A 144,179-nucleotide genomic window follows, 5' to 3' on the forward strand; every position below is an offset into this window, starting at 1 on the left:
AGATTGGGTGCAATTTAAAAATTTGAAAAAATAATTTTCGGAGTGTAGACACCATTTGGCATCTGAAGTTATTAAAATTATCCAGCTGGAGCGAATTTTTAAAGGCATGCCATATAATTTTTGACATTTCTTTTCATAGAAAAAAATTTTTTTTAATAGGAAAATTTAATTTTTTTAGACAAAATGGAGTTTGTAGATAATATAGTATTAACATTCTGAAACTAATAAAAAAATAATTTAATGGGATTAATAAATTTGCATAATGTTGATGCAGCTAAAGAGGTGTTCCAGCAAAACAATCAATTTAAAATATACGATTGAATAGAAATAGATTTGAAAGAAAAAAACCATAAATTCTTGCCGAATGAGGTGAATTTCCTAGGAGAATTTGGTGTTTGAGAAATTTGTTAAATTTTTGATAAAGAAATATTAAATTGAATTTAAATTTAGTTTTATTAACATCTGCTTTGATTTTAATTGAATTAGTTGCCGACAGTATTTGTGGTTTTTGTACTATATTTTCTGTAGCTTAAGCAATTAAAGTTTAAGCAGCTGGGAAATTTTCTATAAAAAAAATTTCAAGGTTTAAAAAATGTTCTTACGAAATTATCCAGTTAGAAAAAACTGAAAAAATAAAACAAGGGAAAAATTTGATTTTCCTTAGAGTTCGAATGCTTGGTATTCCGAAGATGCATAAAATACAGAATTAAGCAACATGTTTATTTTAAGTCCTTTACTAGGCCTCTTGGAAACTATTTTTTTGAAGTTCCTATCTTTTGCAGAACGAAAGTTATACTCAAAAAAAAACTTGAATAAGTAAAAATTTCATGAAAATTCGTTAAAATCCCTGAAAATCGGAAACCCTTGCGATTTGGCACCCAGTCCGGAACAAAAGTTTTACCCATTTTCGATTCTTTAACGAGTGGTATATGTTGTTGTATACCTTTCAGAATAACCCTGTATATGTACATATAGGAAAGTTAAAGTACTTTATGTTCCTTTATATTGAAATATGAAAGCAAACTGTTATACATATGTATAAGTGTAATCGTTTATCAGAGCTAAAAGAATTTTGTCTTTGCGAGATAAATAATCTCATACTAATGCAGTTGAGACAAAAATGTGTTGCTATAAAACAGATATCTTAACTTATTAGCACTTTAATGGAAATTTTACAGTTATAAAGCTTTTATTAAATCCATCTGCTACTTAACGATTGCACTTAACTATATTCAAAGGGTTACTGTAATTACAAAGAAAAATTGTAAAAATTATTTTAAAAATTTTAATAGAAGGCGGTTCGGTTTTAATTTTTTTTTGTTTGGGAATGTTAAAAGTTTTAAAATATTATACACAAATTGTATTTCTCTATATGAATGTGTGTACACAGTATGTAATGTTAAAAGGAAACTTCAAAATTATTCTGTCACCTGTAAAAATAATAACAACAAAAAATAAAAACACAAAAACAAAATCTGTAATATCTTAAAAGCCTCGTTTTAGAAAATGGCCGTAACATTTACATCATTATAAAATATCCAGATATTTTTATGCAGATAATAAATTTTTAGAAGGTTTGATTAGATGGTTCATTCATCTGACAAGTTATTGACAAGTAAAGTAAAAAATAAAGAAGATACCAGAAAAAAAGAGAAAATTATTCGATTCTTAAATAATAATTTTTCCAATAAAACAAAAAAAAAACAAGAAAACCAGCAAGATAAAAAGAAAGTACACGTTAATAGGGAAGATCTTAAAAAGACTGTGTTTTAGTGAGAAAAGAATTCTTAAGTATTTTCTTTAACATCTTTAGAAGTAAATTGAGTGTAAAAATAAAAACAAAAAGAAAAACGAAATAAGTAGGGAATTTATTTGAATTCTATTAAAAACAAGAAGAAGACACTCTGATTTTTTATTGCTTTTGGTTTAGAGTTTTGATCATTTCTTTTGATTATTTATCGTTTTCCTTGAACAAAGTATATTAGGCAGTAAAACTTATGAAAAGATTGAAAAAAAAGGAGAGAAATTGATTTCATTAAAAGAACAGTTTTCAAGTGATTCTTTATATATATGATAAAGGAATACATCAATTTTGTCCTTACAAAACAAGGAGAATTTTTCAAGAACGAGTTCTTTTCTGTTATACTTATAAACAGAAGCAACAGAATATAGTGAATCTTTTATGAAATATTATCTTAAAAGGATCAAAATGTACATAGGATAGTTAATCAATTGATTTAAGAAGTCAATTTATTCTAAATATTGGCAATTATTATGAAAAATTTCTTAAAAGTAATATTGTGATTAATTTGAAAATATATTGAAGATTTGAAGTTGATGAAACATTTTTCACAATATGTTATTTTTATAAGTACGATATAAGGTTTAAATTGATGATATTAATCATAAAGGATTTAACATATCTGTAAAGTAATGATAAAATTAAATCAATATAAATAATTAAGGTTAGGCAGAAAGTTTGTAAATTTATTTGTGACATAAGGGCAATATCTGAGCAGGTATATTCCATGTGAGTGGTGTATTGTCTTTTAAAAATTCATATAGAGACTTCCATGCCACTGTATTGTCTAATTATTTTTCATCACCTCTTAAAATTACTTATACATATTTTTTTACTGCATCCAGCGCCGGATCTACTATAAATGCATAGTACGCATTTGCAATAGGCGCTGAAAAATAGGGATGCCATTGAATACTTTAAAAAAAAACTAAACTTAAAAACTAAAAAATTGAAAAATAAAAATTTTTTTTTTTAATTTTTTAATTCTATGACTACTCTTACAACCAGCTTGTGCGTAGAGTTACAAGAAAATGGTTTCAAAAAAAGATCACTGAAAATTATTGTACTTACTAAGTTTTTTTATGATTTTTTATTTTCTGTTTCCTTTAGTGTGATAATTCTGCCATGAAAGAAACCTATCCGGGCCCATTAGATATGTATTCTTGTTCAGAATCTAATTCTAAGTCGATCTAGATATATCCGCTCGTCCATTTATTGATAAAGTACTGTTTGAGAACGCAAAAAGCTAGAGACTTCAAGTTTGACACTGATTTATTATACTCATATTGGAATTGAGGATTGGGTAAGATTTGCCCAGTGGAGTAGGAAAAATAGGTGGTTTAAAAAAAAGTCACCGAATGTGGTTATGCGGTAAACCATCAAAAACTTTTCTGAGATTTCTACAACTTAGAGGGTAACTGATAGATCAATAAAATTTTAATTGTAAATTGTACACTTATTTCAAAGCACTCTTTTCTAAAGAAATTTAGACGTACTGACTGTACTGTTACTTTTATAGTCTTGTAATGAGTGGAAAAGTTTTCAACTTTTGAGTTAATGTGTATATTTAACTTAAAATAGGCGGATATTTAATTTTGGCTCAAGGCTGAAATTAATTTTTTCTTTATTTTCTAAAATAAAAAATTTGTCATTTTTAATAACGCTATTTGTGCTACTCGCAAAAATTTATTTTATTTATAATTCCATAAATTTCAAGTTAGTCAATATTCAATAAGCATATAATTTTAAAAGAATCTTCAATAGAACAAAAGAAATTACACTTACATACACCTGTAATGGTACGCCCAATGACGGCCTGGTGATCTCGGGGCAGTGGTAGTAAAACGGTTCATTTGTGCTAATTGGGGAGCGGCTGACCTACTGCACCAGTCACGTCAACCAACCAACACTTACATATATGAAAATTTGAAGAATTTTGTTAAAAGCAGCACTTACACATTTGAATATATTTGACAATATGTTAAAAAAGTTCACCTCTTACCCAATGCGATTATTGTGATTTTTGAGCATTGGGAATCAATAATCAGTGTTTTTAACATTGTATTTTCAAAAGATTTTTTTGAATTTAAAAAAATTTTCATTTTAGTACCTTTTTTAAGACTTGAAATATTTTTTATGTCGTAAATGCTCTTATTTTTTAAGTATTTGCACTCAACTTTTATTATTGTAAAATCTTTTAATGATTGAAAATTACTCTTTTTCCATGACAAAGTAAATATAAAAGAAAATCTCGTGTTTTTTCTTGTTTTGTAGGTCAATAAGGTTTTTTTTTTAAAAAAGGAAAAATGGCAAAATGTTTACAATTTGGATTGTTTTAATGCTTTTCTTTACTTTTTATTTTTCTTTTTTGAATTCAAACACAAGTTTAAATTTTTATTAAGTTGAAAAACTTTAAAATCTATGAAAATTCATTAAAAAATTTTTTAATGCAATTAATCAACTGCACTTAAGCAAAAACTGCTTGTGGGAAATGAACTTAACTATTTAAATTCGCATTAAAATTACGCAAAACGAAATTATAGTAACAACAACTAAATATCTTTGAAAGCCATTAAAACAACTAAGTGTCACTGTATATAAGGATTTTAAATTAAAAGTGAGAAAATGATTGATGGTGAAATTTTTCTCTTAGAAATTAATGGTAATGGCATAATTAAAATGGAAATGTTACTGAAATTATTATTGATGAATTTAAAATCAAAATATTTTGAAAAAATTTTATTGAATAATTAGTTGTTACTTACCAATCTAAAAGGAGATTATTTTAAACTGAAAATTTATAAAACTTAAAGGTTTTCTTAAAATTATTAGAAGAGATATATGGAGTGAAGGATAGATACTAAGCGAATAAAACGGGAATTTACATTTTATGTTCATATCCAAGACTCGTGAATTTGGGGGAGAGATTTCTTGGGTATAATTTTTTTCAGCAGATTACGAAATTAGTATGTGAGAATGCCAAAAACCTTGATCAGTTTTCAGGCTTGTTAATTTGAATGAATGTGAGAAGAGAATCTGGGAGCATTTTAATAGATATCTTAACTTAGATTTCTTGAAGTCACAGCAACTTAATCTAATGTAATCGAAAAGAAGTATTTAGTTGTTTAATGAATAATAATTTATGTACTATGTATAACTCCAAAATGTGGCTTGACATCTGGATCTATTTTATAGTTTTTAATTTCATACAAAATTTAATAAACTAACTTAAATAAGTGATTAAGAGCAACAGTATTTTCCTTCTTCTTCTCGACTGACTAAAACAAACTTTTATCCATGCCTGTATGATATAAACGAAGAAAATTTGTACTATGAGTAAAGAGGAATTCATAATAATTGAGTTTCCCTACTAAATGTTGTGAAATCTTATTCGATTTTGTGTAAAAAAAATTATGAAATAATATTTTCAAATGTCATCAAATATCTTACTATTTATACAGTACCTACACAAATATGTGAAACGCACAAAACTTGTATAGCTTGTCTATAAAAACATTTATAAATATATTAATTCATTATAGATATTTTATATTTATGAGTATTATCGTGATTACCGAATCCAACGACATTTTCAGCGAATATAAATGTTTCGTAGGTACTACAAAATTTTAAAAGAACTAGCTACCAAAAATTTACAAAGAAAATTCTGTGTGAGAAGCGAATGCTTTACCAATTCATGCAAAATAATTTGACTATAATTTTGATGTCTTGAAATAGTAACATAGGGGATCTAGCGAAATAGCAACATTGGGGCTTTTTGTCATACTTTGCATATATACCTTTAAGGCTAAAAATATAGTTTAAATTTTACAAAATTTTATTATGAAAAATTTTGTTGTATTCAATTAGCAAAATTATAATTTAGGAAACGCTAATATGAAAAATTTTAGGGTACTTTTTATTTAATTTTGTATTTATAGAGTAATTGTACATAATAAAATAAATGAGCTAACGAAACGTGATTGATATGAGCTAAACAAAAAAAAATTTTTGAGATTTTTAAAATTAAGGAAAAATTAAATGATGGATGAAGCCAAAAGCATCTTTAACTGTAATGTTTTTAATATTTTAAGTATAAAAAAAAAATTTACAAATTTTTTTTGTATTACAAATTTTTTTTTGTGTTATTAAAAACCTATTTCTTTTTGTTTTATTTCGTTGTACATTTAAAATGCTCAAAGTTTACACATTTTTTCGCTTTAAAAAATTTCATTTTATTTATTTCCTTTTTTTTAATATCCTTATTTTTTCTTACTTCATAATAACTTGGTTCGAAGCAAATACAAGAAAACCAAAAAGAGTATGAAAAACAAAATATATATGTATAAATTTATTCCCTAAGGATATTACTAATACAGTATAGCTTTTGTGTTTTTTTGTTTTGTTGAATTTGTGTGTGAAAGTTATGACTTTACTCTTATTAAAGTGAACACTTCTATACATAATAAAATATTTTTGTTTTTCACACCCTACAAACACATATGTAAGTTAAGTAGGAAATAATTCATTTTTAGGAAATAGAATAAATAATTTACGTATGAACTCGGTCATTAAAAACGAAAAATAACTTATGTATGCTGGGAATACTTAGAAATTGTAAAATCATGTACAACCCTATTATAAATTCTTACAGCCCCACTATAATTTAGCTCCGACGTACACATTTTTAATCACCAAAAGCAGCATAATTTTCGGTGATGAAAAGTGATGGTTGTGAAAAATAGAAATTCATTTTCTTTCATAGAAGTTGCTGCGGTCGAGGAATTTATAAGTTTAGAGACAAACTTAAAACGATCGTTCTCTTTAAATTGCTTCTAATTTTTTATTTATTATAATATCATATTTACGAAATTATATAATAAAAAGTTTCGTAGAATAAAAGAGTTCTCTTTTGAGTCAAGAGTATTGCTTAGATTCTCTTTGCAGTAGTAGTACCTGTAGGGTATAAATCAGTTAAAAAATAATCCGACCGAAACGTTTTTTTCTCATTATTATTAAGAATTTATCCTGTTTTTCCGTTTTTCTTCTTCTTTTTATACCCGTACGAACGTATGTTCGAAGGGTATACTAAATTTGCCTTACCGTTTGTAACGCTAAGAAATAACGGTGTTAGATATAGACTCAAGTGTATGTTTTTGATCAGCGTCAAATTCTGAGTTGATTTAGCTTTGTCTGTCCGTCCGTCCGTCCGTCCGTCCGTCCGAACGATAACTCAAAAACTAATTGAGCTAAGTTCACCACATTTTCACAAATGATTTATTGTAGTAAGTGCCAGAACCCTATTTAAATTGGACATGATCGGGGTACCGGTTCGGGTAGCTGCCATACAACTTTAAAATTTATTTGGCTATATCTCAGAAACTATAAAAGTTATGGTATTGAAATTTCACACAAACGAATATATTAGTAGGGCCAATGTGTCTCATAAAAGTCGTTGAAATTACTTGGCTCCTTCTGGTACCTGCCATACAACTTCAAAAGTTATTTGGCTATATCTCAGAAACTATAAAAGCTGTGATATTGATATTTCACACAAGTGAATATATTAGTAGGGCCGATGTGTCTGGTAAAAGTTGTTGAAATTACTTGGCTCCTTCTGGTACCTGCTATACAACTTCAAAAGTTATTTGACTATATTTCAGAAACTATTAAAGCTATGGTATTGAAATTTCACACAAACGAATATATTAGTAGGGCCAATGTGTCTCATAAAAGTCGTTGAAATTACTTGGCTCCTTCTGGTACCTGCCATACAACTTCAAAAGTTATTTGACTATATCTCAGAAACTATAAAAGCTGTGATATTGAGATTTCACACAAGTGAGTATATTAGTAGGGCCGATGTGCTTGATAAAATTCGCTAAAATTTCTTGGCTCTTTCTGGTAGTTGTCATACAACATCAATAGTAGTTTGGCACAACCAGTATTTTGAATAACACATAGTACTGAAATTTTGCATAAATTAATATGGTAATACGGCAACTTAAAGTCATAGTCTGCCCCATAGTTAGTTATGGCACATTAGTTATTCGCACATAGGATAACAAATTCGTACGGGTATCACAGAGTTGACAAGGTCAACTCTATTTTTTTCTCGTTTTTTTATAGAATAAAATTTATTTTGTAGAATTATTTATGAATTTAGATGTAATGTACGCTATACATATATGCATACATACAAACATACACATACATATTTTAAGAATATGAATTCCATAATATAACTGAATAGAAAACTCTTTAAAATTTAATATGGAAATCTATTGTAATTAATAATATTTTGAAAGGAAAGCGTATAGAGATTGCTGTCCTTAGAGAAGGATGTGTTTTGTGTTTTTGTATTCAGTATTTTATTAAAAAAACATTATGTATTTATTACAATAATAATAAGACAGTCAGTTAAGATTTTTCTCTTTAATTTGAAATATATTTCCTTTTAAAAGTTCTGACAGAATACAGCTTAATATACTCGATATGTTTAGTGTATACGAAGCATAAATGCTATATAGAGTTTGTCTTATTGCTTTGTTTAATATTGTAGAATAAATTCAGATCATATCAATTGGGGTTTTGTAAAGTAGCACTTTTTCCTTGAGCAAATTATTTAAATTATTTTCATCAGAATACCAAAATATTGAAAATTATTGAAATAGGTTGAAAAATTAAAGAAGCATTGACATGAAGAATCAAGAATGAATGATCAAATTCGATGGCTAAGCAAGTGAGTTGAGATAAACAATTAATATACTTTTATTTTGATGGCGTGGAAGTTACCGTTTGCTTTTATAGAAATTCGGAAAGTGCCGGAAATTTTTTTGGCATGTGGATGAAAAAAAATTCTTCTAAAAAATAAATTATTTATATAAATGTCTAAAATTTGTTAGCTTACTTTAGACTCATTACTATTATTATCTGGAAGAAAAACGATATTAAAAGTTGAAAAAAAAATGGATATTAGATAATGGTATATTTTAACGGTTATTTGTCATTTCAATGTTCAACTATGTTGATCCGTGGTAAAAGTAATATGCCGATGTTACTTCTCTTCGTTACATCAAGGAATTTGCAAAATATTTGTTATTTCGGCACGATACTATTTGAAACGTACTATTTGACACGATCTAAAGAATGTAGATGTTTAGTAAAGAGACACACGGAATGAGGGAACGAACAGAGTGTGCAACTAATAAAAAGTTTGTTTTAAAATTTTTTGGGAAAAGGGAACAAATTAAATGAAGTGAAGGTGAAGTAAAGTTCAGAAGTGATGACGATAATATTTAGTAATTCCAATTCATATTTATTCACATGTACCTCATGTATACACAGCTCAAGCTACTTTTGTCCTTAGATATTTAAAATTAATATTTTTGAATATTTGATTATTTGTTTTAGATTTTTTAATGATTAATGGTTCTCTTATATCGAATTTATGTTGGAGATTTTAAATGAATTGAATTATGTAGGTATATATGAAATTTCACTGTATATGCCCATATTTCTCATTCATATTAGATTGTACATTATGACATTTAGAGATCACATGACTTATGTAATATTTTAAAAAAGTAAATGACTATACAACCGTCAAACGTGAAATTAAAAAGTGAAATTCCAAAAATACAGTAGTTATTCTGCATAAATCACTTTGTTGGATTCAAATTTTCAAAGTTTAATTTTTAAACTGTGGAAACTGCGCATTTCCGATCCTTATATTGAAGCTCATTTAATATATTTTCAATGGTAAGTGTTAACCTTTAACATTTCTTTATTTTGCATATTTCACTTGAATTTAATTCCAGTTAAAAAAAAGAATTCATTTCAAGGACAACAACTTGTGTTTTCATTTATTTAAAAATTTTTGAAATAAAATATTAAGTATATGTATGTATATAAAAATATTTTGTGCATAAAAATAAAAAGCTCATTTACGATAGTAATCAGAAGAAAATATAATGTAGGTAATGAATGATACACAATGATTTAGAATTTACTGGTATATTAGATTACAAATTCTGTGCCCTTCATCACATTAATCTACGAAGAACAAAAAAAAAGAAAGAAGATGAAAAATAATTGGATTTAAAATTAACTGCCAACAGCAATTGGGCATTCTGCTTCGTTTCAATTTCTTTTCAAAATAAAAACAAAATTGTTTTTCAATTGAAATTCAATTTAATTCTATCTTGTTTTTTTTTTTTTTAATTTCCTTTTGTACATTTTAAAGATATCATCGTCAGATTTCATAAAATAATTTTATTATATTTATAAAATAAATTCTTCTAAATTTAATATTATTTATTTGTATTTCTTTTAAATTATATTATAAATAATATTATTGTATATTTTTGTAACACCTTGTAATAACATATAATTGGGAGTTTTTTCGATGATATTGTAATGTAGAATTTCAATAATTTCGGGTCAAACCAATTGTTTTTAATGTAGCAGTTTTCCATTCAGCAAGTGAGAAAGCTGCTTTTAAAAACAATCTATGTACATACTAATTTATTGAAATTACTTTTATTTATATTCGAATATATTTCAAAGATTGCATACGTTTAGGATGTAGGAAATTGAAAGAAATGTTAACATAACACTCGGATTTAAGGGTTAATTGCGTGAGTTAAGAAAAATAATTATATTTTTTAGTGGCATGGAATTTACCGTTAGATTTCTGCATTTACAAAAATTTGGAAAAGCTTGCAGTTTCGGAAATATAATAAGGTATCAAAAATTCATATTTGGGAGAGGGTGGAGGTAGAAGAAAAACTTCTTGTAGCGAAATGAATTATTTAATCGTTTTTGAAATTTAATAAAATTTTAGACTTCTACATCCTGGGGTCTAGAAGAAACATTATATCAAATTTCGAAAAAACGAATGCTGAATAACGGTAAATTTTAACAGCTATTTTGTTTTCTAAAAGTTAAAATATGGTGCAACGCGGTAAAAACCAGCCGTTACTGTAATAAGACACTTACGTAATAAGACTGAGTGAAGGTAATAAGACACTTTTTTTCAAAATTTTTTTTCAAAATTCAAAAAAAGACTTATCGTGAATATTAGAACAAGATTTATGGAAAGGCAAATAGTATTCTAAGTATTAAAAATCATACTATAACACTTAAATTACCATGTCGGAAGTTTAAATTAGTTGAAATTTCAGTTTTGAGAAACATTTAAAATTTTTTACTTTTTTGTTTACAATTTCTAAAGTAAAGGACGTACAGTAATCAAATTTTCTTCAATTCTGATGGGACACTTTACCGAAATATTGTATTCATAAACAATATTTTGCTGATATTAATACCACGGTTCTTACGATATTCTTTATTGTTACCCAAACACGTTTGGTAATAATAAATTACAATTTCCAATTATTGTCATTGTTACCATATAAGTTTGTAAAATTTACCAATAACATTTTTCAATTTTACTATAGTATATTGGCAATTATTACCATTTTTTTTGTCATTCTTACCAATTTTAATTGTAGTAGTTCAAGTTTAAATTTTAAGACTTTTATTAAAATATTTCATAAAAAAATTCTCGTTCTTACCAAATTTAGTTGTTAGCACAAAAGTACTCGTACCATGAAAAATAACAGTTTATACTCAATTTTTGATAATTGTTACATATTTTTTTTTGTGTATAATATTGATATCTAGGATAACATGGAAAAAACATCCTATTGTAGGAGCTGTAAAAGCAATTATGAATCGGTTTAGCTCATAAATTATAGTGCAGGTTCACTCTTCGAAGTTATATACAGAACATTTTTGAATAGATTTGTAATGATACTTTTATTCTAATTAAATGTTTCTGTTCAATTTCTGATTTATAGATACGGATACTTAAAGAGATCTTAGCAATCTGAATTACAAACCAATGATGCTGCATTTTTTATGAGTTCGTTAAAACTGATTTTAATGATTTCCTTTTTTTTTCGTTATTATTACTCAATTTATTATTATTATTTTTGTACTTTTTTTTCAAATTTCCTTATAAATTGAAAATCTAATTTAAAGTAATTTCTTCTTGATTTTCTCTAATATGAAAATAAAACAAATACCGAAATTAAAGGAGAAAACTCAAAAATATCAGGATACAAAATAAAAACAGAAAATCGTGAATAAATGAAGCCTAAACAAATTTTCTTTTACTCTTCATATACACATAAATTTCATCTGCCATTTCATTTTTTCATGATACTCAAGAACTAATTCAATTTCAAAAGAATCTCTCAGATTCATTTTGAATCCATATACAACATCAATATATTTTGTGTACACTTAAATACACATAGACATAAAATACCTATACAAACTTACATATTTTTTATCCCTACTTGTTTATTTTCAGGTTGATTTTTTTTTTTTTGCATGAATTTCATATAATGTTCATTTAAAGGCAAATCATTTTACCCAAATTATGTTTACAAACAAAACACGATAATCTAAAGAATGGAAAAAAAAATAAGTTATTTATTTAATAGTTGCAAACAATTCTCACTTTTCATATAATAATATAGCACTTTGATGCTTAAAGCCAACAAGAGAATAAAAAACAAACAACGAAAAAAGGAACAAATATTTTGAAAATTCCAATTTTACCCAAATAATTTCATGAAAATCTTTTCCTGAAAACACAAAGATATTATCCAAATGATGCCAAAATTTGGTTTAAAAGCAAAAAATCTGCTATGATGCGTCAACATTTACGTGTATTTTAAGGATATTTTATTTATAAATAAAAATGTGTTTCTGATATGGGATATATTTTTGAGAAGAGATATATTCTCCGAGTTTGAGAAGCGGAAATGGTATGTGGTTGACATTTTGTAAATAGAGGTTTTTAAATCAACTTCGTGAATGAAAAATTCAAAAAAAAATGAGAATATTTTTTTTGCATTTCAAATTCAAATTCAAAATTTTTATGTGGAAAACAAGACCCAAATAACATTTAAATAATAATGAATATATATGTTGCAGAACTCAATCCCCTTCTTTTATTCATGTGACTTTTAATAGCTTTTATAGTTTAACAACAGAAGTCGGGCAAGTTGTGTTTACGAATTTATGAATCTAATATTTACGAATATTCCTCTAAAAAATCTAAAGGAGTTCTTATTGGGTGAAATATACAGTTTTGCTACATTTTCCTACCTTTTTCTTCTCTTAAGTGAGAACTCCTTCTCTTAAATTTAGAAATATTATAGGGTCTGTTGAGCACATTGCAAAATAACACCTATGCTGGCATACTTAAAGATTCAGAACATTTGGAAATATGAGTAAATAAAATAGAAAATTCAAAAGATAAATTAAAAATTCTTCTCTTTATGGCGGAATTGGAATACGAAAGAAGTAACTCATTTAAAAATTATTTGTAATTGCCTTAAAAAACACAAATCTAGCACGTGAATTTTGGTATCTTTGTTTATTTAAGCTTTGCTGACTAACTTAATCATTTTAATACAAAAAAAAAAATTAAATATCAAGTCAAATTATTAATTATACATACATAGAAATCAGAAACGGAAGTTAGGTGTGATAATCGAAAAATTAAAATTTTTATGCAATTCGAAAATCTCATCTTATCATAAATTGTGTATTCAAGTATTGTTTTTTTTTATTTTCAATATGTAAAAGGAATAATACCTATATCCTTTATTTTATTGATGTATAATATTCTTCAGAATACTAAGGTATTATAGATTTTGTGAAAATTACTGTAGGAATTCGCAAGGATTCATTAAAAAAATGGAAAGTGAAGGTGATCTCATTTAGAATAAAAAATGTTGTTGGAGTATTTTTTTATATTCTTAATATAAGATTAAAATAATTCACAGCATTGCCGAATTCTAGTTTAATTAGATTATGATTATAAATTAATTCGAAAATTATGTATAAATAATTATTTCGGATAGGAGAAAGTTTGGCATACTTGACTTGGACTTCGACTTTTTATATAGATTGTAGGTGTAATGAGGCGTTTGTCTGAATTTTCAATATTTACATTAAATGCACAAAAAAATTTTATTGCAATTATGTCTTAACAACAAGTTTGTGATGAAGTTTTCTGTGTTTTATTAGTAATGACGAAGGTATTGAGTCAATGCAGAAGAATAATAATGATTTATTTTGAAATTAATTAATCTTTTTTATGAACCTTGCACACCTTATTTACAATGCATACTTAAATATACGAAGTAAATCGTTTAACTCTTAAATACTTGAGAAATAAAATGGGTCATATCAAATTATAAAATTATTCAGATAGTTTTTATTTTTACTAATTAAATAACCTTGAACCGAATGATCCTTTCATATGCATATGCGAAACGATTTGTCCATTCTAATATATGTTATACGTTTTGTTGATATATAGTTTTTATTAAAAAAATTTAATAAAAGTTGTTTGATGCATAAAAATATCCTTTTTTCCGGATAATTTTTTTTTTAATTTTTGCTATTTGTATAATAAATTTTATACACAATTGTTCCAATTGTTGCTTATACATAAATTATTGCTTTTATAAGATGAAAAAGGTCAAAAAAACACCAAAAAAAAAAAAAAAACTTGACTACCCTTTTGACATTTTCATTCTTTATTTTTGTTGCAAAAATTTGACTTTGTACACTGGTAAAAAAGTTGCTATACATAAATATTGGAAAAGTGTTCCCAACATTAAATGTAGTTGATTCCCGCCGCTCGTATTGTAATCAAAAAAATTTTATTGTAAGAAAAACGTGAGAGTATTCTCGTTTAACAATAATTTTTTTAGTGCAGTAGGAAGGACTTGATTTTACAAACAGTTCTCTAAAAAGTCCTCAAATTAGGTTCTGCTCAGGAGATAATAATTTTTTTGGTTTTTTGATATTAATTGTAAATATTAACAAAAATCTAAAACAGTGAAAAATAGTCATATAAAAAATTTTTTTTAATTGTCCATAATTTATTTTTTTACATTTATAAATTTTTTCATATTATAAAGAAGTGAAGAAATATTTTTCGTATTAAGAGGTGAAACCGAAACCTTGGGACTCTATTCCTTTATTAGTCTCAACTATCAGCTGTGCTGCCAATTATTGTGTGTATATGAAAGTTGTGCCAATAATTGTATATTTTAAATTATTATTAAAATTAACACAACATTAAAATTAGTACAAAAAAAAATTTGAAAATGGTGTAATCTCACTACAACAGTAGGAGTAACATCGGAAGTTTGTGTGATGTATCTATAAATTTGGTGATTATACACCTTTTGCAGTAATATTATAATGCAAAAATAGGGGACAAAAATATGAGAAGAAAAGTTGCCTAACTCTCAGTCTCAAAATTTTTGCTACAATATGTGGGTTAATTTTTCCCACAATATGTGGGTTAGAAAAAATTGAATTTTGGTTTTAGGCAAAAAAAAAGAAATAACGAAATGTAGGAAAAATTTGACTTTAAATATGGGACCTAATTTTATATACATTTCTAACAAAAAACCAAAAATTTTGAGAGCCTCTCATACATTTTATACTATAGCGTTTTTTTAAAGCTGCCAAAATAACGAATTTACTCATAAGCCATTGTTATTAGTTAGAAAATAGTGTTATTACATATAATGTTTTTCACAGTGTATGTATGTGCGTATATAAATTTGTGACAAAATTTCAATGGATTAGAACCATTCACAACTTTTTTTTGTAAAAGAAAGCGGTACAAATAATTCATATGAATTTTCTCTTTTTATTAAAAATAGTTTTAAAATATTTTTAACTGAAAATTTATATGCATACTTTTTGTTATTGAAATGGAAGAAATAAACAAAAAATACGAAATTAAGGACAAAGAGGAAAGAAGGATCAAAGTTTTAAAATGAAATTGAACCAAAAGGACACTAAAGATAAAAAAAAGTTGGTTTTCTATTCTATGTAGAAAACACAAATTTATTATTACTTCCGAAATGAATAAAGTTGATAAATTTCAATTTTTATGATATTTTTTAACATTTAATAAAACTTCTTTTTTTTTTTTAATATTTTTAAATTTTCCCAATAGTTATTTCTCTTAATTTCAATTATTATAATGGAAATAAATAAAAATAAATGTGCCATACAAGTTACAAGTTTGAAAAGTGAATAATTTGAGTAAGAATTCAATAAAAATTTTTTTAATTTGAATTCTAAGTATTGTGGTTCATTTATATTATAAACTTATTATTCATATAGGAATAAAATTAACAAATTCATTGAATTAAATTGGTAAAATTCATTAAATTAAAATTCATTGAATCTCATTGAAAGACTTTGTTACTTATTTACTTGTAACTTATTTACTTGTTACTTATTTACTTATTCAAATACAATGTGCCCTTTGTACAGAATGTATGTACTTAGGCAAAGTATATGAAATTATCAGGGGAAATCGTCACATTACATTTGAATTGAAACCTTAGTACTCCACCAACTAGTCGCATAAATCAGCAGATTAAAAAATTGAACGATTAACCTCACAAATTTATCTACTTAAAGTTAAAATCAATATGCTTCTGAGTTACCATAGCACTATAGCAAAATTTTAGTGAAACGAAATTGAGAAAATTTCATATATACTTCTTAAAATGTCGTCATAGTTCTTTTTTCAACATAAGTGTAATAATGTAGAGCTTTTTCTTTCAAATTCACAAATATTTTTATTACCATACGTTCCATTTATTTATATTTTATAATTCATATACGTCGTCTGCATAATATGTGATCCTATTTTACGTTCTTATTCCTTTCAAATAAGAAAAAATATTTCTTTTTTTTTCCTCATGAACGCCATAACATGATTTCTTTTTGATTTAAATTACGGTTATTTGGTTATAATGGTTTTCTCTGATAATTTTTTTTTTCTTGCCACGACGTACTAGCACATTCAACTGAAAATAATTATTTGATATTATTATGAAAATTGTTAAACGCATACAGATGAGTGCACTTGTGCTATATATTATAAAAAAAATTTGATATGAACAGCACATGACCGATCCACTTTGAATATTTCCACAGTTCCACACAAACACTTACAACTAAATTTGATGGACTATTATTTAAATTACTTTTGAAGAAAATGAAAAATTGGCTATTAACAGAAAATTATTTGTTCCTGCATTCTAGTTATGAAAAGTTTGTTCCATCACTTTTCCAACTAAGTAAGTTAAGATTCATAAAATTTTAAGATAATCTTTGTTATCAAGTTTATCAATCAATCAATTACGAATCTTAGTTATTGTGTTATATAAGACTTTATAAAACATACGCTCTTTGAAAATTTCTGTAGATTCTTAAATAAAAATAGTGCCTAAATATTGGATCAATCACATGTTACAAGGTGATTTTAAATAAGAGTACTTTTCATTGGAATTTGTTTAACCGAAATTAAGATATGAGGGTGTACTAGCAAACAAAATACAAAGACTGAAGCCATAAAATTTTCCTCAAAATAATTTTCTCTATTCTGAATAAAAGTAGAAAACTCGATATGTAGTGTGACCACAATATATTAGTTTTATTGCTTACAATAAGAAGTAAAGAAAATTGTGAGAAGATTTGATATAAGATTTCGAAATTTATTTTTTTTTTATATTCACTTAAATACTGAACTTGAAAGGGATAAAAGAGAAAAGAAATTTAATATCGAGCAAAATAATTTTTTTTTGCATATATCTCGGGGCAACTCTATACATTTGATATAGCAGTATTCATGTAACAGTTCATTGAAATCTAAATGAAAAGAAATAAGAAGAAGAACTGAAATAAGCTGTCAGTCATTATGATTCAAGTTTTTGTCTGTATGCATTTTCTAAATTGGATTTTCAATACTATAGTGTCGAATTTAGAGGAAGAAACAAATAGCATTTTAAAATAGTGAGTTTAATCTTAATCTCTAAGTGATATTTTTTTTGGAGCTCTATATGAATACAAAAATTAATACATTAAAGAAATTTTTCGCTTTGATATCAAATGCTGCAGAAAATTTTAAGTAGATTATACTCTAGTTGATTTGTATAAAAATATCGCAATGTCCCATTTCATTTGTATTTTATAAAGTTAAGAAAAAAACGGATAATAGGATCTGAATTCATTTTGAATCAGGACCATTACGTGAATTGATTTAGTTGTATGCTTTTAGTTTCCCCATCGTACTTTTAACATTAGATAGATTAAAAATTTTTACTACACTTTTTTACTTAGTTTTGTTAAAAAATTTTTTGGTTGTAAAAATTTTGGCATTTATATTTCATTACACATACATCTGAATCTATAATTGAATATCAAATAATTTTTGGATGCAGCTCTCGCAAAATATTCAAAATTACAACAGTTTCCTCTTTTTTGTCACTTTCAAGGGTATTCAATATGAATTAAAAACTCTTTAATTTTTTTTTTTGAAAATTTTTAATATTCGAGGATACATTTTGTATGTTTTGGAAAATTTTTGTATTGAATTCAGCACCTTTTAGAAATATTTGTTATTTTCGTGTGGTAGGTATACATACTCGTATATTGTGTATTATATATATATATCTGGTAGAACAGTGTTCTGCTATGTATTTGGATTGTTAATAAAAGTATCCTTTTTACAGACTGCATTGCATACAATAAAGGAGGTTATGTGATGGCAAAACAGATGTTGCATATCGAGATTTCGGTGGGAACGCACTTCTCCGTAGTAGGTAAGCGTAAATCACGAATTGATCAACTTTTGGGCTTTGGGAAGCGGAATTTTTTGAGGTTCAATTTAACATTTTTGGGCATAAAAAAAACTCTTGAATAAAGAATCAATGACCTGTAAAACAATTGACCTGTATATTTTAAGAAAGATCAAGACCCTGAACATAGCATCAGAACTAAATTATGGGGTTTCTTGTAAAACTAATATTTGAGTTCTGGTTGTTACGAGGCAAATTTACATTTTTCTAGGTACGTTAAATAAACTTGCTGGTGTACTTAAAATGTGAAAGAAGTGTTTAAAAGGCATGTTCATAATCTTGTGCAATATTTTCGCTAAACTAGACAATACACATTGCAGTCGGTTATGACACATTGCAAATGTTGATCACATCAGATTTTTTTTATATTCTATTTTGCTTACACATATTTGATTTTTTTTTCTATTTTGTAGTTGTGAAGATATTTATAAAAAAATAATAAATCATCGATTCTTTGAAAGTAATATTTTAAGTTCATAAGGTGAATGAAAAATCGAGAATACATTTTCAAATTGCAAAACACATATATTTGCGATATTTAATACTTTTTCTGGATTATGACGTTCTGATTATTGCTGATGAAGTAAAAACTATTTAAATTTTTTTTTTTTTAGTTTTCTGAGCTTTTAATAGAAGTACAACTGGGTTAATTTTATATTTTATACATTATTGCAAGTTCCCATGTAGAAAATGATATAAAAAACAACTCAATTTTTGTGGGTATTAGTAGTATAGTATTTTGTGGGTATAAAACAGAGAGCAATTTCTTCTATAGTTTTGAAAGCAAAGAAAACCAATGTCTTCTGTTGCTGCTTCTTGTGTGTAAGACAACCCCGTTTTAGAGATAAAAAAAACAATCATACGTACAAAAAAAAAATTTTTCAAATCATTCTTTAAATTATATGAAATTTAATTTGTAGGAGAACTTTTAAAAGTTTAAAGTGAAAAAAGGAATAAGAATAGAAATTTCATTTAAAAATTCTCACTTTTGTCTCTTATCACATGTGTGTGTATATTGAAAATGATCAGCAATAAAAAATATAAAAGCAAATGAAAGTTAGAGTCGCCCAATATCCTTACGACATATTAATAGATTTATTCGTATTTATGGAATTCTTAAATTGAAAAAATTAATTTAAGTTTTTTGCTTGTAATATGGTGACGGAATTACAAAAATATTTTTTGTTTTTAAGCACTTTTATATTTAATAAGCACAGTGATTTTAAAAAATGTTTTAAAGCATATTATGAGCAGAATAATACCTAAAAATCTAAGGTGTACAAGGTGACAAATCAAGAAAAAAAAAATTCATTTTAATTGAGCTATATAGTAAGTTAGATTTATAGTAACAAAATATTATTGTAGACAATATAAATGTTTAATGAGTAAGTTTTCTAAGAGCCTACGAAATCTACCGGCTGAAGTATGTACTAATTAATTAATGTTGATATCTCGTTTAATTTATCTTTAGAATGTTATAATAGAATATAATCATTCTTTGATATGAGTTTATTAAAGTTCCAATATTTTTATTAGAAAACGCACATTTACGCATATTTTAAGTATCTTTTTTGTTTTTAATGTCAAGTGGGCAGACATAATCAATTAAAGCTCTACCTAAAACATATTTTTTATTTCATAAATTTTTCAATATTAAAATTTGAATTATTGCTGATTAAATGTTTTTTTGCCCACTTATCAAAAGGATGGTTTTTCAGTGTAATACTATAGTTAAAAGTCCTCACAATCAATAAAATATTTCCCAATATGTGCGCATATCAACTTACCTAAGAAAATAGATTTTTCATTTAATTTTGTACTGTACAATCTTCTGGGAAATTTATTTTAAAATTGTTTATCAGTAAAAGACAATTTACTTTACATGCACATTATAATATTTTATGAAGAAGATTAATCTGTATATTCCATTTGTTTGAATATTATGTATATATGCAATTCAAGTACATCTTTTATACATGGGTATAAGTCCAATGATATAGGGAATTATATGACAAAATTAACGAGTATATAAACTGAAAATTTCTAAGAAATGTTATCATTTTCGGCGCTTTGAACTTTTAAAGGATCAAAAAAATATTTTTAGTAGGCAGCAGTAAAATTTTTCATAAAAACATATTGTGTTTTTGATGTTAAATTTAAGTAAAATAACCTTGATCTGGTGTATTTGAGATATTACAAAAATATTCAAGTTTTGTTTCCAAGTTCTTTTCGATTTTGAAGAGTTTTGGCTGCACACACCGCTAGCTTAAAACTAATTTTCAAATTATTTTAAGGTAAAATAAAGTTCATTTAGTTACGCGTGTAGAATAAAAAGCATATAACATATGTATATGTATATGTAGGGACGTCAAAGAAAATGCGTAATATTGCTTCATCATAAGATAATTTGTATCTGTTATACATATAATATATTATTAAAGGACCTAAAACTTTTCCAGTTATATGCAATCCAAATTTGATTCAATATTCATGAAGATTTATTTGAATTTGGTTGTTTCTTTCGTATCTTGTAATGATTTCATAAAATGTATGTGTGCAAGTAAATTATCATTATACGAAAAACGAAGAAAAAACAAAAACAACAAAATTTTATAAAATTTTCTTTTATCATTGAAAATTTTCTTATTTAATAGAATTTAAAGTTAAAAGAGAATTCAAATTTTTAACATAAAAAGAAGAAAAATTTAAAACCGCTTGGGTAATTTAATGCTTGTACCCACAAAGCTAAGAAATAAATAAAAATTATAATGTCTTATCGCATATTACAATTAAAAATTAAAAAAAAAAAAGAAAAACACAAAAATTTGTACTTACATCAAAAGGCAATTTAAGGTTTCCACAAATTTAAAAAAATTTTTTTTACATACACGCATATGTGCGGGTTTCTGTGATTCTTGTAATATTTTTTAATTAAATATTTTATAAAAAATAATATTCATTATTTTTTATATTTTATAATTTCTTGTCTCTTTCTCTTTATTTACCGGAATTCAGTCATGAGCTTTTACTTGCCACTTATTATAAACTATAATAAATAAAGGAATAAAAAAAATGTATTCTTTCAGGGATTTTTCAAATCCTTTACTATTAGAAAACCGCCTGCAAGTATGTTCGTTTATGTATACATATTAACGTATGTGGATTACATTTTCTGCAAGGTTATCCTCAAAGATCTGTGAAAGTATTCTTAAGTCAAAAATCACAAAAGTGGCGTATGGATCAAAGTAGCACTAAGGCTAAGTATGTTCTAAAGGTTTCTTTTTAATCTGTTTTGTTAGATATTTTAAATTATCTAAAATGTACTTATTTTAATTCTAAACAAAATCTGGGAAGAAAAACAAATAACTCAAGCGATGCTCTGATCTACTTTTTGTTGCCAACGACTTTAATCCTAGAAAATTGTTAAATTTATTACAATAAAAAAGTTTCATACTAAAAATGACACCGATTACATCTCCAATTTAAAAATTGGTTTTAATACTTCTTGAAATTTTGCAATTTAATACAAGCTGAGTTTATGCGTAAATATGCCTAAATATGTAAAATTAGCCTTCGAAAATGCCCAGTTTCCATGGTTTATCCCAAAAGTCAACCAATCCGTGTCATAGTCAAAGTAAACTCACATATAGAATGTCATTAAAATCGGTTCAGCCGATCTTGAAATACACGCGAACACACACAGACCGACAGGCCAACAAACCGACCACTCTCTAAAAGTAGTTAATTTTCGCTTCTTTACTACGGAAAAGTACGCTCCCGCCGAAAACTCGACATCCGAAATTTCGTTCCATCACATGACCTTCCTTATTGTATGCAATGCAGTCGGTAAAAAGCTAATAAACGATAATTGAATTTGATAACATAAAAATATGAATTTTTCGATAAAATTTCATTTTTTGATAATTAGAAAATTATATTTTAATAATCATCATCATCGTCAGGCTTTTTCAATACAAGAACTTTTTGTGTATATTAGGTACGTTACGTTAATGTGCTGCGCAAGGGTACATAAAGTAACATAGTAATCTATAGCAGAAAATACTGTATATCAGTGAACAACAGTATTTTACAGGACTCCCACTATTTTTAATAAAAATTATTTTTTAATAATTTCCCAAAAATAAAAATTCTTAAATTTGTGCATTCAATGGGATTTACTTTGATGTAAATCTTTTGTGGTTCACAGTCATTTTCATTTTTACCAAGTTCTTACTTTGTAAACCGAATGTTTGTAATTATGTATTAATTATTGAAATTATGTAATTATGTTTGAAAAAAATTAAAAAAAAAATGTCTTAATTAAAAGTTGCAGTGAAAACAAGGCTGTTTAATTTAATAAAAAAGTAATTGAAATGTCAATAAATTTATTGGAATGGCCAGAAGGATTTGTGGTCTCTATATGACGCAAAATTTTTTATTTTTTCTCCATTTTTGGCTACTAATCAAATTCTCTATATTTAAAAATTGATGTTTTGTTAAGAAATTTTAGAGAAATGTTTTATTAGCAATGTAAACTTATTTTTGGTAAATTAATAATAATGAATTCAAATTAAATTTTAATTTTTCATAAAGAATTTATACTAAGAGTTTTGAATTACTTATATTACTGCAAATATTTTGAAATAGGAAAATTTTGCAGAAATTTTTGAATAAATAAAAATTTAGTTTTGTTATTGTGCATGTTTTCTTTATAATTCTAAACAATTTACGTACATATATGTACATTTAATATCCTTGAATTGTATTCTTATACATATGTATTTCGAATATATTTGTTTTTTTGAAAATATAAGCTCCTTCTGTAATCTCTTGAGATGATAATATAATGTTTATCATTATTATTCACTTGATATATTCAAAGACCTTGATCTTGAATTTTTTGTTATTCTATTTTGTTATGTATGTGTTTAAAGATTATTTTTGGAAAAGAAAAGTATAAAGCTACTAGGAATTTTTAATTTTTTAATTTTTATGTTTTTCGAAATTGGTTAAGATTAGCATAAAAGCGTAGATTATCATGTTAAACATTTTATCAATATTAATTTCGAAATTAAATTTAATTTTATTTGAAATTTAAAAAAACTGTAAGGTGTAAGGTCTTTCGATTTCTATTCTAAGAGACGATTTATGCAAAAAATATTTTATGGGTCTTCATAGGTTGAAATATTTTATGATATGTTAATAGTAATTGTCATCGAAAATTTAATGTTAAATTGTCATCGAAAATTTTCCATCGATCGTTCGCTAGTTAGAGAAAAAATTCTATTTCTTCTAATTTTTCTTGGACGAAACCTACGAAAATACTTAAGGATTTATATAAACAAAACTAATAACTGATTAATTACATCATATTTCAATTTTACTAATTATTTATCGAGTATAAAATTATTGATTTAAATTAAATTCATTGGTGTAATTTCACATCAATTTATAAATTTATAATCAGAAGAATATCAAAATGGTTAATACCATAAATTCATAAAAATGAAGATAAAAGATGAAAATATTTTCTTTTAGAAATTAAAGAATTTTATTTGTGAAGAGTGAATTACAATGTTATAAGATATTATTGAAAAATATTTCACAAGGCTGCGGATAGAACATTAAATATCAAGTATAATGGATGATGATGTGATTTCTGTATGCTTTATGTCTTTGTTTAACACAATTTTATCTTAAATATTTTGATAATTTTAAGAAGAAATGGATAGAAGTTGTTTATTGCTTATAAATTCACAGATTGTCATTAAATTAAAAGCGAATCGCACTTGAATTTTTGCTTTCAAAAGTCCGATGTTGTTTTGTTTTTGACTTATTACTAAAAGAGTGTAAAATAAGAATTATTGTACCCGTATGTACATGTCATAATTTATAGCTATTGTTTTATTTTTGAATTAGAATTTGAAAAATTATTTTAATATTATGAATTGTGTATTCTAAATCTATACTTTAAAGAGGAATTTTTTTACAATATTTTCAGAATTTCGGAATACTATTATACTCTAGATTCTAGAATATATGTATATTATATAGGAATCATCCAATTTAAAGTATAAAGTGAAAACATATTAAAACTCGATTCGAAATTGAGTTTTTATAACAATTACTAGAATATTAATTTAGTTCCTTGCTAAATTGTAATCTATGAGATTTACGAATAAATAAATAAATTGAAAGTTTGTTCAATTTATAACTGAAAGTAAACCATACTTTATAAAAATTTTATTAAATAATGAAAGAAAAACAAAATTATGAATGAAATTTTGTTGAATTCTTTCTGATAAGAAGTGAAAACATTTTGTACTTAATCAAAGTGGGAGATAATTAGAATAAATTATTTATATGCAAATTATTTTAATAAAAAACGCATATATGGTATAAAATAATTAAATATGCAAATAAAATATGTATATACGCGAATAACACAGGAATAAATTAGATGCCAGAAGCGAAAGAGTTTAAGATGCAAAACAAAATTCAAATTAATTTACATTAAAAACGAGTGAATTTCGAGCCATTCTTAACATACTTTACACATATGCAGCTTATAAAAAAGTATTTTAAATTTATCGATTATCTTGAAATCTACGAAAACACATTTTTTAAGTAAACACATTTTTATCGCAGGTGTGATATATGTGAATTATAGCATTAATATTTTGTGTACAAATTCATAAATGTTAATTATATAACAAAAAAATTCTTATTGTACGAAATAAAATATTTTTGATACGCATTAACAATGTATGTATATTTACATATATATTTATACATAAACGAAATTTATAATACATTCCATATATTAAAAGGATAATGAAAATAAAGAAAAATTAAATAAATAAACTAATGTAGTTATAGTATAAGAGTTAATTAAATTGCCTTTCCTTTCAATTATTTTATTAATTAATATCCAATCAAATTAGTATAAATTATATATGAGCACATAGTGACACATGTAAAAACTTTGTAACTACCAGCAAAGTATTTTTAAGATAAATTAACGCGAAACAAATCTCTTGAAGAAATGGAATTAAACATGAAGCAAACATCGATTGTTTCATTACTATGAAATGAATTGAAGTTTATCAACCACAAACGTTATAGATAATCGGTAAATGCAAGTAGACCGACTTGCATAACAAACTTGAATGAGCAATTAGCATTACCAACATGCATAAACAACAATTTACAGGTTATTACTACTCGTATATATAGCAATCAGTATGACTAGAATACATAACCAATTGGCCTGACCAACATGCTTGATCAGCTTACATGACCAACTTGTATGATCAACATGCATTAACAACTTGCATGAGCTATCGGCAAGACTAGCATGCATGACCAAATTGTACGATTATAACTTGCATTCATGTTTGTGATGAACACCTTGCATGAGATATTGGCATGACCAACATGCATAACTTGTACTAACATTTCAGTATACACGATAAATTTGCACGAGTAATTGGCCTGACTAATATGTTAATTAATTTGCATGACTGATTAATTTGCATGATTGACTAATACGTATGCATTTCCAACTAACCAATTCGTATGAGTATTATTCAACAGTATTAATCAACATGAACGACCAAGGTGTATGATCCGGCACTTTTTTATTCAGCTTTTACCAGTTTGATCGAATTAGTAGTGCTGGAGCAATGGGTATGATCAAAGGGCATGTATTAGTTTATGAATAATACATTTATTTAGAAGAAATACAACATGCGTTTTCCTGAATCTTTTTTTGGGTATTCGGGTCTAAAAGAGCTACTAGAATAAAGCAGTAGATTTCGCCAAGACCATTCCCCGTATGATAACATTATGTCAAGCTGAAATTTTAGTACAACAGGGTTTAAAAGCAAAAATTATTTCACTAAAATTTCCGAATCCGAAAGTTTTCCAATTTTTTTTTTAGAAACTATCCGGAAATTTCTTTAAACAATTTCTCAAATTTTCAAGTTGAACGTATTGAAGTTTCATATGAGAGTGCATAATAACAGACAGAAAGATATCCATTTCTTTTTAAAAACATGTAGAGAAAGATAGAAGAAGATAGGTAGATAAAATTTTATTCTTATGTGATTAATAAGAGATTAATTTTTAAAAATCTATTAATATGCTTATCCTGAAACTATGCAATATAACCACCGTAATTTTCTTATTAATTACATACTTTTTATTTTGATAATTTAATTTTGAATTCTCATACTCAACTAATAATATTTTGGTCTGTTGATTATATTTTATTTTAAAAATTTCTAATATTTAATAATAATTGTCTGGTTTTTTATTATAAAAATAGAATTATTCTGTTATTGATTTATTAGATTTTATGTGAAAAATTTAACCGCAGGTTTATTTTTAAATTGTTAAAGAATCATAAATTTTTTCAAAATTTTTATGAATATTTTAATTCGTTTTGGTTTTAATTTATATTAGTGTATCCTTTTGCTATGACGTAGGTATATAATAAAAATACCTAATACATTAAAATATATTTAATTGCGTACATAATAATTTTATCCTCGTTAAAAAAATAAAAAAATGTCCTTTTATAAATAAATTAAAAATTTATTTATTTTTTTTTCATTATAGGTTTATCGGTTTGAGAATTATAAATACCATAAAAAAAGGACCAAGGTATAAGTCTATTAAGTATTAAATGTACAAAAAACAAAAAAAAATTTTGTTAATACTTAAAGAAAAAGGGACATATCACGCAGTTAATAAAATTGTGAAAACAAATTCTTTAAACTTAATTTATTAATAGACGAAAAAAAAACAATAAAAATTAAATACAAAATAAATAATAAAAAAGTAGAAAGTGATAGAAAGAGAAAGAAATAGTTCATGTTTTCTTTCAGTAACAAATGACTCTTAAAATATACTGCTATTTTTGTTAAAGCAAATAGTCCTGTTGAATTTAAAGTATATATATGTATGATTGTACGAGTATATAGATAGGTTATATACTTAAAATTTAATTTTTTTAATGGCGTATTTTACAAAATTAAGTTTTTTGTTTGTTGGTGTTGCTTTATTTTTCAAGCAAGTTAATTAAATTCTGATTGTGTTCTTTTTTTAAACTATATACAAATTTTATAAAATCAAAATCAGCTGGTGTGCTTCGTATAACATAAGATAAATTGTAAAATACATACTATATGCAAATCTTTTCGGATAATGATACCAGAGGTGAGTGAAATTTAAAATAATTTTTGTATATTATAATAATATTGTAATACAGTTATTTTTGTTTAGTGAGTATATGGTAAAAATTGAGGGAATTCGGAAACCTGCTGTTCAGTAAATAACACTAAAGTTATTTGTTATTTGTACTAATGCTGTAGGCGTTTGAACTTTAATTATCTGTAGTCAGTCCATCAAGTTTGCAATAATATTACATTTATGATAATGTGAAAATCGAACGCTATTCAAGATTTAAAATTATTACAAATATATTGTGAAGCTAGACTGCTAATGCTATAATTTTCTATTAGACAATTAAGAATTATAAATGTTAGGTGGTAAAAATCAAACACTTATAAAATATCGAATTAGTCCTTGAGTCGAAAATGTATTGATGTTGAATTTTTTATACAATGAAAAAATTCTCTAATTACAATTATTTAATAGAAATAATTAAAGAATTGTAAGAGCAGTGGTTTAGTTGAATTGTAAATGGCAGTGGAAACATAAAATTTTCGATAGCTTTTAAGATAAAATTGTGATTTGGAGAGTTGTTGTGTTCGATACTGAGTTAGATTTAGTTGAATTTGTGTTTAGATATGTAATTTACGAAATGTTGATTATACGTCATAGACATTATAAACTTTTCAATATATTTTGCTTAAAATTTATAACATAAAGCTAATTTTATACAAAAAACTTTTATGACAAGAATTGTAATACTATATTTTAATTATATTTCAAATTGAAGCAAGAAATAAAGCTAACATGAATTTTTTACTGTAATTAAATTTCCAATTTCCTTATTTCTTGCTGTGTATTAGAAAGTATTATATTCTTAAATGGTATATACATATTGTATAACAATTAACAACATATTGTGTTTCTATATATACAAATTTAAATAATTACAAAAATTTTTTGATATTTAATAAGAGCTTTTAAGTAAATTCTTTAATAATTTACAATAGAAGAAAAAGAAAATTTAATGAATGTTTTATTTTTCCAAAAAAGATTAATGGCTACAAAATATTTTGGTATAAGATTTCTTATAGAGATTTTTATTGGTTTTTCTTTCTGGAAGATATTCTTTAGTTTTACTTTACTAAAAATCATCATGTTTCCTTTGTTTTTTGTAAAGGGTTATATTTGTAATTATTTATAAAATTTATATTGTTTATTAAATATAGGTTTGGCTATTTAGTTTTAAAATTTCATAGAATATAATATTTGCTTTACTTATTAATTGGTGTAGTTTTCAGAACTTTATGTGATACTGAATTCAATTTGAGTTTATACTCGTACATATATTATGTCTGTTCCGTCATGTATATTGTATATACTGAATATTTTACCTACAAATTTCACTATAGTTTAGAAATAATATCGTTATGTGTGTGCCAAAATAATGAATGTGCTCTTTTTTTAAGTTGTGAGTTCAGGATACCAAATTATTTATTATTAAAAAAATTTTAAAAATTGTTAGTTTAGAACGTGTGAAATAATGGTTTTGTAGTAGAAAAAGTCTTTTATGGTTAATATTCTTTAAGAAAAAGAGAATATTTTGGTATTCTCAACTCAAATTTACCTGACCATTGATGCAGTGGTTATGGCACCGGCCCTTTAAACGAAGGGTCTCGGGTTCAAACCCCGGTCAGGTCACTATGAAAATTATATTCAATATTATATAACTTAATATGCAAATACTAATAAAATATTATACAAGTAATTTTCAAATGTTCATAATATTCGATACTAAAGACTAAGAAAAATAAACAGTAAATATTAATAAACTGAAATATTTAATATAAATAAAAACTACGGTAGACTAGTCACCTACCTAGCTAACTCTCTATGACTATAGAAACTAGAGCATCATAGATATCATGCACTAGCCCTATACTCCTCCTAGGAGTGAAGAAGGAAAAAAAAAAAAAAAAAAAACTCAAATTTACAAATAAGCACATTCATTGGCTTAACACACAAGTGACGATATGGCACTTTCTGAAATTGAAAATTATTGTATTGCTTACATTGATTGCAATGATAGTTTCCTTTATGACACCACTCAAAAATTTGAATATAATTCGGACTTAAAATCCTCAACCTCGTATGGAAGATATTATTTATATTAAATTTTTAAATTAAATTTTCCATTTGTGTCATATGAGATATAAAACTTTTAAAATTAACAGATTAAGTTTGTTATTTTTAGCACTTTTCCAAAAAATTTTTTGAAAAAAGTGCTTATTAGTTTCACTCTGTCCGTCCGTCCGTCCGTCCGTCCGTCCGTCCGTCCGTCCGTCCGTGGACACTTTTTTTGTTTACAAAACTTCTACACCCTTGAAGATAGAAAGCTGAAATTTTATATGTACATAGATCTTTACTAGAAACTTACTTCCGTAGAACAAAATTTTTACCTATCTCCCCCCCTCTAGAAGTTATACCCCCCCAAAACCTTAAAAATGGCCTTTTTTAACTATTTGTTGCAATGAAACCATAAGCATTTTTGAAATTTTGCAAAAGCAGAAAGGCAGCGGCTTGCTTCCCTAACGCGGTATACTACAGTTAAACTTTAGAAAAACAAAATGGCCGCTCAAATTTACCGTTATCTAAAGTCCTTTTTTTCCAAATTTTTGATGTCGTTTTTCTTCTAGATCCCAGCCTGTAGAAGCTTGAAATTTTAGAGACTTTTAGATATTAACAAATAGTTCATTTTGTTGGAAGAAAATTTTTTTCCATCTCCACCCCCTCTCAAGTTATCGCCCCTTGAAATTTGTAAAATTTGAATTTTTGACACCTTATATTTCCGAAATCGCACGTTTTTTCAAATTTCTATAAACGCAAAAATTTAACGGTAAATTCCATGACATTAAAAAATATAACTATTTTCCTTAACTCATACAATTAATCCTTAAAATCAAGCATTATGTTAACCCCTTTTTATATTAATTTTTGCTTTATTTCAAAGACTGCATAAATCGTTCATCCTAAAAATATGCAATCCTAGAAAGAGTTTTGTATATGAATGAAAATAATTTTAATAGTGTGATAGGTATACATAGACTGTATTTAAAAGCAGAATTTTCACTTGTTGAAGGGAAAAGTGCTACAATACAAACCATTGGTTTGACCCAACTTTATTTTTTCTTAAAAACTCTACGCATATACTTGAAAATTACGTAGAATCTATATTGTTCTTACAGATTTAAATTTCGTCTATTGACCAATACTTATGCATAACAATATTTTTATCAAGATTTTTAGGACAAAGAGCACACAGCCCTTTTTTTTTTTAAAATTTCAGGATAAGAGGCTGTGTACTCAATACATACCCGTTGACTAAATAAGTGATACGGTATTTATATACAATTCAAACTTATGAGTTATATTGTGTAATTATCAAGGATAATATTATACAATATAGCTCCTTTTTTGTTAACAATATTGCTCAATATTTAGGGGAAGCTATGACATTTTCACAATACTCATAGCTTCCTCCAAAATTTATCTGTCCGAACTTCTAACAGTTTTTACATACAATTAAAGTAATTAATAAAATATTACTACTTTAAATTTTATAATATTTTTGTTTTGAGGTTAAATAAGAAAAGAATAAAATTTTAGATTTTTTTTTTGTAAATTAAAAACCTGAAGAACATTCGAGCAAACCGTTCTGATCTAAATTAAATTCCAACATTTTGTATTTTTTTTTATTTTTGTTTTTTGTTGTCGTTCATTTCCTTTTTGAAAACTTGAATAGAATATAAAGGTGATGAAGAGTTTAATTCCTTTAAGGAATACAAAAGTAAATTCTCAGAATTCTACAAAATTAAATTCTTATAGAATTTTCAATGTCCTTAAATGGAAGAAAAAAGTTTTTTATTAGAGGAAAATTTGAAATTTAAAATTTAGTTTTTTGTTATTCTTTTTATAGCGAGTGTTTTTTTTTTGTTTACATTATTTTTATTTTTCCGTTGATAAATGTTGGCAGCTAGGACTTTAAGGAAGTTGTGCAAAATGAGATATCCTTTAAAAATGATTAAATGATAATATTTTTTTATCATAAAAATTTTAGAAAATAAATTCTTTGACCATTTGGGACTGTTTATTTCTTATTTAATAAGAAGATTTCAAAGAAAACAGTGTTTAAAATTTCTTAACAGATGTTTTTGAAATAAATTTTTATTTTTTTTTAATTCCATAATTAAACACAGATTTTAAATATATTTTGTTTTTTGAACAATGAAACCTAATGTAGAGTGATAATAATTTTGAAAATTTTTTTATTGTTTTTATTCTCAACGAAGTGTGCAAATTAAATCAACCAATTTTCTGCCAGTGTTATGAGAATATCTTAAAGTTGATATTGATCTAGAGATTTTGTTGAAAAAATGTGAATATGAATACAATAAAAATTGTGTTGTCTTGGCGCCCGATTTGGTTTTAATGAACCGTCAAAATATTTAAATTAAAATTTCAAAAGCTTTCATCTTTATTAGTTTCCATTTTATTTGAACAACTATTTTAATTGACTTTTAATTAAAAATATTTAAAAAATATGAAATTTAATAACTTTAACAATTCATTAATAAAATTCAAATAGTAATAATAACAATTAGTATTGTGTTTGTACTTATCAAATTTGTAATTATTTAACTGAATAAGGCCAGAAAACTTTTATTTTTATAAATTGATAAAAGGAAAAATCTATCAGCATATAAGCAACGTTATTGAATATTTTCAGGTATAAGTTCTTTATATGCTAAAACCTTTTAAGGTCTGATTCGTTAAAACCCCTGGAACTCGGAAACCCTTGGAGATATGGCACCCAGTCTGGAACAAAAGTGTTATCTATTTTTGATCTTCTAACCAATGGTATATGTTGTTGTATAGCTTTCTGAATTACCCTGTATATGGCCCGTAATAGAAGCTCTGTTTTTTTGAAAAGCTATAATTGGCTCGTCGTATTGTTGGTTGAAAGTTAATATATAAAATTTCATGAAACACTCTTTAAAGATGATCAAAAAAGCAAAATCTGCGTGTCAAAGTAGATATCTCTCCAAAAATATTTGATTTGTTATTTTCTATTATGAAGTAGTCGCATTTCTGTTGAAAACCCAATTAAATTTGGTGCTATTACATAACCTTTCTTACCTCAAACGATGGGTAATGCGATAGAATACGATCTTAATGCGACCGATCGTATAAAATTATATACACTGATCAAATTTTGGTGTAAGTCAGGTTTCTACAACTTGATTTTTATATTACGGACCGAGTTTGAGATTTAGTTAAACCTTTAGTTAAACAACAACACAAACTAACAAACTTTTAAAAAACAACTATCATTCAAAGAAAAGGAACTTCTCATAAGACTAAAATTTAAATTTTTGGTAGTACATTAGGTAGAAGATTACTAGTTTAAGTAATTAAAATTCGTAATGAGATTTAAAGATCGTTTGTGAATCGTGTACAAATCTTTCATAAAACTAATAACAATAGCTTAATAAGGATTATTCAGAGAGTATGTACAAAAATTATAAGCAAAATAAAAATTTGTTTAATGAATTCGAAGTAAAAAAGAGAAGCATAGAAGGTGGCGTGGCTTTAGTCGTCAAATAAAAGAGCATTAAAGGTGTTCTGATAAAAGAAGTAGTAATCAATATTAAGAATACAAGTGTTTCGACTTTTGAGCTTTAAATAATATTCATACTGAAACGTATTTTATCATAATTAGATTGCTACTTTAAGTTTACTCGAGCATGAGATGCCAAAGTAATTTTATTGTAAAGACACTTGAAATTTTTTAACTAATATTTTATTGCGCGAAATTGTTGAAAAAATCGATTCCAAAAGTTTCCATTTTATTATTATTTAAGAAAAATTCATAAAATATTCTAACACTTTAATCTAAAAATATTGAAAGTTTTAATAAGGATCACTTGAATAATCTTAAATAGGGGGGAAAAAAATCTCAATGTTATAAAATGAATTTTATAATTCAAATTCAAAATAAAGTTTACAGAAAAAATAATGAAAGTAAATATGTACGAAGCAAAGAAAGCAAATTATTCAGATTTCTATAAATTCATGCTATTTCATTAATTCATTTTATAGCCAAGTGAAGCCTAAATAATGAATGGAATTTGATTTAAAAGTAAATTAAAAGTTGTCCCACATTTTGTTTTATGTAAAAATAGAGAAAGATTTTTTACTACGTTTTTATTTTTCTATAAAGAAAGCGAACAATAATTATTGGGTTGTTCTATGAAATCTTAGAGTGCAAAGATAACTACGTAAGATTAGAAAATAGAATTTTAATGAACAATTTATTAATGGCAGAAGTGTAAATACGTTGTCAAGGTTGTTTAATTTTATTTATATTAAATTCTATTAAATTACGATTTGAGTAAACCATTTGTTACGGCCCAGCTTCATATGCTTGTGATTTAATGAAGTCTAAAGAAAGAACCGCGGAAGACCCGATTTTGATATAATAATCTTGTTGTCATTAATTTAAAATAAAATTTATAATACCATTCATATTAATTTTTGTAAAAACATAAAAAAATTACAAATGTAAATAATATTTACGTTAATATAAAATGACTGCCATTTTTAATCTTCTTCTTAATTTCATTCTAATGATTTTTCTTTCGAAAATTTAAATGAAAAATTCTCAAAAATTGAAATGTTGAAATCTGAAGGAAAACAAATAAGCAAATCAGTAATTTTTTTTTTAAATTTTCTAGATTCCAGTTGATTTCCTCAACAGAAAATACAAAAGAAGAGAAAAATTCAAATAAAGGTATTGTGAGTACTTGAATATTTTGTTATTTTTCTTGTAAAATTTTAAATTTTTTTGTATTAAATAAAACGAAATTAGCGTGTAATAAAGAACATGGCATGTTCTATTAAGTTTCTCAATGTGACACTTATGGTATAGGGAGCAGAAAATTAAATCGAGTCCTTTTAAATTAAAATATCCGTCAAAACGGTTGATTGAACTAAAAACTTTTATAGGCATAGAAATGAGAAAAATTTCTTTTTTTTTTTTTTTAAATAAATTTGAAAAAAAAAGTTTGAATTATTATTGAAATGAATATTTACAATAAGGGTTTTAGTAAGCAAAAATATTAATTTGAATTCAAAAGTAGAAATTTATTTCTCCACGTAAAATTGCCCACGCTATAAACGATTCTCAATACGTTTCAGATGGTCGTTAAGCAATTGATTTTTCAAAAGAAAATAATCAAAAAGCATTTAATAGCAGAATTTGCTTGGTACTGCTGATCACATAGATTAAATCCAACTTTTGCATTTTAGAATGCAAAAAGCTTAATATTATCGACTGCAATCGGCTGGCGCATATGACAACATTGCGACGAATACTATCTTTAAAGATAAAATTAATACCATTTAAAGAAGTACCTCCTGGTGATGTACCGTTTTCTAATAAACAACAATAAACAGCATATTTATTTTTGGGCAGTATGTATAATATTTTTAACCAAAAAGCAGCTGAAAACAATTTTTGGGTAGAACAACGCATAGAAGGTGGGATTCTCGGCTGTTCTTAGAAAAATTTGATGCTGTGGCTGATTTAATTTTATTTTATTTTTCCAATTAATATTCTACAATAAAAATAAAGCAAGTAAATAATTCTCTTGAAATTCTTATAGTAAATGATTAAAATTTCATGGTCATAACAAGTTTAAGGATTGTTTAAATAAGTAAACTAGGAATTAATTTTAGCAAGGGAAATTAAAATATTATGGGCCCATTCCAAGTGCACAATATATTTGAATTTTATTTTAATAAATTATAATATATATGTATATATTTTTATGTGTGTCAAAATAAATTAATTGTCCATGTATGGTATGTTCATAAGGGGTTTTTTTTGGAAAATTTAATTAAATTTATTTAATTAGTTCTTTAATTTAAAAACCAATTTATTTAATTAAACCAAATAAAACTTTTATAAATTATTTACACTATTAATTTTAGAAAAAAAGTTTTTGTTGTACTTATGTGTGTAGAAGAGCTTAATAAAAATTATATTGTTCTAAAACCTAGATAAGAGAAATATTGTTATTTTTTGTAGAATAGTTACGCAAGTATTGTGGGAAATTATTTATGTGAAGGAAATTAACTAATATTTATAACTCTGATGATTCTACATAATATTGTTTAAATACATAACGTTCAAAAATGTGAAGCTATTTACAATTAAGTAAAATGCGAATATATTTCTATAAAGATATTTCAATCGGAGATCGGAATACTTCGGAATATAATATTAAACGTTGTTTTTGGAAATTTTGGTACTTTGGTATACCGCTGAATCTACATAAAGTAGATATATAATCTAAGTAAACTGCAATGAAATAATCTACCATAAAACTGGAATTCACTGTTTAGAAAAATCCTGTTAAAATTTCTAAAAGTCTTTAAAACCTAACGGCTCGAAGGTCATAACAAATTGTAAGGCTTTCTGTTACTGAAAAAGTTAAAAATTTTTGGTTCCCGTTTAGAAGAAAATACTGTTCTATATTTACTGCATACCGATTTCATGATATGTGATAAATTTTAGTAGGTCAAAGAATAAATGCATTAGACAGCTACTCGTGATAACAGCCTTAAAGTCCAGAAATAAAAAGCGCCTTTCAATTAAAACTTTTGAGAAATTAATACCAATGTTTGATTTAAATTTGTAAAAATTAAATTCTATTATCTATGGTTGTTTAACTATGTTATATTAGTAACAGTTTAAGTAAGAGTTTCCGAAAACTCAGCGGAATGAAATCGAATTTCTGGTTTGTATATTCCATGTGATTTTTAAAGGTTCAAATTTGGTAATTGTCAAAAATAAAACTTTAAACAAAAACTCCTATTACTAAAAGTTTCATCATAAAATAAAATTAAAATTAAAATCAGAAAAAATAGAATTGACCGTGACAACTCTCTGATACCCGTACGAATTGTTATTCTATGTGCGAATAAAAACGTCATAGCTGACTATGGGACAGACTATGGGACTTTAAGCTGCCATATTGCCGTATTAATTTATGCAAAATTTCAGTACTGTGTTTTCCACAGTACTGTGTGTGCCCAACTACTATTGAAGTTGTATGGCAGCTACCAGAAAGAGCAAGAAATATTAACGAATTTTATTAAGCACATCGCCCCTACTAATAAATTTTCTTGTGTGAAATTTCAATATTACAGCTTTTGTAGTGATATAATCAAATAAATTTTAAAGTTGCATGGCAGCTACCCGAACCAGTACTCCGATTATATCAAATTTAAATAGGGTTCTGGCACTTACTATAAAACATCATTTATGAAAATTTGATGAACTTAGTTCAATTAGTTTTTGAGCTATTGTTGGGGCGGACGGACGGACGGACAGACTATGTCTAGGTCTAAATGAACTCAGAATTCGACGCTGATCAAAAACATACACGTAAGACTATGTCTCAGAGCATTATTTCTTAGCGTTACAAACGGTAAGGCAAATTTAGTATACCCTTCGCACATACGTTGGTACGGGTATAATGAGAATTTAAGAATTTTAATATTAACGTTGGAATTTGTTAGTCTAGTAATTCGGTGTACATATGTTTAATATTTATTCACGTATAAATGATATATATACATAAAATATATGTACGTATACGCACATGTAGGTATTGTTATGCTTACATACAAATTTAAAATAAAGTTTTAATAAAAACTATTGTTCTATTCAAGTTTGTCAAAACTTAGTACATATTTGGAAAAAGGACAAATAAAAATTGTTTACACACACGTTTACAAAATCTAGCAAGGATGTTTATACATTTGTTTAAAAAGTATGCTTAATATCCTCGTATTTTTACAACAATTTCTAATTTAATTTTAAAATATCCTAAATTTTTATGTTTTCTTATTTGTAAAAGAGATGAGGTCTTGTGATTTAATAATATTTTAGAATTTAAATTTACAAATTTTTGTTGAGGGATGAAAAAAAATTCTTTTTTTTTTGCATATTTGGATCAACATTTATATTTATACGAATAAGTTGCATCTTGAGAATAATACCGCAACATCTCTAAATTTATACTTTCGAGTAAATTAAACTTTGAGTTTAAAGTTATTTTGAATTATTGTGGTTTAAATATCAATTTCTTTTCATAAAATTGGTATAAATCGAAATATTGCTGCAACTTATTTTAAAAAACCTTGTAATTTTTCAATATTTCTCGGTATTTAATTAAAGTATTTTTTGAGTTAGGGTGATATTGCAAAATATCGCGGTAAAGAATTTAATTTTAAGTTAAATATTTAATTTTCTGAATTCAGTTCCCAAAAGAAGAATTCAGAAAATTTTATAATAAGCGCGGTCATTTTTGATATAGAATTACGTGATTTGGTGCAAAATATAGAGAAAAATCTTGCGCTTTTAACTACATGCCTATTTAAAAAATTAACACTTTTGAGATGTTTCCGTTACTCTTGCATATTTTAATACTTTATATGTGACTATGTACCGAAGGTTCTAGTGACTTTTTATTTAAATTTTTTTACATCTATTCAATAAAAGTACGTTCATGTTAACACACATGTGCTTATAATTTATTATATAATATCATACCTTCTAATACAGTGTTTAAATTTTCATATTTAAATATTTAGGCCGGCATTATTAAAAATTCCAAAAACTAAAAATAAGTTTCCGAAACAACATTTAAACAATTCTTTTTATGTAATAAATTACTTGATTTTATTAAATACTTTAAATATTTAAATAAAAAAAATTTAGAAAATTTTTTGGAAACTATAAATTTAATTAAGTCATATTGCGTTTATTATATAATTAAATTATTTGCTATATGCTTAGTGTTACTGAAAGGATTACAGGATTAAATATTAAGAAAATAAACCGCATGTACCACACTTATGTGACTAAAATATGTGCATAAAGTTTTGGCTTTAATTTTAATAAATAACTTTTCTTTATTGCTCACAATATATTAAAGCATTGCGGTGGCAAATTATCATAACATTACGTTATTATTTGCTATTGCTTATTTGAACATAATTTTAAAAATAAAGCCATTTAAACCCACAGTATGTGATGCAGTAAAATAATTGAAATAAATAAGCATAAAAATTGGAAATTTGGATAAAATTGGTGTTGAGGTGGAAGAACTTTTTTTTTGCTTACTGAATACAGTAGTACAAACTGTTTATGATTTCGAAGCAATATACAAGTTTTAAATTAATGAAAATTAAAGGGAAAATAATAAATTCGGATCAAACGAAATGGTTTGTAAATTTGTACTTTTCTCTTGAACAATGGACAATTATTTACTAGCTATAATTTACTAGTTTATTAGTTTTTAATAAAAAACAATAAATTAATATTCTTTATTAAACTATTTAAATTATTTTCATTAATATACCAAAAATTTTCATTAATATATAAAATCGTTGCATACATCTAGGATGAGAAAAAAAAAATTAAAGTAGCGTTTAGATAATAGTCGAGTTTTTAAGGTGATGTAAGTGATTTAGAACAATAATACGTAATTATATTTTGTGATGTTATGGAATTTGTTGTTAGATTTTTGATCTTATAGAAATTTGAGAAAGCTAGTGAAATAGAAATTTGAGAATAAAGGTGGAAAAAAATTTTCTTTTAATGAAATAAATTTTTTATAATATAAAAACTGTTGGTTCCAACGTCCATAACATTTTTTGTTTTTATTAAACTTTTTCTAAATTTTGAGTTTGGAAATAATAGATCTAACTCAATTTACGGCAAGGAACGAGCAAATTAATTATAGAATTTTTGTTTACTTTGTTTTTGACAAAACACGGAACGGATAGTGCTTTTGCCTCTCAGCTTCTCATTTAATCATTTCTTTGTGTATAAGCCATTTACGGTAAATAAGAGAATTTTTTATAAATAAGAGAAAGTGCATATAGCACATCTTTATTGTAAAATGAAAATGGAACCATATCTTACTTATTTAATTGTTAAAGGTTAAGTTTGCTAAAATATCTGTTTTACTAGTTAATAAGAATTGATTTTAACAATTTTTGTTTAGTATTTTAATATTATCTATTACAAATATGTAAATATATATTTGTAATAGATAATATACAGTGGTGTGCAGTTATTTATAAGGGTTTACAGTGAAATTAAGAGTTTTACTTTGTCAAATGTAATTAAAGCAAATTGTGAATAAAATGTTATAAATATAAATCTCATTAACCATTTGATTATTTTACAAATTTCATTGTTTTTGCTTTGCAGAATTCTTATTTTAATACTAACAGAATGAACACAATTTCTTATCATTCGAATTTTGTTATAAATTTTGACATTCAAAAGTTATCGGAAAATATTTTTTTCAGTTTTTACATTTTATTTTTTGAAAATGGTTATTGTATGTCACTGATATACATAAATACAATTAATATTAAACAAGTAGAGATAAAAAATGAAAAGATAAAAAATAAGGTATACACGACATATTTAGTGTAGATAATGAATTTTCGCAAAAAAATCTTGTAAAGAAATTAATTATTTTTTACGAATAAATTGAAATTGGGATAGATAAGTAGATTGCATATAAACAATATTTTATCAACTGTTATTTTCAATACTATACAGATAAATATATATAGCATTTTGGTAAAATGTATTATACATATGGTAATAATATTATATGTGTTAGACTATTTAGAAAACAATTCATTAATGCTATGAATAATAGCTGTAATTTTAGATGAAGTTTAACGAATACTTAATTTGATTATCGACTTTTCTTAGATTTTATTCAGAGTAAATTTTATGTGTTTTTTATAATTTTATAACAGTTTTGTAAAAACTGCATCGAATTTGTTTTTCAAGGTGCAAATTCTCACAATTCTTCTCATTTAAAATTAAGAAACATTCATTGCATTGAGCTGGAAATGCTTCCTATAGTTCTGAATTCAAAGACTAGAAAATTTATTAGTTAAACAATTGACCAAAAGAAGTTATACATTAGTCATTATAGCTAATAAAAACCCAATTCATGCGAGACTTAATTTAGATGAAAACATTCAAGTGAATAAGGTATGATTATAAGATTTTTATAAAATTTTTTATATTGGTCCAATATTAAAAATTACCTTATGATTGCATTTTTATAGAAATTTTAATAAATCGTTTGAATTAAAATTAAAGCTAAAATAAAAAGTTTAGAAAAGATGCCTTGACAATTTTTAAAAAAAGCTCGTTCTATGAGTGAATTGTACCTTGTGAATTGTACTTTTATTACGAGATGCCGTATTTTGGTAAATGGCTCTATCCATTTGCAAGTCTGTTTGTTTATTTGTGTATTTTTATTTCGCCTTAACCAATTTTAATAAAGTCTACATTAAAATTATCTGAGTAAGATATTATGTATATCGACCATATTTGTAGTATATGTATGGTAGAGATCAGCTAACAGTTTTTTTTATAGTTAACGCTTTGTCTGGCAATATAAAGAATCTGGAAACTTTTCCGAAAATCAAGTGTAAGCAACTTTATCAAAAGGTTTATTTGTAATTTAATATACCAAATCTGGATGTACTGCGAAATGAAGAAAGTGAGCTACCGCTAAGAGTAATACTCAATAAAAAAAATAAAAATTGAATTTAATTGAGATATTATTCGGAAAATACTTAAAAATGCCGTAAATTTTAAAATGGGTGTGTTATTATATTTCCATTTTTATACCCGTACGAACGTATGTTCGACGGGTATACTAAAATTGCCTTACCGTTTGTAACGTTGAGAAGTAGAGAAATCAAAATTTAAAAACTGTTTTAATAATATATGCAATATGGCTTGTTACAAAAAGTGAATATATAAAAAATCCGCCAATAATTTTAATAGGAAAAGTAATTTATATCATTATATAATATTTTTAAAAGTTCTCTAGTTAATAAAAAAAATAACGACTAAGGAAATGAGATTTTACGAAAGTTCATTTAATAAGGACATTCTTTTTTAAGAACGAACACAATGGAATAATTAGATCAAAAATAATATGAAAAATAATATGAGAATTTAATATGTAAAATTTAATTGCGTATCCTTGAAATAATATACGAAATAAATCCTTGAAATAATCTTAGAGAGCCAATTATTGCGAATGATAAATATTCAAAAACAATTTTCGATTTTTATTCTAAAATATTTAATTAAGAAATTTTTTATACGTGACAGTATGAAGCAAAAATATACAAAATTGAACTTCAGAAGTACTACAAATCTTAAAACAGTTTAATCATTTTTTTTTTTTAATTCAATTTTTTATAAAAATTTTTTATTGAATTAAATATTAGTTTGACAGAAACTGATAATGACAATATCATTATAACAGAAGTCCATGACAATATCATTATATTATTTGGTAAAAGATGTTGTGATGAAAAGAAGAAATTTTATTAGAGAGGCTATGATATATAGCAGGCTTTATCTTGGCTACTTGTTTTATTTATTTTATGGCCATTTGATTATTTGTTGAAAGTATGAAATAATTAAAATTTTTTAAAATTTCCTTTTAGTTGTAAATTTAAAAAAAATATTTGCATATTTAAAATCAAAAACTGTACAAAAAATCAATAATATACATAGGTGGTAAATATATCAGTGGCCTCAAACACAAACCGCCTAATTCGAGTTAAGACAAAAACGAGATATGTTTACCAGCGAATTCTTCGTTTTCTTCCTCACAAAATTTGGTGGTTCTACAACTATTGTAGCCGGAGTTATTGTCGAATTCACACAATATGACCTAACTCGAAATGGTAACTATATGCTCTTGCACTAATCGCCTAAATCGCGATTAGAATAAATTAAAAACAGAAAACATCTTTTTTATGTTTTTGACAAACCACTTATTTCGAGATAGGCTATTGTTGCAAATCAAAATTAGTAACATTTTTTTTTATATATATGAATTTTTATAACTGCTTATATCGAGTTAAGCTTTATATTTTTTCCCTTTAAAATATAACTTAAGTCACCTAAAACCATATTTTCAGTTTTGCAACAACAGCTTAAGTCGACTTAAATTTGACGAAAATGCAAAAGTAATTCTTCACAAATCGCCTAAGTCGAGATATGCTGAGCAAAGTGCTTTTTATAAATTTGGTATAACCGCCTATCTCACCTTTTCCATAATTTTGAGACTACAATTAGTTGTTTACTTCAGATTACGAGTTAATCCCTTCCCTTTTTAATTGTCTTTCGTTAAAAAAAAAATTGGTTCAAAAAACTTCAAAACTTTTTCAAAATTTATTTTAAAGCTTTAAACTCATTTATCTCGAAATCACAAAAACAGACTTAAGTCTTTTGCGCTTGAAGCCACTGATATAACACAATGAGCACAAAACTAACTAGCTATTATGATAACTAGCTAGCTATAATCTTATTCTACTCTCTCGCATTGTTAACTAACGATCTATTAACCAACGTGGATAAAATAATGTTCAGCAAAACAAAAATAGGATATGGGAACAAATTTTTTTAATAATTTTCTCGGAAAATTATAATTTTGTGTCCCATTTGTTTTCATTTTTTTTTTTTGAGATAATCATTATCTTTATTATATTCCAATTAAACTAATTCCACATACGTACAATTATTTTATGTCATTTTTATCTATATTAATAAATAATATTTTATTATGAAATAATATAAATATACATAGTATATAAAGTATCACCTAACACCATATAAATATTCTCGCAGATATTAAAGTAAAGATCATAGAAAATCAACCGGGAATCACCACTAAGAAACAATTACATACATTCCATAAATCCTATCTAAATTTGAATAAAGTCTACATAATTTATTTAGCTTTCATTTCCATAATCCAAGTGATTTGCTATTGAAATCATTAATCAAACAACAATTTGTATATTAAACATTACGTACATACATTTTTAAGTACATAAAAATACATATACCGGTATAACACGAACGTAGAATAAACATTAAGGGAAAATTTATTTGAATAACATTAGAGTACCTACGTAAAATTAATGTGAAAAGAAATGCTTTTTTGTGATATGGAAGCGAAAAGAAAAACAAAGTTAAAAGAAAAATAACCGTAACGGTCAGGATATAGTCGACCACATTTTTTATTTTCTAAATTACATGTAGAAATTCCAATTTTTTTATATAAGTAATGGAGGATACTTTAGCAAGATTGTGAAAAAGAATGTAAATCGACTACTAAAAAATAAATTTTGACTTTACGAAAATATCAGGAATTTTGCAGCACTTTGCTTCCCATTTTCGAAAAACTTGTGAATTGTTTTAACTAGCTCTTCCTTTGCCTTAAATTTTTTTTAATTTTGGAGAATACCAGTATCTTAATTGCTATTTTAATAGTTATAAAAAACATAATGTCGGCCAGCATCACAAAAATCAGTTCAATTTACTTAACTCAACATGATCTAAAAAAAATTGTCACTTCGTTGCATTAACCACGTATGTATATAGATTTTCATTATACTTTAATTGACTTAACCGAAATTGAAATACAGGAGCACGCAAACAAACCGATACATTATGCTTGAAATAGTTTATTGACTCTTTTTATATTATCAAAGAGAAATTTTATTTCCTTTAAACTCTCGAAATGTGAATTTTGTTACGATCACAGTACCCTTCTTGTTCCTTACTGTGAAGTCAATACAAATGAAACAGTAAATTTGCTGTCATCAAACACATATATTCCCAAGACAAGTTGTGTGTATATAGTTATAATTTAAAATATTTGCATATAGTTATTTTAAACTTCCTTTGGGGGTATTTTTGGATAAAAGAGCTTCTTTGCAAAAATTATTTCAAAAGGTAGAATGTTTTAATTGATTTTAATTAAATTTTTATGTCGCTGTTGGAAATAATTTTTATGTCGTTGCTGAAAAAAAAATACTTGCTTAATTTTTAACCAAATAGCCATCGAAATTTTAAATTAAAAATTCTTAAAGTGGTTTGTTATTCCAAGGGCATAACGAGAAAAATTAAAGGAAAAAGAATATTTTAATGAAAGTGAAATGTGAGCGGACAAATTTTTAATATTATTTATTTTTTAACTTTTTTGTAATTTTTTAAATTACCATAGAAAAATTTGGTAAAGTGATTATCTTGAATCCAGTTTAAGTCCTTGATAAATCAAAAATATATAAAAATAAAGGAATTATAAAATTAAATCGGATTTATAATGGAAGAAACTTTAAAAACACTAATCTGATTTTATATTGTCGTTGCGTTATGGAGTGTTTCAGTCGTCTTAGTGGCCAAAAATGCTTCGATATCTCAGATTTCACAATCCTTTTGCAAGGGTCCGACCTATTATAGCATTACTTACAAATACATATACTATAATAAAACGCGTAGTACTTTTTGAAATTGGAATGAAGATTGGTTAAAACTTTTCTTGGATGAAATTAAAATGCTTATTATTTACAATAATTTGTTATTCAGTAACAATTATTAGTTTAAATTATTTCGGGGTAAAATTCCTTTTATACATTCTGAAAATAGTAAAACGTGAAAAATTACGCTTCAATTATAGTTTTTGGAACATTTATAAAATTCTTCCATAGTAATGTGTAAGGTATTTAAATTTACAAAATCATTTTTCTTTGAAGTTAGAATTTCCACTACTTTTAATTACCCGATTAACAAAAACATTATTTTAAATTGTTTTCAAAATTTATTATAATTTTACTTGTAAAATAATTTTCCACAAACTGTTATTGTTGACATACACGTACATCTTTATATGCGAATAAATTGAAAATCATGTTGAAACCTCGTAAGCTGTTATTTATTTACTTTTAATCACTTTATTTCACTTTGTCTGTCCGTTTGTTTGTTGACGAAACTTGTACACCCTTTAAAATAGAAAGTTATGCAAATTAAATGGATCTTTACTAGAAACTTATATCTGTTCCAAATTATCTATTTCACCGCCTGTAAAAAATATAGATGCAATTTTTTGGTCGCAAACGCAAATAGGAGGGCCAGCACAGCTCCACATTGAAATGGCGTTCAAAATTAACCAATCTTTTTTTTTTAAATTATTGATATTGCTTTTTTTTTACACGATAAGTTGGGAATCTGAAATTTACATCATTTTTATTTTGATAGTAGAAAATATTTTCCACCTTCCCTCGATTCTAGGCGCCTTATTCGAAATAACAAGCTTTCTGAATTTTCATAATAGTATAAAAGTTAGCCATAACAGTACCGCTACGCTATCAAAAAATATAATTAGTTATCTTAACTCACTTACTTAATCGTCGAATTCGGCCATTACGCTAGCTGCTCACTCAATCCTGAAAGTGTGCAACAACTTAATATATTTTAATCTATGAATTAAAATAATTTAAATAGTGTCCTATATTGTTTTTTAATACCAGTATTTTAACTCGTTTAAGGGAAAAGTACTTCTTTACAAATCACTGGTTCGAATTAATTTTATTTTATAATTCTAGGTGTCGGAAAATAATTTATATGTAAATTTAACTTATCAATTTATATTTGTATGTACATATATAGTTTGATAACACTATTCGTTTTACTAAATATCTATTTATATGTTATTCTATATTTAGGGATTTAATTATTCATAACAAAAAATAAATGAATTATACGATAAAATAGTGTTTATATCGTAATTTTAATGTATGTATGCATACTTAGATTATAAACACTGAACAGGTATTTGTTCAGTGTTCAAGCGAATGTTATGTAAAAGTTAAAAATGATTAAAAGTATTTTATGTGTTTACTCTTCACAATAATGAACATTACGAGTATTATTAATCACGTGACAGAATTAACTTTTTTGTTCTATCGACATGAAAATATAATTTCTTTTGAATGTCAATTAATTATATTCAAAATTGCTAACTAAATTTTCATTTCTGTGAACATTATTTTAATTGAGCTACTACAACACAATATTCATACAACTATTCAATTTATAAATTGTGTTTATTTAGTGATTTAAATTGTCGAAAATTATCGAATGCGTGAATTAGAAATTTCTTGAAATGCAATTAAAAATTGAGAGGGATGAAAATCAATACAAATTATAAAAAACACGAGCAAGTTAATTTAAGTTGCTTAAATTATTTATGTAATCTAATATTAAATTAGAAATATAGGACATGGTTGCGTTACTAACTGGTAACATAAGGTTGTTCTCTACAAGTAATAATAATTGCAAATTAGTTATTGTAAAAAATGTCGCAGTGTTGTCATGTTACAAATAATATAAAAGGTTTCTGTCCCGTCACACTAACTTGTACTGATGGTCTCTCTCATTTATTCTCAGTTCTAGATAGAATCATTTTTACTTTATTTAAATTAAAAACCACGTTTCAAATTTCATTTTCATTTTTATATTAATCTTAAAATATTAAAAGCAAAATTTGGTTTGTTTCGGTAGCAAGTTTTTAAGAATTTCAAAGAAAAAGCATTTAATAATTTTCGAGCAAGAAAAAAAAATGGGGGTGTGAAATGTCAACAAGAGATTTACAGAAGACTTTGAATTCTAAATTGATTGCGGCGATGTACGTAAGGAGAAATTTTAAGATTTTTGATGTTACTTTAAAAGTCATCAAATTTTATGAGTTTCCAAAAAAAATATTAAAAAAACAAATGAATTTTATTTTGTAATGTTCTTCTAATCTATTGTTGAGTTGAGAGTTTACAATTTTATACACACATACAAATATACCATTATTATAGCATTATACGATTAATATAGAACAGTAGTATAGATGCCTTATGTTTCGTACAAAAATTGCTAATATCCGTATAAAGAAAGCCGCATAATCATATAATTAAAACTTTTCCTTTATTTTGGCAGGGTTTAGAGAAATCAGCATCAAAGTTAATTTGCTAAAAAAATAGAATGGAAAAACAAACAAAGTTTTTTTTTTAATAGCAAAATTTATACAATTTTTTTTTTCAAAATTTTGTTTTTATTTTCTTTGTGGCACTAAAAAGAACATTCACTGCTGCTGGTGTTGGCAAATATTTTAATTTAAAGTCTATGAAATTCGTTTTAAGCTCAAACTTTTAGAAAATAAGGAAGGATAAAAATATTATATATGTATAAAATATAGATACATACATTTATGTATGTATGTATATGTGTATATAGAAGTGATGAACTTTTCAAAAATAATTATTTTAATGTTTATCTTGATAGGTTTTTCTTTTAAATTTTCTTTATTTTTAAAATAACAGTGAAAAAAAAGGGAAAATTAAAATAAGATGTTGTTGTTATGAAAATTTCTCAAAGTTAAAATCAATTTCTTTACACACAATATGATCTGAATTACAGAGATAACGTTTGTCATTTCAGTTATGCGTACATTAGAAATTCATTTTCAATTATTTTCATTACATTTCTGTTAGGTTATTACTTATTATACAACACATCAATTTCCTTCTACTCTTTGAAATTTAGTAAGACACATGAATAACTGTAGGAAATTTTAATAACAAGACACGTAAACGAATTTAATTATAAAGAAAGTAAAAAAACTGTTCAAAATGAAATTTTCTTTGTATATGTAAAGAATGATGTGTATTGAATGATGTGAGTGGCCGCAATATGTGTATTTTCTGAGTAATATTAAAAAAACTTCCTTTTTTTTTTACTATAATTTGAAGAAGAGGTTGCATAAGATAGTAAAGATGTCAAAACCTTTGATTACTTATTTCAAATTCTTCAAGTAGTTTTATTCAGAAACAGAATACAAATATTAAAATTCATGAAATTATTTAAATTTTTTCCTAAGATATTATCAAACCGTGATGATTGCCGCTATTGAAATACCGGTTCCTGAATCTTGATATTGTCTTATCAATTACAATCGAAGTATTAAATTTCAAGAAAGGATCAGGGCTTTTTGGATCATATCATAGATACACTTTAAATTTAATCAATGCGTTATATGACAAAAATTTACTTTTGCAAATTGACACTGAGAAAAATTTTATCTAAATTAAATATTTTTTTTAAACAGAACAGGCACAAAGTATTTTTGAAATCACGACAACCAGACTTTATAGCTAATTTTTACATAAATGTATTTCCTACCCCTTTATTTTCATTTTGAATGTAGCTATTTAAAAACAATTTTAGAAATATAATGTTTTCAAATAATTTATACTGTTGTGCTGTTTATGAAATTAAATTATCCAGTTGACAATAATTTTGTTACAACAAATTGTAACCAAATTCAAAATATTTTTCAAAGAATTGAGATATATTTATAGTCACATTACAAATATATTATTTCTCATTTGGTAATGCTTTTATTTGAATACCGATAAACTTGTGTCAATCAAAATATTTTTTGTTCAGCTACATTTTATTTTGAAAAACAAAAGAGGGCTATTGCCAAAAGAGCTATTATTATATCATTATTACAACATTCACATATCATAATTGGATTATCAACGAAATTGTTATAAATTATATCTCTTTTAGTTTTATTTTATCCATACGAGTATAATTGAAATAATATTAGCGCGTTTTACTTTAAGAAGTATTGGAATATGCTTATTTTATGTAAAATTAATTTGTAATCTAAAAATAAAAATTAATTCTACTTTGAGAAGAAATATTGCAAGTTATCAAATGTTTTATTCACAAAGCAGAAATATGATGCATATTTTTTGCAGTGTAGATATAATTTATAGTTAAAATCCTGTTCAGCCGAAAATGAGATACACGAGTGCTCAAAGTAATAGACAGATTGACTTACAGACAAAGACAAACTGGCTAACCTCTAAAAAGGATTCATTTATGCTTTCTTAGCGTGGAAAAATGAATTTTAAAAAGGTAAAAGATATACTGTTTTGGTTCATTAACTGCTTGTTTCTTTGATAAATTAAGAAAATTAATTTTCTTTACCTACATATTCATCAATATTATTATGATAGGTAGATGTTGGGATGTTAAATGTTTTTAAAAGTATTTTTTTTATTAATATTCACTTGTTCCTAGAAGGTAAAATATTTAAATTTCAGATTAAAATTGTTTACAAAATTGTACCTCACCTCATAAAAGCATATCTTAATTATTCTTAATTTTTAAAGTGAACTATGGCAAATTAAAAAGTGAAGATATTTTTGTTAAATTTCTTAAATTTCTGTTTATATACATACGCAAATTTTGTGAAAGGTAATTTCTTTTTTGGCAAACTCGTCAGTATGAGGGAATGATACACAATATATAATATTGTATTGTATGATACAAGACAAAAGATGAATCTATACTCTCTTCTTGAAATGAAAAATATCCTGATGGCTTTGGCAGTGCAATATATTTTTATACCCTGCACTTCGTGAAGGGTATATTAACTTTGGTATGGAGTTTGTAACTACTTGAAGGAGTCATCTGCGGTATGGACATATATATATATTCTTGCTCAGCGTAAAATTCTGCGTTGATTTAGACATGTCCTTCCGTCAGTTCGTGCGTCCGTCCGTCCGTCGGTTCGTCCGTCCGTCCGTCCGTCCGATCGCACGATAACTCAAAAACGAATACTGCAATCGACACCAAACTTTCACAAGTTGTTTCTTTTGTGCCAAGGACGAACCCTATTGTTATTGGACCAATTCGGACAACGGGTTCGGGGAGCTGCCATACAACTCAAAGAGTTTATTTTAATTATTTCAAAAACTAATAAAGGTACAAATACAAAATTTTGTATACATGTGTCCAATTATATTCTACATATGCTCTAAAAATTTTAATGAGATAGCTGCACCGGTTCGGGTGGCTGCCATACAACTCCAAAAGCAAATTTTTTATATTCGGCAAAATAATAAAGTCAGATTCATGAAACTTGGCAGTCGTGTGTCCAATTATAGGTCAAAGATATTTCTGAAGTTTTGGTGGAATTGCTTGACAGGTTCGAGCAGCTCCCATACAAGTCCAAAAGCTTATTTTAAATATTTGGAAAAATAATAAAGTCAGATTCATGAAACTTGGCAGTTTTGTGTCCAATTATAGGTCAAAGATATTTCTGAAGTTTTAGTGGAATTGCTTGACAGGTTCGAGTGGCTCCCATACAAGTCCAAAAGCTTATTTTAAATATTTGGAAAAGTAATAAAGTTAGATTCTTGAAACTTGGCAGTTGTGTGTTCAATTATAGATCAGATATATTAGCGAAGTTTTAGTGGAATTGCTTGGGAGGTTCGGGTACCTGCCATATAATTCCAAAAGCTAATTTTAAATATTTGGAAAAATAATAAAGTCAAATTCATGAAACTTGGCAGTTGTGTGTCCAATTATAGATCAGATATATTTGCGAAGTTTTAGTGGAATTGCTTGACAGGTTCGAGTGGCTCCCATACAAGTCCAAAAGCTTATTTTAAATATTTGGAAAAGTAATAAAGTTAGATTCATGAAACTTGGCAGTTGTGTGTCCAATTATAGATCAGATATATTAGCGAAGCTTTAGTGGAATTGCTTGGCAGGTTCGGGGGACCTGCCATACAACTCCAAAAACTAATTTTAAATATTTGGAAAAATAATAAAGTCAGATTCACGAAACTTGTGTGTTCAGTTATAGATCAGACATATCTGGAAGTTTCTATAGAATGGTTTCACAGGTTTAAGTAATTGCTATACAACAATGAAAGGTGCAGGGTATAATTCAATCGGTTCATACCGACTGAAACGTTTTTACTTGTTTATACATAATATAGATACATGATATGTACTTGTATTTTTTTGTTTGGTTATTTATTGAATTTCGCATAGTCTGCTATTGAAATCATAAATAATGACAATTTAATTTTGAAAATGTCGTTCCATTAAGAAAAAAACATTTTATTTTGTGTACATGTAAGGTTACACAATATATTATTTTATTTCTATGAATGTGTATCAGATAAAATTTTTTATATTTATACTTTACTTTATAATTTTTTATATTATTCTTACATGATTCTTATAACTGATATTGTTAATAATCATAAATTCAATGAATCAAAAATGGAAAATATATGAGAGAAACGAGAAAATTTATTCATTTTTTAAAGGACGAAAGATGAAAGCACACTCGGGTGTACGTTATATTAATAAAATCATAAAAATTGATATTAACTTTTAACAGAATCTTTTAAAAAATTTCTGGTACTTTATAGTAAGGACATGAATAAAATAAAAATTTTCATAACGTTGCTTGTGCAATTCTGTTTTTTTTTCTTCTATGTGTTCTTCGATAAAACTGTTCATTTATATGCATACAATTTATGTGTCCAGATTTTTGTTTATATTAATTTTTATTCGGCATATACATATACAAAAATCATTTGTCTTATAAAAACGACTAGGAACGTAGTCATTTCGTACCATATACGAACTGAACATATTTATATTTATGCAATATATTGACACCTAAGTGTCAAAATATAAGAATAAAAAAACATAGAAGTTCATTGGAGCGATGTGTTTCTTTGCCTTGAGTATCGCATACACTAAGGTATATTATTTTATGATAAATTTGACATGTTGAATTTTCCTTGAAACACATTTCTCCGTGATAAACTCCAAAATAAACTATGTTTATAGTAATATGCTTTTGTCTGATTATCTGGCAGTCTGGTGTTTCTGTCTATGCACTTGTGCATCTTTATTTCAGCTGTAACAATTTGATTGATTGACGAGATGATAGATTGATCAAGTTTTAAACTATATTAAATCATACCTTAATGACTGGATCTTTACTACTGGTCTATCATATAGATTTCAAATAAAATAATTGATAGGTTTTTGTCTAGTAATATGACACGGCAGCAAGATTTAGGAAAACTCAGCATCCAACAAATGGATTACTAGGTCATCCAGATTTTTAATTATGTTTAAGAAAATAATTAATAAGATTTGTAGAAATTTAATAGCTCCGTTTCATAATATTGTAAGAAACATGAGGCGCCTTTCATTACGAGCCAAATTAGCATTTGTTTTTTTTTTTTGGAATTTTAGGTAGTTAACTCCTACTTGGAACTACATTTACATTACATAGATATATGGGTTCATTATATAATATAAGCTTACTTAAAATTTGAAATAATTGTTTAAAAAGGATTTTCACAATCTTGGCCAACACCTTCGTCAAACTAATAAGAATAAAATAATAAAAGCTTCCCTTAATGTTATTCAGAATGTATGTGTACTGTATTGCGGTCGGTTATACGCTGACCACATCATATTTTTTTTTATTTGTGTAAAAAGTACATAATATGAATAAAAAATTTATTACATTTTCAATATGGACATATCAATTTCATTTAATTTAACTCATATTATTTGTGATACTTTTGACACCCGCAGATTTTATCAAATTCAAATAAATATTATTTAAATGAAATGTTACAAAATACAAAAAAATATGCTCAAATATTTTTTTATTAATTTAGACCCATCAAAGTGAAATTATATTCAATGACAGATAGAAATTTGGATTGAAGAAATTTTTTGGTTAGATTGGAAATATACTGATACATGTATATATAAGGTACGTTTAATATATGCAATAATGAAATCACGCTTTAAGTTGTTAAGACAAAACTATTTCACTAAGGATTGCATATATTTAGGATGAGCGTTTTATGCAGTCTTTAAAATAAAGCAAACATAAATTTAAAGAGGTGGTGACATGCTCAATTTTAAGGGTTAATTGTAGAGTTAAGGAATAATACTTATATTTTTTAATGGCATGGAATTTACCATTAGCTTTCTGAATTTATAAAAATTTTAAAGAGCTTAAGGTTTCCCAAATATTAGATGCCAAAAATTGAAATTTTACAAATTTCAGGAGGCGATAACTTGCAAGGGGGTAGGAAAAAATTTTCTTCTAACAAAATTAACTATTTATTTGTGTCTAAAAGCTATTAAAATTTACAACTTGTAGTCTAGACTTTTACAACTTGTGGTCTAAAAGAAAAACGACATCAAAAATTTGGAGGAAACGCAAAATGCTTAATTATGATTGCACAAAATCCCATGATGGTTTGGTAGGAAAACCATAAAATGAATGATATGAGAAATAAAAAATAGAATAGAATAAAGGAAAAAATGTCGTATGTTTTACTGATTAAGATTGTTGTTACAATAAATATTAATTAAAAAATTCCAATATCTGCAACCAAAAAATCAAAAATTCCATTGAATTTTTTCTTCTAACACAACTGCTTTAAATTTATTGTTACAAGCTGTATTTAAATAGTAAGAATTTAAGAATTTTGCAAAAAATATTAAGATAATTAGAAAATTTAACATTTCGTTTTGTTTTAAATCGAACGAGTTCATGTACTGTTCGGCCTTTACAGTACGTGTGTAAGTGTGTATAATATGTAGATATTATGTAACAGTTTAAGTTTCTTTTTTGCCAAAATATTATTTTTGTTTTGAGGATAAAATTATTCGTTTGCCATTTATGGCTTGGGATAACGTATAAATTTAAGGGCAGGGTAAGTAGTAAGCATCAATTTGTTGTTACTAATTTATTTTCAATAATTTTCCAAACTTTTGAATAATAAATTGAGCATAGAGAAGGATAACACCATCAGACAACCGGAGAGCTTCGATTCAAATAGGCAATAAAGACCTTTCGGTCGTTAAATTTATATGGCTCAATATATTGTTTTAAGATATTATAGCAGAGTTGATTTAATCGTAGTGCATTGTTAATTTCATTTTACGTCTAAAATTAGAAGTAAGGTTAAATTAGAAAACACAAAGAGTAATAATTTATCTTCAATTTTCCTTTAATTTAAAATTCTGAGAAAAATTTTATAAAATTGCTAACATTTTTTGCTAAACTGATAATTTTTTGGCAATTACGAAAATATTAAACAAGAGATGCAGAAAAAAAAAGTAACAATTTTAATCCTTGTATTTTTTAATTTTAATTTTTAATCTCTTTTGAAGTAAAACTTATTTTTTTTTTAATATTTTTAAAACCAAATAACCCAATTTTAATAAATGGCGTTCTAGAATCTAGATATATTACAAAAATTATTGTATGTACTTATTATGAATAAGAAGCTGAGAAAAGTTAATTTTTTTTTTAAATCTTTCATTTCTGAAAACCTAAGAATTAAGAATGAGAAAATTATACTAATTGAAAAAATTCAAAAGAAAGAACATTTCATTTTATATTTTATAAATTAATATTAAGAATTTTAAAATTTTAATATTTTAAGAAGTTACAGAAAAAAACGAGAAAAAAATAGAGTTGACCTTGTCAACTCTGTGATACCCGTACGAATTTGTTATGCTATGTGCGTATAACTAACTATGGGGCAGACTATGACTTTAAGTTGCCGTATTACCATATTAATTTATGCAAAATTGCAGTAATATGTGTTTTTCAAAATACTGGTTGTGCCAAACTACTATTAAAGTTGTATGGCAGCTACCAGAAAGAGCCATGAAATTTTAGCGAATTTCATTAAGCACATCGGCCCTACTAATATATTCACTTGTGTGAAATCTCAATATCACAGCTTTTATAGTTTCTGAGATATAGCCATATAACTTTTGAAGTTGTATGGCAGGTACCAGAAGGAGCCAAGTAATTTCAACGACTTTTATTAGACACATTGGCCCTACTAATATATTCGTTTGTGTGAAATTTCAATACCATAGCTTTAGTAGTTTCTGAAATATAGTCAAATAACTTTTGATGTTGTATGGCAGGTACCAGAAGGAGCCAAGTAATTTCAACGACTTTTATGAGACACATTGGCCCTACTAATATATTCGTTTGTGTGAAATTTCAATACCACAACTTATATAGTTTCTGAGATATAGCCAAATAAATTTTGAAGTTGTATGGCAGCTACCCGAACCGGTACCCCGATCACGTCCAATTTAAATAGGGTTCTGGCACTTACTACAATAAATCATTTGTGAAAATTTGGTGAACTTAGCTCAATTAGTTTTTGAGTTATCGTTCGGACGGACGGACGGACGGACGGACAGACAAAGCTAAATCAAGTCAGAATTTGACGCTGATCAAAAACATACACTTGAGTCTATATCTAACACCGTTATTTCTTAGCGTTACAAACGGTATGGCAAATTTAGTATACCCTTCGAACATACGTTCGTACGGGTATAAAGAAGTTTATTAAAAACTAAGCTTTAGTTTTCAAAGATTAGTGCTTATATTTTTTCACTATTGCTCGGAGATTACACATGCATTAGTTTTTAGTTTTTATAGAATGTAATCTGAGTGAAAAAAAGTATTATGTATTTTGTAGATTATGCACTTTTATTGCGTGCAAGTTACGTGTAATATGAAATTCTGCAAAACAATAAAAAGTGTATAAAATATCAAATGCACAAACTTATTCAAGGAAGACATTAAATGCCATACTTTTTCATTATGATGAAGAAAGTTAACCCTTTGCTGTGCCGTAAGACATGAAATATTATTTTTCCGGATTTTTTTGATTTGCACAAAAATTGACGAGGGTTGAATTTCAATTAAATTTGGCATATTTTATAAACTGAAATTGGATTTTTGTATTCTATTTATTTTATGTGTCAGTCATAGTTATGATATAATTTTAATATACTTATGAATTGATTTTCACAATATTCTGATTTTATTGTACACGTAAATAGTTTTAGAATAAGAAACAAAAACCAAATTTTTTGTACTCATTTATTCAATTTGAATATTACACTTTATTAATCAAACAAAAACAAGGTTAAAAAGTAGTTAACCAAAACTCATCGTTTCAAGAGAAATACCAAAGAGAAAGAGAAATACAAATAATGAGAGTAATTTTACGGAAAAATTTTCAAACTTGTTTTTTTAATTTTTCTTTTTCATTGTCCTATTCTTTCTTCCTAAATAAACAAATATCAATATTGTTATACTTAATGACGTCTATACTATTTTATAAATTTTATTACAATTTCAGCAACATTTTTATTAATCTAGTCACAATTTTTCCATTTGGTGATTACATATTAATTCTTTCAAAGTAAAATTGCCATGGGAATAAAGAACAAGAACAAGAAACAAGTCATTGTATTATAAAAACAACAAACTAAAAACTGTCCTACAAAAATTTTTCAATTTTTTTTTTAAAAACAGGGACATTAAAAATTTTTTTCAGTAAATTTACTTTATTAATGTACGAAAATTCTGTTTTCCATTTATCTTAAAGAGAAATTGTCTAAAAAAGGCGGAAAAGAAATAAAAGAAATAAGTTCGAGTCTCAAATAAAAGGTTTATAAAAGAGCACATTTCAGTTTGTGGTACTTTCTATTATAATTCAAAAAAAAAAATCTGATGTGATCAGCACATAACCGACCGCAATGTATCTAGATTAGTAAAAGTATTACCAAAGATTACGAAAATGCGTTTTAAACAATTTTTTACAATTCTAAGAATACTAATAAGCTTTTAATTAACATACCTAGAAAAAATTGAATTTGGCTCTTAGTAGAGTTTTATTTTATGCCGTCCGAATTATACGAAAAGCTCGTCAGTAATTTCTGGTAACAACCAGAACTTAAATATTTAATTTCAAGAAATTCCATCAATTCGTTTCATAGATATGGTAAAAAATGTAAAATCGGCCACCAGTCAGTTTCCAAGCACACACAGACAAAAATAGTTTATTTACACTTCCCTACCATGGATAAGTGCGTTCCAACACAGTGCGATCGGTAATAACTTACATCAGTTTTTTTGTAATGATTTTATTGTTCACATTGAAATTTTATAATAATTATAAAATTGAAAGAATGTGTCTTTACTTCGTTCACGTTACTTAAGATAAGTTTTACAGCTTCGAAAAAATTTAAATTTTAGCTCAGCTTTTAACATGTGGCTACATACATACATAGACTGCATTAATTTTCTTTCAATTTAGATCATTGTGTTATAATAACACGGAAACAGCCTTATGCAATAGCATTAGTGGCTGTAAAAAAAGTGTTAAATTGACATCTCCAAAAATTTACATTTTTAAAAATTATTTTAAATCCAAATTTTAACTTCATTGTGAAAACAGTCATAACAATTTGGATTCGAGTATTTTTTTTTATAAAAATGTTCTAAATAAGTTTAAAAAAAATTGTTTCCTAAGTATTTGATATTTATTTCAAGGATAATGAGAAAATCATAAAATTTTTGGTAATGTTTTATCTTAAGTTTTATATTCAAGCACCTACATATCACCTACATAGTATATCACTTTAATTTTTTTGTTTTGTATAACAACAAGATTTAATAAATTTGTTTTTAAAGGCATGAAACAAATTGTAAAACATTTGCATCTAAATTTGTGACTTCATCTCTACTTAATGATTTAAAGATTAAATTGTGAAATAAAAAAATTCCCTCTGGGTTTTTAAAAATTATTATCTAATTAAAATAATAATTTCAAAGTTGATGATAACAAAAAAAGGTTTGCCTCAAGTATTAATAATGCCAAGAGTTCAACTCTGTATTTTTAGTGCAAGAAAATCCAAAACTTGTAAAAGTTTACAATCAATTTTACTTTTGAAAATTTAAAAAAAAAAAATTTTGAGCCGGTTCTACAATAAAGAATGTATATTAGAAATTTAGAAAATAATAGGAAATCATTTAAAACAAGTTGAATTCTGCAATTCGAAAAGACAATTTTGAAAATTTTGTCTTTGTTGGATAAAGGTGCCAGACGAAACCGATTGTTTAACATATCTTTAAAGAAAATTTGTATAGAGTTTTATAAGATCTCTTCAAAAATTTTTGTTTTGAATAGGTTTGTATATTTATTTAATAACTCTTTCTATATGTCCTTTAGAATCTTTTTAATATCCTAGGGCTTTCAAGATTATATTTACAAAAGTGTTCCTGAACACAATATATATATTATTCTTTAATACTTTGAAGAAGACATGGTACGTGCTTATTATTATTAATTTTGTCATCTTTTTTAGGTATTTCTTCGAATCTTCGAAAAAAATTCTGTGACAAAATTTGCGGAACACTTCATTATCATTTCAGACTGCCGGTACTTGATTGTGACCAAAAAGTGATTGTGTTCTTTGATTATGATCCAAAAGTTATGAAATGTTCGTCTAGAATTATCTGATTGAATGTTTCGTTAATTTCGTTTCGTTAATTATTACGCCTTTATGGTAATTGAATAGAGTCATGTTTTCCCGACTTGATTCAACTGATAGATTAATAAATTTTAATTAATCAGATTTATGTTTTTTAAATTTTTTGAATTATTTTTTAAATCATGAATTTGTGTTGCACAAAACAAACTACCTTAATATTTAATACTTAAAAAACAGATGGAAAAATTAAATAACTCTCACACTGTTGACAAAGATTTTTTTTAGAAAATCTTCTTTGAAAGCTGCACGAAAACAATTTTTAGAATAGGATGACGTTTGCTTTGATCCAAAATAACATTTTTTATTTTTCTTTCATTTAGCAATTCTTTTGAAATATCCCTTAAATTTTAAGCACAAGTGAGCAAAATGGACAGAGTTGAAACTTATGAAAAAGCGTAAGAAAAAATTTTCCTTCTTGTTAAATTTTCGTGAGAGTTTCTTTTTTCATGGTAATTTTTTAGGATTTCTTGTGAAAATGTTAATATATTTTTCGTGTTTTTAACTAACGATAAATGAATAATTCATCCCGAAAATTTCATAAAATTCATGTTTTAAATATTTTGTGTTGAAACAAATGAGGTATAAAACTAGCATTACAAAATTTAATGGTGGTATTATTTTCAGTTACTTGTGTTTGCGTATGAGACTTCAAGGTATACTTATAACTTTAAATAAATTAATACGTTTAATTTGCAAAGTTGTAAAATTTTTCAATTTTTCTCTACGAAAAAGTTATTTTCTCATAATTATATTAACAATGTTGGAAAGAATAGCAGGTTTTGTGCATAAATATTTTTACTTATACATAAAATAGTTATTTACAACAATTAATGTAAAGTATACAGAATAGTGGGACTCTTATTACGAGCTATAAAATAACAACTCATACCAACAGATTTTAGATTGGTGTTATAAGCTTATCACTCAGTCTATATCGTAAAGCTAACAAATAAACGGCTGAGGTATAATTTTATATAATACATTGTTGACCAGCATCAAATTCTGAGTCGATTTAAATTTCCTCTCCAATAAATCTAAAATACTAAGTTAACCACATTTTTATAAATTTATTTAAGAAAATCAAGAAAATTTGGTGATATCTCAAGAATGATGCACTTTACAGAAACTAAGGACATAATTCAAAATAAGAGAAGTATTTCGAGTCTCTATGAACTCTTTGTCATTTTCAATTTAATTTTTGTAAAACACTCGTAAGTGTATCACACAGTTGACATGATCAACGATATTTTTTCTCGTTTCGTTTTATTTTAAGATTACCTACTTTGCATAAAAATTTATTTTAGTGAACTTTTACTCAGAAATATTTTTGAACTCTTGAGCATCAGGTGTTTGAATATTTAATAAAAAATTTTTATAAATCTTGTACAAATGCTATTTCTTTAGACACCATCTGTACATATTTATGTTATGTTGTAAATTTATATAAAGTTATGTAAGGATTTCTGTATTTATATTTAAATACATATATAAAGTATATACGCATACTATTTTACTTTTAATACTTAAAATTTTTTTATCCTATTGTAAATAATGAAAAAAATCGTTGGTAGCATAGCGTTAAATGAATAAATGAAATAAAACATGTAAAAACTAATGTGACATGAATTACATTTTATGGTTTTCATGTTGCTTTTACTTACCAACACCAATTTTCTATTGTGAAAAATAAAACCAATATGGTTATCCTTGAGAATGAAAGCGCTTTAAATTTCTTTAATGTTCCAGAATAATGTGGAATGTGTTTCTTTTCTAGATTATTTGCAGAGCAGTGGAAAATTTTTTTTATAAAAAAATCTTATACCTACATTTATGTATATATATATACATAAATTCTAAAAAATATTTTGGCAAAGAATATTTTTAAACACTTTAAAAAGTTGTTTGTTTGTGTCTTGTCTTATTAATCATGAAAATATGATCAAATTTGGCCGTTGATTGTAAATAATTTTAAAAGGAAATGAATGATTATTTATTTTTGGCTTTTGGCTTTAAATTTTTGATATTTGTTTTCCCATAAGTTGAAATGAAAACGATGTATGTAAGTAATAAGCAAGAAAAGTTCTGTTCTAGGCGGCTCCTTAATATGCTTTTAATGATACTATTTACCACCTTTTTTTCTGCTTCGTTGGGCACAAGAATAATATGCAAAAAATTAATCACATTTTTGAATTCCAGATTTTTCCATTCGGTCAGTATAACCATATTTTCCTAGACAACATTTTCGTCTTTAAATAAATTTTATGTACGTACCTTCTAAATCACTAAAATTATTTCTGCTCATTTAATGTGGAATTATATTAGAAATTTATTAAAAACTTCAATGAAACAACCGGATTTAAATTTTAAATGTTTGAAACTTTTAAACATTTGTAATGCTAGTAACAAGTTTTTGATTCATAAAAATTCTAATATTTATTTGTTAATGGTTTATTTTATTTATTATATTTGCAAAAACAAAAAAATTATAATTCACATATGTGCGACATTTTGTAACAAAATAAAGTTCTTGGAATTTTTTTTTAATAAGAAATAAAATTGAAATTTAATGTTTCTTTTTCTTTTTAAAATGTCGTCTTCAATTTCTCATCCTCATGCATATGCAGTTTGATGACATAGATCATAAAATATTATGTGTGCAGATATTACTTTACTGCTATTTTCATATTTTTATTTAAAAAAATTGAAATTTATGAAACACAAAAAATCATAATAGAGAAAAATTTCACGAAATTGGGGTTTAAATATAGAATAGTCTACTGCTTAATATATTATATGTATAAGTTTTTAAATTTTTAAAAATGTCGCGATATGAAGCGAAAACTTTGCTATATTCATATTCATAAACAGGGGCAGCGAATCAAATGAGTGTTCATAAACATTCCCAAAAAATAAATTAAAATTACCATAGTCGAATAGTGCAGTTGAATCAGCTGAACTGCTTTCGTTTTGTTTTCCATTTTTAATATGTTTGTCTGATCCGATTGAAAATGAATAAATTACGAGTAAAATAGCCGCATTTTTAGAAATTTTTTAAAAATTATTTAGTTTTAAAATTTCTGGCACACGAAAATGATGGAATGCTAGAAAACAAAAAGTATGATTATGGAATACAAAATTTTTATAAATAAACACAGTAACTGTGGATTTCAAATTGCTGTAGTTGTTATACAACTCTTACAGGATTCCATTTATGAAATTGTTTATTATTATTGTTAGTGCATATTGAAATTTCCATTAAGTTAAATTATTAGTGTAATAAGCACATTCTTATTAATTTCGCAACTATGATGTTGTATTAGTAAAATTCATAATATAATTAGTGGAATAGGCACAATCCTATAAATATATATGTTCTTGTTATTGTGTGTTTCAATAGTAGATTGTATGTAACAATCAATGTAAACAAAACGAATACTTAGTAATCATGTGAATTACAGTATAAAGCAATGTAGAGAACATTTCGTCGGCAATTTCTTCATGCCTCTGTAGCTCAGTTGGTAGAGCGTCCGCCTAGAAAGCGGTAGGTCACTGGTTCGAGTCCAGTTGGAGGAGAAAAATTTTTTAATGAATTTTTCTGCCTTTAACTCGTTCCTTTGATTACGTCATCCATTTGTTCTGCAGTTGCATGAAGAAATTTCCATTAAGTTAAAGTAAATATAAATTTTTTCGATTAAAAACAAAATTTTTATAAGATTTCCATAATTTGTTCCTAGAATTTAAGGAATAACATACATGATCGTTTTATAACTTAAAGTTTTATAATAAAATAATGTACTTGTCTAATAATGATGCTACATCAACTTTATTTAATAAAAAAGAAAGATAATCCTAAAGAAGACTGTCGATTAAAATAAATTTTTCACATAATCATTTTTTTAATAAATATTTTTTTAAAACTGTTTTACACAAAAGAATTGTTTTTATTATTAAAGTTGATTTTATCTTCTTTTTTCTCATTACAATCTTCACCTCTTACATCTATTTCATAAAAAATATATACTTATACATAAGAGGTATAAAGACGGAACATTCACATGATGTATATTAAGTATTTAGTTTCGAAGGAAAGTTTTTTTTTTAAAAAAAATAAAGTAAAGATTTATGGTCCGGAAAATTTTGAAATTTATTAAGGATTCTTTATTAAATTTAAAAATAAAATTCTCTGGTATTGGTAGAAATATAAAACTTACCATATACGCATATATGCATTCATATTATCATGATTTATACGTGAGCAAACAAACGCAAATATACTAAGAGTATAGGTGAAAATTAAATTAGTTTGTTTAACAATTTTACGTAATTGAGTAAAAATTAAAGTTATAAAATGGTTAGAGTAATTAAGTTTGGGCAAATCAATTCAAAATTAATGAAAAATTTGACGGTTTTGTTTTATTGGAGAAGATGAAAAGTTTTTTTTTGGTTAAAGTGGTTCACACTTTGGTCAAATTTTACCAATTTGTAATACACCATAAATAATGCCACATATGTTTTTATAATACAGATGCTATTTAACATTGGTTTGTTTAAAAAACTAGAAATTCACCATACTACCCCTAATATATAAATATGGTAAAAATTGCCATACATTTATACATATTGTGCACAAATATTTTGCCGAAAATTTCTTCAACATATTTAACTCTCATTAAAACACACCTTTTGATGCCAAGTAATAAAAATTTATTAATTAAGTGTTTTAAAATTCCCAATATGATGGAAGTATATAATACATATATGTAATAGGTATATTATGATAACTGACCTTGATGATAATGAAATTGAAGAATTTATTTAGTCTTCTGCAAATACATGCATAAAACCTTACAAATAATATTATGTAAGACTTTGTGCTATACGTATTTTTTACACATCAATATGTAAGGCTTTAACTTTTGTTTATAAATACAATTATGAAAGTGTATGTTATGTGCTACACGAAGATTGTCTAGTTTTAGTTTAAAGAAAGAAGGAATCAATAATATATTTATTTTAGAATAGCAGAATAATAATATATTGTATAACATTAAGTTTAAAAATGCTACACAATGTTAATTTATGGGTGTATTTAAAAAATATATACAGCTATAAACTCCAATAGATAGTAGATATATAAAAGCACACTTGTATATAATAAAAAAAGGATATTTTAATACTTTAATTTAAGCTAAATTAATTTCAATTCCAAGAAAATAAAATTAAAAAATAAAAATGAAATTTTTTTGCTTTAGTGCGAGTTGTGAGTATATAATATAATATTAGCCATATATTTTGTAATTTGACCACCTAATTAAAAGTTAAAATATAGCAATACATTTACTATCCAAAAATGTTAATAAATTTTCCTATAGTATGTGTGTGTAAATAATTAATCGCTATAGATATAGAAAAGAGAAAATCCAAAACAGAAAATAATAAAGTTGGGTCAAACCAATGGTTTGTATTGTAGCACTTTTCCCTTCAACAAGTGAAAATTCTGCTTTTAAATACAGTCTATGTATACCTACCACACTATTAAAATTATTTTCATTCATATACGAAACTATTTCTAGGATTGCATATATTTAGGATGATGCATTCATGCAGTCTTTCAAATAAAGCAAAAATTAATATAAAGTGGGATTAACATAATGCTCGATTTTAAGGGTTAATTGTGTGAGTTAAGAAAAATAATTATTTTTTGAATGTCATGGAATTTACCTTTAGTTTTTTTCTAAAATATAAGGTGTCAAAAATTCGAATTTACAAATTTGAAGAGGCGATAACTTGAGAGGGGGTGGAGATGGAAAAAAATTTTCTTCTAACGAAATAAACTATTTGTTAGTGTCTAAAAGCTATTAAAATTTCAGGCTCCAACAACCTGGGGTCTAGAAGAAAAACAACATTAAAAATTAAAAAAAAAACGGATTTTAGGTAATGGTAAATTTTAACGGCCATTTTGTTTTTTTAAAGTTCAAGTATAGCATTCCGCTATAGAAGAAACAAGCCGCTGCCTTTCTGCGTTTGCAAAATTTGAAAAATGCTTATGGTTTCATTGCAACAAATAGTTAAAAAAGGCCATTTTTAGTGTTTTGGGGGGATATAACTTCTAGAGGAGGAGATAGGTAAAAATTTTGTTCTACGGAAATAAGTTTCTAATAAAGATCTATGTAAATATTAAATTTCAGCTTTCTATCTTCAAGGGTGTAGAAGTTTTGTAAACAAAAAAAGTGCCCACGGACGGACGGACGGACTGACAGACGGACGGGCGGACGGACGGACAGAAAGAAACTAATAAGCACTTTTTTTCAAAATTTTTTTGGAAAAGTGCTAAAAAGGACACTATAAAAACAAAAATTATTTGAATCTTTTTGAACAAGGCACTTATAATTATTTATTCATTTTATAATTTTATTATTCCTATGACCTTCAATTTAGTTAATTATTAATTAATATAATATGAAATTGTGTATAAAATGTATATAGCAAAATATTTATTTCGAGGTTTATATCTGTTACACATAAATAAAAATATTGTATATTACAAATACATAGCTTTTAATCTAGATAATTATGATGTATACATACACTCGCATTTGAATTAATTAAATAGCTAAATATAGATTTAATTACGGTTAAATATAACTAATCCTGTAGGTTGAAATTGCATTAAGACATACAAAAATTTTTGGAATTTATTCAATATAAAAAGAGCTTATAATATAAATAAAGTTTGGTCAAACCAATAGTGTGTAAAGATGCACTTTCCCCTTCAATAAGTAAAAATACTGCTTTGAAAAGCAATTTAGCAATGTACTCATTATTAGAATTATTACCATTCACACACGAAAAAATTTGAAAAATTGCATATAACTAGGATGAGGCAGAAGAAAAAATTGAAAGAAACATTAATATAATGGTTAAAGAAGAAGGTTAAGCAAGTGGGTTAAGAAAAATAATTGTAAATTTTGATGGGTTATATTTCCGAAGTTTGCAGTTAGAAATATTCCGAAGAAATATAAGGTGCCAAAAATTTAGAAATTTCAAGGGACGATAACTTGATTTGGTATAAATTTCAGGCTTCTAATTATCTTCTTATTAATTGTTTAGAAGAAGACTGGTATTCAAAAATTTGAGAAAAAAAAACTGATTTTGGAATACGGTTAATTTTAACCGGCATTTTATTTTTTTAAAGCTCGACAAAGTAGAATTTTGAGGAGCCTTAACAATTAAAAGGGGAGAGGAATAGGTAAAAATTTTCTTCTACAGAAATAAGTTTCTCGTAAAGATCTATTTTACATACAAAAATTTCGCCTTCAAACTTAACGGCTTAGTGAACGGACGAAGGGACGGTTAGTTTCAAGTTAATATAATCTAAATTGAACAAATTTAATAGTTTTACAAATAAAGTTTTTGATGTATTTAGTATCATTCTTTTAAGAAGCCTCGTTTCGAGCAATTAAGAATTTCGAAATTACAAAAAATTTATGATTTCGAACGCATTGTAATGAAATATTGGCAGAATTCCAAAGTTTGACAAAATTCCGTTACAGAATTATAAAAAATCAGTTTTTTATGCGATTTTGTTCTATTTGCCAGTCTGTCCGATTGTACTTATTTGTGCAATGTGCTAATTTTCGAATAAATCAAATGACGTCAGGAAAATTTTTTTTGAAGCTTGGTTTATTGGAAGAGCAAATCAGAAAGAGTATTTAGGGGATTTTAAACCAATAAAAACTTCCTCTTCAAGTTATTTAATATGCTGTTATACTGTTATATATAAAAATTTATTCGTATATAAATATCAAATTCAAATTATTACGGTTAGAGGTCTAAAATTGTTCTAAATTTGTTTTACTTAGCAAAACATATTCATATTGCAAAATCTACTTTTTATATTTCTTTGTTTTACAATGAAAAAACAAGTCCAATAATATATCAATTTCATAATACTTATATATACTATATATGAGAGTTTTTGTAAAAATTTAATTTTTTTAATTGCAAAAATATGCTACAAATGTCCTTTGTCCTAAAAACATGATTTTATTCTTCTATTACATTATTTTCTCAAAATGAAATTAATTGAAAAACTTTTATTTAGAATTTTTAGGGCTTGTTCTTAAATTTATTTAATAATATATTGTACATTGTATACCATGTGTACACCATATAATATCAAATAATTCATAAAATTATAATATTTTGTATATATAAAAAATTCATAAAAGATATTCAATTTTTATAAATAATTAAAAAAGTTAATTAGTAATAATTAAAATTTTAAAAACTAAGATTTAAAAAAAGGAAATGATCCCAAAATAATCTACAAGTAAAATTGAGTTCAATCAATAAATCTTTATATAGCTTTCGACTTACTTTTAGACATGGAAATGAGTGTATTGCTTGGCAGGGTCTATAAAAAATTCATAAATATTTTGAGTATTAAATTGTAAAAATTAAAGTAAAATTAAATTATCAGAAGGCTAGTCTATAATATTGCATATGTAGAATATGCTTCGCTCCATTAAGTTTTCTTGCTAAATTCTATGAATATATGAATAATATTCATTTATGAATTATTTTAAATGAGTAACCTTAAGGCAAATAAGTAACTTAAAGTCAATTATTCCAATAATTGTGTTATCATTTCTGAAAAAATGTTTTTCATACGTTGTGATTTCTTCTTTATATATGTATGTATATTTAGATTATTCTTAATATGTGTATACCAGTTATATTGTGTTTAAAAAACAAACCAGCATAAATAATGTGTCATGAAAATATTTCAAATAATTTATTAAAAATTATAAACCCCAAAGATTATCTAAAAATATTTGAATAATCAATATGTCAACACGCAAAATTTTTTGCAAACTAATAGTTTTTATATAACAGTTTTTTTATATATGGTCATCATTACCAGGACTGGCTCTATAATATATAATGCCCTCCTGAAAGTAGATTTTTAATGATGCGTTTATAGAAATTTTAATAAAAGAATTGTTGCTAGCACTCTTCTAAAAAATATTTTGAAAAAAGTGCTTACTAGTTTCCCTCTGTCCGTTCGTCCATCCGACCAAACTTTTGTCCATCCGTCCGCCTGTTCGTGAATTAGATCTTCACTAATAAACTTATTTGCATATTACAATAGTTCTATAATAAGTAGACAAATAGACAATAGTTATAGCCCTTCAAAGACCTTAAAACGTATCTACTTTTGGCTCCATTAAACGCAAATCAATATATCTTTTGATCAATATTTAATATAAATATTGTACCGCCCTGAAAATAATTTTGCCGGGGTTCACAAATATAACTTTGCAAGCAGATATTATAATTGCCAGGATTTTCAACAACAATCATTTCAAAAATGTTCAGAAAGTATTATTGTTGTAATTCGAATAACATATAAGTATACCTACGAAATGTTTTATATATACATATTATTAAACTAATTTCCGTAAATCACTTTTTAAGTTATTTCCATTATTTATTAATGATCTCCATTTTTACGCTATTTTCTTTTTGCATGTAATTTATTATAAATAACATTCGTTAGATTATTGATTAAATATGTGGGGCGTTGATTTAGATTATATAAATAATAATTTTCTATTTCTTTTTCTTTTTTGTTATAAAAATACAATATTATACTTTCCGTCTTTTCAATGTTTATTTTTTTGTATATGAATATTTTATTTTTTTAAATATAAAACTAACATAGCTACTCACAATTCGTTCGTATATTTCTTTTTATTTTAATAACAACAAAGCCTTAAAGAGTATAAAAACGTTCAAGAAGTTATTTAAGATTTTAAATGGAATTTGTATTTCGAAGGACCATATTTACACCCTGCACCTTCGTGAAACGTATATTAACTTATTATTAAGTATAGGGTTTATAACTACTTGAAGGAGTCGCCTGCGGTATGAACATGCAAAATTTTACGTTGATTGAGACATGTTTTACAAGTTGCTTCTGTTTTGCCGAGGACTAACCATGCTGTAATTGGACTAATACGGACAACGAATTCAGGTTGGTACGATACAACTAAAAGAGATTTTATTAAATATTCTGTGAAAATATATTCTGACTCATACAACTCTAAAAGCTAATTTTAAATATTCGGAAAAATAGTGAAATTAGATTTTCGAAAGTGGACAGTCTTTTGTTTAATAATTATTGGTCAGACCTATTCGTGCCATACAACTATGAAATATTTTAAATATTTCAAAAACAAATTTTTATATTGTTAAGGTTCAGGGTATAATTCAATCAGTTTAGATCGACTGAAACTTTTTTACTTGTTTTTTCAAAATTTTTTTGGAAAATACTCATTATCTTAAGAAAAATTTAATTAGGACGCAGATTATTAGTTGGTAGTGTGCTGTTTAATTTGATAATATTGAAATCAGAAAATTTTTTATTAAATAGCAATTATAATTATACAGAAGCATAAAAATTAATAAAAAAAATTCATATGCTAAGATTAATTCTGGAAGAGCTTTAATAGTTTCATGTACAAACAAATCGTTGGCTCTTTGATAGAACTTCGATAATTACAGAAGCTTTAACGGAATTATTTCGATAATTTATTATAAAAGACGCAGGCTATGACGGCAAATTTTAAATGTGATTTCGGGGAAAATGCGTTCTTACATGGAAGAAAAGCATAAATAAACTATTATTAGCGATTTTGTGAAAAATTTATGTTTTATAAAAAAGTTCGCTATCACTTTCTGCAAAGCGACTAGAGATATGCAAAAAATCACACAAATTCAATAGCTCAGTTTATAAATTTATCACGAAATTTTTGAAAATTTAATAATTTTTATTAAATTTTTTACATTTCACTTTATATTGGTGACATTATTTCAAATTTTTTATACTTGATATAGTTACATTTTTATTTGGTTCACATTTTGAAAATAGGGGACATGATTAGGTCGTTAAAAAGTAATATGACCCATATATATGATTTCTTTAAAATTCAAGATTTGAACTTGCAGTGTTAAAGCAACGAAGTACTGCAATTTCTGGGAATATCAGAGTTCGGAAACTAGACTTTTACTAGTTTCTTAAATTTAATATTTGTTTTCTGTTTGTTATCTGAATTAACTGACGAGCTTTTTAACGAATTCGGTTGGTATAAAATAAAGCTCTTATAAGAAACAAATTTGAATTTTTCCAGATTTTTTAATTAAAAGCTTACTCACGTTCTTAATATTTGGAAAAGGTGTTTGAAGGCCATTTTCAAAATCAATAATGCAACGCTATCACTACACTAGACAATAAAATTTGCTCTTGGTTTGGTAATGTACTGATCTCATCTCAGATTTTTGAATTGATATTTTAAACTTATGTAACAAGAATGAGTTTTGGCATATATGAGGTTAAAATATAAAAATATAAATATCATTATTAAACATTCTCACACTAGAAAATATCCTGCTTCATAAATAATTGGTTTGATCCGAATTAATTTACTCGTAACTATACAAAAATTTTCTGTACATCTCTTCAACAAAGACATGTGGAAAACATTTAAAAAAATTTAAGATATATCCATGGAGATTTGGAATTTGTACCTATGACCTACAATAAAATATTTTTAAAAATAATTTAAAAAAATATATAATAATTTTTATTATATTTTGAATATCGCTTTTACTACATATCCAGTAAAGGTATACAAATTTTATTAGAGATTCACCTTGATCTTGTATAATATTTCTATAAAATATTTAGTGAAATTTTAGTAAAATGTGTTTAATATTTATTACGTAATATTATATATTATAAAAGGTTCTTTATTAGAAATTTAGATTTATGAAACGTGTAAGTATGACGAAGGAAAATATTATATAATTTGTTGCTCAAATTACTAACATTCTATAAATTATTTAAAATTAATAATATGTACATGATTTACTTGAGAATCATGTGTGGGTTAACAATTTTATTACTATATAATCATAAATATATTTCATATATAGCTTTAGTTTTATCAATAATATTACGCTGACCTTGTGTTTTATGATTTATATTATACTTTAAGGTTGATATAGGGAACGCATAATTAATATAAAATGGTTGAAGAAATTTTCATCATAAACACATTACACCTTATCATTAAAAATATATTTAATTATGAAATTATGATATGAAAAATAATAAAAATTTGCTATTATTGAAATTTTAAAGAAATTCTAGCTTTATTAGTTTGTAAAGTAATTAAAAATTTTTAGCACCCACATAAAGATTTATGACTTGAATTCCCTTTTGTTAAGAAATTTCAGATTTAGTTTTTAAAATTTTGATTTTCATTTTGGTTTTTAAGAGAATAAGACCTTTGAATTTTTTGAAATTCAACCTAATTTAGATAAATAAATTACTTTGATTTTAACTAATACGTGTTTTAGAATCAAAAGAACCTATACGTCTTGTGTATGTTTTATATATCGCATGTGTTATAATAAATATAATTGTATGTATTATAACAAAGTAATTTAGGAACACATTATTATAATCAAATATACTAAATGTGTTTTATTTTAATAAATTATGATACAAAATTCTTTATACATATCGTCGGCTGAGTGCTTACATATTATGTAAATATATGAATGTATACATTTTGATGAAATTTTCTACAGAATATTACAAAATTTTTTTTATTTTTCATGTAATTACCATAACACATTAACAACATCAGTAATGTGCTAAGAAATTTTCCATTCTTCTGCTTGGGTGTGCTATTATTAAATACATTTTCACAATTATTATTATGCTTATATTATACATACTTCCAAAGGCACTAAAGTGGCTTCTAATTATACTGTGCTGGAGACATCAATTTTAATTGGGCGTCTATTGACATATAAATGCTTTTTATATGTATATACAATATAGCTACATGCCTACATTCATGTTATGTTCTATGTAAGTATTATGATTTAAATTATGTATTATGTAACTATAATAATAGCTATTTCTTTATATACAAACAATAATAATTGTTTATTCTGTAAATTACATTAAATTTCCGTAATTCATAAAATTCTCCTTTTGTTTTTTTCCTTAGAAAAATACATACATACATATGTTTATTAATGCATATAACAATTTCTTTTGTTGAAGGTAAACTTAAGGATATTATAATTTTTTTATTTTTTTTTATGGTTTATATTATATACATATTATGTAAATCCAGATGTTAAGGTTATTAACTTAAATCCTTTTGTTAAGATTTTTCATTATTTTATATTTATGTGCTCATTTTACATTTTGATATCCTTTTTATGGTAAAATATAATGTTTTAAAAAATTGTGATTTCGGGTTATTCGGATGAGAAACTAAAGTATAATATTATAATAATAATAGAAAATTATAACTATTTAATTTACATAAACACATATTAGTGATAATATTAATGGGTTGTATATGATTAAATTAATATTATAAAAATATATGTATGCATATTTATATTAATTCCATATATTGTCACATACGTTAAATTGAGATCAATAATTGAAAAAGTTTTCACAAAATTAAAGAGAAATAATAATTCATATAGGGAAGTAAAATTTTCATAGTGCACTGGAAATTTGTGAAATCTCTTTTGATTTATTAAAGTTTTTGCTAAATTTGTAAGATGTTCTAATAATACTGGAGTGAATTCCAAAATTTCTAATAACATGAAAAACAAAAAATTTAGTTGATGTCAAGTTTCGTTTTAAAAAAAACAACTTAAGAAAGTTAGAGCCTCATATTTTATTAAACAATTGCTAGTATTCCAAGTTTTTCTTCTTCTTCACCTTTAAGCGAAGTACAGGGCTGTTTCATGACATTTTGATAAAAGTCAGTTTCGTTAAAGATCAGATAATTTATGAACATAAATCACATTTTTAGATGGTTTCCAAATTATTGCAACGAAACCTTAATTAATTTAAGCTTATCACGAAACAGTTTACTCAAACATTACAACGACAAAGATTAGGTACTGAAATTAAACTTATTTAAACATTTTTTTATATTTTTGATATCTTTTCTCTTCTAGATGATAATTTATAAGCGTCTGAAATTTTAACAGTTTGTAAAAATTTATTAAATTGTTTGATTGTAACAAAATTTCTATTCAACTCCCTTCTAAGCATTAGATTTTCATAGTTTATAAAATCCTGGTTTCTCATTTCTTTCGAAAACACAAAGAAATTACTATAAAGCAAAAATCAATGATTAATATTTTTTCAACAAAAAAAAAAAATTTTTTCTAAATTACCTTTTGTAAAGAAATAATTGTCAAATTTGACAATCATGTTGGTGCATCTTTTACAAAATTTTTGTTCTCATCCCAAACGTATGCAATAATCACGATATTTTTTTTGGTATATAAATAAGAATAATTTTTAGTAGGCGATTTCTTATCAATAGAATTATTTTAACTTATCAGTACACCTCGTACCTTCATAAAGGGTATAGATTTGTTGTTTATTTTGTAACAAGTTTGTTTGTAAAAAATCAAAGTCGATATAAAGACTTATAAGCCATATAACACATAAGTAATACACCTATGCTAATGCAATATGAATGTGCAACGGTGAATGACCTTTATATTACAGAATGCTAAATGGCATAGTGCATTTTCTGTTAGAAGTAAGCTAAATTATAATTAACGAATACATGCATGTAAATTAAAAAACAAAAAAACATTTTTTTTTTTAATTTATGAATCAGCATTAGGATCCCGAATGTTTATGTGTATGTGTAGAGAAAAAAAGTTTATTAATCTGATTATTTTGTCTGACTCTAATTTAAATATTATAAAAACAAACTATATAATTAATCCCATAAAATATTTTAGTTTCTATAGAATTTTTTTATTTCGTTATGTAATTTATTCATTTATGACAGATTATTATATCTACAATATTTTGTTATATAAGATAAGCTTAAATTATATCTTTATTATAAATTTATCTCAAAATTCACACAATATTATTTGAATAATTTACTGTATTATATACCTACATATAATATATAATAAATTATATTTGTATTTTAGACTATAACCTCATATACAACTTTAATGTGTACATTAGACATGTTTGAATTCATATAATATATTTTTTACACTAATACCCTCTGTCAGTTTTGATGAGAAAATCAATGTAAAAGATTTTCTTTTTTTTTTGTTCTTATATATTATGTAGATTAAAGCGATAATAAAAATATTTTTGTGTAGATGCGTGTATGTTCATTTATTTATTCTGATATAGCATTCATTTACACTCTGTTTGCCGTTTTATCGCCTAAAAAAAATATTCTAATATCTTCTAATCGATTGATTTTTTTTTATGTTAGTGTTTTTACACCAAAAAAATTCTATTTTTACTTATTTAGAAAGTAGCAAAATCGATTAAATTCCATTTTTAGTCAAATATATTTTTGACCCTCTCAATATTTTAACGTACGTATTGTACACATATTTTACTTATTTAATAAATACTAGAGAAAATAAGAACATTAATCGAACCAGTGCTATTATAACTCTCTCTATAAGCATATCTAAAAATAAATTTACATATTGGGGATTTGTGAATCGTTTGAACAAACGATGAATATGAGATAATCGCTTTCAGGTGGTTTTCAATCTTAGACCAGATTTTTGGGCATTGTATAAAAATTCATTGTTCCACATGGTGTATATTTGTATAGAAAATTAAAAACGTACTATTCTCTTTGGAAAAAATCTTTAAAATAACTTGCGGTTAAAATTCGTATTGTGTATATTTCAAATTATGGTTACAAGTGCTTTGGATTTTTGGGTTTTTTTCTTTATTCTTTTGATGAATCAATTCAATATTTATTTGATGTGTTTCATTTTAGGGAAAAAAATATATGCCTGTAAGGTATTTTAGATTTGAAAAAACAAAAAATTGCAATTTTTTTGCTGGATGTAATTGAATTTTATGGAATTCGCTATATGTAGTTCGTAGAGCATTTTAAAAAACGAAAAAGATAAATTTCATTTTATATGATTTTTAAATTTTAAACGAAAATATATGGTACCTATAAATTATATCTGAAATAATATTGAAATATAGTACATGTTTAGGTTAACATTTATTTTTGGACACATTTCCGAAAAATTTTAAAAAATACAATGCTTAATAAGTTCATTCTAGTTGTTCGTATTTTTACAAATCATCTATATTGTTCAATATAGGAAAAAATACATGAATATATTGTTATGAAAATGTTATTTCTCTAGAACAAAATTTTTACGTATTTGCACTTCTCTCAAAATTCTCCAACTTTGTTATTTTTCCAGCAGCAATTTATAACCAACAGCAATTTATAAATTTTGTAACGGCGGTAATTTACTTTTTCTTCTACATAACAACTCGGGATAACGTACAATTTTAACATTTTATGAAAAATGCGATTTTATTTTATGGAAATTTTTTTTTATCCCTGGTCCACTGTTTTTATGCGACTTATTACATTTCGAAAATTGAATTTAAATCTAAATTTTTAGTTCCGTTTTTCTTCGACGCTGTACAAACTTTGAATTTTTATAAAATATAAAATATTACAGAAAATATAATTAAATTCAATGTCTATGCTAATGTAAATTTTTTGAAAATTATTACTCTAAGTTTTCCACTAAATTTATACAAAATTTTACGATAGTACAAAAATTACCTTAAAAAAAAATCTTTTCATTCGGAAACAAAATTACCTGTGATTAAATGTCTAAGCGTTGAATTATTTTCAACAAGACTCTATCCCAGTATTTGTTGTTTAACATAAGTCTGTTGTCTTTAACAAGAAATTTTAAAACGTATACTCAGATTTACTCATATTCCATTACAAAATGGCGTGCTCTTGCCACTCTTTTCACAATCAGTTCTTAGAAGTTGGTTTAATTTCTGATTTAGACAGGGTGATTCAGAAACTTAATTTAATAAGATCGAAAATGGGTAAAACTTTCCTAGTTCCAGGGATTTTAACGAATTTACTTATTCACGAAATATTTACTTATTCAACGTCTCTGGATTATAACTTCCATTCTAAATAAGATAGGAATTTCTCTGGATTCAAAAACAGTTACTGAAAGGTCTAGTGAAGGGCTTAAAATACACATGCTGCTTGATGGTGTATTTTAGTATCTTCAGAATACTAAGCATTCGAACTTTAGGGAAAATCAAATTCTTCCCTTGTTTTTTTTTTCAGTTTTTTCTAACTAGATAATTTCATAAGAAATATTTTAAAACCTTGAAAACTTTTTTATAGAATTTAAGCCGTCAAGCATTAAAAATTTTTTATGGTACATAAGATATAGCACAAAAACCGCAAATATTGTTAGCTTTAAATTCAATTAAAAACAAACCAGGTGTTGATAAAACTAAAATTAAATTCAATTCAATACCTTTTCCTTTATCAAAAAATTTGGAAAAATACGAATTCGTTATTCAAAAATTTTAAAAATTTCTCAAAACGAACACCAAATTCTCCTATGAAATTCACCTAGTTTGGCCAAAAGTCATGTTTTTTTTCTTTCAAATCTTCTTCTATTCAATCTATATTTCAAATTAGTTGCATCAAATGTATGCCAATTTAGTTTTTGTAGAAATTTGTTTAAAATTAATTAATTCCTTTAAATTATTTATTAATTATTTATTAACTTCATAATTTTAATACCATAACATTTACATTCTCCATTTTGTTCAAAAAAATTAAATTTTCCTATTAAAAAAATTTTTTTTCTATTAGAACAAACGTCAAAATTTACATGGCATGTCTTTAAAAATTCGCTCCAGCTGGATAATTTTAATAACTTCAAATGCCAAATGGTGCCTAGATTCTGAAAATAATTTTTTCAAATTTTTAAATTGCACCCATTGTGAGAAAAATGCATTTAAAAGATTCAAACCATATAGGTACCATTTCTTATAAAAATTGGGAAAAATAAAAAACCTATTAATTTTCTTTACCAAGAAAAGTTTCGAAAAAAAATTTTTGATTACTAGATTTTTTTTTTTTTGTTTTCGTAGTACAAAATTCTAGTTTTTTTTTTTTTTAAATTTAAAATTTTTTAAATTCAATTTTTTTTTTTCAATTAAAAAGTTTGTATAAAATTTCGTTTAAATTTTGTTATAATTGAAAATGTTTGTTTGAAATTCCTATCTTTTTCAGAATGGAAGTTATAATGAAAAAAACCTGGATAAGTAAAAATTTCGTGAAAATTCGTTAAAATCCTTGGAACTCGAAAACCCTTGAGATTTGGCACCCAGCCTGGAACAAAAGTTTTACCCATTTTCGATCTTCTAACCGATGGTATATGTTGTTGTATAACAGAATCACTCTGTATAAATAAAACAAATGCTACCTTTCAAAAGACCTGTTAAATACATAAGTTCTGATAAATTTTATAAAATGACCATGAAAATCCAAAAAGGAGTACAAGAGACAGTATATTATCCAAAGAATATAATAGTTCATATTATTACAACAGCTGATACCCTTTTTTATATTGTCCTGATATACAGAATAACTTAGACACGTTACTTACTTTCGCATAAAATATGTAAAAATATTGTACTTATTATATTAATTCTTAAAATTGTTTGAGGTAATAATTACATACTCTAACTTGACGAATTATTCATTAATTACTATGCTTGTAACAATTTCAACTTTAAATATAATGTCAGACCAAAATTAACGGTTAGTCGTTTTCTACTGGTTTTATCGATTAAATGTGGCGGGTGTTTTTAGTGGGTTAGAGTCTCACACTACTGCTGTTTCGTCTAGCAGTATCTATGGAGATTTTAATCCTCCGCACAGCAAAAAGAATTACATATATATTTACAAATATAAATTCAAAGACTTAGTTACAAATAATAACGTAGGATATTTATTGAATTATAACTTTAGGCTATAAGTTGTTGTTGAAATGAATTAGTTAAATTAATAAAGCAAAATTGAGTAAGATATATAATAAGGCGGAGGTGGAGGATGTAGAGCATGTCCTATGTGTGCCTGTCCGTTTCTGATGTGGAAGAGAAGACGTGTCTTTGGGGCTTATTTTTACGATAACCTGGGAGACCTTTCCGAGATGTCTCTTGCGCGGCTTTTGGGCTTCGCCAGGAAGGTTGTCTGGTTCAGATAGGGGGGTCTTGTGTGTCGAACTGTATGGGGGTTGTTGGGTGTTTTCTGGGGGTTGCCGATGGGCCTTTTTCTGTTGGCCTAGTGCATGGGATTTGCGCGGGTGTACGGGTAGAGGCCCCCCCCCTCTTACTTCTACTACTACTACTAAATTAACAAAAAAAAGTATAAATCCCAGGATTACCTCTCTCTTATAACAATCACTATAATATTTAAAATGACATTCATGATTTTATTTTACATGACGTTCATGTTTGCCTTAGATTAGATAATATTATCATAAAATAAAATAAAAAGCTAATCTGCTCATCAGAAATAACCTTCTATTTAATACTAAATGTGGAAATTCAGCTGAAGAAATTTACTTAAATTTGCAATTTATTTCCTTAATTTTCTTAGAAAATTCTTTAATCAAATCATATACTTAATTTAGATTCGCAAAATCAAAAAATTTTTTCTTTGTTATTTCGCAGTTAAATAACTTTTTATTAATTCTTAAATCTGAACTATTGTTGATATGAACAAGCCTTCCTTTTATAATTGAACCTGTTGATTAATAAAGTAGTACTCTTAATTTTTCAAGAAACATTCAACGTTCAAATGGGTGAGATTTTATATGATTGAATAAGAGTAGTTTCTTCTTTTTGAAGAAACATGTGAGGAATATTATTAAATTGCTGAACCTTTTGTAACGCTAAGAAATAATGATTTGAGGTGTAGTGTATGTTTTTGATCTGCGTCGAACTCTGAATCGTATTTAATCATATTTGTTCGTCTGCCCGTCCCAACGATAACTCAAAAACTAATTTTCATAAATAATTTATTGAAATTTCAATTTAAATGTCGGAACTATATTTAAATTAAACGTCATCGAGGAAGTGGTTGCTTCAGAATTTTAGAAATTATTGAAAATATTATAATTATCGAAATCTCGCACAAACAAAATATACTATTAGGGCTGTTATGTGTGATAAAAGTCGTTGAAAATTGTTGATTCCTTGAAGTAACTAAAGCATTCAACTTCAATAATTGTTTGGTCATATCTTAGAAATTATTGAAATTACAGTATTCAATTTATGCATAATTTGCTATTATTACCAAAATAAAATGTATAAATGCCAAATTTATTATAGTAGCTCAGGTGTTGTAAACAAGCCGACATTATAATAAAATAAAAATTATTTTAACGGAATGAAATGAAAAATAACAATTTTAATAGTATAGGAATAATTCATTTAAAATTAGCTCATTACAGAATAGCATATTTTTTTAACCTAATAAAATACCATAATAAATAAATAAAATTACAATTTTTATTTGTTTTCTGTGCCTTAATATTTCCATATTTAATTATTATGTGCCAAATCATTTTGATATTAAATAGAAATTTTGTCATTGCTATTATGGTTTTCAATAAATTGTGTATGTGGTTTTCATATTCATTAGTAATAATTTGTACCATGACAAATGAAAACCATTAGAGTTCTTGTGTTAACTTTGAAAATACTCTTTAGTTGAATCGTTTTCAATGAGTGTTCATTTTCATGCGTAATATGTATTTAAATAAAAATTACTAGAAAATTTTGGTTGTTTAAGAAAAACACATTTAAGAAATAGTCGTTATTTATACTAGCATAAGTATGGAACTTATGCAAATTAAAAGTTTCCTTATTCAACACAAAAAAATAGGTAAGTCCAAATTATTAAATTTTAAATATAAGTACAATGGATTAGTGCAAAATTCCTCCTGTAAAATTTATAAAAAATCTAAAAATTATAGCCCCACAAAGTCCTAAAAATACCTTTTTTTTAGTAATTATTGTAGCAAAACCAAAAACATTTTTTAAATTCTACAAAAGCAAAAAAGTACTGACTGGCTTCTTCGGCCGCAGTATACCATATTTGAACTTTAAACAAGTAAAAACGTTTCAGTCGGTATAAACCGATTGAATTATACCCTGCACCTTTCGTTATTGTGTAGCAATTACTCGAACCTGTGAATACTCGAACTTCACGGATATGTCTGACCTATAATTGGACATCCGACTGCCAAGTTTCATGAATCTGACTTTATAATTTTTCCAAATATTTAAAATTAGCTTTTGGAGTTGTATGGCAAGTACCTGAACCTGTCAAACAATTCCATCAAAACTTCACAAATATATCTGATCTATAATCAGACACACAACTGCCAAGTTTCATGAATCTGACTTTATTATTTTTCCAAAAATTTAGAATAAGCTTTTAGACTTGTATGGGACCTACTCGAACCTGTATAGCAATTTCACCAAAACTTCAGAAATATATCTGACCTATAACTCGACATATAACTGTTAAGTTTCATGAATCTGACTTTATTATTTTTCCAAATATTTAAAATAAGCTTTTGGAGTTGTTTAGCAAGTCCCCTAACCTGTCAAGCAACTCCACTAAAACTTCACAAATATATCTGATCTATAATCGGACACACAACTATGCCAAGTTTCATGGATCTGACTTAATTATTTTTCCAAATATTAAGAATAAGCTTTAAGACTTGTATGGGAGCTACTCGAACCTGTCAAGCAATCCTATTAAAATTTTAGAAATATGTCTGACTTATAATTGGACACATGACTGCCAAGTCTCATGAATCTGACTTTATTATTTTTCCAAATTTTTAAAATAAGCTTTTAGACTTGTATGGGAGCTACTCGAACCTGTCAAGCAATTCAACTAAAACTTCAGAAATATATCTGAACTATAACTCGACACACAACTGCCAAGTTTCATGAATCTGACTTTATTATTTTTCCAAATATTTAAAATTAGCTTCTGGAGTTGTATGGCAGGTACCCGAACCTGTAAAGCAATTACCCTAAAACTTCATAAATATATCTGATCTATAATCGGACATCCAACTGCCAAGTTTCATGAATCTGACTTTATTATTTTTCCAAATATTTAAAATTAGCTTCTGGAGTTGTATGGCAGGTACCCGAACCTGTAAAGCAATTCCTCTAAAACTTCAGAAGTATATTTGACCTACAATTGGACATATGACTGCCAAGTTTCATGAATCTGACTTTATTATTTTGCCGAATATAAAAAATTTGCTGTTGGAGTTGTATGGCAGCCACCCGAACCGGTGCAGCTATCCCATTATAAATTTTAGAGCATATGTAGAATATAATTGGACACATGTATACAAAATTTTATATTTGTACCTTTATTAGTTTTTGAAATAATTAAAATAAACTCTTTGAGTTGTATGGCAGCTACCCGAACCCGTTGTCCGAATTAGTCCAATAACAATAGGGCTCGTCCCAGGCACAAAAGAAAAAACTTGTGAAAGTTTGGTGTCGATTGCATTATTCGTTTTTGAGTTATCGTGCGATCGGACGGACGGACGGACGGACGGACGGACAGACAGACGGACATGTTTAAATCAACGCAGAATTTTACGCTGAGCAAGAATATATATATATGTCCATACCGCAGATGACTCCTTCAAGTAGTTACAAACTCCATACCAAAGTTAATATACCCTTCACGAAGTGCAGGGTATAAAAACAAAATGGCCGTTGAAATTTACAGTTATACAAAATCCGTTTTTTACAAATTTTTGATATTGTTTTTCTTCTAGATATCAGTTTTTAAAAGTCTGAAATTTAAAATTTTAGACTCCCACTTGTCAAGAAAAATTTAAATATTTGGCAAATTATATTTCCGAAACTGCAAACTTTTCCAAATTTCTACAATTGCAGAAAGTTAACAGTGAATGCCATGCCATTAAAAAATATAATTATTTTTCTTAGCTCGGGCAATTACGCCCTAAATTCGAGTATTATGTTTAAGCCTCTTTAAGTTTTCTTTTTGTTTTATAGTATTTCAAGATTGCATGAATTGCTCATCCTAAATGTATGGAACCTGTGAAAACTATTCGTATACTAATGCACGGTTTGTTTTCAAAAACAGTATTTTCACTTGTCGAAGGGAAAAGAGCTACAGTACAAACCATGGGTTTGATCCAACTTTATCTTATTTAATGTTAAATTTTTAATGTAATGTAAAATGAATAAATTTCTAGTTCACAGCAAAGTATAACAATTACGAATGAATTTGAAAAAAAATATCATTTAAATTCTAATTTTGATATTACAAGATTTACATTATATTTAATCTCCATTTTAAAATTAATAAATTTTTGTGATATTTTTTGATTCGCTATAAATATTTTTACATTCCTGGAATTTGTAAATTTGTAAATTTTAAATTGTATAAGCAACGAATATAGCACAGTTATGGCTCTTTCTTCTTAAAATATCTGCAATACACATATGTACCTGATTTTATCGTTTTCCTCTGTTAAACATTTGCGGTAAAATATTGTTGTACATGTACATGTACTTCAAGCGAATAACAGATGCATAAATGTATTTGTTTACAAATCCCTATAAGACATTTTTAATTTCAATTAATCTTATCTCATCAATATTGTTAAACTATGTTGCAAAACCTTTCTAATATAATTTTTAAATAATAAAGTTTCTAGAGTAAGTATTTTTTAATTTTATTTTGTAGAATATTGTTAAACTATTAAAAAACTGGAAACTTCTACTAAAACTTCTTTTTCATAATACGACGGTGTTAATTGAAATGTGGTTCTTAATTGACGCTGAGGTTGCAATATTATAAAACAAAACATTCTAGTTATGTTGTTAACCTAACAACATTTTATTTTTAATGAATTTTTTTAAGTAAACGTAAAAAAGTGTGTATCTCTTATTTAAAGAACAACTAACAATCACCAATCATTCGAATTTCATAAAGGTTTAAATTTAACAATCACTGATTTTTTTAAAGGATTGCATATTATTTTATGCTTTTTTATGGCTTTATTTCAGTAACTGTTGATTTTACAATAATATTCTTAATAAGACTCTTACACAATACAAACTAAATGAAAAAAATTCATTACTAAATAGGTTTACTGGGATATTTACATAAAATATTTGAATTTTGCTTAAATGTGTACAAAATGTAGTAATACATACTTATATTTGCAAAAACAATAAAAATATTTGTGTTGCGTTGTTTCCTATGTTTTGAAAAATATAACAGGATAAAAATAAAGAAACAAGGGAACACGATAACTAAATCAAAAAGGATAAACAATGATAATAAAACCACAAAACAAAAGAAAAGGTAAACATTGTTTTCGTTTTTCTATTCTTATGGAAATTTTCAAATAAGCGTACATATAAAATATATTTTTTTTGTGGGAAACGTGCTCCTTATATTGCAACAATAACAGAACAGATTTTCCTAATATTTTAAACGAACTCGAATCACATACAATGTATGTAAGAATCTAAGAAAAAAATTGTAAGGAAATCATTTTGAAAAAGAATTAAGGATTTTTTTTTTTGTTTTCTTTGATATTTTTCTTTTCTATTAAAATATCCTTAAAGCACATACACAAATAAACAAAAAAAATACATTATTAATATTAAGAATTTATTTATATTGTAATAAAAATCATTATGATTTTGTTTACGCTGGTAATGCGAAATGTAATGTATAGAAAATTTTATATTATTTTTTAACAGAATACAAATTTTAAGTGGCCCTGAAGTCAATTGTAAAGAAGAAATGCAAATCATTTCAATGAAATTAACTAATAATTCATTCGTATCATAAATTTTCATACAATATGATACGTGTGAAATATAAAACGTGTAAAAATTGTCTTAAACCGGGTGGTAGTAAAGAGAATTATTGTTATTCATTTCTAAGCTGTTTTTAAAAGAATAATCATTGGAATGCATTTACAAAGAGAAACAATTAAATAATCCTTTGAATATATCCTTTGCGACATTTATTTCATTCTTATTATATAGTATATATACCTAATTGTGCTATAATACAAGTATGACTTATAAAAGGAGAGCAAAATAAAACAACTTGCTTTCACAACACTTAAAATTTTACCGCTTATAATAATTATAGTTCATAGTTATTATATTACAAATACACACCTGCATAGGACATATTTTATTTACTATGGTGTTACCACATTAGTATTAAAATCTTACAGCTTAATATAAGAATTGAATGGTTCATAACCTTGCTCAGTTTATGTAACCGTTTAGAATTCTTGAAACTGGTAGTTTTGCGTTATTACGTGGCGGCACTATTTGATACAAAATCAAACATAATGAGAAAATTTTGATTGAGAAACATTAATTATTTCATATAAATGAAATATGAAGAAACAGCCCTAGTAGAAAATCACGAATACTTGATTAGAATATAAATATTTATTTTAACAAGATTCAACGGTACTTTGTATACTTGGTCTTGTTCTTCATAACAAAGTTCTTGTTTAGATAGTTTTTCTAAAACAATTTGCCGAATATTTTTCAAACGTCAGCTTGTATGTTATATAGACGATGTAATTAATAATAGCTTAAGCAAAATCAATAATCTGTAATCAACTAATTATAATTGGGTGAAAAATCAAATTTATACAATTCTGTATAACAGTCACACAATCATAATGCAAAACAATGCTATATGAATAAATAGTGTTCCAAATCCTTAATTGACATTAATAATAATTTCAACAATATTAAATAAAAGTGTCTTAATAACTAACCTTAATATTATTTTCTGAATAAACATTGAAAAATTAGATATTTCTTGCCAGTTGAAATAGACATTAAAGCACATGTAATTATGTGTATAGACTTCATTTACTAATTACAGAAAAAAATTAATCGAACAATAATCCTGTATTAATTCTTTTAAATACACATATTATATAATATATTTTTCCATTTTCCATTTCAGGAAATCATTATGAATACAAGCTCTGGAATTCATTTAGACTCAAAAATAAATATAATTAGAAATAGTCAAATAAATGTTATCAATGGTACTGATTTGGATCGTTACATAATAAATAATAATATTAATATATATAAGAATAATAATATAATTAGTGGTGGCGATAATAGTATAATTGGTGGCAATGGTGATGGTATTGTCAATGGTAGTGATAGTAATGTTAAAAATTTGACCTATAGCTACATAATGTCAATTATTGAGCAATATTCGACAAATCGTAGCATAACAGGTCCATGGTATAACATATTAATATTAATGTATTGTATATTAATAATATTTGGAGCTATGGGTAATATATTAGTTGTGATAGCTGTCGTTAGAAAACCAGTAATGCGAACAGCCAGAAATTTATTTATATTAAATTTAGCTATATCTGGTGAGTTTTATATTTATTATTTTTTATTTTTAATTAAAAATATATTAAATATGTAAAATAATTAAATTTTTAAATTAATTTTATAATTAAAATTCACAGATTTATTGTTATGTTTAGTGACGATGCCTCTAACATTAGTTGAAATTTTAACAAAATACTGGCCTTTAGGTAACTTTACATTTGTATGTAAAATTATGGGAACATTACAAGCTGTTAGTATATTCGTTTCAACAATTTCAATAACAGCAATCGCTCTAGATAGATATCAAGTAAGTATATTAACAAAATTATTAGAATTAGAAATTGTTATATTCAATATATACATATACGTTTATATACATATATATACCTTAGGGTTACAGAACATATAAAGGTAATTTAAAATTTTAAAAGATAAAGTTGATCATGTCAACTCTTTGATACATTTGTAAAAGTAATATGGAATTAAGATTCGTAAAATATTTATATTTTTTTTAAAATTGTTCTTCTGTTAATTTTGGGTAATTGTAATGGTTTTTCAAATGCGAAATAATTTTCGAATTGTATTGGCATCGAATCGAAATTGGCAACTACTCTAACAATTTTAGAACAAAATTTTTTCGGAATAGTAGCTGTGACACAAAGTGCGTTTTCTCTATTTTTGTTTTGGTTTTAAAGAGATGAGCAATTTTTGGAGTTGTTAATTCCTCTTTTGAAAAATTTTACAGTTTGCTCTTTACATGAGTAAATTATTTTTTGATTTGTATAGGAGCTACTTGAACCACTGCTTCTATCGAATCCGAAAAAAATATTAAATAAACCCAATTATTATTTTGTGAATGTTGGTCAATTTTTGTTACTTTGAGTTACTGCTTTGGGGAACAGGCAGACGAATAGACGCGTCCAATTCTCAGTGTTACAAACGAAATAGTAAAATTTATAAGGTTCTGCGAAAACTCGAAAATAACATTATTATGTCGTTTTATGAAAATTCTCTTAGTTTTTATTCAAGCATAGCAATTGTAAATTTTGAAAATTTAAATATATTAATGATATTTACTTACTTTTATTATGATAACAGTTTTTTTTTTAATTTTTTCGCTAAGAAGATTTATTTAAAAATTTAATAATGCTTGCATTTAAATTAAATTTTTAATTGAAATTTTGCAAATCAGGTGTAATAAGAGACACAAATGAGTAAAATTTTTTTTAGATATAATTAAAAAGTTTAATAGGCATATAGTGTATTTACTATAAATGGTTTATAATGTTAGAAGACGCTCTTTGCTTAAAATTAATACATAATTAAAATTTGAAATTTTGCAGTTTATTATTATTTATAACTTCGCCTAAAAGCCTGCAATATATATGAATAATATTTAGATATTGTTATAGCTTAGCTATGTACTATAATATGTTTTTTATTATATTTAAGTGGTACGCTAGTGCCATGTCAAAAAATCTTAAAAGAAAATCACTAAGATTGAAATTATGAGTCATAACAAAAATATGAGGCAATTTAAGCATACCTGAAAAATGAAAAATTCGTAATAATTTTATTAATTCCATCAACAAATTGTAAACTAATTTTACTAATTAATTTTTGAATTAATTCTATCTAAAACCAGAATAAACAGAAATTGGTACAATGAATGTTTCTTATAAAATATATTTAATATAATTATTTGGCAGGAACGAAAATTTATGTATAACAACTACTTCATATATCAGTTACGATGATTTCATCAAATTTATTTCATTATATTCATTAATTACTTTATAAATACCTACATATTAATAAATTCAATTAATCTTCAATAAAAAAATTATTTTGATATCCTATGCTTAATTGAAATTTCCAATTTCCTCTTGTAAAGTACTTGTTTTCCAAAATTAATAACATCGATGATATAATAATCTTCAAGGAGGTTTTAATAATTATAAAAATATTTTTAATTTATTTTGCTTAGGCATAATTAAAAATTCATTGATATTATTATAATTATGTCTGTAATGTGCTTGTAAAATTAATAAATTTGCTTTATTCCTGATTAATTATTGAATTTTTCTTAATGGAATTTTTTTTTATAAATTCACGGTAATTTCAAATAATGTTTAATATCAAATTTCAAAACGGACGAGATTATCATAGTCATAATTAATCAATTTGTGTGATACTTTTATATACGGAATTAACCAATCAGAAAATAGAGGTTATTGATAATAGATTGAATGATACTAGTGTGCTATTCAAAATCCAATTTTTTTTTAATAATTAAATATTAAATGAGAATCTTCTGTTTTACATAAGAATATTTTAATTTTTCAAAATTTTAATAAAATTTGTAAATTAAAGCTTTTGAATTTTTTAAGTGTGGAGTGGTACTCGAATTATCCATTCCATTTGAACTAAACTTGTTGAATGATTTTCAATTAGAAATTTTCAATTACAAAATAGAATAGTACAAAAAAAATACATGTATGAGGCATAAGGTGCATAATAATGAAAAGTCGTAGTATAAACACTTAAAAAAATTTTCTCTTAAAATCAAATCTCAAATTAAATTTACAGTATAGCTACTTACTATAATTCTTGAAACAGAGCAAAGAGTTGAGAATTATAATTATTAATAGCTTAAGTTAGACAATAAAATATTTTATGCTAAATTAATGTTAATATTATGTTGATTACATCTACTAATGTAATCGTGTATGTTCAAACTTTAAAAATCAAATTATTAGAAATAAATTGACCAATTTGCAATAAAATTAAATAAATCATTGTGTAACAAATTTATTATAGGAAATTTTTCCAATCTAATGACTTAAATTGTTCTAATGTCATATTCTGATGGCTTTTTATATTATAAATGATGCCCATAACAAATAATTTTTCAAATTTCAATCTTATTTCTTTCAACAAATAAAATATATTGACAAAATTCTAATCAATAATATTAAATTTTCATGGTTGGTCAGCCTCAAGCAATAAAATATACCCACGTGTTTGAACTATGTATTAAAGTACATATTATGTATATTTATATATATATCTGTATATTGTGTACGTATGTGTAAATAATAGTATTTCTCCTTTATTTGCCTTATTTTGCGAAAACGCCTCAATAAAATACTATTTGATTTTATTTAACTAAGAATTTTGATGTTGTTGTAATAAAAAGTCGAAAGATTTTGTGATTCAAAATAAAAATTTTATTTTAAGCACATTTATAATTCGAGAATAAAATATAATGTTGTAAACGTTGTTAGCCCGCTAAATATTTTGGATTTTGTGAAGATTCTTCATTATTTTTTAATTAAAAATATTTTTGTTTTAGTTAAAATTTTCTATTTCAAATCTTAATTCTGTTTTATTTCGAAGTAAATTATGGTCGCCACATATTATTCAATATTAAAAGTTAATAAAATAACTAATATTGAATTTATATCCAGTGGGTTGACAAATAATCTATCTACAAATGGACGAGTAATAAAATTTAGATTTATTATTGAATGTGTAATTTTCTTAATTTCCACAAAATCTGCTTAAAACAAGAATAATGTCTTCTGGTTAATGTTATCTTTTTTATATGTTTCTCTCTTTTATACTTTACATGGGCATATATTGAAATTTCCTCATATAATATTTACAAATATTATATACCAAGATGTACTATGCAAAAGAGGGGAAAAAAAGGACATGAACAAATTGAAATCTCAATAAATTATATTTACAACATTTTACTAAAATTCATAGAAATTAATTGTGTTGATCATTAGTATTGTTTTACTTTATATTGATATTGAAGGGTATGAAATGAATCTAAATCTTAATATAATATAATATTATATAACAAAGTATATGACACAGTCACAGTTAAAAATTATTATAAGATTTTCAAGTAGTTGCCTAATAAATTATTGTAAAATAAAATGTGGGATCAAAGCAAAATATGGTTCTACTTTATATCATGACAGATTTTCATGGAAAATTTTAACATATTTATAATTATTGTAATCACTATGTAGAATATCATCTTGAAGACTATAAATAGCTTTTGTATAAATTGTGTATAATTTATTTAGCTATATATTATTATAAACAGATTGCAAATCGAAGAACGATATTTAAGGATAATAAACAAATATTTATTAGGTTACAACCCTATGATATTGAAATTCATTCATTTACTGTCAATTAATATGAAATCACGTAAATAAAATAAAATCAAAAAGATAATAAATCTTATGATTCAAAAATTTTGCAAATTCTTCGATTTATTCTAATTAGAATGATTAGAATTCTATATGTATTGAATAATTAAAAATTCCGATTTATTTGGTTAGGGAAAAGGGAAGGGAAAAATTTATCATTAAATATTAAGAGAAAATAAATTATTTAACTGAAAAGAAATTCTTGTTATTGTGTTTTTTTGCAAAACGAATTTATAATTTTCCGAGAAATTTTATTTTAAAACTTAAAACATACATAACTTTTATATTATATAAGTAAATGCTGTTATGTCTATCACGCCTTCAAGCTCAGAAAATAAACCAAAAATAATTTCCAAATTTGTGTTATGGAATGTTGGAAATTATTTGACAAATTAAAAATATTGGAAATTATTCGCAGCCTCGACGTCTGATAAGTAATTGTATATGATATTATTATAAACATTTCATAAGGATGTTTCAAATACTATGTCAGGATATACAAAAAGTGATATATACAATATAAGTATAAACTTCTAATATTTCCATAACAAACTTCAGAATCATTTTTAATACATTTCGGAATACTTATTCAAAATAGAATATTTCATACAGATAACGTTTTAGTAGTGTAGCTATTTCATAGCTTTCCCTTACTCATTCAGTAAATTTTTGAATTTTTTCAATTTAACTTACATATGTTTTTCGGTTGTATGTACAATTTTTTGGTGCGTAGCCTATAACAATTCGTCAACCCATTTGAATTAAAAAATAGCATTGCAGGATAAATTAAATTTATTTGCTTATTGTTAGAGAGAAATTACTAATGTTAACACTATAAGCCCATAAAAATATGGAACCGAGTACTAAAAATAATCTCGGATAAGAACGGTTAATAACAAGGTCTCTACAAATTGATTCAAAGCTGTAATACGATTAATAAACAACATTTCCGGAAATATTTTGAATTCTTATACATTTTTTTCTCAAACAAAATGGTAAATAAAAGTATCGATTGTATTAAAGTTTGACTTGACAACTTTAGGACACTCGTATAAATTGTGAGATTTATAAAATTTCTAAAATTATTCTGATTTCAATAGAAAATTGATTAATACTTTATAAAAAAAATACCGCTACATAGAGGTGTTACAAATGTATGTTGTAGGAAAAGGAAAAATATTTTATTCACCCGAAGGTCGCAATGATTACAAGGAGCCACTAATAGTACAAGAAGTACAAAAAACGAAATTAATTTTGGTATTTGAAGGGACGAATAAGTTTTACATTAATTTTAAAAAATTATTTTTTTAACACTTTCTTCAATATGCTAAAACTTATTAGAACGAAGTCTTAGTACGTACTAAACTACTTTACTTCGCGTACGTGACTGTGCACGAAATAATTTATTGATTCGTATTTTGTCGAGCATGTTAGATCTATTTTAATTGTTTTTAGCATTGGATAAAAATTTTCTGTTCAAAATATCTGAATATTCTTTACATTTACATCGATTTGCAAAATATTCAATTATATGAACGTGTATTATAAAGGAGTCGGCAAATATATAACACTTACTCAACTTCGTTTAATAAAACAAATTATATCTTCTCTATCACTTTACCTTTATGTCATTTTGGACCGAATACCTTTATACGATTTTGATTGGATTTTAATAATTCCCAAAAAAAGATTTTCTTTAATGATAAGGTTACTTTGCAACTTATTTGGAAAAAATTTGTCTGACACAATTTGAAGAGTTTATCAAAATAATAATTTACTTGACTTTATGAAGGTGTCATTGTAAAGTATATAGAATTTGTTTTATTGGAAAAATTATGGTTTTTTCGGATAAAGCAATGAGATTTTGTTAAGAAATGTTATAAACTGATTCTGCAACTAAAAAAGAACGTTCTCCTAAAGCTAAATGACCATGTCTAAAAAAAGTTTTAAATAATTGTCAGCTGTTATTTGTAACTGAGGCTAGAAGAACTGTTCCCCAATAAATTACTCTATGTTAAGAGATTTTATAAAATAATTTTCCACAAGTATATGCAATAAATTTTCGATAACAATCCCGTAACGCATGTGAGCACATTTTTACCTAAAATATTTTTCTCATATTATAATTTTATGATTTGACATTTTGCTTGTTCTTTACATTAATTTGGTCATATGTTATCTTTTTAATGTTTCAATAAAATTATAATAATTTATTATTGTAAATAATAGGTTTCTTTATTGTTCAAGATCATTAAAAATATGTGAGTCTATGTATGATTAATTCTGATACATGTACGTATATTGGCATCTTAATATCTGTAATTAATTAATATTATTTTTTAATATTGTTCTTTCTTTTATTGCACACGAATTCGAATATATAATCAGAAATTCGAATATTATAAAATTCTATCTTTTAAATTATTTAGGTTTTAAGTGTATATACATAGTAATAAAATTTTAAAATTACCGCACCAAATGTGATTCTGTAGGAATTCTAAAGAAGTATTGTGAACAACATCCCCCATAATGAACAAATGATTTACAATAAACTTAGGAATTAAAATTTTAATGTGTGTAATTGTTCCATAAAAACATAGGCCATTGGTACAAAATTAATACATTTGAAAATTATGAAGATAAAACTTTTATATAATTCTAGTTTGTTTAATTTGTTGGAATGTCAATGTTTTGGAGCAGTTACTTGTTAGGAGATTTCATGTGCAACGTAATCAATTTAATTTTAATTTTAAAAACACATTTTAGATAAAAAGTAGTGGGCAAAAGTAGCTTATCAATTTATTAAAAAATAGAGTACTGTAGCCTTTAAATTTTCAGGGTTTGAGAAACTTATTTTTGAAGTTATTTCATAGCTTTCATAAGCGAATGCTAAATATGCTAGTTGTATAGTTTATGCGAAGTTAGTTTTGAAGCTGTATACGAAAACTGGTGTTAAAAGCTATAGAATCATGGAAAACTTTGTTGAAATAGTGGTAAACTCATTACCAAATTCTTTTGCGGGAAATATGAATACTCTGTGCTTTATGATTTTTGAGAGACTAGTTATCTATTTTTTTAATTGTAAAATTAAAATAAACAAGTTTTTTTAAAATAATTGATCTTATATACGTAATTTGAAAACAGAACAAAAACAACTGTCAGCGGCGAAATTTCGAAATTCTTGTAGAATATACATATTCCATTGGGGGTGCCCAGAACCACGCCAAATTACCACCGCGAATTTTACCGCTTGTCAGGCTACAGGTGAAATAGCCTAAATTCCTATTTTTCCACTGGCGTTTGCGATTGATTTTGCCGTTCCGCTCTTGTTCTGTGCTAAAAACGGATATCGTCCGCCGTTGCCGTTCATCGCTTTGTTTCTGTTTTAACAGTTAAAATGTTATGGCAGTTTGCATCGGCGTTTTGATCAAATTCAATTCAAAGAAAGTTCTACTGATAGAAACAATAAGGTAACTATGAGATTTTAGTAATTCTAACTCAATGTGGGTTTAAGTTATCGTAATAGTATTTCTATCTAGCTAAATCGACTCAGAATCCGACGCTGATCAAAAATAGATCTACGTGATTTGCCGATAGAGTATTTTTTCGCACAAGTAAAATCAAATAATCTACGAATTAATAATTCTCTTATGTAAGTAAATAAATGAGTAAATGAGCAAATTTAGTTCTGTTTAATTAAACCTTCTTCGTTTTAATTAATTTTAAAAGCACATTTCAAAACTTTACTTTTAGAAATTTTTTTACAAATTCTTTTCTGTAATGTTGAAACACACTGTTTCATCACAAATTTATGGCTGTAATATTTTGAATATTTATTTGTAAATTAAATTCAACATTGTATGAATAATTTGGTACCATATTTTATCTCGATCTCTTTTTCTGTTTTTATTACACACATATTTTTGGTTCAAAGATTTGGTTTTGTTCTTCACCTTCCGTTCCTTTATTTTTAAGCTAGAAGTATGTTGTATAATATATTTTTGCTTATAAGTTTCTATATAGTAGGCATATAATGTACAAACAAATAAAATTCTTGAAGAGAGAAAGTAAAAAATTTAATTCAAATATTGACAACCTGAAGGAAAAAGGTTGAGGGAAACTCTTACCGATATTTTCATGTATTTTCTGTGTTTTTTGTTATTAAATTTTCCAGTCCATTATTATGATATTGACATAGGTTATATTATAAATTCTTAGAAAATATTTTCCTGTTTTTCTGAATATATTTCTTAATGTAACTACAAAATCCTTGAATCCTTTATGTTTTCATTTTATGTTTTTTCGATTATTTGGTTTTTTTTTCTCTTTTTATTTTTATTTATCACTCATATTTCATACATATGTACATAATAATCAAACAGAAAAAACAAATTGGTTTTTACTGTGTACCTTGTCTATAAATTTTGTTTATGATGTAAACGTTTTATTATTTTATAGGTCCTTTCTTTTACATTAAGCTGTCTCATAAATTTTAGCATTTATTAAAAAACAAAATTTAAAATTAAATGGGGATGTACATCGTTTTTCTCGCGAAATTTAATCCCAGTAATTTTTGAAGAAATAAATGAAAAATTTTCGATATATTTGTTCCTAAATCAATATTACATTAATGACATTCCAAATTATATTTATATTTGAATTGATTGTACTGTTTATGTGATATTACAATTTGACGCAGATTAAGAGCGAAACAAGAAATTTATTAATTTTTCCAATAAAAACTTATCTTAATCTTTTACACAATGAAATTAACGGTAGGACAACCTTAATAAATTAAGGTTGTACTACTGAGGAATGCGATCATGCGAAGTTGTTTTCCCATTTGCTCAAGGAAGTTTTCTCCAAAGTTCCTGGGCAAGCATCGGAATCTGATTTGTGTTAGTACTAGGTTAGACGGATATTATTCATCCTTGATGGTTGCCAATTTTCTTTTTAATTATTATAATGTAAAACGTATATAAATCTTAACTAGTCATGTTAAAGTGTCAGGCACAGTTGAAGTAAAACTAACAACATAGTATGTATACATGTTAACAAGTGCCATTTTGAAATTAAAACAAAATACTTTTATTTTTTAATTTTTCCGAAAAGTTTACTAAAGCTTTACAACATGCATTAAAACCAATGTGATGAAGTCAACACTTACAAGACAGAATTATCTATTTTCTGTTAGTGTATACTGCTTATAGAAAATTAATAGTATTGTGTTGATCTAGCTGAATTTCTGAAAGCCGATTTCTCTAAAAATTTAATTGACTGCTTCTTTCACTGCGATAAACTGAACAGATTTCAAAAATTGTTGTTATTTTCTTAAATATGATCGAAAAAATAAAATCGATTCGTAATAAAGCTGCAGCTGACAGAACTTGTAATTCTTTATATAAATAAAGATAAATTTCATTAGCTTCAAATTTCAGTTCAGCCAAACTTTAAAGTTTACAATGTTAGGCTTTGTTGAAAACAGGTTGCAGGTACGAATTTAGAAATGCTCAAAATTTACACCTACCATGAATGAAAAATTATATTTCTATTGAGAAAGCGTTCCACTAAATTAGCCTTGAAAATAAACCTTATTTTTGTTTTTAAGCTAATACGGTCACGGTCAGTAAAAATTTAACAAAGTTTTAGTTTTATGCTTAAAAAAGATTATAATTGACCAGAGAATTATATCGATTATGTTACGCAATATTTGCCAAAAAAAAAATCGAAATTTAAAAAACTCTGAACAGTTGTACACCTGTACCAAAAATTTTCTATGTTTTAAGGAACTTCTCCTCATACTTGTAATAGTTCCAATACATTTATATTAATATTTTGCTCTTCTATTTACTCCATTGTTACAAATTTTCAATAAAATTACAAAAAATGTACTTATTAGATTAAGTATGTCCGCCCATTGAACTTTGACATAAAAGCTGTATTTTTGAACACAAGTAGATCTTTGTGGGAAACTTATTTCCCAATAGGCAAATTGTTACTTATGTTGTTTCTTTTAAAAGTTTGGGCTCAAGAAAATCCTATATTCTAAAAATTCTATTTTGTTGCATTCTCTTGCATAGAAACCGGACACAGAAACGGGAAAAAAATCTTGAGAATATTTTAATTTCCGGCAACTGTTTCCTTTGAAACATGCTTTATGAATTTTTATAAAATTAATAATAAATATTTTCATACAATCTTTTATTTTATAGCATCTTGTTATTAGTCTTAGAAATGTGCTACTTCACAAAAGTTTAGTTTGATCCGATTTTATTTTCGAAAATTTCATATTCATATTTTTAACAATTTTGTTGGTATTATAAAGCCTTAATAAGTTTAGAAAAAAAAATTATGAGGATTTCCTTCTGATAAGGGTAGTAAAGGTTAAGAGCTCTTTTGACTTAAAGTTATTAAATCAAAAAAAAAAAAAAATTAGCATGAAAAGTTTAACATAAAAGAATTTCGCATTCATAGAAGAAATATTGGACTTTCCTTTCCAAAAAAAAAATTTTTGTTTTGCAAATGTTCGCTTATCCTTTTCAAATTTTTATGATTTAAGAAATTGAGACAACAAGAATACAAAGATTTTTTTCCCAAAAATTATGTAGCCTTATCTGGTGTTTTTTTTTAAAATTCACACTATTTTTTTTTTTTTTCAAGAAGTAGTTTTTAAAGATGAATTTTAAATAATATGGAAATTCATGTTTTTTTTGTTTGAAAACTACCTTTTTTTTAACTTTTCTATAACAATGTAAAATTCATAGAGCAGCAATTTAAGAGGAAAAGGTTTTTGTTAAGGTATTTAATAAAAATTGATGCAAAATTGCATCAATTGTAATTCTTACTACAATTAATGCAGTATATACGCTATAGCATATTAAATTTTACTCGATTGGAGAGTAATTTTGCAGTTTACTCGATTAGAGAGTAAATTTACGACAAAATCAAGCAAAATTAATGCTGTATAATGATTTTACTCTCAAAGAGAGTAATAATAACATACCAAGTTTAACATTACTTCAAAATAGAGTAAAATTTACTTTGTGGAAGTGTATTATATTATATCAAGTCAGTATATTGAATACCTAAGATTTCTTGCTGCCATTTAAAACATTGTTGTATTGTTACATTTATATAAATTAATAATTTATTATATTCAGGTGCCGAAAATTTTTACAGTAAAAATTTCAGTAAGACACTTTAAAATTCCACTATAAATACAGAAAAATAAAAATGATGCAATATTACTCGAACAAATAGTATAAGTTCTACTTTAGTAAAGTAAATTGCTCCTTTGACAGGAGGAATAGATCACTGAGTGCAAAATACTATTTCGAAAATTAAAATTAGTAGTTCAGATTATTATTACTCATCGAAGAGTAATTTTTGTACTATTTTGTAAAGTAAATTTCCTCTATAATCTAGTAAAAAATTTACTCTACAAAAAAGTAAAATTTGTGAATTACTCGACGGTGTAATATTTTACTATCGTCGAGCTTTCAGATTCCTAGTATTATTGTAGTAATTTTACTAGAAACTTATTTCCGTAGAAGAAAATTTTTATCTATCTGCCCTCATCTATAAATTATAGCCCCAAAACAATAAAAATGTAATATTTTAACGATTTATTGCAGTGAAACCACAAGCATTTTTCAAATTTTTGAAACACAGAAAAATAGTGGCTGGCTTCTTCTACAATGGCATACAATACTTCACTTTAAAAGAGAAAATGGTCATTAAAATTCACCGTTTTATTTCCGTTTTATTTTTTTTAAATTTTTGTTATCTCTTTTTTTTCTAGACCTTAAGTTGCCGGAGTCTGAAATATTAGCAGCTTCTAAAGACTAACAAATAGTTCATTGCGTTAGCAAAAAATTATTTTCCCCCTCCACACCTTCTCAAGTTATCGCTTTTCGAAATTTTGTAAAATATGAATTTTTGGCGCTTTATATTTCCGAAACTGTAAGCTTTTCCGAATTTCTAAAAATACAGAAAATAACGGTAAATGCTGTGCCATCAAAAAATATAATTTTTTTTTCTTAATTCACTTAATTAACCCTCACATTTGAGCACTATTTTAACGCCATTTTAAATTTATTTTTTTGGTTTATTGCATTGTATTCAATATTGATCGCTCTAAAAATATGCAATTTTTGATAAGGTAAACTATACATAAATTGTTTTCGACAGCAGTATTTTAACTTGATGAAGGAAAAAATGCTAAATTATAGACCTTTGGTTTGACCCAACTTTATTTATTTTACAATTTAAAACAAATTGAACCCATATATTTACTTGTACAAAAATTACCATTTAAATATATTACCATATATTTACCATTTAAATGGTAATGTATTGGTAAATTAATATTTTACTGTTAAATTCACTCACCCACAATGAAAATTATACTCTATTGGAATAAAATGAAAGAGAAAATTATTCGAATTAAAAAAAAATATTGAAACTATTGTTTTGAAAGAGCTTCTTAGTAAATTGAATTATGAAAAAACATTGTAGTTTTCAAGAATAACTTTTTTTTTTAAATTATTTTTATTGAGTACTTATATGTACATAATATTCTTTATGTTGAGCTTAAATCAATTTTCCATTTTATATTTTCAATTTCCTACGAAGAATAAAATGCAATTCTAAATGGAAAAGATAAAACTTAAAATTTCAAAGAATTTCCATTTGATAATGAGTTTGGGTTAGTGTATCATAAAAAAATTTAAAAAAAAAAATTGAATAAAAATATATTCCATAAAAAAGAGCGCCATTAAACATTCAATTGTTCTGAATAAAATTTCTGATTTTTGTTCATAAATAAATTTAAAAATTCAATGAAGATTAAAAAAATGTATGTATAGTATAACCTTGACATAACAAAAATGTCATGGCCCGGACTGCGAATGTATTTTAAGCAAAATCAAATTTCTAATCCTTTTTTTTTAAAAAAAATTATAGTTTTTGCCTATCCTTATTTTGGGTTTTCTATGAAAAAATTTTCTAAAACCTAAAAATTTTCATAATAAAATGAAATCGTCAACGTCAGGCAACATATGTCAGAGAATTGAGAGTAAAAAACGATAGTACATTGAATAAAAAGAAAATCTTGGCTGTATTTTTAGTCTAGAAACACGACATAAAATAAAGATACTAAAATTTTATTAGATTTTAAGCTAGAATTTAAATTTTTAATTATTAGATTTTAAGTTTTTAAAGGTTGTTCTGGAAGGTTGTTTTTTAACCGATCGCATTGTCGGAAGCAAAAATTTTAAACATAACCAAAAAAACTGTCTCTTATGCACTTATTTCAAAGCTATAAGGACGCTTGTAACATTCTAGTTAATAGACCCAGCAGAGGTTCACGTTCTGAAAACCGATAATCCTGAGAAGCTCTGCAGTTAGTTCCGTTAAGAAAAAAAATTCAAAAATATTAAATATCAAAAAATTTCGCTATTTGAAATTGGCTCCTAGTAAAAGTTCGCTTTCTGAACCTTGATATTCTCAAAATATCCGATTATTTTTTTAAATGGCTTGTCGCGCAGTTAAATGAAGCTCATATATAAAATTTTAAGAAAATCTGTTTAATGTGTTCAATGTTTTCAAAAATATGTAAAATCAGTCATCATGAATTTTCACCAAAATTTGCCACAGATGACAGCCACAGATAAACGGACAGGCAAAGGGGCATACCGACGTTTCTTCAAAAGTAGTTTATTTCAGTTTCCCTGTCACCGAAGTGGTGTTTGGTACCGTAACGTAACTTACCTTGACTTAATGTATGAGATGCGTACAGCAAATACTGTTTTGAAAATTTTTATAGCTTTTTGAAAAATTCACTTTATCTTACTGCATTTATTTGAAAATCATTGTTTAAAACAAGAATTGTAACAAAGGTTTCTTAATTAAAGTTCATTTTTATGATTCAGCTTTTATTAAGGGCTTTCATTTACATTATTAGTTTATATTCATTACTCTAATAAAAAATCAAATTAAAATTTTTAAAAAACTATTAATTATAAATAAATTAAGAAACTAACATTTCCTTATAACTTATTAATTTTTTACAGGTTATAGTTTATCCAACACGAGATAATCTTCATTTTATTGGAGCCATTTTAATTTTAATAACAATTTGGTTACTCGCTATTATATTAGCTTCACCAATGTATATATTTCGTGAGCTTGTACATGCTGATATACCAGCTATTTTAAAACCATATGGTATTAGTGGTTCTGTTGCATATTGTATTGAAGCTTGGCCATTAGAACATGGTCGAGTATATTATTCAGCATTTTCATTCAGTTTTCAATATTTATTACCAATTGTAATTGTATCTGGTGCATATATACGAATTTATTATAAATTAAAAAATCGAGTACCAGTTGGTGTAGGCGCTGTTAATATTAAATCAGCAAGAAGAGTTGAACGTGGCCGACGAATGAAACGTACCAATTGTTTATTAATTAGTATAGCTGTAATATTTTGTGTATCATGGCTTCCATTAAATTTTTTCAATTTGTATGCAGATTTAATGAAAATTCATATAACACAACAAATACTTATTGGATATGGTTTTTGTCATATGATCGGAATGAGTTCTGCCTGTTCGAATCCTTTATTATATGGATGGCTGAATGAAAATTTCCGTAAAGAATTTAAAGAATTATTATGTCGTTGTAAGAGTACTTCTAATATTGATCTAATAAATGGTAAAACAGGGTCCAGTAGGATACGAAGACAGACAAACAATACTGAAATAACCCATGCTGAGCAAAAATTATTGGATAATAATACAACAACAATTACAAATAACAAAATGGGTAGCTCACCACAACTAACAAGTAATGATACAAGAATGTCAACTGAATTAACAGTTCTAGTGCGGTAAGGACAAATGAATGATTCATTGTTGAAAATTTGGAAATTCGAAAAAAAAAAAGAATTGGAAAATATTGAAATACACTTAATCGAATTTGAGTAAGTGAAAAATTAAATACGAGTATTAATTTTTTTTTAATTTTAGTTTTTTAAAATATTCTACTTATCTATCTTTAGCTTTCATATGATTTTAACTTTATGTAATTAACACGTCATTGTATGTGATTGTATGTGTATGTTTAGGAATCTTACGATTAAAGATTTTCAAAATTATTACTTCCATTAATTTACAACTACCCTGTATTTTGTTTGTTACTATTCTTTAAATATTTATTAGGATTTATTTAAAAAATTACAGAAAAATCTTTTAAAAATCGATAATTTGGATTTTTTTTATGATTTAATACGATTTTTATACACCAGGTGTTGACAACAATTTAATTATAAAAAATTATTGTCTATAATTAGTCAATGCCGAATTTTAAAGTATTTAAAATTAAAATTAATAAGCTTTTCCATTAACTTGTAACACTTAAGTTTGATGACTTCAGCTTTTTTTTATTCCTTAACTTAGGTGACTTAAGAATTCAATTGGAATCTTAATATATTATATATATATTACTTAATTATATAGCAAATTAAATGATTTTATTAAAAGATTTTCGAAATTGCAAAAAAAAATCTTAAATATCCGCTTTTTAATATTTTCCGTACAGGCTGTTAATTTGATTTTAATTCAATGTTTTATCTAAACAGAACATTAATTCCCCCAAAAGTATGCAAAAAATTATTTTTTTTAAATAAATTAAAAAACATGTTTTAAAATAAAAAAACTGATAAATTTGTGTTGAATGTTTTATATACCTATTAAAAATAATCGGCATGTTTAATTTTTATTTAACAACTAATTTAGTTTTAATGTTCTACATGTTAAAGAAATTAATCAGACAAAGTTATAATGTAATTTCTACCTGCAAAATGTAATATTATTACTTTTGTTTTTCCTCATAGTTTTTCCTAATTTATATTGTTACACAGAAAAATTTTTTTATTAATTTTAAGTCAAAATTTAAATGTTGTCCTAGTTATTGTATAAGACACTTTTTCACTCACTAAAATAACATTATTGCTTTAAAAGATTTTCGCTTTTAATACAGTACTATACGTCATAATTACTTCAACATTTTTTTTGAGTATAACTTTCCCATCCCCACCAATTTTTAACATATCTATAAACTCGTAAGAAAAAATTTAAATAAAATTATTTTAATATTAATGATTAATTTTGATTTTTTCTCCCATTACTGAATGGATCGTTAGTTTTCATCCTCATTCCCCTTTGTACATTAAATAAATAAAATTTCCTTGGCTTCTAAAACGCAGTGAAAAGGTAAAATTTACAACGTATTATATTCCAAAATTTATATTAAAAGTTTTTGACATTGTACAGTATTCCAGAATGTATACGCATTATAAACGTAAAACACAAATTTGAAACTTTTAATTGTACACATGTCATAAAAAGACTTGCTGGAATTACTAAGTCCCAAATGATTATATTTTTTTTTTCATAAAAATATATTGTGGCAAGAATAATTTTGAGATTAGAAAAATATTTTAAAATATTTTATAAAACAACAAAGAAATGCGAAGAAACACAAAGGCAAAAACAAGAAAACTAATAATATTGAAGTAATAAGTCTTTCAAAAAACTTTTTTGTATTTATTTACACGGTTATTCCAAAAATATTGAGTTTGTAACTACTAGAAGAAGTCATTTCCGGTATCTATATACATTCTTGCTCAGTGTAAAATTATGCGTTGATTTCTGCGAATCGAAAACGATCAAATTTTTGCAAGTTGCTTCTTTTGTGTTAAGGACGAACCGTATTATTATTAGACAAATTCTGCCAACGGCTTCGGGTAGCTGCCATATAACTTAAAGTGTTTATTTTAAATATTTGAAGAACCTAATAAAAATATATAGGTCCATATTACATTTTACATATGCTCTAAAAATTTCAATGGAATGGCTGCACTGGTTCTGATAGCTGACACACAAAAGCTAATTTTAAATATTGGGAAAAATAATAAAGCTAGTTGCATAAAATTCAAAAGACGCTCAATTATAGCCCAGATATATTCTCAAAGTTTTTATGGAATAACTTGACAGGTTCGGATAGCTGCCACATAACTCCCAAAACCAATTTTAAATATTTGGAAAAATAATAGAGTTAGGTGCCTGAGATTTGGCAGTTATGTGTCTAATTATAGGTAGCACATATTCTTAAACTCTGTTTGGAATGACTTCACAGGTTTGGGTAGCTGCCATATAACTGTAAAAACTAATTTTAAATATTCAGAAAAATAATAATGTTAATTCATGAAACCAGGCTCTTATGGCTTCAATTATGGGTCAGATATATTCTTGAAGTTTCTTTAGAATGGTCTAACAGCAATACAACCATAAAACGTAATACAATATATTTTAAAAACAAGTCTTCATATTTTAAAAACAAGACCGACTGAATCGTTTTTCCTTGTTCTATCGTTACATTGATCTTTCAAAATGTTGCGGTAGGTTACATTCAATCCAGCGATTTCAAAATGTAATTTCGGTATTTAAACTTTTTATATTGCGTTTTGGAAGTCACTGTTTATTAAAATGAATTTACGATCAAAAAATGAATATGGAAAAATTTTGATTTAATTATTTTCATTTGAATTTATTTTAAAAAATTTAACTACATTTTTTAACTCAAAATTTTATTAATTATTATTTGATTTTTTTTATTGATTTATAATTTCAAATTGTTTAATTAAATTTAATTATTTTCAACGTAATATTATTCCCATTGAACATTATATACCTGTATCATAGCTTCACATAATTATATGTACCTGTAATACCTAGTAAAATTTAAAATAAAATTTTATTAAAATACAATTTATTAAATTTACTTACAATTACTCAAAAATATTTTCAATTTGCATTATACTCGTACATAATACATACAAACTCATATCAAAATACTCATATTGGTATACACGGGAAATTAAAAAGGAATTGAAAATAATTTATTTTGGAAAAAGTTTTAAAATCAATTTCAATTATAAATTTATAAAATAAAATAATTTTATACAAAATAATGCTGTGCAAAGGTAAGAAAACATTTGGAACAAAAAAAAAAAACAAAAATATTTTTTTTTTTCTAAATTTGCTTCTCAATTGGATGGCTATTAGAAATGAAAAATTCTAAATTTTTAATTTGATATTAATTGTTTTTTTTTTACTTAAAATTATAAACACTTTACACAACATTAAAATGTTTGTTCTATAGTATAGCTTGGCTTAATGTAGCTTTGCAAGCTCACATATTTTTTTTTTTGTATTTAAATTTTTTTTTTTATTAAAAGTAAGTATTTTTTATAAATTTCTATTAATAATTAATTAAAAAATTTTTTTGCTTTTTCTTTTAAATTTTTTTTTCTTTCATTCTTTTTCCAAATTTTTTCACAGTGTAAAAAAAATCATAATAATTTTAATGTTCGTCAACATGTGATTTAAATAAGATGAAATTTATATTTTAATAAATTAACAAATACATATATATATATAAATATATACATATATTATAATTATATATTTAATATTTCATTTAATATGGAAGAGAAAACCGAAAAGAAAATTAAGATTTTAAATTTAAAATTGTTATAAATAGAAAAAAAATAAGAAAAAAAGGTTGATATCAAATCGAAAATTAATAAAATTAATTTCCTTAAATATTTTTTAAATTTGATAAAATTAATATCTATAATGTTATACATACATACATGATATATATAGTTATACATAAATACTTTCATAAATGTAAATATCTTCAACGGTAAAAATTTATAATGAATATAGTCCAATATAGCTATTTTGTTTTATTATTTTTTATTCAAAAAATTTTCAAGTTATTTAAAAATAAATAGAAAATTAATTAAAAAAAATTTCAGAATTAATATTGGAATAAATAATAATATAACAGTTTAAAATATAATAATATTAATATAACAGTTTAAAATATAATAATAATAACAATAGAATTTAAATGAAGAAAAAATGAGTTTCAGTTAAGTTTTTATGGTATATAGATATGAAATTATTGTATTAAAAATTATAAAATGTGTTAAAATTAATTTTTATAATATAAATAAAGAAAAAAAAAAAGAAAAAGGAAAAATTGAATAAAAAAGAACTTTGAAATAAATTATCAAAATTATAGTTTATTTATTTCATATCAATTCCTTATTTTCTCCGCAGAACTGTATAATTCGTCAGTCACTAAGCCTAATTTCCATGAGAATTTTTATGGACGGCTCAATACTACTGATATGATATGATAGATATCGACATTTACTCCCAATATGATTTAGATGTATACAGGGCGATTCTGTAAGCTGCGGTATAATCCCTCAGGGGCAGTGAGATGGGACAATTTTATGAAAAAAATCATTCCTGGTGGTGAGGAGTGATCCCAAATGAATATTTAACCACCAAAATCCCAGTTAACTCTATTAGATTTTAATTTGATTTAATATAAAAGCCCATGTTAATGAAGTAGAAATTCAATCATAACAGCAATATTATTGCAACGACTTAAGAATCTGGTGCAGCGATTCGTGAAAACTTCAAAAGATTCAACATATTTGATGCCGTACAATGAAAATTTCATATATGTATTTTGCATGATAGAAATAATTTTGAAAACTTCTTATGATTTAGAATACATTTTTGTAACTTTCTTTATACAATATGATTCACCAGCAAATGAGGAGACGTATACTATTGGGTAAAGGGTCGAAAATGAATAAGAAAATTTGACGAAATTTTTAAAATATTTAAGTGATTTTGCCTATAGCTTCCGTTTCAAAAAATATACAAGTTTCAAACAAATAGTTTTTAAAAGAGCTTTAAGAGGGCTTTAAATAAAGAACAGGGGGCTATTTGGTTTTACATATTTTTTCGGAAATATACGCAAATATGTTAATATCGGAGTATAAATATTGTCTTTGTAAATTGTATGAATACGAAATATCGAATTGAATCTTATATCATGACGTTCTCAGGCATTTTTATATGATTTCTTGTTGACATCCTTATGTTCGTTTTAAACTGTTTTCGATTGTATTGAACGCATTCTTCATTGCAAAACCTAATTTTATGGTAAGTATTATGTCAATTAATATATAAAATGTTTAACAAGCGCAATAAACTGTCTTAATATAGAAAATAAATAAATTGATGTAATATAAAGACATACTATTTTACTCTTTAATCGGGCAGACTCTAATTTTGCGTTTGAACCTGTAAGCAATTACAAACTGTTTGATTGTTTAATTACTTGCGATTATACAGATACATGTGTGCGCACACGAACATGGAATACAAATAAGCAAACAACCAGTGGCAAAAATAAAAATTGCATGTCTGCCTGAGCCCTAACATTACATTCGATGACTTAAAATTATTAGGGGTTATGTCTGAAATTACGTTATCGTTCACATTTTCTCACATTTTATCACATTTAATACATTATTAAATCTTTATACTTTTTAAAGCAAGACCTTAAATCGAATGCAATTAACTTGTAAATAATACTATTCTTTAGTAAATAATAAATTTTGTATAATACAATTTATGCTTTGAACTTTTTTTTTTAAATTCTGCAATTATCCTTCTTATTCTAATTAGTTGGAAACCTTAAGTATAGAGAAAATTTAATTCCATTTTAATTAGTTAAGGAAAAAGAATCATTAAAAATTTTCCAACTATTTTAAAAGTTTTCACAAAATTCAATCATTTTCTTTATGAAAACAAATAAAGAAAATGTGAAAGGGAAATATTTAAATATAAGCCTTAAATCTGAAAAACTATGCAAAAGCATAATTAAAATGAAAGAAAAATTTAGAGCTTCAATCTTTTAAGAAAAAAGTTTAATTAATTGAAAAGTTTATTAAAGTGTGTGTATATGAATAGGTATTTAATTTCAGTTTTTCATATAATGTAAAGAACTTTGCGCTCTTCAATTAATTAATGGTTCTAATATTTTTATTTTGCTCAACATTATAAAATTTGTGCAATGTGACGTGGACAACATTTTCTGTGAGCATACGAAGTAGTATTCATACTAAAAATACAAGACTTTATAATTACTGTTAATATTTTTCCACTCTTGCTAGTTAGATGGACTGTTGTAGAAATTGTGCTTAAAAATTAATTTCTTTAGTAGTTTCTTTCATATTATTTAATGGGAAATAAGATTTACAAAAGAGTCCATTCATAATGACAAAATACTTGTCGAATATTGTTAACTATGAAATCCAGCTAGTAATATAAAATCAAATTAAAGCCGAAAGTTTCAATACACATGCTTGTATTCTGTACTCTAATTAATAAATCTTTTATATGAACTTTTTCGATGGCGAAAACTATATTTGACTTAAACAGTTCTTTAAAAAAAATTTAAAAGCTTTCATTTCTACCCTAACAACGAAGAGTTTTGAATTTCCTGAAAATGGTGCATAAAAAAAAATTCATCTCTAAATTTAAAAGGAAGGTTCTTGTTTTTCCAACTTTTATTATGTTAGCAGCTGAGTTTTTCTTTGTCAACTTTTTCCACTTTTCCATTGCCTTATTAAAATTCTTTTTTTCACAAAGTTTTAATAAAATAGTAAAAAATAGAAGATTCTACGAAAGGACTGTTCTTTTATTTTCTTTTGAACAAGAAAATATTTCATTGAAGTTTAGTAATTAGGTAAGTGGGTGGGTAGGTAGGTAGGTTGACGCGGCTATCACAACATACACCTTGGAATAATTAGGAAAAGCATTTTTTTATGTCATTGATGCGAAAATTAATGAAAAAAAATTAATAAATTTGAAATGATATTAAATATCAGAAAACAAAGGAAACGAAGTTCTTTTCTAAAGAATTATTCTAATTTTTTTTAGCCTGCATTTTCGTGGATGATATATTAAGTTTTAACCATTTGAAATAGTCATCTGGGATAGGAAATCCGTCCGGTTGCACAATAGTTAACAAATGAATAAAGTAAACATCATTAAGCTTTTATAAATTATTTCTTTTCTGCTAAGAACAGACCCTATTCTAATAAGATCCTAAGAACAGTTCCGACCGCGGCTTCGGATAGCTGCCATATAACTTAGAGATTATTTAAATAAGAACAGTAATAAGAGATTATTTTAAATATTTCAAAAAACTAATAAAGATATATGAAATTTTGTAAACGTGTCCAATTACATTTTACATATAATCTAAAAATTCCAATGAAACGGCAGTACAGGTTAGAGTAGTTGCCTTACAACCATCAAAACTAATTTTAAATATTTCAAAAATAAATTTTACGCGGGTATAATTCAGTTGATTTAGATTGACTGAAACGTTTTAAATTCACCTGTTAATATTCGAACATTTTATTGAGCGCTCTTACGCTTAATTATTGCTTAACAATGAGTGCATAAAAATAATATTGTAAAATTTTATTTTAGAAATTTTTATATGTACAGTGTACTTACAAAATCCAAATAAAATATTAAAACAATTTTTTTAAATTAAAAATATAAGAGGTCATAAAGTAATGACTTGGATAGAAAAGTAGATGTACAGTAAGTAACTTAAATGATATTCTAAAACTAAGTTCAACATTTTAATTTGTCTCGGTTAAATAAGTAAATAGTAATGAGACCCCATCAAATGTATGGAAGTTTTGCAATTTAATTTCTCTTTTTCATAAAATAAAATTATAATAGAAAGCATTTTTCATGCTTGATAAAATTTACTAGAGGTCACCTCAATTTTCAACTTAATATGATTGAAAAATCTTATCTTTTATACATATATTTATGTACGTGTATATAAGTGTACCCACATGATAATCTACATACTTAGTTTTTATTATGCGAAAAATAAAATTAAAATTTAATTTGCGTTAAAATTCGAATAAAATGTCATTTTGAAAAATATTTAAGATTTTAGAAAAAAAAGATAAAAATTGTTATTGTTTTTGGCAAATCAAAGATGTTTGTGGTGTGACATTATTGCAATACAAAAAGGCTAAACCTTCTCTTGTACATCACCATTTGAGATGTTTCATAAAAGCGAAATATTTTTGTTCCATCATCACCCACTTACTATGTTCGGTACATAGCAGACTACAGCTTACAATTCAAATTAAGATAAACTTGTTGAAACGTCTTCTTCTTAGTTAAATTTTCGGAGACTAACTATGATCCGCTTTAGTTTTTTGAAAGGAAATTTTATTTCATTTGTTTATGCCATGATTTTTTGTTAATATTCATTTGATGCTTTTAAACTTCAGTTTAATTCAACGACTTAAATAAATACTTGAATTAAACCGCCAGTTACATTATCTTGATCTTCTCTGTACAAATAAATCTTAGTTAAAGTTCTCATTAAATTTTTGCGTTTATTGTAGTTAAAGTAGAACTTTCATTGATTACTTAATTCTATACTCTTCTTTGAAAAAAAATCAATGAAATTAAAGCATATTTGACAATAATTTCTCTTTTTTAAAGGTTTTTGTTTCATAACTTATAACGAATTCTCTCTGGTCTGAAAGATGATAACATATTTTACAAATGAATCGTAATGAGGGAGAAGGGATGATGCTTTCCTTTAACTTTTCTTTCGACAAAATTTCAATATGTACTTATAATTTTTCTTATACAAATAAACATATTGATTAGTAATCAAACATCTTGTATAATAATAATTATAATACACAGTGTTCATTAATGTACATATATGTATAGATTATATATATATGTATATGTACACATGTGTACAGAAATTTGTACTTCAATACACAGACTCCTATTAAAATGTGCTTGTTAAAGATAAAAACGAAAAAGTAAATAAAAACTTTTTTGTTTATAATTATCTTTAGCAATTTGAGAAAAAGAAAGAAAATAAAGATGACAATAAGAAGCAGAGGAAGTAAAGAAAATAGAAAAACATGAAAGCATGGAAACGCCCTCAAATCAGTTTAATAAAAGCATTTTTACAATAAAATTTTTTTTTTTTTCTTTTGGATTTTGTCCTAGACCAACTTTTTGCATACACGAACATGGTGTGTAAAAGGAAAAGTTTCAAAGAAACTGAGTATGTAGAGATATAAGTACGTAGTTATGTATGAATAATATTCACATAGTTAACTAAGAAATAATGGCAAAAAGGAACAATTCTGAGAATTCAAAATTTTCTTTGACAGATTAAGAACATCAAATTCGATGGCACTAATAGCTTTTGGATAATATTTCTTGTTAAAATTTGCATATCTCTTAACTTTGCAATATATTTTTTAAATTATAAAACTTGTAAAGCAACTAAAACATGCATTTCATCATTCTTGTCACTGTTTTTGTGCATTTGGGGAGTAATAATGTCCAAATTTCACAACAAAGTTTTCTCCATGATCAGTTTTCAATGAATTAAATAGCTAGAATGAACTAGTTTTAATAAGGTTTTGATCTGCCTCTCTGAGTACTTTTAATTAAAATTTTCGATGATTTGTTTTTCATGAAAATTTATTCCTTACTTTTATGTCACGGATCGTTCAACTTTTGGGATATGCCCAGTTTTTTAAAGTGAACTTCTGCCACTGAAAACATGATAGCTAAATCTAATTTCCCTTGAAACTTAATATGGATTTGAACTTCAATCGGTAAAATACTGAACTAAGAAATTTTATTGGAGTATTAAGGCTGAATTTTTAGTAGTTTTAAAAATTTATTTTTTACATTTTTTTTGCCAACTTTTTTTTGCTAACGGAAGGAATTTGTACGAAAACCTGATCACATACAGCGAACCTCTTCTAAACCTCTGTATTGCAAGATTATACTTTTTAAGTTTTCTGTAGAACTATGTTTTTTTCAATACAGGTGATAAAAATTTTCGAAAAACAAAGATAGATGAACCCGAACTGTTATCCGACTTATAGTGGCGGACTTTTAGCCAATCTAAAACGTACTCGTATAGTCATGAATCCCTAAAACTAGTCAAACTGGCTAATTGTTAGTTTTTCTCTAACTCTTTTTCATATGCTTTTGTGTCTACATTCCGTGAAGAAAAGCAAAGAACTATTGCTTCAGCAATTTAGGCTAAATCGGGACGTCTTATTCGCTGTAGTCTTTTTTCCTAAATTCTCTCCTCTATAAATCGAGGGTCTTCGATGTTTACATACTGTTAATGCAAATGTCGAGGTCATGAAGTACAGGTCGCAAACGCCCCCTATGTTTCATGGCGCAGTTATTACAACTAGTAACTATTTTTAAAATTTGAAACTATAGTGTTTAAAGGGCAGTGTCGCAAAAACAAAAATTTCATTTGAATTGTTTGCTTTAATTACATTTTGTCATACATAAAATTCTTATTTCACATTTTGACTTTGAATTATTTTAAAGATCAAAAAACCTTTCGGAAAAAGGGAAAATTATTTGGTATTTTGCTACGGCAAATTTTCTTTCCTACTTTATGAAATTTTTGATTTTCGTAATTATTTGGTGTTTTCTTCTATGTCATGCATTTCACGAGATTTTCTTCTACCTTTAAGGTTGATTAAAATTCAAAATACCTACATCAAAATAAATATTAGAAATAAAGCAACCTAAGCCTTGTCATCATTAACTTCAATAATAATTTTCATTGAGTTTCTATAAGTATACATATGTATGTATTTAATTTACATAAATTTAATTTTAAAAAATCTTTCATATGTTAAATTATTGTCAAGTCAAGGAAATTTAATGGGAAATTATGCAATTGAAATAATGTGATATGTGTGTAAGAGTATGGTTATGGTTTTACAATTTCTGTCATAAAATATGCATATAATATTTCGTTTGAATCGACACTTTGTGTGCTTGTTACACATTTTTAATTAAGACATTTTTTATTTATTCCTCACATATTTATATTGAACCTGCCATGTACAAATTTTGAGCTATTTATGTATGTACATTATATTAAGAATACAAACTCACAGAAATTACTTTTTAAATAGTAATTATAAAGGTATTTTCAAATGAGATCGAAGCATAATCAAGTGTTTTCAAATTTTCTTTCATGTTATGCACCAAAAAGAACAAAATACATACATCAATATTCGTTTTAATATTTTTCATTTTTAATTACAAAATTTTATGTTGGGCTTTATTTTTTTTTTCCTTGTAGATCTTCAAAAACTTTTTTAATAAAATTTCCAAAGAAACTTATTTCCTCATGTAAAATAATATAACACTTACAACTGCTATATTATATAATATGAATTTAGATCCTCCCTTTTGAGATCTTTTCAGTGAATACAGTTAACCTAGTGTATTTAGGGCTATATAAAGGCAAAAATTATAATGATTGTTTCTACTTTGTGGACAAATTGTGTGGAATGAAATTCATTTATTATCAATTTTTTTAAAAATAGAGTGTGATATGCGCTTAATGCCATACTCGTATTAGTTCTTTACAGTGTTCTGTAAAAAAGAATTATTCATTACCAATGCAGGCACTTGAAAATTACGTGAAAAAATTTTGGTACGCAGTTTGTCAATAGTATTGTGTTACAAGTGTTCAGAGAAATTCATATTAATTGCATCAAATTTACATAATTTATAGTTAATTTTTGTGTCATAAGTAGACCTACTTGAACTTATAGTAAATTGAATTGAAAAAAATTGAAATGAAATAACTTTTTCAATGTATAGAAATTTGCAATATTGTGAAAGAAATTCAAGTGGCATTACAATAATCAAATATTTTCGGCCTATAGTATTAATTTTAATATTTGTTTTAGTCCTTCTCACATTGTCCTAGCTACATTTATACAATTATGATCTTATGTACAAGCTGCAATATACATTCATTTGTTGATTATGTTAAAAATGTAAAATTCATAAATTAATACCACAAATCACATGCCGACAAAAAAAAATTTCATGTAAAACATGTCGTAATTTTGAAAAATTGTGGTTTAGAAAAATTGAAATTCCAGTATTCAAGTTTTTTTATATATTATGTTTCTCTCTTTTTTTCCAAAAATTGGGATAAACTTTCAAATAAAATTTATAATGATGATGTTATTTAATATTCACGTCGAAATCACATCACTCTTAAATATTAACCATAAAATACATAAAAGCAAAATTTTATTTTAATAAATCAATTCCATGAATGAAATAAAAGGAAAAATCAATAGTCATTGTGTCAATCATTTATCAATTATTTGGTTATGGCATCAGTAATACAATATGTCTGCTGTTATGAACATAATAATTACTGTGATAATGGTAGCAATAATTATTCATTTTGTAAGAGAGAACTCAACACCGATGAATACAATTAATAATTTAATGTGCTTTAAATTGTTGTAATGACAATTATGCAATTTTTTTGTAGCATAAAAAAAGGCGTTTGTAATCGTGAATTAATGGAATTATTGAAAATTTTAATGAGGAAATCAACTAAGCATATTGGTAGTTTTGATAGCTAAGCGTATTGGTAATTTGTTTGGTAATTTTTGAATCTATACCCTCGCATGATTATCACGTCTGTGATAAAGCAATATTATGTTTCTTTATTAATTTGCTCTTAGTCTTAAGCCTAATTGATTTTGGTAGGCGGCAATCAACATTACCGTACTTTGGCATCATACTTTTCTATTATAAAAATAATATTAATTTTTATATAAAACGTAAAAAATAATTAAATTAATTTGGTTGTTTCAACGCAAACAAAACGGTTGCAGAACTGGAACTTAGAGTTACATGTAAGTACGTCAACTACGTATGATCTGTTCCCTTCTGTGGGCTGTAATGTGTACCATTAAGGGCAGACTTGGTGTTCTGCTTGGTGATTAATCGAATCTATCCATCTATTCTTTCCATCTTGCCCAAGGAAGTTCTAATCAAAGCTATTATTTGATTAGAATTTCCTTGAACAAGAACGAACCGAGACGATGAGGAGACGGCCGTACATATTCTGTGTAAATGTTCTGCTGTGGCTGTCAGAAGGTACAGATGGTATTGGGGGGTTTTCTCAGTATTGGGGTGCTCACTTCCAGCTCCCTGAAGAATATCTCCGGCGAAACACTTGGAACCGACGTATTGCAAGTGGAATATGGGAGAGGTACAATAAGCCGTAGCTGGTTGGTTATCGTCTACAATTGGTTAGCGGGAGAACTTTTAAATTTAAAAGTAAAAATTTAAAAATAATTTCAATATTATCTTGCATCTTTTATATACATATAATAAAAGTACTTGACTACATTATTAAGGTGACATTAAATTTAATAATAAATCAATTATTCTTTATATTTTTATCTTCCCTTCAACTTTTAAGCTAACTAGATAATAAAAAAGAAAACATTTTGATAATTGACTGGAAGCATTTTCAGTTCTTTATAAAAATATTTTAAATACTTTTCTCAAAATATCACAATAAAACTAAAGATAATATTTTTTATAAGAAAAAAAGAACAAAAAAAATAATTTCTTTGAAATACTTTTTCTGAAAAATCAAAACGCTGTAGGGAATAAGAGTTAAATAAATTCGAATTAAACAAATGGTTTGTGAAATAGCACTTTTCGCTTAAACAAGTGAAAATACTTTTTTTTTTTAAATTATCTTCTAGATATTTAAACAACTTTCATTATTGTACCAAAATGTAACAAATTGCTGCATATTTATTTCGTATCAGAACACAAAGAATTTAAAGAATCGTTAACACAATGGTCGATGGCTTACTAAGTGGGTTAAAATTATTTATTCTTTGATAGCGTGGCATTTCCAGTATTTTTTGCTTTAATAAAAATTTGGCTAAACTTACAGTTCTGGAATCGAATTTTACAAATCGCAGGAAGCGATTTGGAATTGAGAGAAAAGAGATGAAAAAAGTTTCTTTCAAAAAAATAAATTATTTAATAGTGTCTAAAAGCTGCTGATATTTCATAACTTACCATCTACATGAAAAGGAGATAGCTAAAAATTTTTTTCTCGGACGGAAAAATAGACGCATAGAATAATTTTAATAAGCTTTTTTTTTTAAATTTATTTGTTCTGGAAATATGCTAAAAAACAATGTAAAGAAAATGTGAATTAAAATTTTAACAATAATTTTATTACAAAATTATTATTTCAAGTCATTGTTAGGAACTCAAAGTGTGAAAATTCATTATCCAATTGTTTTCAAAGGTTCCACTTGTAATAAAAGAAAAAAAAACCAAATAAAAAATAAATTTTTCCGCTACTCATTTTTCATTCTTTATAGATTCACCATTATTTCCGTAATTATCATGTCTTACAAAGGTGTTTTCATTTTTTTTTTGATTTAACACTTTTTAATTATGGTAGAGGAAACTTACGCGGTATCACTTTGTTTTCCTTGTTATAATAAATCCAATATGAGAAATATAAGTGTACATTATTATTATTAAATTGTCATTACATTGAAAAATATTGGCAAACTGATTTTTTTTTTGGAAATTTTGTGCAAGACGTACTTGTTGACATCATTTGTTTTGTTATAAAGGAACGTCGAATTTCGACGCATTGACGAGAACAAAAAGGATCAAAAAGTATTTCTCAGCGGCAATAACTCAGCTACAATTTTCATATTTTCGGTTCTCATGAATTTATCTGATCAAGTTTAGTGAAAGTATTACAAAAATTTTTGAAAATACCTTTTGAACACTTCTTTCCAATTTTAAGAACGCAAGTAAGCTTGTGGTTAGCATACCTAGAAAAATGGAAATTTGGCTCTTATTAGAGTTTCATTTTGTGTAATATCGGTTTAGTAAAATTTGAGATACACGTGTCTCTCTGAAAATAGTATATTTATGCTTCCAAGCCATGGAGAAGTGTGTTTCCACCGAAAATTCGACATCTAAAATTTTTAGCAAGCACAAGTACCTTTGATTTTGTGTTAAAAAAAATTTTTTGTCATAATTATATGAAATGAATAATGTTTCAGTACAAGAATAACGTATAATTGTGTTACTTAATTGTTTTCCAATTAAAATTTTAATATCAAGATGATATTAAATTTTTCCATTACAAAACTAACTATTACGTTCTACGTTGGCACTCAATGCTTCTAGTGCTGCAGTTTTGCCAGAATAAATGTTAATCTATTTTTGCAGCATAAGTCACCAACCACATACTAAGCCCCAAAGGAAATTTGATCGACGGCCATTTGAAATCAGATTATTGTCAAATTCGATTTCAAAAAATCAATATGTTTTAAGTCGACTTCAGTTAATCGTAATGCGAATTCCAATCACATTTTTGAAAAATTTAAATTCGAAGATGCTAATAGTTCGTATACTGCCATATAAGGTGTTTATAACATGTATGATAAAAATTTGTAGGTGCTCTTACAAATTAATTTGAGATAGTAATTTTGTTTGTCAAGAAGCTCCTCAAAACTAGACTGAGTCTCTGCAATGAATTTGATTCGAAAAATCATATTTAATAGAAAATAATATTACTATATTTTACAGAAGGTTATTAAAATTTTTATAATTGAAGAAAGCTGTTTCCGAAGTGTTAAAAATGAAAATATTATTGCTATTAATTTTTTTCAAATGCATATCTGAAATGTTATGGAATAACAGTGAAAAATTGAGTTCGAAAAAATTTGGTATTTCAAAATTTTTTCGAAATTAGTTTTACACTTTATCTGCTAATATAACGAGTTATTTTTCAATTAATATATTACTACTATGTAAAATTAGCCACGAAAACCATGCCTATAATTACAAAATAAACAAAAGCAAAAGAAAATTGTTTCCAGTTGGTTGAACCTTCTGATATTTCTGAAAAGAAAGAGTAATTTCTTTTCACAAATATCACACCAGGCTTTCGCACAACATATTTTGGCTGCATTTTTTTTTTATTTTAATTGCTTAACAAGTTGCGAATAGTACCAAAAACCGTTGGCATATTGAGATGATTTAAAAGTTTTAGTTATACCACAACTTGTTAAATTGTGTACTTTTTGTTAAAAGCAACTAATTATTAAATTTGAAATTTTACTTCTTTTTTTGCGGCAAAAAAATGCATGCATTTACGAAAGCATTAAGCTATCAACATATGACCAAAATGAATATCATTCTTACAAAATAGTATATTTATATAGAACTAGAAATTTTAAAAAATCTCATTTCCGGTCTCAATCTAATTTAATAATAAATGAATTTGGATCCTAGTAGAACAATAAATTTTATAGATTTTGTTAATATTAAAGATTCTAGAAAACGAAACATATAATATTGAAACATATAACAAGTGCCTTAAGGTCTTATACAAAAATATGATAGTTATGTAAATGTAAATATTTTTTTATAAATATAACAATTTGCTGTAGGTTCACAAGTATAACTAAGCATGCTGTAGGTAAATTTCAAACACAATTATGTAATTATATCTCTTATTTTTATATGTATGTATACGTATATTTATCTTTAATGCAAAATTTTTAAAAATTCACTTGTCGATAATAAAATTATATGAAAACTAGAGTAAATTTGATTCCGGAAGTCATTTAATTTACAGGAAAAATAAAAATGTTTACAGAAAAAGTTTTCTGAGATAAAAGATATTTTATCAATATTTTACACATTATAATAATAATAGCTATGTATGTTTTCTAAATTATAAAAGTCCGGAACTCTTAAATTTTAATAAGATTTGAAAAATAAACTTAATGATTTTTCAATTATTTTTTAATTTAAACGAAAATTTTATTGTGTTTTTCAAATTTTGACTACGAGATTAAGTTTTATTTTTATTGTAAACTTACACCGTGTGTAAATGGAGTTGGTTTTTTTCCCATCCTAACATAATTTGTGTTACTTGACAAGAATTTGACCCGAAAATCAACTTAATTAGAGTATCAATTCAATTTATTTTTTTTTTCATTTACAACAAAAAATAGTTTATTTACTACAATTTATGACGCTCAATTACAGAAAACTTGTAAAATGATTCAACATTTTTCCCACTTACTACAGCATGTTGGAAAATATTATAAAATTTTACGATCAAAAATTTACAACTTTACATTCAACTACAAATTATTTTATTACCAAATTAAGATTTCTATTGATATAAAAATTTTTTTTCTTAAATCTTTTACAAAGATATCGTATTTAATTTAGACCTTTATAAAATCAAATAATGAAATGCATTTTTATTTCTCGCATTGTACTCATGTGTACCTATAGTGTATGATACGATTATTTTACTATTGTTGAAAAAATTTTCCATTTTATTTGACATTCGAATGCCATATTTTGTATAATTTTTCATTTTCAATTACTTTAATACTCAGTTACCATACCACCCACTTCAAAATGAATTTAATACTTAAATATCGTAGTGAAAAACAAAATATATATATATATTCTATAAATATGTTGTACATAATGAAAGACAAGCATTAAATTTTAAATTAAATCGAATGAAATTGGAGAAAGAAGAAATGAAAGTGAAATTTTCAAAATTTTCTTATCTTTGTATATATAAGAATTATGAATTTGCTAAAAATGAGCATTTTGTCCAACTGTTCTGTGTTTTCAAGTCTTTAAGAAATGTTCGAATATTTACCATATTATATTCGAAAATTGCTGTAATGAAGTTTGTCAGCATAAAAGAAATTGATATTACTGCAAAAATATTTTGCTCTTTGTGTTGTATTGCCTGTTAATAATTAACTACGTAGCTCATAATATGTGTGTCTGTCTCATACCCAAAAATTATCTTGTAACATGTATGAGTACCATTTTCTGTGTACTATTACTTTCATATAATTTTAAAACGTTCTAGGGTACATTTATCTTTGATTTGAATTGATTGCTTTAAAAATGTTAATAAGACATTAATTCTGACTTCATTTTCTAAAACTTTATGTTACAATTATTTTAAGATAGGGTTCATATATTAAACATTGTCCATGGATTTTGTTTGATTTGATTAAAATTTTGTTGTGTAAAACTTTTATGAGTAAAAATGTGCGTGGGTAGAATGTCATTCAATTTTCAAGAAACAAAATCGATAAAATAATTTTTGACATTTAATGCCATTGTATAAGTTAGCAATCAAACTGTGAACATTAATAACTTAAATACCTATTCCAAAACAGTATATTTTTGATTACAAACATTAGTGCTCAGTTGGTGTTTATCATGATTTACTAGCATAAAAATAATATTTGAAAAAACGCAAAATTTGCTTTAATTTCAAAATTAAAGCAGCATCAGCCAGTTTTGTCAATATAACATTTTAACCTCATTCTACATACGCATTCAAAATATTACTTTCTTCTTTTATTTTCCATTTATTTTTATTGAGAGTAAAAGAAATAAATAAAATCCCAATTATTATGAACAATAAAAACAAAAAACCTAAATAAAAAATCTAATAAGAGAATCAAAAATGAATCGAGAGTATGTACAATTTTGAATATAGAAAAGAATAATATACATAATAAATAAAAAAGTCTACATTCATAACATACTTATAAAGTGTGGAAATCTAAGTCAAACAACTAAAACCAAATTGCATGGTTGCTTGAATATTGAATCGAGTATAAAAATAATCTTTGAGTTCTAAGATGCTTTAGTGTTTCATTTTTGTAACTTTGTAAATATTGCATGCATCATGATTGTTATACATTACTGTTATACAGGTATTATGTAAAGATCAATTTATATGTTGAATGATTTTCGTTTTGATTTTTTACAGATCATATTTCAATAAGCGAGGTATTGTAATCGCATCAGATTTTATGTGCAGAGTTTTAAAAGCTACTCTATATCGGTAAATAAGAGAAGACTATAAGCAAACAAATAAATTTACCAGAAATATCGCTGAATTTATTTGTTTGCTTAGTATTGTGCCCGAATTTTTCGTAAATACGACTAGTTTAGGTGTTAAACTTTGGCGAAATCTGAAAACTACGTGCAACAGTTTTACTTCTTTTATATACTATGTCTATGTGTGTTGATTTTACAGTTTGTGCTGATTTTACCGAAAATTAATGTCTCAAATTGTGTTAGACAAAGCGCGATTACGATTAAAAACTGAGTTAATTTTGCATTTATAAGTGTCTTATGGTTAATATGTCATACTAATAAAAAAAAAGTATGCGGAAATACTACAATGTGATCGAACATGTGCTGTTCCTATCCAAATTTTTGTTTTTACCATGAATTGTGTTTTTTAATTTTTCAATTTCCCTTTCTAAGATGAAACGTGTTTTAAATCAAATCTTAATCTTGTACATACATCATCTTGTTTAATAAAACTCTATATATATACTAGAGTCTCCCTTCAGTTGTTATACCATACTGAAAACGGTATTAATTCGTTATACACATATACACAAACATATTATATGTACTTACGTATATGTTATTTGTAATGAAGTAAATGATCGTAATTTAGAAGTGATTTTCAAATATTTCATTGAAAATTAATATTAATTTGTGGAAAAGATGTTACTTGTTAGCTTTTTGTTTTTCTTTTAAATTTAACAATGAAACAAAGTCTTTTTAACTTAAATGTTCTAAATTCTAAATAAGGTCGGGAATTTCAGATTCCATGACAAAATGATTTCTGATTTATTCATGTACTGTGTACGTGTTTTTTTAGAAAACATTAAAAATTTAATGAAAAATTCATGCAACATAAAATTATGGAATTCGTTCATTAAAAAGGTATAGGATTGAAAGTAGGTTTATGTATTAAAAGTATAGGAGTGATGTACGAAACTTAAAAAAGAAGGCTTGATTAATTTTATTAAACAAAAAAAATTTCTACATTTCATCCAATCTTTTAATTCCATTATAATTATCTCTATATATCTGAATTGTTTTCTTTTGTTAATTACATTATTTTTCGGGATCATTAAATCTCCTGAAACGTTATATTCCATTTATATTAAGACTATTAAAAATATTTAATGGAAAAAAATACTTAAATAATTTATGCTCTGTTTTTGTTTTTTTATTTTTTTTTGCAGTTCAAAGGTGTTTCAATTATATTTTTATAATGAGAAAATAATCATAAAATTTTAACTCGTGGGTATCCGGTATTCAAATATAAGTATACTCACGTATAATCATTATGTATATATGTTAATGAAATGTACGCATATAGCTATGTAATTGATGATCTTCTTTTTTGATTGTAAATTAAAAGTCGAATGTTTTATAAGAATAATAAATAATATTATTCTTTATGTATTTGTTAACCTTTAGCATATCGATGAACATAATTGCATAAATTCCGTTTTCTTTCACCAGTTCTCAATTAAAATTAAATTTAAGAGTTGCTATGGGTTCAGTGTGTTGTCTTAGTTATACTCTCCATAAGAAAAAAAACAATTTCAGAGTCTGATTTTCTCGGCTTGTAAGTTTTTTTAATACAGAAAATTTACTTTAATTTCAAGTTTCAGAGAAATAATGGTTGCAATTATATGGTGTTAACAAATGCTTTGGTATACATACATACATAATATTTCAATATACTGTTTATGGTAGTATTTAAGTACTATTTATACAAAATATTTCCTAAGAAGCTATTTTTTTTAAATCACATCTTAAAATTTTTTGAAAAACTAAAAATATAAAAATAAATTTGATTTTCATATTACTTAGATTTCTTTTTCAATGAAACAAATAAAATTTAATTTGAAAATAAATTCCGGTCCGGACTAGTTTGTAAAGTATAGCATTTTTTCAAAATAAGTAAAAATATTTTTTGTTATTTCAATGGAATTTAATTAAATTATTTCAAATTATTGCATACATTTAGGATGAAAAAAAATTTAAAGAGTTATTTATTTGTGTCTCAAATTAGAGTTATAATATGGGTATATATGAGTGCTCTAAATTTTAGACGGTTGATTGTTTATCTAGAAGAAAAACGATATCAAACGGTTGTTTTTCCTTCCAGTGTTCAACTATGAATGACCGCTGCAGAATCTTCCTGTTTTTGCGGATTTTAAGATATATACAATACAAAAAAATGTACAATGCACAATAGTTAAAAAATACACAACATTTTTAGGAATTTGAGAAGCTATAATTTTTAGAGGTGCGAAATAGGAAAATATTTGCTTCTACAGAAATAACTTTCTGATAACAATCTGTGTTAATTTATAACTTATAAAATTTTATATACAATAATTTACAGATTTCTATGTTAAATGGTGTGAAAATCTTGTATACAGACACATGAATGTAATAATAAGCATTTCATTTTTTTTGGAAAAGCGCAAAAATGTTAAACATATAATAGGTGCGTTTATTTTTGTCCATCTCTTAATTTATTATTTTTAAGAATCTATGAATTTTCGGTAAGTCGAATAACATTTTTGGAACTTGAATTGCAACGCAGTTTTATTTCATTGTTAAATTTAGTACATCAATGGATACTGTTACTGTGGTAACACGGTTAATAATTTTATTTGACTAGTTCATTTTTTTTTAATTAGAAAGCCTTTCAAGCTTTTTCGTAATTTTTTAAATAAAAATTTTTGAGGCGAATTTTCTTACTTTTCAATTACCACCGTAGAATTATTTGACTTAAACTAAATTTTGCTGAACTATAGATTATCCGAAGAATTTTTGACTTGAAGTATTTTTAGGAACATCAACTTAGGAGCTATTTTGGCATGCAAATGCATAACATGCACATTTGAAATTATTTGGAATTTTTGCTTTTACTTATGGAATTTGCTTTTTAACACATTTTTTTGGTGTTTCATGCTATATTGAAATTGCCTCTCAATTAAATTTTCTGAAACAGTTGTGATGCTGGAAATTATCTGAACATTTTTTCTTCTTCTTAATATTATTAAATATTTTTTTTTGGTATTATATTTTTGTTGGGGCTTTATTATACAAAGCAAAATTGAGTATGTATATGAGTTTCACATCATATGAGTTCATATCACAATATGAGTTTCGTTTTTCTTCATCTTTTCATGTTAAGATTTTCCTTATTAATTTTATGAGCTAATAAACAAGTTCCGCTTTATTGTACACCATAATGTACATATAAGTATATCATGTAGAATTTCTATATTATTAATATATAAATAATATTATACCTTGTGTTACATTGACCAATAAATTTCTCTCCAAAATGTGCGACATATGAAACGAGTGCGTTTTTCAACTATCTTTTATTTATTCTTTTAACCAAATAAATTTCTTTACTCACTAATTTATACGCTTTTATACTTTCATAACTAACATTAAAATATATACCTATCTATAGATATTATATCATATAGATACGTGGGTATATTTTTATAACTACATACAGACATAAAAAAAATTACCACTGTTTTCAAATATTTGCAATGAGTTGTGATGTGAGAGTCAATAACAAAATAAGACAAAATATTCGATGGAGAAATTTTTTTTCTTCTTCATTTATTTTGTATGAAAGCGATTCTTCGTAAGAAACTTTAATTGAAAACCACATTCTTGTTACATATATGAATATAATATGAAGATATTGCAAATACTGATGATTTTAGTAATATGATGATGAAATTAAAATGTTGAAGCTGGTTGATGGTGTACCATTGATGAGATGTATGTGCATATATAGATTTATATATGTAGCTTAAAATTATTTTTCATCTTAAATAAAAGTGCAAACATTCATTTGACCTACATTTTGATTATATAGTTACTTCTGTATGTTTAAAAGGTAATACTAATACTCACCTTAAATATTAAGTACAAGTTTTAGTAATATATTTTTAATTAAGCTACAATTTTTGTTGAAATTTCTTTTTTAATGCTTAAGTAATTATGACACTAAGGTTTCAAATTACAGTATTGAACTTCATTGCAAAATAAATTTTGTAAATAAATTTTGAAGCTCAATACACTATGAATAAAATTATACACTATGAATAAGATTTAATAAATTAATTCAAACTATTGTGGCATACTGACAATCCGTCAAGTAATAAATTTATATTCATTAAAATTTTAATATTGGAATTAATATAAAAGTACATCTTCATTAAAGTTAATTTAGTTATCAAAGGTGTAATTAGCATCAGTTTACAATAAATTATTAATGAATTTCAGCACCTAGTCTTAACTTGAGACCTTAACTTTAGATTTTTAATATGGTCATAATAATTATAATGACTTATTAAGTGTTTTATAACCATAGTATAATAAATAAGTATACATACGTACTAACTCCGTGTAGAACATAGAAAATAAAACGATGGTTGGTCTAAAAATAATTATTGAGTGATTCGCATAAGGTGGCCAATAATTTAAGGGATAATTCCTTGATCAATTGCAAGAGTAGGTTGGGGGGCGGTGGAGGGGTGCAGATATGCCCGTTTTGAAACTGTAGACTGTTGAAAAGAAAAGGTACCAGATTTTTTCTGCTTATAAATAAATGCTTATTACTTCGAAATATCGTGACGTAGAGTAAACTTCCAGAGCTTGTTTTGCAGGCGACTGATTGTTCTTTATTTTCGGTTTTGCAATTAATTTGATTTGAGCCACAATTTTCAATATAAAGCTAGTCAAAATTAGAATTTTTGTTTTTTTTTTTCAATTGAATACTGCCAAATTATTTGGTAGAACGATTGAGCATTATAATTATAGCAGTTACGTTTTTGTTGAATTCCAAGTTTTCATTTAAAGTTTTAATGACATTAATTTATCAAAAATATTTGTATCATACTTATTTCTAGAATATATAAACAAATTATAAGAACATTACTAAATACATTTTATATTAATTTCAAATTCAGATGGTGCAAACCTACACTGACATTTACTATAAATGTATCCTATAAGTAAAGCTAAATTAAATATTATGTCGCTCAAAAGAAGAAGTCAATTCTGTAATATTTTGTGAAAACCTTATCACAAGTAATTTATAGTGTCGCTCTTATAAATAAGTATATTATTTATGTCTTGACGTTTTCTTATTCTATCCTTGTCGTTTTCACACTATCTACTCCATAGGTATTTCAGAATTTGCCTGAAATTGGGCCGGAATGAGTTGAGTTATTAAAAAAATTTTATTAAAAAACCAGTTTTATATTTCATATTTCTGTATTAATTTTGCATATATATAAAATGCATGATACTGCGAATCTACTGAAAATTTCAATTCATTTGGATTTCAGCAAGATATTAAAACTGAAAAAACATAACCGGTAGACAAGTGTCAACAGAATGGTTAAGAGATAATCTAGAATATCTCAATTTTTGTCTCATTTTTTTTAGAAAGTTATATGATCAGGTCTGTCACTAGATGTTTAAAGTATATAATTTTCAATTACTTAATTAATTTTAATATTGTCAGGAAATATCAGAAATATTTTTTTGTTATTTGTCGTTCTTATTTCAATAATAAATCGAAAAATTTCAGCATTTATGCATAAATTACTATATAAAATACGTAACATAGTATTAAAACGAAGGGGAACTCAATTTACTTTGTAATTTGCAAGTGAACATGAACAGATTTATTATCAATACAATTAATGAGTTTAACAAAGAATATCAAAGTAGATACAGCAATTAAAATTAATTAATGTGTTATTAAAACCTATTAGAAAATATTCTTTATGTTTAAAATTTTCAATTTTCTTTAATATCAAAATATTTTCTCTCTTAGAATTCATTAATTATAATTAATATTGTTTATAATCTTTTAATGTCTTTCATTAATCTCCAATTATGAATTTTTCGATTGAAATTGATTTTAATTGAGTTTAAATTTAATTACTACACGGTATAATATTATTTTATTTGCTAAAGATACTATTGATTTTAAAGCTCAATAACTTAAAATTTATAGTAGAAAAAAAATCTACCATTACCTTGAACCTGTTTTTTTCGTTAATTTTTCACATCGTATTTCTTTTAGAGGGTAAGTTTTACGAACTTGAAATTTTAATACACTCTTGGCATTAACAATTGCTTAATTTCATTAAAATACAATAAAAATTAAAAAACAGAAAAATGTGCTACTTTACAACCCTTTACTTTAATCAAAATTTATTTAAATCACAATTAAATTCAAGAAAAATTCTATAATCAACTCAAATATCAAAAGTTATGAATTAATATTTTTAATTCTTCACTCATTAAACGGAAAAAAAAGATTTCTTTTAGAATTTTATGAAGAGCTAATCAAAAAAATATTGAAATCTAGATGGAAAAAAAACAAAAGAAATAATAATAATTGTGTACTCATTAAAATGTTAACTGGGTTGAAGAGATAATATGACAATGACAGCATAAAAGTAATGTCACAGGTAAATAACTCAAGGGCAAATAAAAGTTTTTAGAAATAAAATCAAAAAGTAGATCAAAAACATAGAGAAAATAGAAGAAAAAAAGAAAAAATAATATTTAAGTGCGGTTATTTAGGAACGTACATAAATTAAAGATGTGACACATAAAATTGAGCGGGATAAACGTCATTCAAAATTTTATCAAATTTTTAAGCTCGTAAGATTCTTTAACGAATAATTCAAAAATAATTGTAAATTTTTATAAATTTTCATTTAATCTGAGGCTATTTTTTTAGACTGATGTTTTCATTAAACAAATCTAATCTAAATTATCATATTTGAACTCTAGTTAAATAAACTTTAGAATTATATGACAGCTTGAGAATTCAACCAAAATTTATTATGATTAGGTACCATTAATTTTCGAAGAAGCATTCTATTTTACATCCATCAGTTTTTGCAAAAACTCTTATGCTTTTTATAAATTTATTATAGAAATAATGATGATTCCATTATTTCAGATTTTCTAACTTTTAAGGGTATTCATATTTTTCTTAATGGCTTTAATGTAAAGAGTACATTAAGTAAAGTAGAGACCGCACTTTTCCCGAGAAATTATCATTATAATACCTACATACATTAAGAAAATTATATTTTAACTTGGTTTTTGTTTATTTTGTTTACTTTTTCTTTTTCAGGTGTACCAAAATCTTTGGAATTTAATTAAACAATTAAGATGTCTAGGAAAAATTCTAATAATATTAAATGAAATGAGACACGAAAAAAGCAAAAATTATTGTATACGCACGGTAGGTTGATTAAACTGGTGATATGGGGGTTTTTTTTTTCTCATTGCGTTTGGTGTTCTTTATGAATTTCTATCTGTATTACGGGAGCACAGATGTTCCAAAATTTGGAATAATTTTGTTTTCTTTTTTATTTCATTATTTTTGTTTAATGTTTACCAATATAATTTTTTACCTGTTTTATTCTATTTGCATATTTAAAGTACAAAAACACCTTAAATTTCTTAACCTTTTTTCACATTTTTTGTTGTTTTTTGGGAAATTATAACACATACTTTCTTTTACTTTAATATGCACGTATTCTATTTCCAAAGGTTTTTTGATCTTTAAAACTTGAGTGTATTTTTGGGTGTTTTGGGGGTACAAAAACAAAACAAAGGAAGGTCAAAGTTTTTTTTTCATATTGTAGTAAAAAGAATAATAACGATTTTTTAAGCTATGACGCCTATGACTGCTAAATATTGTCTTACATATACAGGGTGATTCAGTAAACAATAAAATATTATTATATCATTGTTTAGGGAATCAAAAATTATTAAAGTTTTTGTTTGGAAATAGTTGTCAAATCTCAACGGTTTCTGAGATACAGGGTTTTAATGAAATTTCAAAATCATTAAAAATCAAAAATAGTGGCAATTTTTTGAGTTTCTATACACTATAGACTAGAGTAAGACCTTTTTTATACACAATAGACCTTGAAAGTCTTTTCATAGAAATGGTTTTTTTATCTCCTGTGTACCATAAAAGATATTTTAACATTTAATGACTTAAATTAAAATTTTGTAAAAAACATTTTAAAGTTTCAAAAAATTTTGTAGATAAAACTAAAAAATTGATTTAAGGAAAAAATTTAATTTTATTCCGAAATTACATGAAATACAAAATCAAATAAATATGTTCCTTTCAAGCCGTGTTCTGGCCTTTTCAGAAACTGTTCATTTGAAGCTTCAATTTTTTTTCGGAAGGTTAAAAATAAGTAAAAAAGCTTGGAAATTTCGTGAAAATTCGTTAAAATTGCTGCAACTCGGAAACCCTTAAGTTTGACAACTAGTTCCAAAAAAAAATTATTCATTCAAATTGTACTCCTTATCCAATGTACTCTGTATATTGTACGCACATACATTACCAATTTTGTTCTATTAAAAGTTTACATTTTGTTATGATGATATGTGAGCTCATATTTTTAATTGATAGAATTAAATTGTTGCTAATTGAAATCATAGATTTTAATTACTTTGATTTTTCAGGATACGAATAAAAATTTAAACAAATTTTAAATTTTATAAAATTCATTTACATATTATATAAGAAATTGGCTTCATATTGCTTCGCAAAATTACAAACTAAAATGCTCTCCCAGAATACTCTTAAATAAGGAAATTAGTTTGAAATACAAAAAAAAAAACATTTTTGTATAGTAAAAAATGTTGTCTAAGGACACGTGCGACTTTTTTTTTAAAAATCGCAATTATATTTATGTCTGAAACAAAAATATTTCTTTTATAGAAAAGCCTGCGTACATATTAACATTTTAGATAACAACATTTTACCATTTTTAAGAATGTCCTTTTTTTACCTTTTTTGTAATAATGTATTTCCATATTATGTTATAGATGTTCCTTATAATTTTCCATTTGTATATATTCTATGAGAAATCCTCGTGTATATACACGTAAATTAAATATACATATATGTTATTCATCTAAACGTAAAAATAATAAAGTCGGGTCAAACCAATGGTTTTTATTGTAGCACTTTTCCCTTCCACAACTGAAAATACTGCTTTAAATACAGTCTATGTATATGTAAAACACTATTAAAATTATTTTCATTTATATAAGAAATTACTTCTAGGATTGCATATATTTAGGATGAACGATTTATGCAAACTCCGAAATAAAGCCAAAATAAATTTAAAGAAGGGTTAACGTAATGCTCGGTTTTAAGAGTTAATTGTGTGAGTTAAGAAAAATAATTATATTTTTTAATGTCACGGAATTTACCGTTAGTTTTTTGCGTTTGTAGAAATTTGAAAAAACTTGCGGTTTCGAAAATATAAAGCGTCAAAAATTCAGATTTTAAAAATTTCAAGAGGCGATAAGTTGAAAGGGGTGGAGATGGAAAAAAATTTTCTTCTAACGAAATAAACTATTTATTAGTATCCAAAAGCTGTTAAAATTTCAGACCCCTACAACCTGGGGTCTAGAAGAAAAACGACATCAAAAATTTGGAAAGGAGAAGCAAGTCACTGCCTTTCTGTGTTTGCAAAATTTGAAAAATGCTTATGGTTTCATTGCAACAAATAGTTTTTGGGATAACTTTTAGAGTGGGGGAGATATGTAAAAACTTTGTTCTACGGAAGATTCTAGTAAAGGGTGTAGAAGTTTTGTAACCTAAAAAATGTCCACGGACGGACAGAGTGAAACTAATAAGCACTTTTTTTCAAAAATTTTTTGAAAAAGTGCTAAAAACGAAAATAAATGAAAATTGTGACTGTAGTTCTGCTATACTTTGTACATAGGGAGATTTTCTGAAAAGATTTTCTATTTTAAAAGTAGAAATTGTGTAGAATTCTCTTTGTATAATAAAAAAGCGAACGATATAGAAAATTGGGATCAAAAATAAATTTTCCTTTTTTCCTTCATTTATTTTTTCTTTTTTTAATGTTAGTATATCGATTAAATATTTTTTATAGTGGTTTTAAAGCGATATAGAATATTATATGGCTACAAATAGCACAACATTGGCAAAATAACTAAAAATTAACAAATTTAACCAAGTTATTGAAAAATTCCTATAGCATATAAAATATTTACGCATATAATATGAACGTAACGTATAAACATATTATGTGTGATTGTATTTTATTTTATAAAAGTAAAAATGTCCTTGAACAATAAGTATATTGTGGAATTGAATTAAAGTTGTGTTTTAAATAAATTATTAGTAAAAAAGGAAAATGTTAAGCATCTTTAAGTTTTTTTCATCGTTATCTTGATATACCATTCATGCATCGCTTTAAAAATATAATAATAAACCTAGATTATAATAATAATATAATAAAACTGTTATTGAATTTAGAGATTTAAAAATTGTTATCATTATAGTCGTACATTTAAACATATACATAAATTTGTAATTTTATACAATAACTTCGGATATATAGGGATTCTCTGCAAAATTATGTATAAAAGTAATAAGAGTATAAGATAATAAAATTTATGCTCTTCTTTATACTTTTCGTCAATATTTAAGGATCACGATAGCAAATAATCAATTTAGAAAAGTTTTTTTCTTTTCTCATAAATGTTTATAAAAAATGTTATGAGAAGAGAGAATTTTAACGTATGCTTTAATTATTACATATTGTGTTGCATATTGTACGGAGAGAAAAAAAATTAAAGATTTGAAAGGAGTTTTGTGACAGTGAGGGAATTTTTACAGATTAATGTAAGATATAAATAAAAGTCGTAATAACATAGAGAAGAGAATTATTTAATAATCTATATGATATTCTGATCTTATACATTATTAAATAAGGATATTTTTAAATTTGAATCATATACCTTTAATAGAGAACAGTTTTTTGTATGTTACAGTATTAAAGCACTAATTTTGTCAATAAATCGCAATTAAAATGTAACTCTGCATTAAAGTATTCCAATACTTTATTAGAAGGTTATGATTTACTAGCTAACCAGTCGAATGTTAGAACACTATTAGAAGAAAGTAAATGGCATTTATGATTTTATTTAATTTTTCTATTGGATTAATACACTTTATGATCTTTCTCATCATAGCCCCCATTCCGGGAACCTCAAGGATTCTTCCATGATAAGTTGTGATCGACTGTTAATAATATCTTCCTAAACTTACTAAAATCTATCAAATATTTTTAGTTTTCAACGAATTGGAAAAGGTTAATAGCAACAGGATGAAAAATTTATTAGTGAGGACCAGTCACACAAAATTTTTATTTCATTCTTACATAATATGTAGTAGATTTTATATATGTATATATATATTTATATATAGTATTGTTTTAGGATTTTAATTTATTTGAATTGTAAAAGCTTATGGTTGGAAAAGTGAATCGCAAATTAGAGCACATTCAAATTATCCTTTAATTTAAAAATCTGTAATCTGTCTTAAGGTCTTAAATTAGCTGGTGGTTTTCTATTAGATTATTAGATTTAATACTTTAAAACGAGATTTAATACTTTTACTTTCAAACAAACAGCATTTAGTAAAAACAAGTTTCTCCTGTATTTTTATTTGACAAATACAGGCAATATTAGTACACTAATATGTTATACGTAATATACAAGTATAACTTTAATATTAGTAACTAATTATGAACAGTTAATAATTGTTTACAAATATGTGACTTGACATGGGGGAAAGTTAGCGCATTATTATTATTTACTTAAGAAAAGTCAACATTTTCATTAAATACACGGTTATTACTACAATTTATTCACTTTATTATTTTACATAAAAAAAAATTATAAAAAATTAGAAAAACTTAAAATGTAAAATGTCGCACATTTAAAATTTGTATATGATGAAAATTGTTACTAATTTTAGCATATTATGCGTTATTTTAGTAAACAAAAACTTTCACAGGTTTACAGTATTTTGTATTTACTATTCAAGTGCATAATTGTTTGTATATTGTCGTTTTATTTGAAATTTTGAAATGTTAATTTTATTAATACCTAAATTAAGTTTGAAGTTCTCTTATACGTTTATAAATGTAATATAGATATTTATCCTATATGATGTAAATTTTAATACATAGTTATTAATCAAACCCAGTAATTATCATTTCTGCTTTGAATCAATGTCAGGTTATAAAAGAGAAAAAATTCATTCAGATCAAGAAATGAAATCACTGAAATTAATTGTATATGCATAAAATAATAATCTTAATAGTTAAGTTAACTAATGCTATTAAACAACAATATACGAAATGTGATCCGATTGAATCATTAAAATTTTACTTAAAAGAAAAATGCGTGTAAAAACATCGATCATGATTAGTGCGAAGAAAAGACAATGGAACATTTGATGTGTGATTGTGAGAAAACAGAATGAAAATTGTTACCTCAGCTAGAATAGGTTTGTGATAACCGATGATGTGCTATCGAAGAAGAGCCCTCATGAGTAGACAAAACTTTTGTATGGAAACCCAGTTCACAACTCATCCGGTTCGGAGCTACAAGAGCTTAAAGTAAATTTTGATTGATTTTTTACTTTCTGAAATTTTAAGTATAACTCCGCGACTATAAAAGACAGGTGCATTAACAAACATGATTAAAAGCCTCAGAGTAAGGTATTTCTTATGAATATCTACATTAGTATAATCTGTTCAGATTTCACATGACTTTAAAGTTCGAAAAAGTTCAAATTTTAACTTTTCAATTTTAAAAAACATTAATTTTCTAGGTGACATTTTTTTCGTAACATGTGAGGTTTCTTCAATTTTAGCACAGGTGGCAACCTTGACAACTGAGCTTCAATTGGGTGTATGAATGATTACGCTACCTGATCAGGTTTAGGAGTTATTAAGAAAAATAGAGTACAGTAATTGCTATTTTATGCCAATTTTTTTTTTCCAATGAGTTAGAAAAATGTGCAACAACCGTTCAAAATTGTGCCCATGTTCTATTACGTAAATGTTCAACTTAACAACCGATTTTCCCTCACATGTGCAAAATTTAATGGCCTTAAGAATAGCATATAGCAGTGCACTCCGTTACGTATATAAAAAGGCATCTGATGCATTAACATCAAGCAATATCTAAAATTTGTTTAAGACTTTTTATTTCAGCTAGGTTCAGCTTTTTATGATAACTGGCGACGTCGACATATCTATCTAAAAGATTAACTATAAGCACCTGTGGGTAGAACTTACAAATAATAAAAGTTTACCCCTTAAATAACACAAGTAGCGTTCCATGGGCTAAAAAAATTTATTTAAAAATTTTTAAAATATTTATTAATTAAAACATTTCTAATTGATTACGGCATTGATTCAAATTATATAATGAATTCGCAACACGTTTCAAGAGTGACGATGTTATTGAACTTAATTTATTCAAACAAAATACATACATGTGTCTAGTTCAGTGCAATGATTTTAAATGAAAGCACCTAAAAATTAAAAATTTATTAAGTAAATTCCATTTAATATACTAAAAAAATTTACGCTTTCTAATATAATATTGTTATTGAATTGAATTACTTTTGTAATTTGTAATAATAATAATCCGAATTTTAATTTGAAGAGGAAAAATGACAAAAATATTTTTATTAAATTAATGAAATTACGATACCATCATTTGATTTTGTATTATTCTTTTTGTTCAACAAATTAGCGCTCCACATTATTCAATTTTTATATTCCAAGCATGGAAATATCATTGGTAATGCACAACAAAATTTCTATGATCATAGTAGTGAAATGCATACACGTATATACCATACAAATTATAAATAAAATGATAATGTAAGTAGAACGTATGGTGTTTGTGTGTGAAGAAAAAGAAGCGATACTATGAAAATCTATAATGAAAATAAGAGTGAAAAAAAAACTATACACAAAAATAACTTTCATTTTTGTCAACGATAGTGAAAATTCGTCATAATTAAATTTAAAGTCTTTTGTTAATTTTATAGCATAAAGTAAACCTAATCTGAGATTAAGAGAAATTTTGTAACAAAAGAAGTTATCAAATTGATTGATTTTTATTGCATGATGATCATCATCTTAATATGATTTTAAGTCATAGCATAAAATTTGTCATTTTTTCCTCTTTTCTGTTATACTACGAGTACACCTTCATTTATTTTTTTGTGTGACATAGATGATAAAAATTTTGGTTTTGGTCACGTAATAATAAAAAAAAAATTTATTGTCTACTTAAAGAATTCTTTATTTTTCAGTTCACAAAAATATATACAGAAATGTTTGTGTGTAATTTAATATTGAGAAAAAAAATTATTCCAAAATTGTTATAATGAGAGAAATGGGATTAAAAATAGGTACGGATAATACGATTTAATTACACGGACATTTTTCAAAGGTATTCGCACTATACACTTAATAAATTTAAGTTAATAAAAATGAATTACTGTTATTAACCAGAGTCGGAAGTAGTAGACTAAACAATTTCAATGATAGGTAAGTTTATAGTTTATTTAATTATATTAAAAAGAAATGGTCTTAAAAATAATGCTGAAAAATTATTTTGGGTGCTTCAAATGAATTATGTCGTAGTAGATAGAGAAAAGTAAATTAATTTTTGGTAGTAATTTCTTTGCAATTAATTTAAAAAGCCTTCGTTTAAAAGGAATTTTCTTTTGTCATTTTATATTTCTAAACCCATACACAAACCTCAGATCAAGATAGCTCGTAAATTATTCGTAAGCTGCATATTTCAAAATTTGTAAAAAACTGAAAATAAATGCAAAATCAAAACAGAATTTCTTCAATAAAACGTAGAAAACTTGGTGTTCTTTTAATGAAATGTAAGAAACCCCTACTTCGTAAACCCCTACTTTACTTCGTAAATAAAACGTAAAAAAACCAAAATTTTATAAATAAAATGTAAAAAACTCTGTTTTTTTTTAAATAAAACGTAAAAATCTTCCTATTCTTTTGATAAAACGTAAAAAACTCTAGATTTTGTAAATATTGAAAATAGTAGCCCTAGGAGCCAGATATAGTTTGTTTTCGCAAACTGTATATTTTTCTAGGAAAGTTGACAATCCAGATCATTTTATCACCCTTATGGAAATAGTGATGGCGATGTTTTTTAGCATCAAAGTAATATTGTTTTGATTCCAAAATATTCTGCTAAATAATTTTACTTTGACATTTTTTTATGACAAAGGTATTTTCCAAAATTAGAATATTTTAAGTGAAATAATCTGGTAACGAAAAAATTTTGATTAAAATGTTGAATATTCAATGTCAACCAACGTTCGTCATTACGCCTTTACAAAATTCAAATATTCTTTTTTCTTTCATAATTTTTTCGTTTATCATAACTCGCTTTTCTTTTATGATCATAAACAATTGGAAAAAATATTTTTGTATTTTCACTAAAAAACCAAAAAAGAAAAGCCCAAATAAAAAAGAGAACATTATGGGCATTGTACGATTGTTCCTTTTTTTTTAATATTTCCCTAAAACCTTGTCATCAATTAAATTGAATGAAAATAATGGACGTTGTACCCTCTTATAGCAGTTTCATAAAAAAAAGGAAATATAACGATGACATTTTTGATTTTTGGGTAATTTAAGGAAGTTTTCTTTTAAACAAAATTGACCTTAAGTAGAAAATCTTAATTAAAGGAGAATAAAAAGAGCATAAGGACAAGATGTAGAAAACTTTTGATTTTGTACAAAAAAATCCCAAAAAAAGTGTATTCAAAGTTCATAATTATTTGGTTGAAAAGTTTTTTGTTTTACCGCAAAAATATTTAAAGGGTTGAGTGCTTTCAAATATTTTTTTTTGAATATTCTTCGATATTGTCCATTCTTCAATATAATTTTTTGTTAGGGTCTAGGTCAACAAGCAGTAATGTTTTTCTTATTTTACAAAAAACTTTACGGATATTATGTTGATTTTTAGGTCAGTTTCAATATAGCGCGTAGTTCAACCACCAATTACTGTGAAGGATTTTGTTTTGATAAGTATTTTTTTTTGCTAATAATAAATTAATAACTTATTTTGTTATAATTATTCGGTCAACTATATTGGTTATAATTTATCAGTCAACTTAAAAGTATCTTCTTTTAATATATACTATGTTTAGATGGCCAAACTGAAACATTATAATTCAACATTTCTTCAGACATTCTTAATTTTTCATTAAAAGTTGTAACTGGCACGAGCGTTATTAAAAAGCTATATTCTCTTCCGTAATTCATTATTAGCCTTGGAATGAAAATTGTACCAATTTAATGATAATATAAAAAATTCGGCTCAGGAATTTTAAAATTATAATTTAAATTTTACTTTAGCCTAAATATATAGTTGCGGATTGCCGCATTTTTAATTTAAAATTTCAATTTATAATTCGTAAAACTATTTGAGGTACGGTATAATTATAATTTAAGTAATACGGTGACCTTATGTATTTAGAAATTTATCTAATGAAATAGATTTCCGGTATTGAAATTAACATATTAATCAAAACGAGAACTTGATGAAAAATATAGACAATGTAAAAAATTAAAAAACAAAAATTAAATAAACCGCAAATTTAATGTAGGAAAGCAACATTTTAATTTTTCAACTTCTTTTAATTTCTGCAATCATTTATCATTTCTATGTGCATGGAATTTAAGAGATGCAAAGTCATAATAACCTTTTGAACTTTTTCTATATAGAATTCTGCAGCATAAAAAAATTGAAATTCACAACATGAAAATCCTATCCTTTTTGATTTTACTTAAATTTTTTATCATAAAATAGTTGGAATTAAAAGGGAAAATTAGCAACAACAAAAAATTCAATATTGCATACCACTTTCCATTTAGGATAAAAATTTTCAAGTTTTAATAATTTTTTTTTTTTATATTTTTATTTTTCATATGTAAAGCGGTTATTAGCACAATAAAATGCTCATTTTCTCAGTCTTAAAGGTAAATGACACAATTTTCATTTTAAAAATGAACCTCATTTATTTTGAAAGCTAAAAATTAAAAAAATTTTTCTGAAAAAAGACTTGCAAAGATCCTAAAAATTTTTCAAAAAAAAAAATATCAGAAGAAGAAATATACGAGTTTTGGATTAAAATTCCCAACTTATAGCAACTTTCTTTGTTATTATAGAATTACCTATATATTTTTTTATCATTTTTTTCTATATTAAAACATATATTACACATATAACAAAATTATAAATAAACAAGGTGTTCCATATTGTAGTGCATTGACGTCAGGGTCATCTTCGTTAAGAAGGTAAAAAAATTGTTTTACAATTACCCGCTATTGCAATTTCCTTAGGAAGTAAGGGCTCTCAAAGACACAATTTAATTTTGGTTATCTTTACTGAAAGCTGCAACAGGCTGCAAATTTTGCTGTCTTTAGTATAACGATTTTAACATTTAACAAGTTTACATTTTTCAATTTAGTGCTTAAATAAGGTTATTCTTATCAGTGACGTAATATAGCAGTTATCCGAAATTTTCCAAGATTCAGAAAGCCTTTGGGAAATAAGTAAAAACGAATCCTTGAAAAATAATTGAATCAACAATAAAACGGAAAATCGGAACCAAATTCTTGTTATAATAATACCGTTATATCTAACAAAACCTAGATTATAGTCAACTTTCAGCAGTCAAAATGGGCTTTTGAGAGAAACTTCTATAAGGAACACCCTGTTTTAGTGTATACACGAAAATAATTTTAATACAAAAATCTAGTGGCATTTAGCAGCTTCAACAAATTTTAAAAATTTAACAGCTGTAACAAAATACGTAAGTGTGTGCAAGTATACAGTTATAAAATAAAGGAGGATGTTAAAAGAAGTCAACGTTTAAGAAGAAAAAAATCTTATGAGAAAAAAATTCACTTTTTTATGAAGAATAAAAACCAGAATATTGGCAATGCAAAAACAAAAATATTTAAAATTTAAAAAAAAAAAGAAAAAAAAAGAAAAAATCAGGTTTCACAGTTGCATTTCCATTTTTGAAAGCATAGTTTTGGTAATCGCGGGCAATGTTATTTCCAGTTTGTAGGATGAATTTTGTGTGTTTGGACAAATAATTTTAAAATTATTTTTATACATTATGCATATCACGAAATTTTATGTACTTATATACGTAACATGTGTATTTATTATAAAAAAATCTTACTACATTGACTTCAATATTTTAGTAATAAAATTTCGTTAAGAAAAAAAAATTAATGATTCCAGGTCAATGGGGCAGCTTTAAAATTTAATTGTAGATGTTATTGATGCAAAAGATATTTTCAGAAAATATAAACTTGTTAATTTATTGTGTCAAGCGCATTAATTTCTCGTATATCAATAATTTATTGAAAAATAAATTGACTACAGCCTTAACTTATAAAAAATTATATTCTTGATTTTAATTCCAATAATTAAAATAAAACTACTAATATCATGAACCGTTTTGACCTTCACAATCATAACATGTAAAAATTTCTTTCGCGCCATAATTTACATACCATTTGAAACTTTCTTTCATATTTTTATAGTACCATAAAACAATTTATAACTTTTAATTATTAATTACAATATTAAAATAAAATAATAAAATAGTTTAAAATAATCTTTTTAAGGAAAAGATATTTTATTTTTTCTTCACCCACTTTTCATATTTTTCATATTGTTTTAACTACATCTAACCAGTAATTTAACATTCAATTCATTTGTAACACAAAATGACAATATTTTGTTACCATAAAATTAATTAGTGCGTATCACGTCTTAATAACTATTTAAACTTTTCTAAGAAAAAGTACTTATGAACTGTCATACAACTATAATAATTATAAATTCATAATTTTGTATTTTGTATGCTAAAAACGTACACGTGAAGGAAAAGTTTAAAATTTCCAAAAAAAAAAATTTTGAACGAAAATGAAAAATAAACAAATGTAATCAAATAACAAAGAAAAGAAAAATAAATATAGACGTATTTGTCTAAATTAAAAAAGAAATTTTTAGAATATTTACAATTAAAAAATGAAAGTATATTAAGTAAAATCTTGCCACCATACAAGAATGTTTTGTATTTATAGAGTAATTTAAAACTACTTCCTTTTGCATAATTTCTGACGATTTTACTAGATTAAACTGCAATTTGTGAAATTATTATGGTGTTGTCTTTATTAGTTCTTGAGTTAGAGTGCAGTATGACGGAAGAAAATTGACAAAATAAGAATTCTAAGATTTTTTTCATCTATACTGGATAAAAAACTAAAATGACGATAACGATTACCAACGAAAATGACAAAGTAAATGACGACGATGATAACGATAACGATTACGATTTTATGATTACGTGACGTGGCGTATATTTTGTACTTATTAATAACTTTATCGATAATTGCAAGAATTTACAATGGAATTTTAATTAACATGATTAATGAAGACAAGCTTCAATCAACAATGGAATTTTAATTAACATGATTAATGAAAACCGGCTTCAATCAACCAAGGATATAGCTACTCTTAACGGACATTGTTAGTAATCTTTATAAAAAATCTCATACTAAAGTAAAAGTATCACAAAAATTTTGTATTAGATCATAAAGAAAATACCAACTTTTGGTATTTCTTAATTTTTTAGAATGATAACAGGATCTGAGATTAAGTTAAGAATAATTGAATAACCGCAATAGAAAAAAAGTAGTAAAAGAACAATTTATACAACGTTAGAATTTCGTAAAATTTTTCGCACCGAATATATACATAAGTAGTACATATGGGCATAAATATCATGTACCTATGTTATGTTTCAATTTTTGTTCTAGTATGTATACTAGATTGAGAAAAATATGATTTTAATAATTTAAATTTTGTTATACTTTAACAATAAATCTTAATTTGTCAGTAGACTGAACTTTTGGTGGGCATTTTAAATTTTTAAGTATAAAATGAAATTAATAAAATTAGCAACTTAAATTAATAAAGAATCAAGTATTCGAAATTATAAATCAAATTTATTAAAAATTTAATAACATACATGGATACCTACATAAAATACTCAAAAACATCCAAAATGATTCACAGTACTGGTTATATTACAGAAACAAAGTATCAAAGAATGAATAAGACGAAATAAATTTGCGTAATCAGAGAAAAGATTTGAACAAAACCGCGAACAAACCTAACCTGTTGTATACTTGTTTAAATAAAATATGAAATAAAAACTTTCTTCAAAGCTGATCTTGATAAATTTATTTCGAATACGGATTTCAAATCTTTTTTTATGAAAGTTTTTTCTCTTTAAATAGCCCATAAAAAAAAAACAACTGGGAAAAGTACATTAACGAAAACACAGAAGATGAGTAACTTTAATTCAACATAAGAAAATTATTTAATTTCCGAATTTCTTCCATCTGGTAAAAAAATATCGAAATAATTTATTGAAAATTGTAAATTACCAATTTAGTTTTCAAATCAAATTACAAAATTAGTTCTTTAAAGAATCAATTAATACCATAAACAAATTAAGTGAGAGAATAACAAAAAAAAAATAGAAAAAAACATGTTTTGAAATCTAATAAATTATTTTCGTATTTCAAAAATGAATGGAGAATGTCAAACGTTGAATGAACAGGTTACGAACAATAGTTCAAAAACCTTTCAGTTTTACTATTTTACCTTCTTTCTACATAATAAAAATATTTTATTAATTTGTTGAAAAAAAAAAATTTCCGGCTTGCAGAAGGGGGAAGATACTCTGTAATAAATCAAATTATACCAGAGTTTTCAATTTGTTTCACAACATACACATAACGTAACAAAATTATTTGGATAATACTCTTGTATAAATAAAAGACAAAACAAAAATAAATTATATACACACTTTGAATAAAATTCTACCACAAAATTTTACCACTATTCCAACAATGTTGCATACCTGAAAAAAAAAAAACAGTTTTGCTTAAGAGCAAATTCAAATTCTCTTATGTTTTTTTTTTTTCATAAAAGAAACAAATTTATCTTTTTTTACTTACCGTATGAGTATAATACATGACCTGTAATTTCCGTCTGAAGAGATTCTTATAATAACTACGCAATCAAGTACTGAATATAAAAAAGTGAAGATCAAAACAAAGAATTAACTGGTTTGAAGAGAAATTCAACACAAAACAAATATTTCACCTCTAACAAAAGTTCAAGTTAAACGCAAGTTAATAAAAACTGAGATTTGAAGAGTAATTTGTTTTGTGTTTAAATAAAAGAAAGCATTTATATTTACGTAGGTAAGGTATACCTTGTATAAGGTGAAAATTATATTATATTATTATATTATATTCAAGCATTTAACAACAATAAAAGAGAGTTTTAATAAAGATGAAAAAAAAAATAAATAAAAGTAAATTGCAATTTCAGAATTATTTTGAGAGTTTATGTAAAAAGTGTTACCACAATTTAAATTTCAAATAAATATTTTGACCTTTAATTTCTTAATATAAAAGTTTGTTTATTTTTAAGATCTTTTGTAATAAAAAAAATTCTTTAGATGTAATTTCTCGGACATAATCTCTTTTAATTAAAAAAAAGCGTGAAAAAAATAGAGTTGATCGTGTCAATTTTGTTATACTCGAACGCATCTACATTAGGAATTTTCTAGTACGGGTTCTCGTACATTTCGTGTTAACATTTTAATGTTAACCTTATTTAATGCCCTTTTACTAACCTTATTCTAGTGAAATTTTTGGGCCTTTCAAATTTTTAAAACCTCTTAGCAATTTTCATAAGTCAAATTTTATCATAATAGTTTCCCAGTTATTACAAATTTTATGGATGTTATAAGAATTTATGCAATTGCAATCCAATTTTATCAGGATAGTATTGAGCACCTTCATGCAAAATTTGATTTCATATGGCAGCTATTGTAAGAACTAATAGACAGATAAACTGAAAAATTTGCAGATAGGCAGATGGACGGAGAGACTCAGCTAAATCGATTGATAGTTCGATGGGTGATAAATTTATAATTTCGTTCGAATATTGGTTCGTATGAATGTGAAAAATTTGTCTTGGTCAGCATAAAAAGTGTACTTTCTGGTTCGGCGAATGTGTTATAATAAAACATTATGAAAATGTCACTTCAATATCTCTTTCAAATTTTAAAAAGCCTACCAAAGGTTTCATTTAACATATATGGCATACGTATACGTTCATTTAATAACAAAAAGTTAGTCAATTGGATGCGGTAGCATATACTGTTAAAATATTAAATTTCAAGAAATTCCGTTCCTCGTGAAAGATTTAAAATCTGCCCATAGTAAAAGTTCGGTTTCCCAGTATAGTGAGATAGAAACTGAGATAGTGAAATCATCTCTAATAACAAAAAGTTAAACGATCACTCTTTTTTTCTTCAATTTTTTTTTAAGTATGGTTTGAAATATTTCTCTTCTCTACTTTTTCCATCTGTTATTAATTTGTTGTTTATTGTTGGTGAAAAATTGTGCTCAGTTTTGAAATTTTAGTGGTATTGGTGAGTTTTTTGTTTTTCTTTATGATTATTTTAATATTGCACATGATTGTATCTGAATTAATTTAAAATTTTTCAGTATAACTTAAGTATCTTCGAGATTCACACTAAAAAATATAGTAGTGAATTGAAGGAAAAAAAAAAATTGATTACCGCTAAAAAAAAAATTTTTATTTCTTTTTTGTTTTAATCTTTGGAATTACGAAAAGTGAAAAAAAAAAAAACAAATCACCCAAAAATGTTTTTTTCCTTGTTTTCATATTTTCAACTTAACTTTCATTTAATGTACACTGAGAAAAAATTGTAAATGTTTTTTTTTGTTTATTAAAAAAAATGTAATATGGCAGAATTGAATAGGAGACCGAAAAAAAAAATTTCTTTTTGCTGTTGTTTTAATTTGTAATTAAGTTTAAAAAATGTTGTGTTTATCATTTTTGAAATTAAAAAATAAATACATAATTCTAAAATTTATTTTTTTTTTTGAATTTTGAGTGATATTTCGAAATTCACGTTTATGTGTAACTATTGGAATTATTCATTATTATTGTTACAAGAGAGTGTATTTCAAAATAATTAACGAAAAACAAAATTAACTATAAAATTCTCATGTTAATTTAAAAATTGAATAAAATTGTGAATGAAATTAAATAAAACAAAAAAATATGAAAGCCGAATTTACAATAAAGAAAAAATAATTCAACATAGCTACTTATATGTATACAGTTATCAAAATAAAAGAAGGAAAGCAATAAAGAAAAGTAAAAGTGCAATATTAATAAATTTATTAGAGATATTGTTATGTATAGTTTTGTATGTATACCAACTTATGTTAACAATACATAAAATTATTCACATAGTTTATTTGAATGTAAATTATTGTTAAAAATATTTTAAAAAATAAATTAAGTGGAAAACCCCGGTGATATTTTGTTAAAATTTGATAAAGATTTAAAAATTGTAATATTTGAGGTGAATAAGATTTTTATCTAAGCTCGATAATTTGTTTGACAATTGGTTAAATTGGCACATGGATTATTACTTGATTTACCCAACTACGGCTGATTTATATTACAGTTTTAATGTTGAAATACTCGATTTATTTAAATACATACATACACACACGTAAATTAAATTTTAATATAATAAAACATTGTACAAGTAATATTCATAACAATTTTTTTTTGGATTACTTCAGTTATAAAAATATCGTCCAATATAAAAGTGTAAACAATATTTTTACGTCAATTTTTGACATTTGATAAACTCCTCTTTTTTATTTTTTGTGTTTTACGACTTTTTCGAAAATTTCACCAAAGGTATTTATCAAATTTTGTTTTCATTATTTTATTACTTTTGGAATATTTTAAAGACTACTTGATAATTTATATCAATATATGTATATATATATACGTAATTTATATTTATATATGTATGTATGTATGCATATTAATAATTGTAATCATGTATTATATTAGTCATAATAAATTTTTGTGATATTAATCAAAAATTTTTGTAAAAAAAAGCATTTTTGTACTTATAAAATTTGACAAAACATTTTCTTATTAAGTTTTAACTATTTGGAATGAGTAAGTGCGCGATTCGATAATAAATAAATTTAGCAAACAGCACGTACAAATTTTAATAAGTATTTATTTTGTGGCGTATGGCATGGTGTGGATTAAAAGTTTTATTGGAAAAGAAAAAAAAAAAAAACAATTTTTTCTTCCACCTACGTGACTTTAATGGCGAAAATCGATTAAAAAAATTTTTTTTGTCTTGAAAATTGAAAGTAAAATTTTTTTTTGCATTCGGAGTTCTTAAAATATTTAAGATTTAAGTAGTTGAAGTGTTTATATTTCGGACATTTACATTTTTTTTGTAATGTGCAAATTTGTTTTGTACTTTAATATTTGATCGTAATTTGGTTTTAAATTACAATAAAAAAAATATACATATGTATTTTGGAATATAGATCGTATTAAAAAGTTATTTACTAGCATTAAATGTAAACTTGAAAAATGGTTTTCTATGGCTCAATTCACATTCAGTACACTTCTCTAAACTGCACTCCAAAAGTTTTTTCCAAACAGTGTTTCTCTTTCTTATTGTAAACTATTGTAAACTGTTAATCTCAATTTGTTCCTTTAAACTCCTTATCTCTGCAAATATGTTATAGTTCACATAGTAAAATTTTCTATATATTTTGAAATAGATAGGCGTATTAAGCAAAAAAAACATTACAACATCC

At 25.3% G+C, this 144,179-nt stretch overlaps 1 protein-coding gene and 1 non-coding gene across 4 annotated transcripts; both read left to right on the plus strand.

Annotated features, from left to right (window-relative positions):
* Positions 1-27,575: 27,575 nt before the first annotated feature.
* Positions 27,576-100,617, plus strand: LOC129609102 (neuropeptide F receptor). Of its 3 annotated transcripts, none has more exons than XM_055520986.1 (5): positions 27,576-27,789; positions 34,539-34,594; positions 85,021-85,453; positions 85,553-85,722; positions 99,721-100,617. In XM_055520986.1, the coding sequence occupies exons 3-5, from the start codon at positions 85,030-85,032 to the stop codon at positions 100,540-100,542; spliced, it is 1,416 nt and encodes a 471-aa protein (XP_055376961.1). In that variant the 5' UTR covers positions 27,576-27,789; positions 34,539-34,594; positions 85,021-85,029; the 3' UTR covers positions 100,543-100,617. The 3 variants fall into 3 exon arrangements, with proteins under 3 accessions (XP_055376961.1, XP_055376969.1, XP_055376953.1); XM_055520994.1 differs by lacking the exon at positions 34,539-34,594 and having other exon boundaries at positions 99,721-100,300; positions 100,373-100,617; XM_055520978.1 differs by lacking the exon at positions 34,539-34,594.
* Positions 62,509-62,581, plus strand: Trnas-aga (transfer RNA serine (anticodon AGA)). Its single transcript has one exon. It is a non-coding gene; the product is annotated as a tRNA-Ser (tRNA).
* Positions 100,618-144,179: the final 43,562 nt, after the last annotated feature.

This window comes from Condylostylus longicornis, unplaced genomic scaffold (assembly GCF_029603195.1).
Source record: "Condylostylus longicornis isolate FDR11 unplaced genomic scaffold, ASM2960319v2 ptg000004l, whole genome shotgun sequence".
NCBI lineage: Eukaryota > Metazoa > Arthropoda > Insecta > Diptera > Dolichopodidae > Condylostylus > Condylostylus longicornis.

Bases quoted from the DNA above. Each gene is read 5' to 3' on its own strand.
- LOC129609102 (XM_055520978.1), top strand. The intron at 85,454-85,552 runs GTGAGTTTTATA...TAAAATTCACAG, and splicing joins ATTAAATTTAGCTATATCTG to ATTTATTGTTATGTTTAGTG. The intron at 85,723-99,720 runs GTAAGTATATTA...AATTTTTTACAG, and splicing joins TCGCTCTAGATAGATATCAA to GTTATAGTTTATCCAACACG.